This window comes from Taudactylus pleione, unplaced genomic scaffold, assembly GCF_031769625.1.
Source record: "Taudactylus pleione unplaced genomic scaffold, aTauple2 ptg000959l, whole genome shotgun sequence".
Lineage (NCBI taxonomy): Eukaryota > Metazoa > Chordata > Amphibia > Anura > Myobatrachidae > Taudactylus > Taudactylus pleione.
The window spans coordinates 1,297,926-1,442,104 of record NW_028285360.1 but is presented as its reverse complement, the minus strand read 5'-3'; the positions used below and the strand labels follow the sequence as shown (position 1 = coordinate 1,442,104).

Below are 144,179 nucleotides of genomic sequence, written 5' to 3'. Positions count from 1 at the left end.
TCTCATCCTAACTTGCTGCTACATCTTCCTTTCTCCCCGCCCACCCCATTCTGTGTCACTCCTGTTTGTCTTCCCCTCCCTTAAAGAATGTAAGCTCTTTTGAGCAGGGCCCTCTACCCTCTTGTGCTTCTCCCTACTGTAATTTAATTTATCTCTTACTCCCCACTAGGGCAACTAACACTTGGCTGCTTATGCGGGCATTAAGGTTGCTAATATAGCAATGTTTATCCATGACCTGTATTGTATTGAATTGTATTGTATTGTATTGTAAGTCAATGGTTACTTTTTTGTCTATGTACTTTGTAAGGCGCTGCGGAACACTTGTGGCACTATATAAATAAATGATGATAATAATAATAATAATGGTAGAATGTCCAGATAGTGGCAGATAAGAACAGTCCAGGTATGCAGGTTAGTGAACTGAAATAAACACAGGCAGAGGTGATGAGTCCAGCTGGGAGTGAAATGGAGGCAGGGTGCAGGGTGTCAGCAGGCTCAGGCACTCAGGCAGGGGAAAAGGCAGTGGAGGATGCAGGGTAGTCCAGCGGGTTATTTGGAGCTGACAAGCAGGCTGGCAGATAGCGTATACACAGGAACAAGAGGTGAGCACAGAGAGCCCCCTCTCAGCTAAGCTGAGATATACGTTGCACTGGCAATGAAGGAAGGTTCTGGACCTTCCTAAATACCCCGTGCCGTGCTATGACTGGCTGGAGGGAACACATGACTCACCAGGATTGGGCAGTTGAATCACATGGTCAGAAGGCAAGATGGCGGTGCCCATGCCAAACGGAACGGAAACACCGCCAGGCCTCACCAGCCCCGAGTGACAATGTGCCCGCACAGAACCACGCGCAGCTAAAGTCCCTCGCCAAACACCTGCGCCACCGCCAGACACCCCCCGCCATAGTGACCTCACAGGTAATAACCGCCGACCTCCATGCCGAGAGACCCTGGTCGTGACAACAAGGGTAGGTACAAAAGATCCTGACGCAGACGAGCGAAGGCTGATCCTCTAGAGACTGATATGCTAGTAGCGGCGATGGTAGTCAATACTGGTATGAGACGCTGAATAGTGATGGTAGTTAGCACTTGTATGAGACACTGAATAGCAATGGTAGTCAGCACTTGTATGAGACGCTGAATAGTGATGGTAGCCAGTTCTTGATATGAGACGCTGAATAGCGATGGTATTCAGCACTTGTATCAGACGCTGAATAGCGATGGTAGTCAGTACTTGTATGAGACGCTGAATAGCGATGGTAGTCAGCACTTGATATGATATGCTGAATAGTAGGGGTGAGCGGGTTCGGATTTCTAAAATCCGAACCCCCCCGAGCCCCCCCGATCCGAGTCCGATCCGAGTCAGGCTCGACTTTTCCCGCCTGACTCGGATCTGAAATCGAGGCAAAACGTCATCATCCCGCCTTCCGAGTCTCGCGGGTTTTGGATCCTATATAAGGTACCCGCGTCGGCGCCATTTTCTCACTCGGCTGTGGACAGTGAAGAGGGAGGGTGGAAGTTAGGGCTGTGTAGTGTAGTGTAGTGTAGTGCTGCTGTTGTCCACTACTTCAAAGTCCATAGGGGCTGGCTGTGTTGTGCTGTGCTGCTGTTGTTAATAGGGGCTGTGTCCACTACTTCAAAGTCCATAGGGGCTGGCTGGACTGTGTTGTGCAGTCAGTTCTCCATAGGGGCTGTGTCCACTCCAAAGTCCTGTGCAGTGTCCCAGTCCTAAAGGAGAGCTGTAGTGTTGTCCAGGGGGTGCCCTGTCCATCAGGGGCGCTCCCCCCAAGTGCTAAAAAAATAATATATTTTCTGTGTTTGTGAATTGTGTGCGCAGTAGCCGCACGTGCATCAACAAAGTAGTGCCAAGCGTGCGCCTGTGTCATAAGTAAAGGGCCGGCTGGCTTGACCGTTAAGGGTGCTGTAACCCCCGAAAGTACACTCCAGTCCAAACCAAAAAAAAATTATTTTCTGTGTTTGTGAATTGTGTGCGCAGTAGCCGCACGTGCATCAACAAAGTAGTGCCAAGCGTGCGCCTGTGTCATAAGTAAAGGGCCGGCTGGCTTGACCGTTAAAGGGTGCTGTAACCCCCAAAGTACACTCCAGTCCAAACCAAAAAAAATATTATTTTCTGTGTTTGTGAATTGTGTGCGCAGTAGCCGCACGTGCATCAACAAAGTAGTGCCAAGCGTGCGCCTGTGTCATAAGTAAAGGGCCGGCTGGCTTGACCGTTAAAGGGTGCTGTAACCCCCAAAGTACACTCCAGTCCAAACCAAAAAAAATATTATTTTCTGTGTTTGTGAATTGTGTGCGCAGTAGCCGCACGTGCATCAACAAAGTAGTGCCAAGCGTGCGCCTGTGTCATAAGTAAAGGGCCGGCTGGCTTGACCGTTAAAGGGTGCTGTAACCCCCAAAGTACACTCCAGTCCAAACCAAAAACAAAATTATTTTCTGTGTTTGTGAATTGTGTGCGCAGTAGCCGCACGTGCATCAACAAAGTAGTGCCAAGCGTGCGCCTGTGTCATAAGTAAAGGGCCGGCTGGCTTGACCGTTAAAGGGTGCTGTAACCCCCGAAAGTACACTCCAGTCCAAACCAAAAAAAAATTATTTTCTGTGTTTGTGAATTGTGTGCGCAGTAGCCGCACGTGCATCAACAAAGTAGTGCCAAGCGTGCGCCTGTGTCATAAGTAAAGGGCCGGCTGGCTTGACCGTTAAAGGGTGCTGTAACCCCCGAAAGTACACTCCAGTCCAAACCAAAAAAAAAATATTTTCTGTGTTTGTGAATTGTGTGCGCAGTAGCCGCACGTACATCAACAAAGTAGTGCCAAGCGTGCGCCTGTGTCATAAGTAAAGGGCCGGCTGGCTTGACCGTTAAAGGGTGCTGTAACCCCCAAAGTACACTCCAGTCCAAACCAAAAAAAAAAAAATTTTCTGTGTTTGTGAATTGTGTGCGCAGTAGCCGCACGTGCATCAACAAAGTAGTGCCAAGCGTGCGCCTGTGTCATAAGTAAAGGGCCGGCTGGCTTGACCGTTAAAGGGTGCTGTAACCCCCGAAAGTACACTCCAGTCCAAACCAAAAAAAAATTATTTTCTGTGTTTGTGAATTGTGTGCGCAGTAGCCGCACGTGCATCAACAAAGTAGTGCCAAGCGTGCGCCTGTGTCATAAGTAAAGGGCCGGCTGGCTTGACCGTTAAAGGGTGCTGTAACCCCCAAAGTACACTCCAGTCCAAACCAAAAAAAATATTATTTTCTGTGTGAATTGTGTGCGCAGTAGCCGCACGTGCATCAACAAAGTAGTGCCAAGCGTGCGCCTGTGTCATAAGTAAAGGGCCGGCTGGCTTGACCGTTAAAGGGTGCTGTAACCCCCAAAGTACACTCCAGTCCAAACCCAAAAAAAATTATTTTCTGTGTTTGTGAATTGTGTGCGCAGTAGCCGCACGTGCATCAACAAAGTAGTGCCAAGCGTGCGCCTGTGTCATAAGTAAAGGGCCGGCTGGCTTGACCGTTAAAGGGTGCTGTAACCCCCGAAAGTACACTCCAGTCCAAACCCAAAAAAAATTATTTTCTGTGTTTGTGAATTGTGTGCGCAGTAGCCGCACGTGCATCAACAAAGTAGTGCCAAGCGTGCGCCTGTGTCATAAGTAAAGGGCCAGCTGGCTTGACCGTTAAAGGGTGCTGTAACCCCCGAAAGTACACTCCAGTCCAAACCAAAAAAAATTATTTTCTGTGTTTGTGAATTGTGTGCGCAGTAGCCGCACGTGCATCAACAAAGTAGTGCCAAGCGTGCGCCTGTGTCATAAGTAAAGGGCCGGCTGGCTTGACCGTTAAAGGGTGCTGTAACCCCCGAAAGTACACTCCAGTCCAAACCAAAAAAAAAATTATTTTCTGTGTTTAGCCGCACGTATATATCAAATCGATATAACATAAATGGAGGACCAAACTTTCTCCGATAAAAATAAAATAGAGAAAGATCAAGAACCACTTCCTCCTAGTGCTGAAGCTGCTGCCACTAGTCATGACATAGACGATAACATGCCATCAACGTCGTCTGCCAAGGCCGATGCCCAATGTCATAGTAGAGGGCACATACAATCCCAAATGGCAAAGTTCAGGAAAATGACCTTGAAAAAGACATTTAAATCAGCTGAAGAGAAACGTAAACTTGCCAATATGCCATTTACGACACGGAGTGGCAAGGAACGGCTAAGGTCGATCCCTAGTATGTTCATGACTAGTGGTTCAGCTTCACATGACGATGGAAGCCCTCCTCCCACTAAAAAAATCAAAAGAGTTAAGCTGGCAAAAGCACAGCGAAGAACTGTGCTTTCTAAGAAGATATCACAAATCCCCAAGGAGAGTCCAAGTGTGGTGGTGGTTGCGATGCCTGACCTTCCCAGCACTGGACGTGAAGAGGTGGCTCTTTCCACCATTTGCACGCCCCCTGCAAGTGCTGAAAGGAGCACCCACAGTCCACTTGCTGATATGCAAATTGAAGATGTCACTGTTGAAGTACAACAGGATGAGGATACTGGTGTAGCTGGCGCTGAGGAGGAAGTTGGCGAGGAGGATTCTGATGGTGATGTGGTTTGTTTAAATCAGGCTCCGGGGGAGACAGTTGTTGTCCGTGGGATGAAAAAGCCCATCACGGTCATGCCTGGGCAGAAGACCAAACATTCCACCTCTTTGGTCTGGCAATATTTCTATCCAAATCCGGACAACAACTGTCTTGCCATATGTACCATATGTAAAGGTGAAATAAGTAGGGGTAGGGACGTCAACCACCTAGGAACATCCTCCCTTATATGGCACCTGCAGCGCGTTCATAAAAAGTTACTGTCAAGTTCAGAAACTTTGGCTAAGACCGTAAGCAGTCCAGGGACACCTAAATCCCGTTGTCCTGTTGTATCCAAGCGCCTGCAAACCACACCGTCAACTCCCTCCTCGTCAATTTCCTCCTTAGTCAGGATCGGTAGTCCTGCAGGCCATGTCACTGGCATGACTGACTCTCCTATCCGGGATTCCTCTGGAGGATCCTGCATTGCTACGCCTACTGCTGCCGCTGCTGCTGTTGCTGCTGCTGGGAGTCGTTCATCATCCCAGAGAGGAAGTAGGAACACCACTACTTTTACTAAACAATTGACCCTCCAACAGTCCTTAGCGAGGAGGATGAAGTACGACAGCAGTCATCCTGAAGCAAAACGTATAACTGAGGCCTTGACTGCTATGTTGGTGTTAGACGTGCGTCCGGTATCCGCCATTAGTGCAGTGGGATTTAGACAATTGATGGAGGTAGTGTGTCCCCGGTTCCAAATCCCGTCTAGATTCCACTTCACTAGGCAGGCGATACCGAGACTGTACAGAAACGTCAGAAAAAGTGTCCTCAGTGTCCTGAAAAATGCCGTTGTACACAATGTCCACTTAACCACGGACATGTGGACAAGTGGAACAGGGCAGACTAAGGACTATATGACTGTGACAGCCCACTGGGTAGATGTATCACCTTACGCAGCAACAGCAGCAGCGTCACCAGTAGCAGCATCTCAGAAACGCCAGCTCGTTACAAGGCAGGCTACGCTGTGTATCACCGGTTTCAGTAAGAGGCACACCGCCGACAACCTCTTAGAGAAACTGAGGGAAATCATCGCCCAGTGGCTTACCCCACTTAGACTCTCCTGGGGATTTGTGATATCTGACAACGCCACCAATATTGTGCGGGCATTACATCTGGGCAAATTCCAGCACGTCCCATGTTTTGCTCACACAATAAACTTGGTGGTGCAGAATTTTCTGAAAAGCGACAGGGGCGTGCAGGAGACGCTTTGGGTGGCCCGAAAAATTTCTGGCCACTTTCGCCATTCAGCGACTGCGTGCCGAAGACTGGAGCGCCAGCAAACACTCTTGAACCTGCCCCGCCATCACCTGAAGCAAGAGGTTGTGACGCGGTGGAACTCAACCCTCTATATGCTTCAGAGGATGGAGGAGCAGCAAAAGGCCATACAAGCCTATACATCCACCTATGACATAGGCAAAGGAGGGGGTATGCACCTGACTCAAGCGCAGTGGAGAATGATTTCCGTGTTGTGCAAGGTTCTCCAGCCCTTCAAACTTGCCACACGTGAAGTCAGTTCAGACACAGCCAGCTTGAGTCAGGTCATTCCCCTCATCAGGCTTTTGCAGAAGCAGCTGGAGAAAGTGAAGGAGGAGCTAAGACGGAGCGATTCCGCTCGGCATGTGGGACTTGTGGATGAAGCCCTTCATTCGCTTTGCCAGGATTCCAGGGTGGTCAATCTGTTGAAATCAGACCACTACATTTTGGCCACCGTGCTTGATCCTAGGTTTAAAGCCTATGTGGTGTCTCTCTTTCCGGCCGACACAAGCCTGCAGAGGTGCAAAGACCTGCTGGTGAACACACTGTCAGCTGAAGCGGAACGTGACACGTCAACGGCTCCTTCTTCATTTTCTCCCGCAACTGGGGCTGCCAGGAAAAAACTTAGGTATCCTAAGCAACCCGCTGGCGGTGATGCAGGGCAGGCAGGACCAAGTTTGGACATCTGGTCCGGACTGAAGGACCTGGCAACAATTTCTGACATGTCTACTGTCACTGCATATGATACTGTCACCATTGACAGAATGGTGGAGGATTACATCGGTGACAGCATCCAAGTAGGCATGTCAGACAGTCCATACCTGTACTGGCAGGAAAAAGAGGCAATTTGGAGGCCCCTGTACAAGCTGGCTCTATTTTACCTGAGTTGCCCCCCCTCCAGTGTGTACTCCGAAAGAGTGTTTAGTGCAGCCGGGAACCTTGTCAGCGAAAGGCGTAGGAGGTTGCTTCCACAGAATGTGGAGAAGATGATGTTCATCAAAATGAATTATCAGCTCTTCCAGGCAGACCAGCCTCCAGAAGGTACAGAGGGACCTGTGGTGGTGGATTCAAGTGGGGACGAGTTAATACTTTGTGAGGATGAGGATGTACACACTGAAGAGGGTGAGGAATCGGTGGATGAGAAGGATGAGGATGACATCTTGCCTCCGTAGAGCCAGTTTGTGCAGGGACACATTAATTGCCAGCTTGTTTTGTGGGGGCCCAAACGAACCAATCATTTCAGCCACAGTTGTGTGGCAGACCCTGGCGCTGAAATGATTGATTTGTTAAAGTGTGCATGTCCTGTTTATACAACATAAGGGTGGGTGGGAGGGCCCAAGGACAATTCCATCTTGCTCTTCTTTTTTTTCTTTGCATTATGTACAGTTTGGGGCCTAGTTTTTCTAACTGCCATCCTGTCTGCCACTGCAGTGTCACTCCTAGATGGGTCACGTGTTTGTGCCGCCCACTCGTGTCGCTTAGCATAGTCATCCAGCTACCTCGGTGCAACCTTTTGGACATGAAAACACTATTGTGAGGTGTGAGGTGTTCAGAATAGACTGGAAATGAGTGGAAATTAAGGTTATTGAGGTTAATAATAGCATAGGAGCAGAGAAACCAACAAATCCAGATCCAAAACACGAAGAAAGATCCAGATCCAAAACCAAAACACAAAACACGAAAAGTGGCCGGTGCACACCCCTACTGAATAGCGATGGTAGTCAGCACTTGTATGAGATGCTGACTAGCGATGGTAATCAGCACTTGTATGACACACTGAATAGCGATGGTAGTCAGCACTTGTATGACACACTGAATAGCGATGGTAGTCAGCACTGGTATGAGACGCTGAATAGCGATGGTAGTCAGCACTGGTATGAGACACTGAACAGCGATGGTAGTCAGCACTTGGTATGAGACGCTGAATAGTGATGGTAGTTAGCACTTGTGTGAGATGCTGAATAGCGATGGTAGTTAGCACTTGTATGAGTCCCTGAATAGCGATGGTAGTCAGCACTTGTATGAGTCCCTGAATAGTGATGGTAGTCAGCACTTGTATGAGACGCTGAATAGTGATGGTAGTCAGCACTTGTATGAGACGCTGAATAGTGATGGTAGTTAGCACTTGTATGAGTCCCTGAATAGCGATGGTAGTCAGCACTGGTATGAGACACTGAATAGCGATGGTAGTCAGCACTTGGTATGAGACGCTGAATAGTGATGGTAGTTAGCACTTGTGTGAGATGCTGAATAGCGATGGTAGTCAGCACTTGTATGAGACGCTGAATAGTGATGGTAGTCATCACTTGTATGAGACGCTGAATAGTGATGGTAGTCAGCACTTGTATGAGACGCTGAATAGTGATGGTAGTCATCACTTGTATGAGACGCTGAATAGTGATGGTAGTCAGCACTTGTATGAGACGCTGAATAGTGATGGTAGTCAGCACTTGTATGAGACGCTGAATAGTGATGGTAGTTAGCACTTGTATGAGTCCCTGAATAGCGATGGTAGTCAGCACTGGTATGAGACACTGAATAGCGATGGTAGTCAGCACTTGGTATGAGACGCTGAATAGTGATGGTAGTCAGCACTTGTACGAGACGCTGAATAGCGATGGTAATCAGCACTTGTATGAGACGCTGAATAGTGATGGTAGTCAGCACTTGTATGAGACGCTGAATAGCGATGGTAGTTAGCACTTGTATGAGTCCCTGAATAGCGATGGTAGTCAGCACTGGTTTGAGACACTGAATAGCGATGGTAGTCAGCACTTGGTATGAGACGCTGAATAGTGATGGTAGTTAGCACTTGTGTGAGATGCTGAATAGTGATGGTAGTCAGCACTTGTGTGAGACGCTGAATAGTGATGGTAGTCAGCACTTGTATGAGACGCTGAATAGTGATGGTAGTCAGCACTTGTATGAGACGCTGAATAGTGATGGTAGTCAGCACTTGTATGAGACGCTGAATAGTGATGGTAGTCAGCACTTGTATGAGACGCTGAATAGTGATGGTAGTCAGCACTTGTATGAGACGCTGAATAGTGATGGTAGTTAGCACTTGTATGAGTCCCTGAATAGTGATGGTAGTCAGCACTTGTATGAGACGCTGAATAGTGATGGTAGTCAGCACTTGTATGAGACGCTGAATAGTGATGGTAGTCAGCACTTGGTATGAGATGCTGAATAGTGATGGTAGTTAGCACTTGTATGAGTCCCTGAATAGCGATGGTAGTCAGCACTTGTATGAGACGCTGAATAGTGATGGTAGTCAGCACTTGTATGAGACGCTGAATAGTGATGGTAGTCAGCACTTGTATGAGATGCTGAATAGCGATGGTAGTCAGCACTTGTATGAGACGCTGAATAGCGATGGTAGTCAGCACTTGTATGAGACGCTGAATAGCGATGGTAGTTAGCACTTGTATGAGTCCCTGAATAGCGATGGTAGTCAGCACTTGTATGAGACGCTGAATAGTGATGGTAGTCAGCACTTGTATGAGACGCTGAATAGCGATGGTAGTCAGCACTTGTATGAGACGCTGAATAGCGATGGTAGTCAGCACTTGTATGAGACGCTGAATAGCGATGGTAGTCAGCACTTGTATGAGACGCTGAATAGTGATGTTAGTTAGCACTTGTATGAGTCCCTGAATAGCGATGGTAGTCAGCACTTGTATGAGACGCTGAATAGTGATGGTAGTCAGCACTTGTATGAGACGCTGAATAGTGATGGTAGTCAGCACTTGTATGAGACGCTGAATAGCGATGGTAGTCAGCACTTGTATGAGACGCTGAATAGTGATGGTAGTCAGCACTTGTATGAGACGCTGAATAGTGATGGTAGTCAGCACTTGTATGAGACGCTGAATAGTGATGGTAGTCAGCACTTGGTATGAGATGCTGAATAGCGATGGTAGTTAGCACTTGTATGAGTCCCTGAATAGCGATGGTAGTCAGCACTTGTATGAGACGCTGAATAGTGATGGTAGTCAGCACTTGTATGAGACGCTGAATAGTGATGGTAGTCAGCACTTGTATGAGACGCTGAATAGTGATGGTAGTCAGCACTTGTATGAGACGCTGAATAGTGATGGTAGTCAGCACTTGTATGAGACGCTGAATAGCGATGGTAATCAGCACTTGTATGAGTCCCTGAATAGTGATGGTAGTCAGCACTTGTATGAGTCCCTGAATAGTGATGGTAGTCAGCACTTGTATGAGACGCTGAATAGTGATGGTAGTCAGCACTTGATATGAGACGCTGAACAGTGATGGTAGTCAGGACTTGTATGAGACGCTCAATAGCGATGATAGTCAGCACTTGATATGAGACACTGAATAGTGATGGTAGTCAGCACTTGATATTAGACACTGAATAGCGATGGAATCAGCCCTTTATATAAGACGCTGAATAGTGATGGTAGTCAGCACTTGTATGAGACGCTGAATAGTGATGGTAGTCAGCACTTGTATGAGACGCTGAATAGTGATGGTAGTTAGCACTTGTATGAGTCCCTGAATAGCGATGGTAGTCAGCACTTGTACGAGACGCTGAATAGCGATGGTAGTCAGCACTTGTATGAGACGCTGAATAGTGATGGTAGTCAGCACTTGTATGAGACGCTGAATAGTGATGGTAGTCAGCACTTGTATGAGACGCTGAATAGTGATGGTAGTCAGCACTTGTATGAGACGCTGAATAGCGATGGTAGTCAGCACTTGTATGAGACGCTGAATAGCGATGGTAGTCAGCACTTGTATGAGACGCTGAATAGTGATGGTAGTCAGCACTTGTATGAGACGCTGAATAGTGATGGTAGTCAGCACTTGTATGAGACGCTGAATAGTGATGGTAGTCAGCACTTGTATGAGACGCTGAATAGCGATGGTAGTCAGCACTTGTATGAGACGCTGAATAGTGATGGTAGTCAGCACTTGGTATGAGACGCTGAATAGTGATGGTAGTTAGCACTTGTATGAGTCCCTGAATAGTGATGGTAGTCAGCACTTGTATGAGACGCTGAATAGTGATGGTAGTCAGCACTTGTATGAGACGCTGAATAGTGATGGTAGTCAGCACTTGTATGAGACGCTGAATAGTGATGGTAGTCAGCACTTGTATGAGACGCTGAATAGTGATGGTAGTCAGCACTTGTATGAGACGCTGAATAGTGATGGTAGTTAGCACTTGTATGAGTCCCTGAATAGCGATGGTAGTCAGCACTTGATATGAGACGCTGAATAGTGATGGTAGTCAGCACTTGATATGAGACGCTGAACAGTGATGGTAGTCAGGACTTGTATGAGACGCTCAATAGCGATGGTAGTTAGCACTTGTATGAGTCCCTGAATAGCGATGGTAGTCAGCACTTGTATGAGACGCTGAATAGTGATGGTAGTCAGCACTTGATATGAGACACTGAATAGTGATGGTAGTCAGCACTTGATATTAGACACTGAATAGCGATGGAATCAGCCCTTTATATAAGACGCTGAATAGCAATGGTAGTCAGCCCTTTATATGAGACGCTGAATAGTGATGGTAGTCAGCACTTGTTAGAGACGCTGAATAGCAATGGTAGTCAGCAGGTCACGAAGAGAGTACACTGGAAAGGAACACACAGTCACAGTAGAAAACCACTATAGGAGCGAAGTTGTATAGGCAACTTCCTGTTGCCGGAAGTACCCTAAAATACCCCTAGGTAGCTGGTCATTGGCCAAGGACAGCAGCTGACCGACCGCAGAACTACCATAGTAGAATACTGATCAGATGACATGAACCAATATGGCAGTGTACAGGACCGCACCACGGCAACCAGGATGCACACATGAAGGATCTAGCAGTCCTAGGGCAGAATACTCAGCCACTACCTGTCTCAATGCCTGACGTCCGGACGCCTAGGAGCCCAAAGACGCCATCGCAGACGTGAGTAGCGGCCGTTCCCAGGCTGTATCCTGACAACCCCCAAGTGTTTGATATTTGGGGGTTTGACTCCTACGGGCTTGCCCAGCACACATCAGAGGCTGCTCCAGAGGGCAGTCAGTGTGATTACCCCCACCTGTGACAGTTCTCTGCCCACTACCGTTGGCTGCTGTATTCCACACACAGTCCACCAAAAAAATAACGTTGGCCCCTCGAGGGCTCGCTTCGCTCGCCATGCTTTGGGCTCAATATGGTTATATTCCCCCTCTATGCCCGCTTGGATGGTAGGGAATTACGTTGGACACTGGCTGATGATGTCAGGTTCAATCTACGGAAGGGGATATAGCTGCTTCCATTCACCATTTTGGTGTTGAAAGCAGACTACAGCTCCTGATCTCCTTGTACTGTATGTCTGTATGAATGAGCACACACACAGACACTTCAATTGGTGCCGAGTGGCTTAGGAACCCAGACCACATCTCCCAGACCAGAAGGGAAGTGGAGTGGCAGCATTTGTGAGAGAATCACCTTGCACTCTGTTCAGCTGCAAGCTCTGGTAAGGACCTTCTGTCATGGCTATGCACATAGGCACATTAAGTGACTTTGACATAGAAAAGGATGACTGGCTCCTGTATACGGGAAGACTGGAACAATATTTTGTGGCAAATAATATTGCTGAGGAGAAACAAGTGCCAGTCATATAAAGTGCTATGGGGGGAAAAGCCTGTGGTCTGCTCCACAGTTTAAAAACCCCTGAGAAACCTGATGCAAAGTCTTTTACAGATATTTGCAGATAGGAGGCAAGTCAGCATCTCAAGTTCACAAAATGGTGGTGACAACAACACCTGTGCACGCACATGGTGCCCTGTTAGATGTATGCTACTGCTGTGGTGCAGGTGCACATTCACCCAGAGACTATAGGTTTAAACATGAACAGTGTAGGAAATGCAACAAAAAAGGGCATATTAAAGTTAAATGGGTTAGCCAGTCGCAGGCATATCACTCTGAGAGAACTGGTGGTTGAACAAATCCCACTAAAGTACGGAATACATATGCTTTGGTAGACTACAAGGTGGATCCAGACAGTGACAATGATCTGGGCAGTTTGGAAGTGTTTGCAGTAAAAGGCAGTGACAACAAGCAATTTGGGTCACTCCATGAGTAACTGGCCAAGCTATTAAAATGGAACTGGATACAGGATCAGCAGTCTCTGTAATGTCACAGCAAGAGTACCAACGTCATTTTAAAAATGTCAAATTAAACAAAACTTCAATGCTGCTTAAAACATATACTGGGGAGGTAATTCCATGCGGGGTGTTGCCTGTACTCGTACAATATAATGGTCAGCAGGAGATATCGTACAGAACGGCGGCCCAGCATTGTGGGGCCAGGAATCGCTGCAAAAAATTCAGTTAGACTGGTCGGCCATCAAAATACTAAGTGTCACAAATGCTCCACCTTTGGCCCTCATTCAGAGCCGTACGCTCTGAGCAGAGCGCACGCTCTGAATGAGGGCCGCCCGCCATAATTATGGAGCGTCCTCCTGGACGCTCGTATAGCTGTGGGTCACCACCCACAGCCTATACGAGCGTGCAGTTTGATGGCCGCGATGGTCGTGACCATCGCAACCATCGCCACTGCGAGCCGGAGCCTGCGGTTGAGGTTTTCAACCGCAAGGCCCGGAGTGATTTTGGCTCTATCAGAGCCAAAATCACTCCCACTGACATCACTAGTGATGTCAGTGGGCCGGCTTCTGACGGTAGGCGTTCCCTTGGGAACGCCCCCGTCAGGGAGGCACGCCCCCAGCACGCCCACCAAAGGGGGCGTGCTGTCAATCAACATCGACAGCACGCCCACTTTGATCAGACACAACGAGCGAAGGAAAGTCCTTCGCTCGTCGCGTCTGGCGCATGCGCACGACGGAGCTCCCTCCGTCGTGCGCATGCTCAGTGCAGACCATCGACCCACTTGCGAGCGGACAGCCGCTCGCGAGTGGGTCTGAATCAGGCCCTTTGTCCCTTAAGACAGTCCTTAACCAAGCTACAGTTTTTCAACCAGGCATTGGGACTCTGCAACACATAAAAGGGAAGCTAGTGCTAACAGATGGAGCTGTTCCCCAGTTTCATACCCCCAGTACCTTACACTATTCGGGCCAGGGGAAGGTGGAGCTGGAGTTGGAGAGGCTGGAAAGTGAGAAAATCTTATCCAAGGTGGACTGGAGCCCATTGGCAACTCGTGTCATCCCAATAGTGAAGAAAAATGGCACAGTATGGCTATGCGGGGATTTTAAGGTCACCATAAATTCAGTACTGCAGACAGATCACTACCCATTACCAAGAATAGAAGAATCTGTCAAGAGTGCAAAAGTTTAGGAAGATTGATCTAGCTGATGCGTACCTACAAATGGAGATAGAGGACGATTCAAAGGTGTTCCTTACCATTAACACTCATAAAAGACTTTACAGGTACAATCATTTGGTGTTCGGCATCGCTCCTGCCCCTGCCCTTTGGCAACGAGCCATGTACCAAGTGTTACAAAGGGTTCCTGGTACCCAATTCTATCTAGATTACATTGTCGTGACAGGATCATCTGATGCAGAACACCTTCAAAACCTGAAACTGGTGTGCAGCAGCTTAAACAATATGTGCTCAGAGCCAGAAGAGACAAGTGTGAGTTTTCATGGCCTCTGTTACATACTGTGTGTCAGGTTCCAGCCTAGGATTAGGCATTACTTACCTCAGCACTGGCTTGCCCTGATCTCTAGAGTGGTCAGATGCCAGGTGTGGCAGTGAGTGACACCCTGAGGATTATACCTGGGGTCAGCTAGGACATCCATGTGCTCGCTCCGTGACGTGGTTTCTGCAGTTATCATCATGGACGCAGCCATGGCAGTGACTTGTTCCTAATGTTTTCTACAGTGTGTACTCAGAACGTCTTCTGAGTATAATCTATTAAGAGTCATCTTCTGTGCTAGCTCCGCAGCTGAATCCTCAGTGTGTGTACTGAGTTCATCATTCAAGTACCATCTCGTGATCCCATTCTCCTGTGCTGCATCTGAGGCCACAGTGTGTGTACTTAGTACATCATTTAAGTACCATCTCGTGATACCATTCTCCCGTGTCAGTGCTGTGTCTAAAGCAACATTGTGTGTACTTAGTATATCATCCAAGTACCCGCTCATTATACCATCTCCTGTGCCAGCATTGCAACTGAAACCACTAAGTGTGTTCTCTGTACATCACTTTAGTACAATCCTCCACAATACCTTTCTCCTGTGCTTGCCCTGTGGTAGTGTTCTTCCATTTTTCCCACTTGTGCCGGATACCTGACCAAAGGGCCGCGACCTGCCTACTGGATGCAGCTGAAGCCCAAATCCTGCTTAGAGGAGTCACTGGTGAACACCCCCCAGTAGGTTAGACTCTTCACCTTTGGCCAGGTCTTACCAATATCCGGTACTGGTGGATGAGGAAGACACTAATCCAGACCCTCGCCTTCTGTTCTCTCCTCAACCTGGATCCATGTCAATTTCGTGGCAGAGAATCATATTAGCCAGAGTGTGACACTGTGGGCATACTATTAATGCCAATGGACTGCATTAATGTCAGGAAAAAGTGGAAGCTGTGTTAAAGGTTCCCCCACAAAAGGCATGTCTTAACTTCGCTCCTTCTTGGGGTTCATTAATTATTACCACAGATTCTTGTCTAGCTTAGCAACAGTTCTGAATCCATTACATCAGTTGCTCCAGCAGGGTCAAAAATGGCTATGGTCAAAAGACTGTGAACTTGCTTTTACACAGCAAAAGACTTGATTATGTCAGACACAGTATTAACCCACTATGACCCCTCGCTTCCTGTTAGAGTGGCCTGTGATGCCTCAACTTATGGCATTGGAGCTGTTATGTCACATACTATGCCGGATGGCCAGGAGCGCCCAATAGCCTTCGCATCTCGGACATTATCCAAGGCTGAACGTAACTATGCACAGATTGACAGGGAAGCCTTAAGCCTGGTTTGGGGTGTAAAATGGTTCAATCAGTATTTGTATGGAAAGAAATTCACGCTTATAACTGACCAATCGCTTTTGTCTATCTTTAACTCTCGGAGGGGTATTCCTGTCACTGCGGCTGCAAGGAAGCAGCGCTGGGCCCATTTCATAGGTGGACATTGCTATACTATAGAATTTAAGTGGACAGCACAACATGCTAATGCAGATGGCTTGTCACAATTGTCTTTACAGACCATCCCATTGACACAGAAAACCGAGGAGTCTTGGGATATTTTCACAATGACGCAAGTGCAATGTCTTCCCATAACTGCCAATTTGATCAGACGTGAGACTGCTTGAGACCCCATCCTGGCTCAAGTACTCACAGCGACACAAAAAGGGTGGGTTGCGCCACTGCGCCGGCAGCTGGCACCTTACTTTCCTCGGAGGCGTGAGTTGACAGTTGATTCTCTGGGGATTGCGGATCATCATGCCTGTTAAACTGCGAACAAGAGTCTTGGAGGAACTACATGAGGACCACTTAGGTGTAATCAAAATGAAGGCACTGGCAAGGAGTTTTGTATGGTGGCCAGGGTTGGATCAACAATTGAAGAATCTGTGCAGAGTGTTCCGGGTGCCAATCTGTCCAAAATATGCCCACACCAGCATCCTTGGGAGTGGCCATCCACCCCGTGGCAGCGGATTCACGTGGACTTTGCAGGACCATTTCTGGGGTCCATGTTTCTGCTGGTGGTGGATGCCTGTTCCAAATGGCCTGAAGTTTTTACAGTCACTTCTACTACAGCTGCACACATGGTGGAAGTGTTGATAAGTCTTTTTGCCAGAACAGGGGTACCATAACAGTTGGTCAGTGATAACGGGCTTCAGTTTACCGCTGAAGAGTTTCAGATATTCATGAAAAAAAATGGAATTCGGCACATTACCTCCGCCCCTTATCACCCGTCTATGAATGGATTGGCTGAACGTTTCATACAAACTTTAAAGCAAGCTTGCTGCGCCATTAGCACAGACAAGGGAACTTTACAGCACAAGCTTTCCAACTTGTGCTGTTCATGCCACAACCAACCAAACCCCAGCTATGTTGTTCCTGGGTAGGAACCTCAGGTCTAGACTGGATTTGATCAAACCAGATATTTGCAGACTGATTGGTGACCGACAGCTGAAGCAGTCTCAAGTTACCGGTGGCACCACAATTTGGGCTTTTTCGGTAGGACAGACTGTGTGGGCACGTAACTACCATGGAGAACAGAAGTGGGCAATCGCAAAGGTTACGCAATGTATGGGGCCATTGTCATACAGTACATACTGGAAATTGAGCCCAGTGTACTTTGGCACAGGCACCTGGATCAACTACGGGAGCATAACGGATTACCTGCGCTTGATGGAGTAAAATCTACTACAGAAACTTTGGTGTCAGTGCCTGCACCAGTAGATACAGAGGATTGTGCAGATGACTTGTCCGGGGTAGTGCAATTGTTTCGGCCCCATGATACTGTGGGAGTGAACACCGATCCAGAGGAGTCCGCAGACACTATAAGTTGTCATGCTCCAAGTTCACAGATCCTACATGAGGGTAAGACACACACCACAAAGACTGGACTTGTAAACAGGGGGGTGGGGGGGGAGAGAACATTATCTACATAGGGAAGGAATTGTTATATATTGGAATCTGGCTCATCCAGATTCATTGTTGTTTAATGCCTGCAGTACCATGTCTTACCACTGTGTTATATTCACTGCATTGCTTGACAGCAGTGCTGCAAAATGTTGTTGCTTTATGTTTTGTCCCCAGTTCAGTAAAGGTGTTGAAAGCATGCAGACTACAGCTCCTGATCTCCTTGTATGTCTGTATGAATGAGCACACACACAACACAACACCGCCCATCCAGCAGGGAGAGAGAGATTCCTGCTGCTGCTCAATGATAGCAGCTTCCCTGGACCCTCCACTGCCCAGCACACAGCAGTATGTGCTGGGCTAGGGAGGGAGGCCATACCTCCCAACTGTCCCACATTCAGCAGGACAGTCCCGTCTGGGACTGTCCTGCTGTCCCACCCACGGCCGCAGTGTCCCGCGGTGGGGGGGGAAGTTGGGGAGAGCACATACCACTGCTCAGCATAGCACCTTAGTAGCACATAGTGTTTTTTACTTTATTATAGGGAGAGTGTCCACACCTCTAGGGTCCCTGCTCTCAATGTCCCTGTAGCAAGCTGGGATGCTGCAGAGCAGGATGTGATCAGTACACTGCCAGCATAGCATAGGACAGGTGTATTCCCTGCAAAGCACACTGCACAGAGCTCAAGCTGCCAGGTATTCCATGTAAAGTTGATCTACTGTAGAATGCTAAATATTTCACAAAATGTGAAATGATCTGATGAAGGTCACACTTCAATGATAGTCATGAATGTCTAGGGCAGTGCTTCCCAAACGTTCTCAGATGATGGTGTCCTAGAGTCTTTGCAATTTTTAAACAGCACTCCTAGACCAAAAGTTTCCCTATATGCCATTTACATGTCCATCAGACCCCCCCATATGCCCTCAGACCTCTTAACAAGACCTGTATAATGCCCAACAGATCCTCTACAGGTCCTCAGACTTCTCCATAGTCAGCAGCCTCCCTTTGCTCTTCTATTCCTCTCATCTCCATCCCCAGAGCCACCCCCCATTTCCCTCTATACTTCTATTCCGGAGCTGCTTCACATGCAGAGACCAGAGCAGAAAGACAGAGAGATCCTCCTTAAAAGGAAGTGCCTTTGACGGGAAGAAGGAGTTAGTGCAGCGATGTAGCGTAGTGATACAGTAAGAGGATGTAGTGTGGGGGGGAGCGTAGTCAGGGTCAGCCCTACCATTACGCTGGGTACGCAGTTGAGTAAGGCGCCACAGTGAAGAGGACGCCCGTTCTCTGTAACAGGCTGCTACTCTGAGCACGGTTGTGTATAAATCCCCTTCAGTAGATGTACCTGGAGTGAAGGCGGAAGTTCCATGCCCATAAAGGCCACCAAAAGAAGAAATTTGTACCATCACGGGCTCGCTTCACTCACCACTCTTCGGGCATTAGATTCGACCATGACAGGCTGGCCTTTCCCTGATGTGGTCGCATCAGATGTGACCAGTCAGAAACAGCCACTGAGCGGCTGCCGGAAGATAATATTCCAGCAGCCACCAATCTCAGAGGGACCTCCCAGCCCATCTGCATCCTCGGATCTCCCATGCTGATCACTGCCGGTTACAGTGATCGGGTAACCCAGCGGCACTCCCCACTCAGAGGCTGCAGAGAGAAGCAGCCACTGGGGAAAAGTAAAAACAGAAGCACCTCCCCAGCAGTGATCATCGAGATGTGTGTGTGTATATATATATATATATATATATATATATATATATATAATATTGTGATGACTTGGGGTAATTGGTTCGGTAGATAGGTGTCAGTGGTGCAATGATTAGGTGCAGAATTAGAGCCCACACATGGCATTCCAGTAAATAATAATTGAAAATGGTGCTTTACTTTCAGCATGGAAATTGGGAAACAAAATGAACAGAAAATAATAAACAAACCTACCCTCACTCATGGCACTAGCTCTCTTCTTGAGCCCTCTCTAGAAAAGCAGCTAATCTACATGAAAGTCTCTTGGAGATTGGTGATCCACATGCAGGTCTGGACACCGGCCTCCTGGCCTGGTATAGCTTTCTCAGCTTCTTGGCTGCCACAGTTTCCCAAGGACAGTGTTATGGAATGGGTATTATCTTTTGAGGACATAGTCCAGCAACAGCCTTGAGGGCTGGAACTCTTGGCTAGCTGAGGCCATGGAGCAGCCTTGAGGGCTGATAGGCTTTTAAATAGTTGTGGTCCGAGGGCTGGAGAAGTTGATATAGCCTCTGGGCTATACGGCAATCTTGTGGACTGGTAAGTCTTTGACTAGTCGTGGCCCAAGGGCAGTGGGATAAGATGCAGCCTTTGGGCCATGCAGCAGCCTTGAGGGCTGGTAAGCCTTGGCTTGTTGTGGCCTGTGGGCCATAGAACAAGATGCGGCCTTTGGACCATGTAGCAGCCTTGGCAAGCTGTGGCCTGTGGGCCGTAGAACAGATGCAGCCTTTGGACTGTGCAGCAGCCTTGTGGGCTGGTAAACTTTGGGAAGCAGTGGCCTGTGGGCTGTAGACCAAGATGCAGCCTTTGGGCTGTGCAGCAGCTTTTGGGCTGGTTAACCTTGGCAAGCTGTGGGCTGTGGGCCGTAGAGCAAAATGCAGCCTTTGGGCTGTGCAGCAGCCTTGATTGCGGTGGCCTGATGAAGGACCTGTGCTGCCGGGTTGACACAGGCGGTGGTATGCTGGATTGCGTACTTTGGATGCTGGATTGCTGCCTGTGCCGCCGGGTTGACACAAGAAGCTGGACGCTGGAGTGCTGTCTGTGCCGCCTGGATGACACAAACGGCAGAGTGTGGATGTACGGACCGTGCCACCTAGATGACACAAACAGCAGAGTGTGGATATGCAGTCCATGCCGCCTAGATGACACAAACGGCAGGTAGTAGACATGCGAACCGTGCTGCCTAGAAGACACAAATGGCAGGTAACTAAAGCTGACAGGAGAACTGGGTACTCGACTGGATAACAGGAGACAACACCAAAACCGGAGACACGTGAAACGCTATCACCAGCACCGGAGCAGCCTTCGCACCAGAAAGAAATAGTCACAGAAGCCAATCCAGGACAGACCAAGGTTGATGGATAGCTGATGGGGACGAGTTCAGCAAACAATCACCCATCGTTCGCCTCGCCCTGCGTTCTCAGGGCGGCGGCTTGTGACAGACAGAGGAATAGGGATCTTCCTGTCTCCTTGCAAGTATGAAACCTGACCACCTGGCCGCTTCACTCTGACTGCAGCCCCACCTGGACTGTCTGACTGTGTCCACCAGCAGCCTCACCTGGGCTCTGGTAATATGGCAGCCATTAGTATATATACTGTGCAAAAGGTTTAGGCGGGTGTGAAAAAAATGCTGCAAAGTACGAATGCTTTCAAAAATAGAGGTGTTAATAGTTTATTTTTATCAATTAACAAAAAGCAAACTGAATGAACAGATGAGAAATCTTAATCAAATCAATATTTGGTGTGTCCACCATTTGCCTTCAACACAGCATCAGTACACTTGCAAAAAGTCAGGGATTATGTAGGATTATAGCCAGATGTATGCTTAAACAATCATACCAAACAAGTGGTAATGATCTAATTTTCATATGTAGGTTGAAACAGTCATTAACTGAAACAGAAACAGCTGTGTAGGAGGCTTAAAATTGGTTGAGGAAGAGCCAAACTCGGCTACAAGAGTGAGGTTGTGGAAGACTGTTTCATGTCACAGGTCATACACCATGGGAAGACTGAGCACAGCAACAAGACACAAGGTTATACTGCATCAGCAAGGTCTCCCAGGGAAAGATTTCAAAGCAGACTGGGGTTTCAAGATGTGCTGTTCAAGCTCTTTTGAAGAGCACAAAGAAACGGGCAACATTAATAGATGTTCTTGACCGAATTTAATCATTAAAAAACCTGACAATTTCTGTGCTGGTTTTGAATATTATCCAATTAAGTGGTTAATACACTCAGAACCTATTAATTCACCCCACACCTATCACTTATTAACTTATTCATTAATCAATTTCAACATCTCAATGCTCATTAACACATTCACTTACCCTGTTAGTACTCATTAACACTCATACACCACTCACGCACGCACGCATCGGCTGCAGCCCCCAAAAGTCAGATAGGTCTGACGTTATAGCGGAGGAGTGACTTCCCACAGGAAGCCCTCTCTTTACTAATTGCAGTCTGGACAGGCAGTCCCAGGTAGGGATGGCCATCGGTGTGGTTACCATCGATGGCATTTTTGCAAGTGTACATTGATGTTGACCAACTATGCAATGGATGACCATCGATGGTTTCACCAACCGATGGTCATCCCTGATCCTTGACTGACTGGCCCATGGGCTAATCAGAACACTGGGGGGAAGGGGGCTTCGCGGGCGGAGCTAAGCTCCGTGTCCAAACACCTTGCAAAAAAAAAATTCAGTTATGCTAACCATCTGGTTCTCCCTTATCGATGATAAAAGCATTTGACATCAGCCATAAACCATCGATGATTATGAATCATTGACGGTCGATGGCCATCCCCAGTCCCAGGGGGAGAAAACCACTTCCCTTGGGACTGCCTACCCAGCTGTGATTAGCAGGGAGCAGTCACTGTCACTGTTAGGCAGTCCCTGCAGGTGGTGGATTTTACTAGGGGGGCCTTCAGTACTGCAGCTCCTAGGTAAAATTTGCCACTGTGTTTTAGTAAGTATATTTTTGTTTTAAATGTCTGAGGCCCTGATTCAGCAAGGAACGCAGTTGCTTATATGCACACAGTCGGTCGATTAATTCACACTGCGCATGCGTATGCATCGCATTGCGCAAGCTAGTTAGGAATTGCATATGCAGTGACTACGCAGTCCCATGGCAGAGTGATTGACAGGAAGTGCCGTTTGCAGGGCTGCCGACAGCGGGGCTCAGGGGACAGGGGGAGTGGTTTAATCGCAGGAGATGTGGCCACGCCCCCTTGAGAAAAAAAATTGCAGAGCCACGCGCTAAGGAGGGGAGCGCTGTGTGCCAATGGGGGGCGTGATCAGCGTGATCGCTTCCCCCATAGGCATAGTAGACTGCTCCGGCTGCTGCTTTAGCAGCCGTGAGCAGTCTCCCAGTGCAGCGCAGCATGAGGGGGAGCTGTCGGACCTGGGCCCCCGCCGGGCCCCTCCAGCAAGCCCGGGCCGGGTAATTAGTACCCGCCCCCCCTCTCGGCGCCCTTTGCCGTTTGTGGGTTGTGCCAGGGGAATGGACGGGCGAACGCAGGTGGGCCAGTGCTTTTCAATGCCGTTGAATGGGTGTGCATAAATGATCCACTGCAATACCAGATGCCGCCTAAGGCGTCATAGCGTGCGCAAAAGTAAGTAACACCTAAGTAAGGTCTGGGCTTTTCTAACTGTCCGATGTTACTTGATTTTACCAATTGCTTCACTATGTTGGTCAAGTATACGGATGATCATGTGAGTAAGGAGAAGTGGGCGTCCTTATGTCAGGCTGCGTTCGCAATGCGAATGCAAACATTTAAACATCACTGCTGATATTAGCAACGTAGTTGCGTGTGTATAAGCAGAATAGAGATCCATGCTGAATCAGGCCCTGATTGTGCTGCTAAAGTGATATATTCTGCTTTTATTTAATAGAATATTGTGTTTGAAAGAATATAAATACTATCCTACATACAGTTTGTTCACATACATATGCAAAAGATGTATTGCCCAATACTAAAGATTTTGGTCCAGACAGACATTTGGCCTCCAGTCCAGTAGAAGGCGCTGTGCTGCATCGTTATTACCATTGATAGTTTAATATCTTTTATAATCACAAAGTTGCTGTGCTTTGCTGTCCTGTGCTGTGATGATGCTAAGAGAAGACTTTTCTCAACAAGGGTTTGATTGAACTGCCCAGTTTAGTTTGTCAGGCATACCATACATATGCTGCACTATAATTTGACTGAGTATAAATTAAATCCATTCACATATATGTGACAGTAGATTCAAAATAGATAACATACTGTATGTACATTGTTTTTGATATTTCTTAGTTATTATAATGCATATTTATAGGTGTAATTCTGCTTTTACCCTGAGTAACTCTATTTAGGATAATTTTGTATAAGCAATTTATTTACTTAACATTTATTTATAAGGTGTCACAAGGGGTCTGCAGCACCATGCAATAAGAGGATGGTAGAGCAAAACAAATGACCCAGAGAACGTACAGCATCAAGTGACATAATGTACAGCTGTGCGTCCAACTGTGCAAGGACTGAGGCTCAGACTTAGAGCATCTGCAGACACGGCAATCCCGCTTGGTCTTGATGCCACCATTGGTCACTCCATGAAAACTTGCACCAGCGCTATGCTAAGTGCAGATTCTCGGTGATACAGATATGGTGGCGCGACTACGTGCTGTAAAAAAACTGATTTCCACTGCGTCCGTCATTGGCAGTGTATAGGGTATGTTCTGTTAAATTCCATAACCAGGATACTGAACAGACAACAGCCTGAGGCACTAGATTATGGAGCACCAAAATGACTGCTTCATGTATTTTAGTTCAATTTTATATGCAGTTACGTAATATAATAAATACTAAAATGCACTAAGTAATCATGAATCGTGGTTTACTTAGTTGCACCTCCCATTCTGTGGCATCAGTTTATAATTACATCTACCCGTCGACCTGCCTTGTACTACATAGCAGTTTAAATGAGTGTTTTTATTACTATTAGAAGGTATTTATGTGTACATTGAAGACATATATATTCCTTTTATGCAGTAAACATATCCTTGCAAGTTTTAAACCATAGGTAGGTGACAATTATGACAAGCAGCTGGAAAAACAGTATTGACATCCATAGGAACCATTCAGAGTCTGCCATTTTAGCTACTAAACAAATGCTTTATGGGATGATAGGGAGGGTGTGGGCCATTCTAATGTAGGTTGAGTACAGTAAGGATGGGTACAGGCTATTGTGATACCTGCAGAGTGCGACACAGACACATATATGCCAAATTATTTGTGTGTGGTCATGGGCAAGTGCAGATAGTTGATGTTGGTGATGATGTCACCAATACTAACCAATTACTTGTGCATAGCTCCCTCTATACAGGGACTGCCCTGCTGTCCCACCCATGGGCCGCAGTGTCCCGAGTTGGGGGGAAGTTGGGGGAAATCACTCTCACCGCAGAGCAGCAGGTGAATAGATGCCATGCAGGGAGAGTCTGGGGGCAGCCCAGTATCTGGGAGTGCTGGGCTCATCCACAGGGTGATGAAAACAGGGGCATGCTGCTATGCCACTCCCCCTTCACCACGAGGCCATGTCTGGACTGGCATAAGCAGAATGTTGGGAGGTATGCTTGTGATTGGCTGTTTGCAAATACACAGCTGATGCTGATTGGTGCTGTATTTGTTGTCTTAGCATATATGATGTGTACATTTTTTCTTGTAGTACATGAGAGACGGAATTGTTTCTGATTTATTAGAGAGATATTTGAAGCTTTATTGAAGCCTAATAATAAATGTTTATTTTGTAAACAAATGGCTATAAATATCAAAGTGTATATATAGTGTACTGTATGCCTGGTATAAACTGAGCACATATGCATGTGTGGGAGGATACCTGAAGCACAGGATACATATGTGTGTAAGAGAGGGTAGGTCTTATCCAGAGTGTTAAGATAATAAAGTCCAATACAGGTAAGAACATAAACACACTGGAGATGATACCATTAGAGTAAAAGGTCAAATTTGAAGAAAAATTTTAAAGTATTCTCTTTTCTGGGGCACTCAACCTTCCCGATATAATTAAGCTAAAATGTAGCATTTAGTGCATACTTGCCTACCTCTTCTTTCCCCTCCTCGGGAGAAGCCAGGGGAAGAGAATCAGGTGGGTTGCGATGGGAGCAGGGCCTGACGATTCGCTGCATTAAGCCCCGTCCCCTTCGCGGTAAATTACGATTGGTGCAAAATTTATATAGGGGAGGGGCTAAATGACGCGATTAGTGAATAATCTCGTCATTAGCCCCGCACCCTACACGGGGACCATGTGATGGCTGCGGAAATTCTCCCCATTCTGCCCACTTCACTAGGAAGCGGGCAGAATGCGGTAGAAATGCCTAACCTTCCGGAGGTGCAAGGTTTACCCGAAAAATCGTGAGCCTCCCGCGAATTCCGGGAGGGTAAGCATGTATGATTTATTGGTATGTATTAAATATTTGAATACATACCAATAAACGCTAAATTTTAGCTTAATTATATTGGGTAGGGAGAGTGCCCCAGCAAAGAAAATACTTTTTATATTTTCCCTTCACATATGCACACAATTGCGGCTTTTTAGTGAATGCAAAATGTCCCTGCATTTTGGTGTGTAGTTAGGCCAACTCTACAACAGCCCTCCGGTGCCGGGTCCCGCTGCGCGTGTACGGTGGTAACGATGCTGGTACCTGGTAGAGGTCTGCTTGCAGGGGTGGCCAGTGAATGTGAAGGACGCAATATGAATGCAAATAAAAAACCTTCAGTTGATCTGGCTGGACCCCCGCAGTAGACACTGTAGATTAGCACAAGGACACTATATCACCGCTCTGATATAGGGGCTGCGGTGATATAAGGGCTGCAGGATATAAATTCTGGTCCACGAGTGAGTCATTTGCATATTTTCAAAATTGCGATCCGTGAGAAAACGCAGCTGCGATGGTATTTGCGTCCATCTCTTAATCAGGCCCATAGACAGTAGAGGTGTCAAACTCCTGCTATTTTTCAGTCTTGGAAAGGATCAGGCTCTGAATATTACACTTAAGCTGGCCACACATCTAAAGATTATCTGTCCAACCTGCCAACTAGTTGATTGGTTGGAATGAAAATCTGGTAAGGTATGAAAGTAAATGACAATCAGCAATTTGCTCCCAAATGCCGGAAAATGGACAAACTGTTTCAAGAAATTGTTTAGATCAAACATTTAACAAACTTGTCTGACGACCATTTTCATCTGTTTTCTGGCATTTAGGAGCAAATTGCTGATCATCATTTACTCCCATACATTACCAGATTTTCATTCCAACAAATCAACTAGTTGGCTGGTTGGACAGATAATGTTTAGATGTGTGGCCAGCTTTAGGTAGTAGGCGCAGAGCCGGATTTAGACCTCATGGGGCCCTAGGCAAGATCCACGTTTGGGGCCCCCCTCCTTCAAACAATCCTGTACATATATTACAGTAGGTATCGCTGGAGCAAGATACAGATATCATATTATATACATGTGATATAATATATATATTATGACGCATGTATATAATATGATGTGGGTATCTGGTATGCGGTCAGGAAGCCGGCGGTCGAAATGCCAACCGCCGGCATCCCAACTGTGAAATCCCGGCATGGGACTAATGATAGGCGTCGAAATCCCGACGCCTATCACCTCCACGCTGAAATCCCAACGACCGACATACTGAACAAAGGTAAGCCGGGCGTCGGGAGTGGATAGCCGTAGGGGGGGAAAGGATTAGGTTTATGGACTCCCGGGGGGATTTAGGATTAGACACCCCCCAGGAGGGTTAGGCTAGGGGAAGGGGGGTTAGGGTTAGGTACCCCCCCCCAGGAGGGCTAGGTTTAGGGTGCGGAGAGGAGGGGGGGTTAGATTTAGACACCCCTGGGGCAGGGTTGCCTACCTTTAATATCCTCTTCCCGGGAGAAGCCCGGGTAAGAGAAGCAGCAGGGGGCCGACGGGGGCGGGGCTTGACGATTCGCGTCATTAAGCCCCACCCCCTCGCGGTAAAATTGCCACGATTGGGCACAATTTACATAGGGGGCGGGGCCAAATGCTGTGATTCCTGCAGAATCACAGCTTAAGCCCCGCCCCCTTCACGGAGACCCGCGATTCCCGCGGGTATTCTCCTAATTCTGCCCACTTCACTAGGAAGTGGGCAGAATGCGGGAGAAATGCCTACCCTTCCGGGGGTGCGGGGGGTTACCCGAAAAATCGGGAGCCTCCGCGAAAACCGGGAGGGTAGGCATGTATGCCCTGGGGGGAGGAGAGGGTTAAAATATTTATCTTGTCGGGATCTTCAGTCTTCTGCCTTCCGGCGTCGATATTACATCCGCCGGGCTTACGTCTGGCAGTATGTCATACTGATTCCGGGTATCTCGCTCCAGTGACACCTGCGGTAATATATGCACAGCTATTACAGTGTTACTGTTCACAATAAATATATATTTGTCATCTTGTAATAAATATGAGGAGTGTGTGTGTATGTGTATGTATGTATGTATGTATATATATATATATATATATATATATATTTGGGGTGAGCAGGTTCGGATTTCTGAAATCCGAGCCCCCCCGATCCGAGGCCGATCCGAGTCAGGCTCGACTTTTCCCGCCTGACTCGGATCTGAAATCGAGGCAAAACTTCATCATCCCGCCTTCCGGGTCTCGCGGGTTTTGGATTCTATATAAGGTACCCACGTCGGCGCCATTTTCTCACTCGGCTGTGGACAGTGAAGAGGGAGGGTGGGAGTTAGGGCTGGCTGGGCTGTGTAGTGCAGTGTAGTGTTGTGCTGTGCTGTGCTGCTGTTGTCCATAGGGGCTGTGTCCACTACTCCAAAGTCCATAGGGGCTGGCTGTGTTGTGCTGTGCTGCTGTTGTCCATAGGGGCTGTATCCACTCCTCCAAAGTCCATAGGGGCTGGCTGGGCTGTGTTGTGCAGTCAGTTGTCCATAGGGGCTGTGTCCACTCCAAAGTCCTGTGCAGTGTCCCAGTCCTAAAGGGGTCCTGTAGTGTTGTCCAGGGGGTGCTCTGTCCATCAGGGGTGCTCCCCCCAAGTGCAAAAAAATAATAATATTTTTTCTGTGTTTGTGAATTGTGTGCGCAGTAGCCGCACATGCATCAACAAAGTAGCGCCAAGCGTGCGCCTGTGTCATAAGTATAGGGCCGGCTGGCTTGACCGTTAAGGTGTGCTCTAACCCCCAAAGTGCACTCCAAACAAAATAAAAAATTATTTTCTCTGTTTGTGAATTGTGTGCACTGTGGCCGCACGGTTATCAACAAAGTAGCGCCAAGCATGCTCGTGTGTCATACGTAAAGGGCCGACTGGCTTGACCGTTAAAGGGTGCTGTAACCCCCAAAGTGCACTCCAAACAAAATAAAAAATTATTTTCTGTGTTTGTGAATTGTGTGCACTGTGGCTGCACGTGCATCAACAAAGGAGCAGCGCCAAGCGTGCGCCTGTGTCCCATAAGTAAAGGGCCGGCTGGCTTGTCCGTTAAAAGGTGCTGTAACCCCCAAAGTGCACTCCAAACAAAATAAAAAATTATTTTCTGTGTTTGTGAATTGTGTGCACTGTAGCTGAACGTGCATCAACAAAGGAGCAGCGCCAAGCGTGCGCATGTGTCCCATAAGTCTGTTAAAGGGTGGTGTAACCCCCAAAGTGCACTCCACAAAATATAAACAATTCTTATTTTTCTGTGTTTGTGTGCGGAATGTATGTGCAGTAGCCGCACGTGCATCAACACAGCAACAGCACCAAACGTGCGCCTGTGTCATAAGTCAAGGGCCGGTTTGGACATCTGGTCCGGACTGAAGGACAACAATTTCTGACATGTCTACTGTCACTGCATATGATACTGTCCAGTGGCAAACGCAGGAATTTGAAAGGGGGGTTTCCAAATACGAAATAAAAAATCTAACCACAAATAATATATATATATATATATATATATATATATATATATAGCTCCAAAAAACAAACGGCACTAGGACACTGGTGTAAAGAACAATAGCTTGTCGTCAGGACCACACAAACTGTTGATCTTTTTACAATAAAATCTATTGTACTTTACACCAGTGTCTTAGTGCCGTTTGTTTTTTGGGGTGTATGATAGTGGATTCTGGCACAGGATCAAGTTGCCACAGCATAGTTCAGAGTGCCAGAGTATATATATTGTGTGTATATATATTAGGGGTGTGCACCGGCCACTTTTTGTGTTTTGGTTTTGGATCTGGATCTTTCTTCGTGTTTTGGATCTGGATTGGTTTTGCCAAAACCACCCTTCCGTGTTTTGGGTTCTGGGTTTTGTGTTTTGGATCTGTATTTTTTTTTTAAAAAGCATAAAAACAGCTAAAATCACAGAATTTGTAGGTTTTTCTGCTCCTATGCTATTATTAACCTCAATAACCTTAATTTCCACTCATTTCCAGTCTATTCTGAACACCTCACACCTCACAATAGTGTTTTTATGTCCAAAAGGTTGCACCGAGGTAGCTGGATGACTATGCTAAGCGACACGAGTGGGCGGCACAAACACGTGACCCATCTAGGAGTGACACTGCAGTGGCAGACAGGATGGCAGTTAGAAAAACTAGGCCCCAAACTGTACATAATGCAAAGAAAAAAAAGAGGTGCAAGATGGAATTGTCCTTGGGCCCTCCCACCCACCCTTATGTTGTATAAACAGGACATGCACACTTTAACAAATCAATCATTTCAGCGCCAGGGTCTGCCACACAACTGTGGCTGAAATGATTGGTTCGTTTGGGCCCCCACAAAACAAGCTGGCAATTAATGTGTCCCTGCACAAACTGGCTCTACGGAGGCAAGATGTCATCCTCATCCTTCTCATCCACCGATTCCTCACCCTCTTCAGTGTGTACATCCTCATCCTCACAAAGTATTAACTCGTCCCCACTTGAATCCACCACCACAGGTCCCTCTGTACCTTCTGGAGGCTGGTCTCCCTGGAAGAGCTGATAATTCATTTTGATGAACATCATCTTCTTCACATTCTGTGGAAGCAACCTCCTACGCCTTTCGCTGACAAGGTTCCCGGCTGCACTAAACACTCTTTCGGAGTACACACTGGAGGGGGGGCAACTCAGGTAAAATAGAGCCAGTTTGTACAGGGGCCTCCAAATTGCCTCTTTTTCCTGCCAGTACAGGTATGGACTGTCTGACATGCCTACTTGGATGCTGTCACCGATGTAATCCTCCACCATTCTGTCAATGGTGACAGTATCATATGCAGTGACAGTAGACATGTCAGAAATTGTTGCCAGGTCCTTCAGTCCGGACCAGATGTCCAAACTTGGTCCTGCCTGCCCTGCATCACCGCCAGCGGGTTGCTTAGGATACCTAAGTTTTTTCCTGGCAGCCCCAGTTGCGGGAGAAAATGAAGAAGGAGCCGTTGACGTGTCATGTTCCGCTTCAGCTGACAATGTGTTCACCAGCAGGTCTTTGCACCTCTGCAGGCTTGTGTCGGCCGGAAAGAGAGACACCACATAGGCTTTAAACCTAGGATCGAGCACGGTGGCCAAAATGTAGTGGTCTGATTTCAACAGATTGACCACCCTGGAATCCTGGCAAAGCGAATGAAGGGCTTCATCCACAAGTCCCACATGCCGAGCGGAATCGCTCCGTCTTAGCTCCTCCTTCACTTTCTCCAGCTGCTTCTGCAAAAGCCTGATGAGGGGAATGACCTGACTCAAGCTGGCAGTGTCTGAACTGACTTCACGTGTGGCAAGTTCGAAGGGCTGGAGAACCTTGCACAACACGGAAATCATTCTCCACTGCGCTTGAGTCAGGTGCATACCCCCTCCTTTGCCTATGTCATAGGTGGATGTATAGGCTTGTATCGCCTTTTGCTGCTCCTCCATCCTCTGAAGCATATAGAGGGTTGAGTTCCACCGCGTCACAACCTTTTGCTTCAGGTGATGGCGGGGCAGGTTCAAGAGTGTTTGCTGGCGCTCCAGTCTTCGGCACGCAGTCGCTGAATGGCGAAAGTGGCCAGAAATTTTTCGGGCCACCCAAAGCGTCTCCTGCACGCCCCTGTCGCTTTTCAGAAAATTCTGCACCACCAAGTTTATTGTGTGAGCAAAACATGGGACGTGCTGGAATTTGCCCAGATGTAATGCCCGCACAATATTGGTGGCATTGTCAGATATCACAAATCCCCAGGAGAGTCTAAGTGGGGTAAGCCACTGGGCGATGATTTCCCTCAGTTTCTCTAAGAGGTTGTCGGCGGTGTGCCTCTTACTGAAACCAGTGATACACAGCGTAGCCTGCCTTGTAACGAGCTGGCGTTTCTGAGATGCTGCTACTGGTGACGCTGCTGCTGTTGCTGCGTAAGGTGATACATCTACCCAGTGGGCTGTCACAGTCATATAGTCCTTAGTCTGCCCTGTTCCACTTGTCCACATGTCCGTGGTTAAGTGGACATTGTGTACAACGGCATTTTTCAGGACACTGAGGACACTTTTTCTGACGTTTCTGTACAGTCTCGGTATCGCCTGCCTAGTGAAGTGGAATCTAGATGGGATTTGGAACCGGGGACACACTACCTCCATCAATTGTCTAAATCCCACTGCACTAATGGCGGATACCGGACGCACGTCTAACACCAACATAGCAGTCAAGGCCTCAGTTATACGTTTTGCTTCAGGATGACTGCTGTCGTACTTCATCCTCCTCGCTAAGGACTGTTGGAGGGTCAATTGTTTAATAAAAGTAGTGGTGTTCCTACTTCCTCTCTGGGATGATGAACGACTCCCAGCAGCAGCAACAGCAGCAGCGGCAGCAGTAGGCATAGCAATGCAGGATCCTCCGGAGGAATCCCGGATAGGAGAGTCAGTCATGCCAGTGACATGGCCTGCAGGACTACTTACGATCTTGACTAATGAGGAAATTGACGAGGAGGGAGTTGACGGTGTGGTTTGCAGGCGCTTGGATACAACGGGATTTAGGTGTCCCTGGACTGCTTACGGTCTTAGCGAAAGTTTCTGAACTTGACAGTAACTTTTTATGAACGCGCTGCAGGTGCCGTATAAGGGAGGATGTTCCTAGGTGGTTGACGTCCCTACCCCTACTTATTTCACCTTTACATATGGTACATATGGCAAGACAGTTGTTGTCCAGATTTGGATAGAAATATTGCCAGACCAAAGAGGTGGAATGTTTGGTCTTCTGCCCAGGCATGACCGTGATGGGCTTTTTCATCCCACGGACAACAACTGTCTCCCCCGGAGCCTGATTTAAACAAACCACATCACCATCAGAATCCTCCTCGCCAACTTCCTCCTCAGCGCCAGCTACACCAGTATCCTCATCCTGTTGTACTTCAACAGTGACATCTTCAATTTGCATATCAGCAAGTGGACTGTGGGTGCTCCTTTCTGCACTTGCAGGGGGCGTGCAAATGGTGGAAAGAGCCACCTCTTCCCGTCCAGTGCTGGGAAGGTCAGGCATCACAACCACCACCACACTTGGACTCTCCTTGGGGATTTGTGATATCTTCTTAGAAAGCACAGTTCTTCGCTGTGCTTTTGCCAGCTTAACTCTTTTGATTTTTTTAGTGGGAGGAGGGCTTCCATCGTCATGTGAAGCTGAACCACTAGTCATGAACATACTAGGGATTGACCTTAGCCGTTCCTTGCCACTCCGTGTCGTAAATGGCATATTGGCAAGTTTACGTTTCTCTTCAGCTGATTTAAATGTCTTTTTCAAGGTCATTTTCCTGAACTTTGCCATTTGGGATTGTATGTGCCCTCTACTATGACATTGGGCATCGGCCTTGGCAGACGACGTTGATGGCATGTTATTGTCTATGTCATGACTAGTGGCAGCAGCTTCAGCACTAGGAGGAAGTGGTTCTTGATCTTTCTCTATTTTATTTTTATCGGAGAAAGTTTGGTCCTCCATTTATGTTATATCAATTTGATATATACGTGCGGCTAAACACAGAAAATAATTTTTTTTTTGGTTTGGACTGGAGTGTACTTTCGGGGGTTACAGCACCCTTAACGGTCAAGCCAGCTGGCCCTTTACTTATGACACAGGCGCACGCTTGGCACTACTTTGTTGATGCACGTGCGGCTACTGCGCACACAATTCACAAACACAGAAAATATATTATTTTTTTAGCACTTGGGGGGAGCACCCCTGATGGACAGAGCACCCCCTGGACAACACTACAGCACCCCTTTAGGACTGGGACACTGCACAGGACTTTGGAGTGGACACAGCCCCTATGGAGAACTGACTGCACAACACAGTCCAGGCAGCCCTTATGGACTTTGAAGTAGTGGACACAGCCCCTATTAACAACAGCAGCACAGCACAACACAGCCAGCCCCTATGGACTTTGAAGTAGTGGACAACAGCAGCACTACACTACACTACACTACACAGCCCTAACTCCCACCCTCCCTCTTCACTGTCCACAGCCGAGTGAGAAAATGGCGCCGACGCGGGTACCTTATATAGGATCCAAAACCCGCGAGACTCGGAAGGCGGGATGATGACGTTTTGCCTCGATTTCAGATCCGAGTCAGGCGGGAAAAGTCGAGCCTGACTCGGATCGGGGGGGTTTGGTTTTTCAGAAATCCGAACCCGCTCACCCCTAATATATATATATATATATATATATATATATATACACACAGTATATATATATATGTATATATATATATATATATATATATACACACATATATATATATATATATATATATACATATATTTGGATGATGGACAGTCAGTTCGGCATCTCACACACAATGACAGACACACACACACACACACTCTAACCTAGACAGACACTCACAAAGACTACACTCAGACACACAAACCAACACAGACACTGACACACCTACATACACACACACACACACACACACACATCTTTCACAGCGTCAGTTATTAAACACCCCCACTGGCAACCCCCCTACCCCCCCCCCCCCCGCACGCTGACAGTAAACCCCCGCCGGCGGCTCCTCTCCCACTGGGCACCCCCCACATAACTTCACCTGGGCTCCAGGTCCAGGAGAAAGCGCCGGGAATGCAGTCACCCGGCGGCAGCTCACAGCCTGGCTGTCTTGCAGTCAATGCCCCATCCTTCCTAGGAGGAGCTGTGCGCTGCCGCAACAGCTTCCCCTACAGTCAGCCAGCCCAGCTCCAGCCGCAGCCACAGTTGCCTGAACTCCGGCAGCTCCTTTTAATAAAAAAATAAATAAAAATGTTGTTTAGCTGCGCGGCGATGGAGCGGCGGCCAGGGGGGGGTTTCTAGGTACTCAGAAACCCCCCCTGCGTGCGCGTATGCTGTCACCACTGACAGAATGGCAGAGGAATTATTTTCTGTGTTTGTGAATTGTGTGCACTGTGGCTGCACGTGCATCAACAAAGGAGCAGCGCCAAGCGTGCGCCTATGTCATAAGTAAAGGGCCGGCTGGCTTGTCCGTTAAAGGGTGCTGTAACCCCCAAAGTGCACTACCAAAAAAATACAACATTCTTATTTTTTTTTTCTGTCTTTGTGAATTGTGTGGGCTGTAGCCGCACCTGCATCCTCAAAGCAGCAGCGACAAGTGTGCGTCTGTCTGTTAAAGGGTGGTGTAACCCTCAAAGTGCGCTCCACAAAAAATAAATAATTATTTTTTTTTCTGTCTTTGTGAATTGTGTGGGCTGTAGCCGCACCTGTATCCTCAAAGCAGCAGCGACAAGCGTGCGTCTGTCTGTTAAAGGATTACATCAGTGACAGCATCCAAGTAGGCATGTCAGACAGTCCGTACCTGTACTGGCAGGAAAGAGAGGCAATTTGGAGGCCCCTGTACAAACTGGCTCTATTTTACCTGAGTTGCCCCCCTCCAGTGTGTACTCCGAAAGAGTGTTTAGTGCAGCCGGGAACCTTGTCAGCGAAAGGCGTAGGAGGTTGCTTCCACAAAATGTGGAGAAGATGATGTTCATAAAAATGAATTATCAACTCTTCCAGGGAGACCAGCCTCCAGAACGTACAGAGGGACCTGTGGTGGTTGATTCCAGCGGGGACGAATGAATACTCTGTGAGGATGAGGATGTACACAACACTGAAGAGGGTGAGGAATCGGTGGATGAGGAGGATGTGGACGACATCTTGCCTCCGTAGAGACAGTTTGTGCAGGGACAGATTAATTGCCAGCTTGTTTTGCTGGGGCCCAAACGAACCAATCATTTCAGCCACAGTCGTGTGGCAGACCCTGGCGCTGAAATGATTGGTTTGCTAAAGTGTGCATGTCCTGTTTATACAACATAAGGGTGGGTAGGAGGGCCCAAGGACAATTCCATCTTGCACCTCTCTTTTTTTTCTTTTTATTATGTACTGTTTGGGGCCTAGTTTTTCAAACTGCCATCCTGTCTGCCACTGCAGTGTCACTCCTAGATGGGCCACGTGTTTGTGCTGCCCACTCGTGTCGCTTAGCATAGTCATCCAGCTACCTCTGGTGCAACCTTTTGGACATAAAAACACTATTGTGAGGTGTTCAGTGTTCAGAATAGACTGGAAATGAGTGGAAATTAAGGTTATTGAGGTTAATAATAGCATAGGAGCAGAAAAACCCACAAATTCTGTGATTTTAGCCGTTTTTATGCTTTTTAAAAAAAAATACAGATCCAGAACCCAAAACACGGAAGGGTGGTTTTGGCAAAACTAATCCAGATCCAAAACACAAAACGCAAAAAGTGGCCGGTGCACACCCCTAATATATATATATATATATATATATATATATATATATATATATATATATATATAGATATATACATACATACACCGCGGGGGGGGGGTTTGGGGAGACTGCTATAGAGGAGTCTGGCAGCACTCAATGTGACTGCGGGGGTTGGCTGTAGCGGGGTAGGTTGTGTGGGGGGGGTAGGGGAGTTGTTTGATTGGAGTAGGCTGACTAGATTAGCGTATACTGTGGGGATGGGAGGCTGGCAGCACTCACTGTGACTGCAGGGGCTTAGCTACAGCAGCGCAGAATGAGGGGGGCTGACAAGATCAGCACATGCTGCAGGGAGGGTGGGCTGGCTACGGTGCGGGTGAGTCGGGAGGGGGGGTGCTGGCTACAGTGCGGTGTCGGGAGGGGGGACTGGCTACAGTGCGGGTGAGTCGGGAGGGAGGGCTGGCTACAGTGCGGGTGAGTCGGGAGGGAAGGCTGGCTACAGTGCGGTGTCAGGAGGGGGGGCTGGCTACAGTGCAGGTGGGTCGGGAAGGGGGACCGGCTTCAGTGCGGGTGAGTCGAGATGGGGGGTTTGGGCAGAGGAGACGCGCAGAACTCATACAGGGGTGGAGTTGATTGCAGGTACTGCGCTCGCAGCGGTGAGTCCACGGGCTCCCAGCTGAAGGCAACTCCGCCTCCAAGTCCTCCTCCCCCAGCATTTTAGAGGCAGGGGAGATTTTCGATAGTACTATGTGTGTGTGTGACACTTCTCCTCGGCCGGTGCCAGCAGCAACAGTTGAAGAGCAGCAGGTTATTCTCTCCAGGGCCGGATTTCGGGGATGCCCGAACACGGGTGCCTTAGGACCTGGCGGGCCCTAGGTGGGCGCCTAGGTTGCCTGATGGTAAATCCGGCCCAGAGTAGGCAAGGTGCCTGAAAATTATGATCTTGAGTTCGGGAAAGAATTTTAATAGGAAACAGGTAGTTTAGCATTTAGTGTGAGCTGTCCTTCAGGCAATAAATATTTAGCACATAAATTCACATAAATTCAGATGTTCCTGACAGTTTGCTGTCACATTTTTTCCTTCCCCCCTTGCATTGAAGGGAACCTAAATGAAGTGTGGACCAAATCTATTTAGAGGTTCCAGGTCTCACACATTTTGCACGCTGTCCCCAGAAAGGATACTGTATAATGTGGTGGATGCTCCCATAGCATGCTTGACTAAGACCATCACCTTCTCTATTCTAATTCCTTCAACCCAAGAGATAGTAAGGATAGGAATCTTGAAGCCCCCCTTAAATCCATTTACATTGTGGCGAGGGCCTCTCAGAGTTATATTAGCTTTGACGTGAGTAAAGTAAGGCAGTTGAGTGGTGGATGGAACAACCAGTGGATGGTCTGTATTAAGGTAGGCCCAGGTTGGATTTTCTATATGTGGTTGAGCGCATCTGTGAAGCATATGATTACCTTGAGGATTTTATCCGGACCATAACTAGGGTAGTGCGACCTGTGCTATAGCACAGGGCACCACAGGGCAGGGGGCACTGTTTGGGCCTGTCAATTTTCCTGTTAATTATCATTCTCACTTGTAGCTTCCTCTTCTCTTATCCCCAGCATCTCTTGGCCTCCCTTATCTCTTCCCTGGCCCTTCCCCATGAGGCCATGACCCTTTTTCAGGTGCACTATCTTATGTCCCTATTTAAAGAATGGGGGGCGCCAATGCTCTCTCTGGCACAGGGTTCCAAAAAGTCTAGTTACGGCTCTGGATTTTACTCTTGATGTTGGTCTCATTGGGGATATGATTTTAACCTTCGTGGTCTTTGCATGCTGTGCATCCTTAGTCCCTGGGAGTCAGACATAGGCCGGGATCCAATTGGCAGCAAAATCGGGTATCCAATTAAACACAGTTATTGCGTGCGAACATTTTCTGTTTTTCTCACAAAAACACATAGGATCCGAGAAAAGTCGCAGACCTATGTATTTTCACTGCCGCGAACGGGAGAAAAATGGTTTCTTATAACGGATTTGTGCTGGCATCGGGGCTAATTGGATAGCCCCGGACGAGGTATGAAGCAGCGGTAATTTACCGCGGCTAATTTGATAGTGGCCTCATAGACTAAAATGCCTTTCTCTGGGATCCTTAATCAGTTTAGACCTGAGGACATGATCCTGTCAATACAGAGACACCTTCGGGAAGATGGTGCCACACAGTAAAAGCAAAGACTGGCACTTTTTTCAGAACCTTTGCTCTCTTTTACTGCGCCATCTACCCAAATATCACTGGGAAGATGGCGCCGCGGAGAAGGAGGGACCCGCTTGCCGGCACAAGGAAAGATGCGTGGCTTGAGCGGCTGCTCAGAGGAGGGGGGCCCTCTGGGTTTAATACTCCCCAAGCAATTCATTACCAGGTGAAAGAAGAACAGGGAACAGCAAGGAATATTTGTTTGGTTCTGAGAGGCAGGAAAGTGTTTGCATACAAATTAGAGTAATTGTCCTGCCATTGGATGGTGGCAGGCTGTTATTTCTCCTGGAGTACTCAGTTATACCCCTTTCACATCGCAAATGCTGAGTTGCACCCGGGATTTGTACACGCATCGATCCTGGGTGCGACCCGGCAGAGACGTCTTTCAGACTGGCGGCCCAACTCGGGTTACCTGTTCACGCTACACTGTGAGCCGGGTTGAACTTACGTTCAACCCTGCTCGTTACCGAGTTGAATTGCCGGGTCGCTCGACACGGGTTATTTTAACTTGGCCCTTTCACACTGCACAGTAACCCGGGTTGCTGCGTGTTCATGTGCAATACCCAGGGTTATTTGCTGGCTGTGTGAAAGGGGTATTACTGTACATTACTCTGCATAAGTGTGTTGGGACAGGAATACTGTAACTGTACAGTAGTTGGCATGCGGTTGTAGAAATCTACTTTTACATTTAAATATTGATGCTTTCTTGTATTTGTTAATCCATTTTTTATGTCCCTTTTAATTTCTTTGTTCTGTTTCTATATTTTCCAGAAAATATGGAAGCAGTAGATTTCTCTTTTATTGTAACCTTACTAATGTACGTTTACGTGGGCCCTCTACACTTGGCTGATCAGATACATAGAACGGTGAGTAGTGTGTATATTTATTATCCATAATTAACCATAATGTGTAAATGTTATTATAGTAATATACAATATGATGTGTCTGATGCCTATCATGGGTGTTTTCTTTTATTTGCTACAAGTGCCTACCACTTTTGCTATGCTGATTATAATTATATTCACGCACGTACCATCCATTGAATAAAATAAAATGATACCAATACTACATAGTAAATTAATATATACTGAGTTATTACTTATTAATAACATAGGTTCATTGGAACAGTAGCCCAATAAAAAAATCTGATATTTTGTTTCAATTTGTTCAACTTGTATTGGGGTGATCCAAGCTGATTGGGTCTTACTGAAGTAGTGCACATTAGCGCCTGTATCTGTAAATGACTCTAGTACATGCTTTGTAAAGTTTTCTTTATGATTTCAAGCAGTTTTTTCATTTTATATGACATATTTAAACCCCAAGTTTTTGCTTGGTAATGGTTGACGCTATATACGTTATGTATATGTTATGTAATTATCTGACGTTATACTAAAAATGTTCTTTTAGAGTATGTGATTTAAGTTTTATTTGACCTCACATGTATGGCAATTCTACTGATGTTAAGGAAATATAAATATTGAGACATTAGATTCTGTATGTACACTAACTTATGCCAATGGGCTCTATTTATTAACATTATTTTTACTAAAATAAAGTGAAAAGGGGTGTTTTCACACCCTTTTCACATTATTTTAGTTTCACCTGTAGTTATTACAGGGCAATTGGAGTAGAATTAGTAAAATTCTACTCCAACCCCCAGTATCACTTATTTTTAGTAAAGCAGATCGCATTTCCCATAATTGTAATGGGAAATGTGATCCGACCTAAGTTACTAAAAATAAATTGTAAAAAAATACCGGGGGAAGCCCTGTGATAATAACGCCACCTGGAGGTGGCGTTATCCAGGGTCTCCCCCGGTTACCGGGCTCCCACTTTGCTCTAACGGGGAGAGCAGAGGCAGGAGCCAGTACCAGTAATCAGCTATGTGGTCTAAGCAGACCGCAAGCTGATTACTGTAAAAAAAAGAAAAAAAAAATTAAACATTTTTTTTTTCACTTACCTGACTCCAGGGACCGGTGATCGGGCCTCCGGTGATGGCTCCTCTCCGGTCAGTTGGTCTCCCATAGTACACTGGGGCCCGGTCATCAGGTGATCGGGCCCCAGTGCAGTATGGGAGATCACCTGATCGGGAAGCCCGGAGAAGATCACCGGAGGCCAGGAGCTGCAGGTAAGTGTAATGAAGGGAGGGGGGTCGCGGGGGTCCGCGATCGTGGGGGGCGGGGCTTAGGCTTAGCACCGGGGGGCGGGGCTTAGCGACGGTGGGGGCTATTAGCGGTGGTCGGTCGGTGCATGCGCGGGCTCTTAGTCGCGGTATTTTTTCCCGAAAATACCGCGACTAGAGTGCGGATGGGATCCGCAGGGACAGAGCTTTATCGCAAGCTCTGTCCCTGCAAGGGATTTATAGTAAATCCCTGTGATATTGCCTGAATTCGCAATGCGAATTCACTCGGTAATATCACACTACAATCCGCATTCAATATGCGGATTGTAGTAAATAGAGCCCAATGTGTTTACTGAGTAGTTATTAGGTCAGATGTGCTAAGCTCTGAAAAGTGATAAAATGGAGAGTGATAAACTAGCAGCCACTCAGCTCCTAACTGTCATGTTACAGTCTGTGTTTGAAAAATGACAGTTATGAGCTGATTGGTTGGCAGCTTATTACTCTCTATTTTATTACTTTCCAGAGCTTAGTACATATGCATTGCGAGAGGCTGAGTTATCACTGCCACACTATCTGAGGTGATGATTTTACAGATCTGTTTTGGGATCCTTCCCTCCATCAGAGATCTGCTATTTTTGAACACTCCTAGCAGGTGTTTCTTAGCCACCAGACACTGCTTCTCCTTCAGCAGCAAATGGAAGCACAGTCTGGGTGTTGTATATAGTTCCTGGTGACTTACGGAAGCAGCGTCCGCATTCTGGACGCGATGTAGATAAGTGATGGGGTATTGGGGATCTAAATTTGGTCTAGTTGGATGAATAGCCTTTGTCACAGGCAAGAAGTGTGTTGCTGTAGGATCATAGGGGCCTGGGGCATGGCCCAGACCATACAGGGTTAAAGTGACTCACAACAAAAGGCAACGCACAGGTAGGTGCTTTCTCTTTCTAAGTAATTTTCCCACCCTCCCTCCCCACTAACACTTAAAATGTTTATTTTTTGGAAGTTGGGCGTCCGAGGAAAAGCAATTGCGAACTTGGGCACCTATGTCTGTGTATGACACTTGTGCCGATGTGGGCAGCAGTGCTGCTAGTAGTGTCATGGATCCCTTTTGTTAGATGATGGAACATGAAGGCTCCTCCCAAGCTGACCATAGCGGGGGCACTAGGCCCAAACTTGGACAGTCACCCCGCTAGTGAGGGAGGAGTGACTGAGGTCTTGGCTTCACAGTCAATAGGATTGGAGAACCCAGTTAAATTGGGTGAGCTCGGATGGGCCCACCTGTGGATGGGGTGGGAAGGAGTACCCATCCCAATTACCAAATTGAATAGTATGTTTGCAATTGGTTTTCAGGGGCCACCAACTTTATGGAAGTGTTAAATAAATTGTATCTTCTTCCGCCAGCTATAGTGTGCTGTGTCTTTATTCAATGGGTTTTCAGAGATGGTCATATAGAGTGCATAAAAAATGCTACCAGGAAGTAGGCACAAGGGAATCCCTCATACCTGTAAGCGGCTTAAAGACTGTTTTCTCCTGACTTCTTACTGTGGACCAGGACTGAGGAATAGCAGTGGCCTTGATCCTTGAGCTGCTCTTTGTTCCTGTTTTTGAACTAGAGCATCCTGTGTGTAACACAGCTCTCCTGAACAAGTCTTTGAAAAGCCACAAGGGTTTATCATGGCTTGCCACCAGTTACATATTAGACAGAGAAGAGTGTATTGACTTCAACGGAAGGTGAGAGAAGGGGAGGTAAAGGGACCTGTAGACATACTGAGTTTCAGACAGCAAAGCGACATCCAGGATAAGATGTCCAAAGACAACTGGAGACAGGGGGAGGAGCAGAGGGCAGAGGAGGACAGTTACATTTGGGTGTTATCAGTGTACAAGTGATATTACTGGCCAGAGGAGCTGATGAGATCACCAAGGGTGGAGGCGTTTAGGGAGAAGAGTAGAGGGTCAAGAACAGATCCTTGGGAGACTTGGTTAGGTAAGAGAAGAGGGTTGGAAATTGGAGTCAAGAGTAGATGCAGTAAAGGAACAATTGGTGAAATAGGAGGTAATCCAGGAGAGCACAGTGTCACAGGATGATGGAATAGATGTTTCTCCTTCATCCACTAGGGGATACTGGAGGCTTCAAGACAGTGGTGTATAGACAGTGCTAAGTGGAGCTGGCACTTTAAATCTTTTGAAGTGTGTGACTAGCTCCTCACCCTCTATACCCCCTACAAGCCCAGTCTTAGTTTGTTACAATACAAAGAGTGATCTATGTGAGTTGCGCAAAATCACCACAGCAGCCTGTGAATAACTGAGAACCTTCACCTTAATGGCCCTCAAAACAAAGACCAAAACAATGAATGTGTATTCACAATGGCACTTAGTGTGTCCTTAACAGTTCTGAATTAAATCACCCAAAGTGATAAAATAATAATAAATCTTCAGAGTAATCATGAGAAATACAGTTTTCTTCTAATAGATATCTCAATAAAATATTTCAAGGATGCACTCACAAGGATAGAATAAAACAGACATATATCCACCACAATGAGGATTTTCCCTTGATGTGGACTTGCTTCTAGGAGTAATTCAACCCAGAAATTCCTGGGTTGAATTACTCCTAGAAACAAGTCCACAAAAAGGGAAAATCCTCATTGTGGTGGATATATGCCTGTTTTATTCTATCCTTATGAATGCATTCTTGAAATATTTTATTGAGATATCTATTAGACAGTGTTGCACTATTATTTGCGATTCTCTTGTGTTTCTTTTCAAGCTGACCTCAATCTGAAAAGATTATTTTTAAGAAGAAAACTGTATTTCTCATGATTACTCTGAAGAGTAAGATTTATTATTATTTTATCACTTTGGGTGATTTAATTCAGAACTGTTAAGGACACACTATGGGCTCTATTTATTAACATTGGCCCTCATTCAGAGCCGCTCGTTAGCGGCAGTACGCTCGTTCCGAGCGATGTTTGCACATCTGCGCATGCGTACGGTTTTTAGTACGCATGCGCGAACCAGTCAGTGCGGCCGAAAATCGTTTGTACGCTATATAGCGAGTGCCTGCTATTTTGAGTGACAGAATGAGGCGTATGTGGGTGGTAACAGGGGAAGGTGCTTGAAAATGGGGAGTGGAGATCCGAACGCAGGCGTGCTTAAAGGTCAAAACGGGCGTTTTATGGGTGTGTATATTTAAAACAGCAGCGTCATTGTCCACGTCACTGGGTTATTTTATAGCCAGAACTGCTCGCAAATTTGTGGTAGCAAACACCAACCACAAGAATAGCGAGCAGTTCATACGCTGGTCGATGTACTCGATTAATCTAATAAATAGCGGACATGACGTATGGTGTGAGCGGCCAGGGGGCGTTTTTAACAAATAAACGAGCGTATGTTTTGCTCGCTCGTTCAGACTTAGAGGTGTGAACAGACTGCAATGTGCGTACGGATCATTTGAATAGCCACCCCTTGTTTTTGAACGAACGACCGCAAATAGCGAACGGCTCTGAATGAGGGCCATTATTTTTACTAAAATAAAGTGAAAAAGGGTGTTTTCACACCCTTTTCACATTATTTTAGTTTCACCTGTAGTTATTACAGGGCAATTGGAGTAGAATTCGTAAAATTCTACTCCAACCCCTAGGTATCACTTATTTTTAGTAAAGCAGATCGCATTTCCCATAATTGTAATGGGAAATGTGATCCGACCAGAGTTACTAAAAATAGATTGTAAAAAAATACCGGGGGAAGCCCTGTGATAATAACGCCACCTGGAGGTGGCGTTATCCAGGGTCTCCCCCGGTTACCGGGCTCCCACTCTGCTCTAACGGGGAGAGCAGAGGCGGGAGCCGGTATCAGTAATCAGCTGTGTGATCTAAATCGACCGCAAGCTGATTGCTGTAAAAAAAAGAAAAAAAAATGTAAACATTTTTTTTTTACTTACCTGAATCCAGGGACCGTTGATCGGGCCTCCGGTGATGGCTCCTCTCCGGTCAGCTGGTCTCCCACAGTGCACTGCTGCCCGGTCATCAGGTGATCGGGTCCCAGTGCAGTATGGGAGATCACCTGATCGGGAAGCCCGGAGAAGATCACCGGAGGCCAGGAGGATGCAGGTAAGTGTAATGAAGGGAGGGGGGGGGGTCGCGGGGGTCCGCAATAGCGGGGGGCGGGGCTTAGCATTGGTGGGGGGTAGCAGCAACGGGTCGGCGCATGCGCGGGCTCTTAGTCGCTGTATTTTTTCCGAAAATACCGCGACTAGAGTGTGGATGGGATCCGCAGGGACAGAGCTTTATCGCAAGCTCTGTCCCTGCAAGGGATTTATAGTAAATCCCTGTGATATTGCCTGAATTCGCAATGCGAATTCACTCTGTAATATCACACTTCTTGCAGTGCGCATAGCGGACCCCCAACAGACACTACTACCGCCAGCAGCAGGCAGCTCTGTAAGTATACCTGGCTCCCCGAGTAGCGGGGTAGCCAGGTTATCCACAACAGGCGGTACTCAGCAGCAGCAGCAGGCTGCCCTGATTAGCGGGGCAGCCAGGCAAGTAAAGGCTGCGCATTCACAGCCAGACAGGATGCTGGAAAATAGCGCTATATATATTTAAAATAAGGCACCTAACTGGGGGGCAGAGCTTAGCTCTGGAGCTCATCTCCTTCCTCCCATCGTCCCCAGCGTTCTCTGTAAGCGCGCTGGTGGCCATTAAAGCAGAATCAGCGTCTGCTGCACATACAGAACTGCTGCATGAAACTGGATAGCCTAATCCTGGTCTGTAAGTAACTGAGGGGTTTAGGCTGGTCACGAGAGCATATAAGGAAAGGTTAGTAACTACTTATTATCACTGGTTATTCCTTCTATGCCTAGCGTTTTCTGGTACTATTAGGGCTGGTATGGCTCTCTCCTGACCTATTTCACTACACTTTTATGTTGTTTGTGTGGGGTCTGTATGTAGCATGACTGGCAGATCAAAAGCATCTCAAAAGCTATTTACCTACAAAAAGTGTGCACTTAAGTTTACACAGGGCAGTCATCTAACTCCCAATTGTGTGACAATTGCAATTCTGAACAACAGTCTGCAGGAATGTCAGAACCAACGTCTTAGACGCAGGTTACATCCGTTATGTCCTCTCTCTCTGCTGAGCTGGAAGCTTCTCGCAAAGAAAGTGAGGCTTACAGGTCAGCAGCTCTAGAGGAACCAGCATGGGAGGCTATATCCATGGAGGGGATTTCAAAAGCCATGACGCTTTCCCGTACCACTATGGGATCCTCTCCTCAGGTCTCAAGACAGAGACTGTTACCCTCAATCCTCCGTCTTTTCTCCTCTGATGGCTGGACGTGAGGCATCTCATCAAGGCCGACTGTTCACCATCTGGGACTGTACTCTAGTGACCACAGATTACAGTCTCAGAGAAATGGGGGTGATAGTTCAGCAATTCTACTTCAATGGCCTTTTAGCCAGACCATGCCATGGTTGTGGGGGCACAAGAAGTTCTCTGGCCATAAAGGAAACAGTCAACATCATGATGTGGCTTGAGCGGTACGTCCCTGTCATATTGGTCATCTTTATTCCTGGGCTCGAGTATTGGGAGGCCGATTACCTCAGCTATCAAGATCTCCAACCCACTGAATGGTCCCTTCATTTAGATGTCTTCCAGGTTCTGGTCGACAGATGTGGTTTGTCGGACTTCGACATGGTGGTGTATCAGCTAAACCACAAGGTATTGCTCCAGCACTATAGATCCTAATGCTCTTTTGGTCAATGCCATGGGGGTTCTATGGGACTTTTGACTTATTTATCTCTTCCCTGCAATTTTAATGTTGCCTTGGGTCCTCAAGCAGATAAATCAGTAACAGGTTACATTAATCCTGGTGGCTCATTGGCTTTGAGCTATTATTCGAATTGCTTACATTGTTCATGGTTAGCCGATTCCTTATCAGATAAAGGTTCACTCCACTAAGTCAATGGATGCCTCTTGGGCTGCTCGTCATGTGACCTCTGCTGAACAGTTGTACAGGGTGGCCATCTGGTCATCTGTGCACACTTTTACCAAACTTTATAGGTTTGACATCTTTGCGTCCATGGATGAGAGTTTTAATCGCAAAGTGCTTCACACTTTTATAGAGCAGTTCCTCCCTAGAGGACTGCTTTGGGATATCCCTAGTGTTCCACTTTCCCCCAGTGGAAGGAGAAAATAGGATTTTTTTTGTACTTATTGTAAAATCCATTTCTCTGATTACATGGGGGACACTGAATCCCTTCCAGTGCTTTCTGGTGTTTGTTCTTTTTCTGTACATAGAGCCTAATTCAGAGATGTATGTAAACCCAATGTTTACGCACCTCTCCAATAGCGTTAACTATGTGCAGAAGCTGCACTGTGCATATCTGGGGCTGTGATGTCGCTCACAGTGCCTCAAAGCCGCAGCATGATTGACATGCTGCTGGTATTTGAAAGCAGTGACATTGAGCTTTCCAGAAAATGGGGTGGCTACGTCCTTGGCCGCGTGATTTTCCCAGACATCCTGAGTAACCTGAGGGCTACTCAGATGTTCGATGGTCACGCAGTTGATGAGAGAAGCTGACAGTGGGCGTCTTTTTAACTTAAGATGCCTCCTACAGCTTTTGCATATTTTAACATAGCCTCTGCTTACAAAGACGCAGCAGCTGTGCTCATGTGTCCATCTCTGAATCAAGCCCATAGTTCTGTTGGGACAGTTTAGTTCTGTGGTCTCTCTGAGGTTTGTAGCCATCTGGCGTACAGAGGGGTAGGAGCCCTATTCAAAACAAGTCAAGTTTTGAAGTGCCAGGCTCCACACGCCACTATTTATACCCAGTGTCCCCTATTGAATTGTGAAATGGATTTTAAGTACAAAAATCCAGATTTTGCTATGTTATAACATGGAACCATGTTGGAGTTCATTAAAATGTTTTCCCACTAATAAATACAAAGTGCTTGATATTGTGCCAAAATGTTTTTCAATCCTACCGCCTGTCTAAGTTAATTAGGAACGCAAAACTGAAAATAAGTTATTACATTAGTATTCACTCCCCCCACTGAGAATGTAAGCCCATTCTTCTTGACCAATTGCTCAAGATCCATCAGGTTGGATGGTGATTATTGCTGGACAGCAATTTTTAAATGTTGCCAGAGATTAAATGATCTCTCGTGTTCTACTCTAGTTTGCTTTGCTGTATGCTTTGGGTCATTGTTGTACTGTATCCACAGCACTTCTATTATTGCATCACATTGTCTTGTTAGTGATCTTATGTGACAAGTTAATGTTCTGCATTGTGCTGGTTAAGTCTACTTTGTTCTGTGCAGATCTGCATTTGTTTGCCTACAGTATGCTACCTTTTACCATGTGACAGGTCAAAGGGCCTCCATTCTGGTCCTTTACGGTTCGGTAGAGCTTATTTCCCCTTCGCGCTAAGGACCTGGAAGTGACGTGCAGTGAGGGCGGAAGTGCGATTCCATGCTCATATAGTCCACCTAGAAAAGAAACTTGTCCCCTCGCGGGCTCGCTTTGCTTGCCACTCTTCGAGCTCGGTTATTGGTCTTCGAGCTCGGTAATGATTATATTCCCCCTCTAGGTCCACGTGGATGGTAGGGAATGACGTTGGACAGTAGCTCATGACGTCGGGGTCCTCTCCGCGAAGGGCATCTAGACACTACCTTTACGATTCAGTTCTTCTGTGTATGAGTTGCTGACAGTGGCTGTGATAAATCTCCCATCTACCCTACAGGCTTATATCTTCTTACCACACACATATGCACACTATTTATTATATCTCTTATTTATTTGTTACCACATGTACAGTGATCTACTCTGCAGAACCACAGCTGTATTATATAGACAATCATTCCAGTCAGTATTAATAGAAGGTGGAAAGTTCCAGAAATCTTATTGTCTGTGGATTAAGAGATGGACTTGGTTTAGTTATGTGAATAGTTACACACTGCTTACGTGTGATGAGGGTCAGAAAAAAATTGTCATGTTGGAAGATAAATCTTCTAACCTAGACTGCATCAGATTTTCCTCCAGGAATTCTCTGTACTTTGCTCCATCCACTTTCCCTTCTATTTTTATGAGCTTCCCAGTTCCTGTCACAGAGAAACATCACCAAAGCATGATGCTGCCACCATGTCTCAATGATTGTAGGGATGGTGTTTTCATTGTGATGTGCAGCATTAAGTTTGTGCCAAGCATAGCGCTTAGCATTGTGGCTGAAGAGTTTAATTGTGGTGTCATAGGACCATAGAATCTGCCTCTGCATGTCTGCCACATGTCTGACGGCTAATAGTAGCCGGGCTACAGTCGTCACATTGTGGCACCCCTGTTTATTGTCTTGGCCGAGTACTCTTCTATGGTACTCACAAGGCCCAGGTCCCATGGTGTGTGTCCAGTACTTTCTCCAAGGATGCTTCCTGATCACATCCTCATCCTCAAGGCCGGTAACAGCACACCGTGATAGAGAGGCAACCTACTGTATGTAACTTTTCCCTATCTGCAGACTCACTGACCACACAATGAAGGAGGATGCAACGGTATTTTATTTTGGTATTGAAGGTATTTAATGTTGACTTGAAAGAAATAAAACAACCACTAAAGCAATTAATGTACAAACAATACTTAGCAGCATAACAGGTTCAAGCATTAAGTTCAACACATGCAAGGGATTTTTAGCACTTGGAGTGCACCAAGGTGGCTACGGGAACAAAAATAGTCTTTGGTGGCAAAGAGTTCAATATGTGCAATATATTTTAGCACTTGTAGTGCACCAAAGTAGCTACGGGAAGAAATGGTCTTTGGTAGCCAAGAGTTCAATATAGGCAATGTAAAAAGGACTTTCAGCAGCACAATACAATAGATACAAGAACTTAAACCTCTGACATTTGAATTTAAATTAGAAGGTAAAATCAGGATAACAGTGCACCATCAACAGTATGGCAGAAAAATAGAACTTTATATTAGGAGAAAAATCAGGATTACCCGAATATCTGAGTGTAAACTCTTCTGGCAACAATATGTTTGCAATGTGTAAGCTTTTCTGGTACAGATACTGTATTTGAGTATAAGCTTTTCAGACAACAATACATTGGCAATACGCTAGCAATATGTAAATCTCCTCTTCTCCCTTCTGTAGGTGATCAGCATCACACGGGGTGGGGGGTCCTCTTTTCCTGCAGCGCTTCCTCCATATAACTGAATTCTATTATTTATCCTATCTCTCCTTATAGCTGATCCCTATTATTTCTCTGATCTGTGCATATACTGTAATTGTCTCTAATACAACCTCTAACTTTGTCAAAGCTAACCGTAACTGTGGAGCCAGTTTATTAGTTATCAGGATTTGAACCTAATAAATAACAATTCATATTGCATTATTTAGCACCATTTTATTGGATCTATTTAACAATGCTTACTTGCCTGGACAGCACTATCAAACCTAAGCACTTTGGCCCTCATTCAGAGCCGCTCGCTATTTGCGGTAATTCGTTCTAAAACAAGGGGTGGCTATTCAAATTAACCGTTCGCTAATTGCGGTCTGTTCACGCCTCTAAGTCTGAACGAGCGAGCAAAACTTGCGGTTGTAATTTTGAAAAATACGCCCCCTTGCCGCACGCACCATACGTCATGTCCGCTATTTATTAGATTAATCGAGTACATCGAACAGCGTATGAACTGCTCGCTATTCTTGTGGCTGGTTTTTTCAACCGCTATTTTGCGAGCAGTTCTGAGTTAAAAAAAAACAAGTGACGTGGTCAATGACGCTGCTGGATTAATTATGCACTCCCTTAAAACGCCCGTTTTGACCTTTAAGCACGCCTGCGTTCGAATTCCACACCCCCGTTTTCAAGCACCTTCCCCTGTTACCACCCACATACGCCTCCTTCTGTCACTCAAAGTAGCAGGCATTCGCTATATAGCAAACAAACGATTTTCGGCCGCACTGACTGGTTCACGCATGCGTATTAAAATCCGTACGCATGCGCAGATGTGCGAACATCGGTCAGAACGAACGAGCGGCCGCTTACGAGAGGCTCTGAATCATGGCCTTTCTCCATTATGAAGTCTTTCAACAAAAGCCTTCACTTCCTAGATGCACCCAAATCTCTTTCCAGCGATACTATAAAGGGTATATATAGGATACAATGGCTAACACCAGTAGTAGTCGGCATTCCGGCGCACACAATGCCAGCGGTCAGAATCTTGGCACTGCAATCCCGGCAGGAATCAAAATCCCGGCTCTAGGATCCCAACGGCTGCGATCCCAAAGATGAGTATTGAGGTAGGGGGAGGCTTAGGTTTAGGGTTAGGGAGAGAGTTGGGGTTAGGCACTAGGGGGAGGGTTAGGGTTAGGCTGCGGGAGGGTGGGTTAGGGTTAGGCTGCAGTAGGGATTTGTTAGGCGTAGGGATAGGGGAAGAATACATACCTACATGCGTCGGGATTTCCACCGTCGGGATTCCACTGAAGAGACTCTGACCTCCGGCATTATCAGCGCTGGGATCGGGTACTCAATCCCATCTGAAGATGGCATTAGCTAATTAAGCCAAGCATGATAAAGTGGGTATCTGATATCTCCTGTGTTTTTGGTTTGTTAAATAGGCTGGTTACTTAAGTGATAAGGAAACAAAAGTTGGGAAATGATGCAAATAAATAGGTCCCTGTAATAGAACAGTGCCTGTGCAGATTCTCTGAGGCATCAGCTTTAGGAAAAGTGCTAAACAACACTGAATAAAAGAGAAACGACACATTTTACTAATATTGTGTGTGTTTTATCTCTCCCATATAATTACAGTATGGATACTCACATTGCTGAAAGACATATCAAATCATACAACAGCTGAGCTCTAGTTTGTAAGTGTTTTTTACTAGACATTCTGTATTATCAGAAAAGAAAGAAATATAGTGTAATCTCTGTGCATACAGTATACAGCTAGTTTCAGCCCAGCCTATTTATAACATTGTAACTCCTATCAGCTGCTAAATAAAAAAAATACTTTTCTTTTTAGGTGATCTCAAAACTGCTGAGTGGACCAAGCCAAGTGATGTGGAAACAACCCAGAAAAAAACAAATCCTCTTATACAGGTTTGGACAATCGATGATTCCCCTAATTTGGTTTGTGACTACAAATCCCAGCATGCCATCTGCGGGGCATGCTGGGACTGTTTGTGCCACGACATGCTGGAATTTGCACCAAATTGCCTAATTCTGTTATCTACTTATATTGGAAAGAGAGACAAGCTGATCCTTAGTTTGCATGCAGCACTGCCATTGCTGTGCATGCACTTGTGGTTACTACACTAATTATATTTTACCTTTGCCCTAAGACAACAATTTATTTTTTACAATTAGTTGTACCCGAAAGGTATATAAGCCCCCCCCCCAATTAACTCTTTAAATGTAATAATTTTTGAAACACAGCAAATGTAAACCAATTTTATAATTCACTACAATATTGACTAACAATTTATGTGTATAAACATAAATTCACCAATGTATAACTCCATGCCTTTAACTACTCCTAGTGATGCCTAGAAACTGGCAATGCAAGGGTAAATCCCCACAGCCTGCGTTCTAGACACCAGGCACTAGGTGTCCTATTTGGCAAAAAGAGAGAGAAGGAGAGGTGGAAGGAAGGAGAAGGAGGAGTGGATAGAAGGAGGGGGTGTCTGTTTTTACGTCTGGTTGCGTAGGAAAGATCATGGCGGATGGAGATTGAGATCCCCCCCTTCTCTACCAAAGCCCGGGAGAAAAAAAAAATTGAATAAGCAAAGGGGTAAGTGAACATTAGGGTTAGTGACTGAGACAAGACAAATCTAAGAGCACTAAGGCTGTGGTTCTCTGACCTATTCACTTTTACAGCAGAGTGTGACAGAGAGAGAAGCACCCAGGCGTACACACAGGGCCCTGCAGGGAGACAGGAGGGTTAAAGCTAGGTTTGGAGTGAACCACAGGAGACAGAGGAAAAAGCAGGAGGAGAGTAATGGCTGCAATCCACTTGCTTGTGTTATGGTTGTAGATTAGGGGGAAGGGAGGAAGGGGGAGGGGAGAAAAACAGCAAGAGGAGTGCTCTGACAAAAAGACACAGAGGGAGATTAGTTGAATGTGTATTGAGAAAAATAGCAGAGTTTTTTAAATTAGAATGTATGCTGTGATGGACAGAATGTGTTGTCCTAATATGACATTTCTAATATGTTGTAGTGACTGTTGCAACAGTCCCAATTTGCTGTTGTGCTGTATGTTACAGTGTGATCTCTGTGTGGCAGCATTCCTTGTGTTGTGCTGTAGCTGCCTTGCTCTGAATGATACAGTGTAAACTGTGATGTAGCAATCCCCTCAGCTTCTGTAGCTGCATACTGTATAACATAGTGTGACTGTGTATTTCTTTGTGTACGTGTCATCGTTGCCACCTAGATTTCTGACACATTATTGCTAAATCCATTCATACCTAAACCAATTAAACACCTTCATGAATTATGGATTCTTGGTGTAAAACTGGTGATTACTAATCCTCCTTTCTGTGTGACTGTCACCAGATTGTTGTCTGTTCAGTGCAGTGTTTCTCTACCACGTTTCTGTTCTCCACAATTTGTATACAATATTGATTGCTTATACAGTGAGGCCAAGTATCCTTTTTGTTAAGAACTGCAGTGTGACTCTAGAATATAAACACGTGTATATTGATGAAGTGACTTTGACATATGGGATTGGCTAAATATTGTTCACATGTTCAGTGAGCTTGTATATGATGTATATGAACATTTTGGGAAGATCAGGATAACTTGTGTTGCCAGATTTAGACAACGTTCGGGGTATATGTTCATTTTAAAGCTCTGTGCAGCTCCTGTCTGGCTACTTACGTCAGCGTTCAGCTGCGGTCAACGTGCTGTGACTGGCGTATGGAGACCATCTCTATGTGAACACACTTTCTGTACCCACTGCATTTTACTATATGCCATTTAACAAATGACTGTAAGCAGCGTTTAGGTCCAATCAGCGCATTATACAAAATGCCAGAGTACACACCGTGTTTTTCCAAAGGGCCAACCATGCTGCAGTCACTGTGCGTTGGCTAAAGCTGAACGTTGCTTTAAGCAACCACTTAGGATGCGCACAAAATATTGTAGTGGATACGTAACTTAAGAATGATCAAATTTTGTTTCCTGCTCGGGCCGGACCTGAGCACTGCATGTATTGTCACCACGTGAAACTAAATGTAGTAGGTGCAAACAGTGTGGTTCACATAGAGATCAATGATCACCATGATTAGCTGTGTTCATACTGCGGTCACAAGACGCTGGTTGGGAGCCGTAGTTGATATGTATCCTAAGGGCAGTGTCAGCAAAACTTTTTCAGTCAGTAGCGCCCAGTCAGAGCTAAATCAATTCCAAAGTTTCAAATGAAAGTGAAGGTCACACAAGCACTTCAGCTCTGCAAAAGCTACATACAACATGTTCACAGCTGAAGCACTCTCATGTGACAGAAGGAGCAGCTCACCTAAGCTAGAATATTGATTCCCAGCGTTTGTACTCAGGAAAGTGTCATTTTCAGTCACTGCCATGTAACAATACCCTTATCTAGATAATATAATGTTGACAAATGCTGTCTATTGCTATACATATCTATCATTACATTTTTACTATCATTATTTCCCATAGAGACCTCAAAAAGTGAGCTGGGGAACCATCCTTGGCTGTTTGCCACCTTCGTACTCCACCTGTACATTGTCGGATTGCATGGATATTTATACTGCCTATCTGCTCAGGAACTGCTTAAACAGATGAATTCTTTGGAAACTTAACACTGGATCCACATCCTGTCTTCATCCAAGATCTGTACCATTCACCTGCAGTACTTCCCTCTTGCTGCCCGCAGAACCTGCAGTCGTCAGAGTGTGGCAACTAAACTACAACAGTTTGCTGTAGAGTTTGCCAGCGTGGCACAGTCGGCCTCATAGAATCATGAGGAAACCTGGTCATCTGAGGGGTAATTATTTGGAGTGAAAACCATATACATTTACTGTGTGTATGTATGTATGTATGTATGTATATGTGTGTGACAGATATGCCACATATATTTCTATGGTCTGTATAACTTTATGCTGGGTACACACTTGTTGATATATCGTTCCTTTCGATCAACATGCGAGTGCATTGGCGAGTGTGTACACACCCACTATGTCAGTGAACATCGTTGTTCAGACATATCAGGTTGGCCCTGAAGCACAACCGATGCTGTGTGTTTGGGCGACCCACCGACCGCATCTACACTGACTGCAGGGACTGCCAACACTGACGTCTCAATAGGGCGGGCATTTAAATGCCCGCCCAGTTGTGAAGTCAGACCAGACATATCGGACAACCGATTGGTAAGTGTGTATAACTTACCAATCGGCCGCTCGGACTGACCAATCCATCGTCCTAGTGTGTAAACAGCTTTAGTGTACAACTATGTATATTGATTGATTTATGTCTGATATCTGACATAATTTCATTAGGTAAATGTGTGTATTATAGCAAATAACACCCTGCTGATAGTACATTTTTACAAAACGTCTTGGTTCTCTGTACTACCCTTACTATATACATAATGGTCAATCAATGTTGTCTTAAGTAAACAAAATTAGATTTGTGTGTGTAATCCACTGTAGATGTGCTTCTAATATACAATATAGTGCAAATCATTCTCTATAAAATGTGTAAAGAGCAATGATACTAAAAATCAGCTAAAGGTCTTTTTCAATATAATTATACTTAAATTTTACATTGGTAAGTATATTTTTCCAGGTGATAAATACCAAGCACCAATTATACAGGTACTGTTTGCAGGATATACATTCATGCTCTGGCTAATGCAAAGAAGATGCAGGTATTGGATAAAACTGACGCTGCTGCCAAACGCACCCTAGCAATCACCCTTCTAGGAAGACCATAGTAAATAAGGGACACACAGTGTAATGTACACAAAAGCTATCCCCCATTGTCAGGTTCTCATATAAAGATGCTGGATGGTCCTCGTTGCCTGCAGTTATGGGTAGCATGTCTACAAGAGGAGACCTCAGCAATTTGAAAGAGGGGTGATAGTTGGGGTACATTTGAATGGAGCCTGAGTCACCAAGACAGCTCAACATGCTAATGTTTCATGATGAACTCTGAGGAGTTCAAAAACATCAGCATAGGGCAACAATGAATGGAAGTACATTGTCCAGGATTGTGACTATGCCTTCATTAATTCAAAGTGCAAAGCAAAATGGGTGAACAAGAACGTCCGTCCGTTGATTGACACTGACGATAACTGACGCTGACAAAGTTTGCCATTTGGAATGATCCAAACAGTCTGATGACAAACCACCCCCAGAGCATGATATCGACTTGCAGTACATAATATGCTCATTACATCTGGCAAGTCCAGTGGGCAATGGACAACCGTGCTGAGATAACAGGTGTTTTGGTCAGATGAATCAACTTTCGCCATGTTCATGAAAAACGGACAAGTGCATGTTTGGTACCAACCTAAAGAACTTTATAGCCTAGAATGCTTGTTTCCAAAAGTGAAGGATTTGGCAGTTCCATAATATTGTGGGGAGAATTTTTCTGCAAAGGTCCATGTTTAATAGTACTGACTGATCATCTTCCCCACTATCTGAGACTTTTCTTTAGTGACAGAAGGAGATGAAAATACCCTATCCACAGGGCATGTGTGGTCACTGAATCGTTTGATGAGCATTACACTGATGTCAACCATATAGCATATACTTCTCAGTTACCAGATCTGATCCCAGTGGAATATTTATTAGATATTCTAGAATGATGCCTAAGACAGCGTTTTCCACCACCATCAGCCTTACCGCTGCAATTTTTTTTCGTAAGAACAGTGCTGCATTCCTCCTGCACAAATCCCGACCGTGATTGGCTCATTGTCACTGAGCATGCTGGTCCTATTGACCACATGTGGTGGCTCAATGACCTACTAAGTAACTTTATATTGGTGTCTGCGTTTTAGAAAAATCTTACATTTTCTCTTATGACAAATGCATGATTTTTACGTGTGAGTGCAAGCAAAAATATTGTAAATATACAGTACATATTGGTGGTTATTATATTCTTGCTTTCCCATATGTTTTCATTTGCTCATCCTTTTTTGTGCAATATGATGTGACTTACACTATACGCACAACGCTGCGTGGCTGGATGCACGGTGCTGCTGACTCATATCGGCCCTCGGTCTTTTGCCTTTTCTCCCAGGCGAGCATCTGAGTCACACACCACTGCTGCGTGCAATGTCAGTGCCTAAGGTACTCATGTATTGTACTTTTGTTGCCTTAGTAATATGGTCTATCATTATCAATACACAAAGACACTTTTTTTGTAATGGTACAGCACAAGTGTTTTTTGGTGGCCTATAGTCTGTTACACAAATATCAGCTTTTACTAAGGATATGTTTATTGATAGAATCAATGATAACAGAGCAGAACCTCAGGTGTCCACCAGGAATTTATTGTACTAAACATCACTCATTTTTGCAGCAGCAAAAATAAGCGATCGTCTCTGCTCTTGGATGCTGGAAATATGTGCAGAAGAAATCTGCACGAGGCTGTGAAGGAACCTCAATGCACAATTGAATTTACCTCATAAAAAACCTGGAGGAAGTCATCTGTGATGCAAGAAGAATAATCTATATAATAAGCGAGAAAGCATGTCTGTCTGTTTGTCCTTTATACACAGCTAAAGTTTCGGACCTAGCCCCATATGGCATGGTGTGTATTTTGATCAGGATTAGGTTTTTGCCTAGGTTTGAACTTCGTCAGGGCCACACACTGTCACACAATCCTTAAAAATGGAGACACTCTTAAATTACACAGGTTGCGGGGCTGGCTCCAGTGGCAATTGGCAGTCTGCCAAAAACCTGTGAGAAAGCTACAAAAGTATTATTTTAGCCTCACAGTCTGAGCAAACTCTTTGGCTCATGCAAGTTCATATTAAATCTAGGGCCTCGGGGAGGGGGGGTATTCAATTAGCTGCAGGGCTTAATGCCCCTTAAACTACACATTAATGCCCCGTACACATTATACTACGCAGTAATGCACTTTATAGATTATACCACATAGCATAGTAGTAGTGCCCCATATAACACATTATTCCACACAATAGTAGTGCCCCTTACACATTATGCTCCCCCCCAACCCAAGCAACTCAGCTCCCTGTGACCCTCCAGCAGCCTCTCGCCTTCCCCTGTGTGCCATCAGCAGATGTGGACTTGGAGCCGGGCTGCCTGCTGGCGCACGGCAGGCAGCAACATACATGGACAGACAACATCGTCGCACTTTGAATCTGGCGCCGGTCGCAAGCCAATCGGAGCTTGCGGACCAGAAGCCAATCAGTAGCCTGATTATCTTGCGACCGGTGGTGCTGGCCTGGTCTACCTGCCAGTGCGCCAGCTGTAATCAGCTGGCGGCCAGGGACCAAATCAACACCACTGACACCTGGGCCCCCCCTCGGCATCCCAGACTGGACCGGCCCACCTTGTGTGCATGACTTGGTGGAGTGGGAGCGGCGGGCCACAGAGGCAACTTGGACACCAAAGCAGCTACACCCCTTGCACCCACGGTAGTTATGCGACTGTTTGCATGCATGTTAGCAAACCGTGGGGTCCTTTTCAGGATCAATGGGAATAGGGTTATAGGCGAGGATAATGTAAACAAATAAAGGCTGCAGATGTGCTTCAGGGTCTAGTTTTCAGCGCATGCAACGCCGGGTATCCCAGCTAGTTATATAAAATATGAAAAGTCAGTCAATGTCCTTAATCGCTAAGCTGCGTCTGCTGAATGTAATTAATGCAGAATGGATGTGGAATCAAATGGAACAAAAGGCTCCATCATTTTATCTTTTTCTATTCAGCTCTGACCCCTTCCCTGGTTCTCACCCTGCGGAAATTGTATAGATACAGTAGGTGCTGCTGCAGTATACCATTAGCCAAATAATACTTATGTTCCTGGGCTCTGTATTTGGCCAGCTTGGATAACACATTCATACATTTGTCATTCTTATAACTATGAGAACGAAACCATTCAAGTCTGAGATGTTTCTTATTTGTGCTGATATATTTGGGAAGTTTCTTCTCTCATTTTAATTCTATTTTCATTGACTATTCTTCCATATGAAGTTCTTATAAGCACACACCTGATAATGTTTGTTCAGGTAGCGTTTGTTCCTATTTTGTTCTCCATTAATGTTGTCATAGCAATACATTAATCTGTTCTTGTACTGTAGAGATTTATGTTGGTTCCTGGAAACATACATGCATATACTTTGAATACGGACTGACCAGTTTCTCTATTTGTTTCAGCAACTGACTGGAAGGATGGGAGGAGACATGGCCGACCGGCAGACACACACACTCATCAAGGTACCTTCACAGTCCATACTGTATCTATAGCAGGAAAGTTAAACTTTTTATTGCCTAACTGAATCCATTTTATTTGTTTGTACTATTTCAAAGCTAGTTGGGGGTCTATACAGTATATAGCATAAACTGATATGGCACATTTTTATACATTCACAGGTACGGTGCAGAACACACAAACAGTAAATTATAAAACATATATGGATGGTTATATACTAGGCAGCAGACTGACTTATGATTGTAGCAAATTTACAGTTAATTTAGAATATAGCTGTAATGTGAGAACCATATGATAACAGTTGTTAATTTGTAGAAAACTTAAGTCCCTTTGCAAATAAATGCTTACTGTGAACGACAGCGAAAATGAAACTTGCGCAGTGTGACTCAGACGCATATGCAGACCACTAATAATCACTCAACTGCGCAAACTTCGGCATTGTGTATATCTCTGAATCAAGCCAGAGTCTCTCCTGAGGTCCATCAGCTTGTGTCTGCAGTTTCATAGAACATATCACTTTACCTTAATGTCTGGTTATAGATGATGGAATTCTTTCTGTGTTTAACAAAAGCAAACCTGGACTTCATGAAGTACTGTAGGTAGGTTGGGATATTGGATTGTGGCGTATGGATGCCAGTAAGGTATTCTCTTTGCATGTTTTTATGCCTAATAAATACAAGTGGCTGATTTCAGATTATAATAGAGTGAGTATTGTTGTCATTTATATTTTCAGAATAATTTGTTCTGATTAGGACAACGTCTGGTACTATTGGAATAGCCATCTGCATGCTGATGCTACTGTGTTTTATTAGCATAGAATTGTATCAGTTCTTGCACTTGTATCACTGCATACTGCAAATGACATACAGCCAATCAAGGAAATGTTCAAAGGAGCATCTGTTTTAAACTCTAATTGTTCATACTCCAATATATTCAGTATACTTTATTTGATTATTAAATCAATTTGTATCACTGATTTTCTTAGAGTAGGGTCTCTTGCATGAAAGCTTTTGGTGTTTAGCCGGTGCATCAGGTTTGGTAGCACGGTTGGCCTGGGAGACGTGTTAGCTAATTTGGATAATTGGCTTTAGGGGATGTAGTTGTCATCCCGGTGGTCAGAGATTTCGATGCTCAGAATACCTGCGCCGGAATCTCGACCGCCAGCATCCCGGCGGTAAGTATTAGGGTTAGGATTAGGGTTATGATTAGGCACTAGGGGTGGGGAGGAGGGATTGGATTAGGCTGCGGGAAAGGTGGGTTAGGGGTTATGCTTCTTACCTTTGGGCATTGGGATTCTGACTGCTGGGTATTCTGATTGCCGGTATACCGACCACCGGGATCCCGTACCCAACCCGGCTGTAGTTTGTCATAGATTCTTCATATTTTAGGGTTATATCTGTGGTAAAATATACATAACTGAAAGCCTCTGCTTCGCTGGTAACCTCATGTAAGGGCTAAGAGCGATCCAGGTTTATGTGAAACAGAGAAAGTAATTAGAATAGATAAATTGTACTCTATGCTACACAGTATCCAATAATAAGGGGGTATAATGCCCATTTTTTTTATTTTATTTAGCCACACATGACATGTTTACACAGTCTCCTACACTGTTTCCCACTTACAGTCATTAGTCACATCCCCATTAAGCTCTACACAAATTAAGAATACTATCCTTTTTTAAAGCATGCGGGATGCATCTACTGCTCAAGTCTGTCACTGCTGCTGTCAGTCTCCGGGCAGTGAGAGAGAGATGCCCCAGAGCTTCAGGCAGAGCTTGTAAGTAATGAGGCAGAGGCTGCCGAAAGAAAGCTTACAGGACACCAGGCTGAGAAACTGGTTCACTGTTGATGAATCTGCTTCATAAATAACAGTTAGTCCAGAGATGCCAATCTTTCTGATTGGAACATTTTTCTTTCATGCAGATTAATTGAGACATTTTGCCATTAAAAAAAAACAACAACTTGTATCCAGTAGGTAAAGTTCCTATTTCTTGAGCACCTGACTATTTCAATAGAAACCAGCACAATGACAATAAGACTTAGGGGTCTATTTACTAAGCAGTGTTAGGAGATAGAGTGATGAGAAAGTGATAAGGTGCCAGCCAATCAGCTCCCAACTGCCATCTCACAGGCTGTGTTTGAAAAATGACAGTTGGGAGCTGATTGGCTGGCACCTTATCACTTTCTTATCACTTGTCACTCTGTCTCCTAACACTGCTTAGTAAATAGACCCCTTGGTATTCACAGACAAAGAGGTAAAATGCCCTGCTGAAGAGCTAGCAATCTATAAAATATGACACAGAAAGGCTGTGGATGCCACACCTGCTTCAAAGTGTTTACAGCTCTCCCCTTTTCATGTACTGTAAATATATATGTGTGGCGGGAAAGTGCCACAAAAGGTCTAAATGGGGGGTTGCGCTTGTAAAAGAAGCGGCAATCTGTGGACCTGAATAGTACAAGATCAGTTTGTGTAGCTATTACCAATAGATTTGCTGGATTACTGTTGCCTTTATTGTACCATTTGTTGCCACTACTCTTACAAACAGTAATCTTGACATATAATACTGATTACTGTAAGTTTAGTCAAAAGATCTTTTTCCAAAAACATTTTGTACACAATACTACTTATGGTGACAAATTAATTACTGAAACTCCTTGAAATATACACCAGATATTCAGCTATCTTCAGAGGAATGTAGTCATTACATCTACATTTAGAATGTGAACATAATACCGACCTGGTCATTATGTTGACAGTCACAAAGTCAACAGTAAATGACGAGGTTAGGGTTCTAACACTGTAAAAATGCTATGTTGACATGCCTACTATCAGCATGCATATTAACATTAGGCCAGGGCTTTACAAATCACGGTCGCCAACTAAGATTTTAGTCCTGGCGATCACATTTTAGAAGAGCCAGGTACTATTGAAAAGTTGTAAATAAAGCTAATTGTAGAAAAAAAATATCAGATACAGAGAGCTCCTATTGATAGTTATGGGAGTGGGCGGGATGCTGCACGTCTTTCGCAGCCCGCAGGGTGGAATGGTCGCCTGCCACATTCAATTATTGTGGCTTCTACCTTCTCTGCATGGAAGATCATAGATCCGGTCCTTCTCCCTGCAGCGTGGTTTCAACAGTAGGGAGGAGAGTGACCACGCCGTGCTGAGCAACAGCTCTGCCTGCAGTGAGGAAGAGGATAACGGCGCCATGGGGAGCTGCAGCACGGCAGGCAGTGGGGAGCAGAGTGACTGTCGCGGGGAGCTGCATTACTCCTGGCGCGGAGGAGTAGTGACCACCAAGGAGCAGGGAAGTAAGTTTCCGCGTGGCCGAGGGGAGCTGTATCATTACTGGCACTGTGGCGGAAAGTGACCGTGTGGGATCTATAGCACTGCCAGTGGGGAGTAGGAGAGTGGTCACTGGGGTGTTGCAGTACTGGTGACTGGGGAGGTAGAGTGTGTTCTCCAGGAAGCTGTACACAGCTGGTAACTATTTATATTATTTCATTAGAATGTCCTCCCACTATTATATTGTTAAAAATTGAGGGCACTCCTGTGTGTGATGAACTATAAATATTACCTCACCCCCAATTCATAGTGCACCACACACAGGTGGGCACCACCTGTGTGTGGTGCACTATGAATTGGGGGTGAGGTAAGGAGCACGTGTGGTAGTCTATACAAGTTTTAGTATATATATTTTGGCCCGGCACAGTGGTCTGGCCCCTAAACTTTTCAACTATCTCCTAGATCAGTGTTGGCTAACCTTGACACGCCAGCTGTTATGGAACTACATAACCCAGCATGCACTGCTACAGTTTTGCTATTAGGGCATGCTAAAACTGTGGCAGGGCATGCTGGGATATATAGTTCCACAACAGCTGGAGTGTCAAGGTTAGCCAACACTGTCCTAGATTGTACTAAAATTGGTCGACCCCTGACATTAGGCCATGTTGACACACCCTTCTAAACACTAGAGATATGCAATATGTGACCCGGACGCTATTTGCAGCCGCTCGCTGGCTAAAAGGGGCCGGCACCTGTATAAAGATGCCCCTTTGCCACTCGCAACACACGTCATCTCCAGCAGTTGTTGGATTAATCGGGAACAGCGAGAGCCATCGGAGCTGCTCGCAGCGCTTGTGGTAGCCTTTTCCCACCACAACATTGCGAGCAGTTCAGGCTAAAATACAACCCAATCACGTATGTAATGACGCTACTTTGCTAATTATGCACCCCCATTAAACGCCGTTCTGACGGTCGGGCATGCCTGCATTCGCACATCCACACCCCCGTTTTCAAGCACCTTCCCCTGTTACCACCCACAAACGGCACTCTGTCACTCAAAGTAGTGGCCCGACTGCGGGCTATGGGCGAGCACTTTCCCATCGCAATGATTGGTTCGCGCACGCGCATTGCGACTCATGCGCAGATTGTGAAAAGTCGCTCAATGCGAGCGCAGCATAGCGTCCAGGTCTGAATCAGGCCCTATGTATACATCGTGCCTTGTGCACTATGCACTTAGCAAAACAATTGAAGGATACATGTTGGCTTATTCACAGTGCACAAGTCAGTAGTAAAGCAAACAATTACACTAGATGACATGGTGACAGGTCCGCTTTACTTACTTTACCTTTCAATGATGTGTAGTTTTTCATTGTCTTCTTTTTTTCATAAATAATGCAACTTCAATTGGCGGAACACTTCATTGTACTTTATGTTTTAGTAGGCTTGTTATTATAAAGTAAGGCATGAGATCAGTCCAGGTTTACGTGAGACTCAGAGAAAAGGAATAAGAAAAGGGGTCCTTCACCCTCTCCATCCAGAATACAACAATAATCATAAATGTGAATCTGAGTACATTAATCATGTACTTACTTTTATGGAGCATACACACGGCCAGATTTTTCTTCAGATCTGAACGATAACTATTTAAAAAATCATATCTGTCAGATGAACGATTTGAGCGATGCGCATTCCCGATGGTCAGATAACGATATCTGCAGTTAGACTTGGACGATTCCATTAATTTCAATGCAGTCAAAAATCGTTCAAATCTTTGGTAAAATGGTTCAACTGACAGATCTGACAAATCTGACCATGTGTATGCTCCATTAGTATATTTTTAATAACTGAATTATTTACATTTTTAAGACTTGTACAAAATAATTATGCTAAAATGTTTACTGTTTTTTTACTTATAATATACAATTGGTCGGCATTATAACAGGCATGGAAGCCATATTTTTGTCCAGACTTTTAAATAGAGAACTGCAGGTCTCAAAAAACCCTGACTTGGACTTCACATAATGTGGTTAACAGGCAGAGAAAATTCACCCAGTGATTTGATGGTCTCTTCCGAGGACATTCCCTGGGTGGAATTCAATTGTTTCTCCTTCATCCACTAGGAGACACTGGAGGTCAAGACAGTGGGGTATAGACGGTGGTAGAGTAGAGCCTGGCACTTTAAATAATTCAGAAGTGTGACTGGCTCCTCCCCCTCTATGCCCCATCAGCCCCAGTTTTTAGAATGTGCCCGAGAGAGCCAGTCGCACATCAGGCTGTCTCCAGCCTTTGTCATATATTTTAATTTTAATGTTTTTATTTACAAGCATGAGGACGGGCAGGCTGCTTACTGTGGCAGTCTGCCTGCTACGTGGGAGCCGCCGGGAAGGGCACTGCCATGGCTACTGCAGCCTGTGTCCGGTGACCCTGAGGAGGGGGCACCAGATGGAGTCATCAGACCCAGCGAGGACCCGCCACTGCTGACACCGGCATCTGTCCGGGTTCCTCGCCGCCCCCTCAGCCCAGCATCCCGGGCCGCAGCAGTCTGTAAGTATATCCCACCACTCCTGACTAGCTGGAGTGGTGGGCCAAAACGCTGGGCTCAGGACAGCGCGCGCTGCGTGGCTTTTACACAGCCTCCTTCCCCCTGCGTCGGAGCTGCTAACGAGACCCGCCGCTGCACTCAGCAGTCAGCGTCCGGGTCTCTGGCTAATGCCTGCCACTGGTTTCCCCTCCTATTTAATGAGGGGAGGTTAGATCAGCGTAGTGCTATTATTGTAGCCGCGCCGGGGCTTGTATAAGATGCTTCGGCTTAGACACCACTTCAGCGCGGCTGTTTGTTAACGAACAGCCGCTCAGTGGCTGTCAGTAATCACCGCACCGGTGGTTATAAAGAACTCCGGCGCTGAGTTATCTCCTGCGTGGCAGTTTGAGCGCGCTAATAACATTAAAGACTGCGCCATTGCTCTCTCTCTCCCTCTTGTTAAAGGAGTCGCTGCACCGCTGATCTCAAGGCAGTGCAGCGCTGCATCGCACAGCGCAGGTTATCTGGGTCCTCACCAAAGCAGAAGGGAGGTGTAGCACCGCGGTAGGTGCGCTAAATCTAATCATAGTGCCGGGCTATTCCCGACGGTGAGACGGCGTGTCTTAGGTCTGGCGGCCATTTGCTTCTAAGCCTCTCACTTAGTTGGTGCGCAGTACAGCGCAGGTTTATTAAAGCACGCTCTTTGCAGTGCAGAGAGAGGTCTGGGCCCCTGTAGAGGCTGCACCCACTGTAACCTTAAGGATACTGGACAGCTTCAGACAGTGTAATGGTTAGCATTACTGCCTCACACCGCTGAGGTTGTGGGTTTGGTTCCCACCATGGCCCTAACTGTGCGGAGTTTGTATATTCTCCCTGTGCTTGTGTGGGTGCACCGGTTTCCTTCCACGCTCCAAAAATATATATTGATGTTTCCTATTTATGGCGCAGCGGAATACGCTGTGCTGTGTAGGAAACTGTTAATAAATAAAATGAATATGCACACAGTGTAGCAGTCTTCCTGCTTACTGAGTTATGCAGCGACCAGCTGCATATAGAACTTGACTCAGCTCGGTAGTTCCTATATGTTGGTCAGTTTCCACAATGATCTTGTTAGAGTGGAGAGCATTGCAAAACAGTCGGCCCCACAACTATCCTAACTGCTGCCCTACGTCATTGTGTTGTTACTGTGTAGAGGATAGTAATGACCATTTTACAATTGTCTATCTCAAGATGGTTGCAGGATCCTGTTTGATTAAGTATTAATCAGTACTCATATTCAAGAGCAGCACCTCTACGTATCATGGGACCCGCCACCACTATTATAGAGTGAGTGTCCAGCCCCTGACACTAGCTCAGGGAGGAACATGCAGCAGCCTAATACAGAGGCTGTGTCCGTGTTACGTGCCCTCCGCATGATCTGCCGATTGATCTATGTCTGTGTCAAATAGGCCTGTATACATCAAGTATACTACAGTATATTTCATTGCACTGAGGTCGTCTCTTTGATTCCCGCTTGATTCCCACTTTGAAATAGCAGGTTGAACTGGAGCTCACATGGCTCACCTGATAAGGCGAGTACACCAGTGACAGAAGGGTCCCAGGATCAAAACCAGTCTGGGACATCACGCTGTTAAAATATCCAGGCCCCAACGCCGTAGCAGAATGACGGCCACATGCGGCACATGAGCAGTCTCCCTGCGTGGAGGTAAGCTACATGTATGTATATATTTGTATTTTATACATAAGCCCTACTTTAGAACATATACATATGTCTGGAGTGAAATTAGTCCTGGGCTCAATCCTTCAATGGCTCTAACTGTTGCTCATGTTGAATATTCTTGTCACCTGTTGATCTTGATGTAGGTACGCATATGCATTGTGGATGATATATATATATCTGTATGTATGTATGTATGTATGTATCGCTTCTTATCCTTACCGTAGAGGCAGAAAAGGAACTGTTATCAGTTTTGTCTGATACCTAGCATATTTTAAAAGGAGGATCCTGCGATTGGAGGCTGGCCTCTCCTGATGCGGTTGTTTGGTACAATAACAATATCCATGTACTGTATGTGTGTGTGTGTGTGTGTGTATATATATGTATATAATGGTGGCTCTATAGACTAGAGTCACGTTCTGCAGCTTACATTGTGATAGTCACAATTCCCTAAGGCATTGCTTCTAGTATGGACCCTATGCATGTCCTGGGGCCGCCTTGTATGTCCACACATGTATATAGTGGGCAAACTTATAGGACTCTAAGAATGCAGGAGATATATATATATATATATATAATATGTGTATTATAGCATGATGATCTCCTGGTGCACGAGTCTGACAAGTGACTTCCTTTATTGGTGCTAACTCTTCCTTCAAAGAGATAGCCTTCTCATGCAATTATGTTGACCGTGTGTATATATACATATATATATATTCACATTCCTTGTATGAATATTTCCTAATTTTTGGGAAAACCTGTTTTTAACCCTAACTGGGGTTATCTCTACAGATATATCCCTTTACTTGGGATAACTAATGCACTCTGTCTATGTACAGTTGCCTTTCTCAGTATAGGTTCCAGTACTCAATATTATTGTCTTGTCAATATATGAATATAAAGTGGCCCCTAGGTACACTTCCTATCAGTACATGGAGAATCCTAGTTCTGCACATCCTCGGGACTTAATTCTTTAAATGACAACAGACTGCAGTTACTGCTCCTGTGGCTGAAGGCCTAGGGCCACCCGCTGAATAGGCAGGGTCAGGCCTGGCTTGATTAGATGGTGAGTATCACGTAAACCCTTGGGCCTGCCGTTCAATTTTGAATCCCTCTTGTTGTGATCACTAGAACTTTCAAGGGTCACTGGTGGGGATCCATCATCAAATATGTAATATTTCTGTGTGTATCTTGACCGGTACAAGGTCTTATTTAAATCCACCTTTAAACTAACATGCACTGCACCATTATAAGTATAAATGTACTGATACACTAGCAGACCGTATTTGGGGTATATGTATAATCTCTATATGTATACACATCCCTAATGTAACAAGCTCAGGTATAGAGTCCTGTTGTACAAACTTCTTGTCTCCACTAACAACTTGCTAGTTTTCTACAGTATTTCCTAAGACAACATCGCCAGACTGAAGTCTGTGCTGTAGAGCATTGTTTCTTATCCCACTGAACTACTCTCTATACCTGACGTGACGGGTTGCTGTGAGATGGAAAAGGTCAGTGATATTCTACATTACGTCTAGAGGGCTTCTGGTTGCTCACAGGTAAGCTTTACCTCACTAATGCCTCGGAAGATGCTCTTATTTCATGCAACCCGACATTACAAGTCTCCCTTCCGCACCCTAGCTGCAGTCTTAGCAGCCATCCGCTCTCGTAATCAATTGGCTCTACTACACTTTAGAGTTTTCCTGGCGTGGGGGTGCATAGTTCCAACATTGAGAGTGCTCGCTTCAGCAGCACATATACTAAAAAAAAAATTGGAACGATACAGAGAAGATTAGCATGGCCCCTGCGCAAGGATGACATGCAAATTCGTGAAGCGTTTCATATTAATTGTCACCTTATTCTACTAGAATCTGTTGGGTTTGTAATGGACTGTAGCGCATCTATGGGCTTAGGCACATCTTTACATTAAATTATGCTGTGCAGTGAGCCTGATTCCTGTTCAGTATCTGTGGATATTTTCAGCACACTGACAGGTACCTTTATGGTTGTCCTAGAGCTCTAGCTTTGCTGTATGGGATGCTTCCCTATATTGGTAGATCTCCCTTGGTGGCTGTTGCCTCCATGCTCTTTAATTGCCAGGGTATCCGGGTTGTTTTCATACTATGTTCGGGCCAGCAGTTTGTACTGACTACACACTTCCATCATAATGGAAGTCTGTTGTTTGGGGTCGTTGCTGTGGATTTCTTTCAGGCCGGCACAGGGCGTGTGTCGTATAGTCCCCACCTGGGGCACCTCATACACGAGTGTGAGACTCGCCCCAAGCGGTAGAGACAACTCTATAGGCAGGCACATGATGGGCTGCCAGACACTCTTGCCAGTGGTCTGGTATGGGGATTTGTAACTAGGGTTTCAGTTGCTGTTTGATCCCTCAGTTTCAGAGTGGTTGTACTGCTGTCTGACCCTCTGAAAGAATTGAGACCAAAATTCCTTTCTAAGCCGCCTCTGCCTCATACCCAGTGGGATCTCTATTTGTTGGAGACTTCCTTCCGCTGGTTGTTGGGCCTCGAGAATGGTCCAGGGCGACTGTTCGGTCTTGACTTTTGCCTCCCTGTTTACTCTTGTTAGGAGTCTGTGGACAGGATCAGCTCTGTTTCTGTAGATTGGTATTATTATACGTATATCTATATGCATTCTGTCCAGCACTGCTGGGGGTCTGCTGTCGGCGACTTAACTACAGCTTCCTATGTTCGACTATGGTTCGGGCTTGGTCTGTTTTCAGCTGATCTTATGCTGTTTTTGATGTTTTCATCTGCGGGTGTTCTCTCACTAGCCGTTATTCCATTCAAATTACGCTGTACATTGTGGAATTCTGTGCTGTTTAGCAGGGAGTTCTGATTGTCTCCTCTGCTCTGCGACACTTGATCCTCAGCTCTTGCCTTTCCATTGGGCCTACGGTTCTTGGCGATCTTGGGTTTCGGTTTTGCCAAAGAGTCTGCAAGTTCTCCGCACTTCCCACCCGGGAGGTTGGCTTTGGGACGTCCCCACTGTCTTGAACTCCAGTGTCCCCTAGTGGATGAAGGAGAAAACAGGATTTTGGTACTTACCGATAAATCCCTTTCTCCAATTCCACAGGGGACACTGGACGCCCGCCCAGCGCTGCGTACCTGCAGTGTTGTTTGGTTCCTTATATGGGTGTGTGGCTGCATGTGTTCCCTGCAGTGGGTTCCTCTGTTCTCCTTCAGTCGGTATTGTTCCGTTCTGTGGTCCTCTCCTTCTCCTCTTTTTCCTATTGTCCTCCGTCTCCTCTCGGGCTCAGTTCTTAAACTGGGGCTGATGGGGCATAGAGGGGGAGGAGCCAGTCACACTTCTGAATTATTTAAAGTGCCAGGCTCCACTCTACCACCGTCTATACCCCACTGTCTTGAACTCCAGTGTCCCCTGTGGAATCGGAGAAAGGGATTTATCGGTAAGTACCAAAATCCTGATTTTAGCGCGCCTGATCTCTCGTCTAAAGTGATGGGAGATTGCGGGGCCCTATTTAATTGATGCCGATTATCGCACTGATCGAGCCCATAGCGGACGGGTTTAGCCGCATAAAACAGCTACCTCCGATCAAATTCCTTGGCGTGATCGCGAAAAAGTGCAGTTTTCGGGTGCAAGCTGAAATGGTGCGCTGGCAGCTGATCGTGCCCGACAGGAGCAACAATTGAACCAATTGAATAGCTCCGATGGGGGCGCAAAGGGGGCTGGAAACAATTGAATTCCGCCCCTTTTGTGATATCTTTCAAGTCCAGAACCGTTCACCTAGTGTGTGTATAACCTCCCAATAAAAACACTTTCTCTTCCTCTTTAGTCTGCCTTTCCATCATTTGTAGGTACAGGTATTTGTTTACAAACTAAATGTGTAGCAAAACCTATCAACATAATTGCTTATGCCAGGCACACATTATACAATTATTTGGGCAATCCGCCCAATATCAGCGGATCACCCCGATAATTGCACTGTGTGTGCGGGCAACCGAGGGTAAAATATCGATCTGTCAGGCATGCCGGATTGTCCAGCATGCCCATCCGATGCAATATTTTGGATGTTAAATGTCAGCCACATCGGGAAGTGTATGCCCTGGCGCGGCCGATAAACAGACATTTCCCTGATCCTTCAGAGGGAAGGATCGGGGAAATGTCTCCTCCCTGGGGGTGGAGCGCAGATATCGGGGCCAATACACTTTGAGATATCTCAGTGTATGCCCGCGATATCTGCAGGGTTTACAGGCTGCCAGATAAAATGTCTGTCGGCAGGGGCGTTTTAAGAGAGGAGGGGGCCCATGTCCAGCCTCTGTCTGGACCCCCTCCTCTCTGTCAGCGCACTGAGCGCTGTAGATTCTGGCTTTAAGCCAGAATCTACTGCGCATGTGCGGGTCTCCGGGAAAATGGCGACCGCTCCTCATTTTCCCAGTGAGTATCTGCTGCTCTGCAGAGCTGATCCGGCGCTGCGGAGCAGCACATCGGAACTTGCGGAGAGGTAAGTATATTAACTGTGGGTGCAGGGTGTGCGGTCTGCCTATGTCTGTTGGTCTGACAGGCATTTTATCTGGCAGTGTATGCCCAGCATTAGTTCTGAAATATCTAGAGCAGTGGTTCTCAAACTCGAACCTCAGGACCCCACACAGGTCACGTTTTCCAGGTCACCCAGCAGGTGCACAGGTGTAGTAATTACTCACTGACACATTTTAAATGCTCCACAGGTGGAGCTAATTATTTCACTTGTGATTCTGTGAGACCTGGAAAACATGCACCGTTTGGGGGCCTGTGGACTGAGTTTGAGAACCTGTGATCTAGAGCAAACTATACTATGAAAGAGTCTGCAGTTTTGCAATGTAAAATAGTAATGTCCATTTCTGTATGCCTCAGGCAACAGAATATCTTGCTTCAACCAATTTATTAGTTAAGGTTCCAGATTAGATAGACCGATTAGATGGTGATCAGGTTTGGAAGTCCTTTTTAGTCATGCATATGCAGTGCTTTAGTGAAAAATTACTAAATCAATGTGTATATGGACAGTGTCAGAAATACTGCTTTATACACAGAAAAGAGCATTCCAAGAAAAGAAAGAAACTTGAGAGAATTAAGATCAATAGATTTCTATAGATCTCTATGCAGTGCTGCCACTGGAACAGTAATTATATATACGGCTTTTGAAGTTAATCAGTAGATGGCATGGGTAAATCAAATAATATTTAGCTGCTGTTCCCTTCCACTTGGAAAGTTACTCAAATCAGTATTATATGCTAAGTATAAATGCTTTGTACACAAGGCTCTTTATTCTAAACAATTTCACTATTTAATCTATCTTAGACATAATGGATCTGTAAGGAGCTGCACAGTAATTTGTTCCATTAAACATTGATCCCGAAATCTGTGCTAGACTATAGCCTATACTTCACATTTGTCATAAAACAATACACTAAAGCATTTAATCAGAATATTCTTATGATTCTGTAAAAGAAGAATCCCAGAATTCACTGCTGCACTTTATTTCTTTCTGGAGCAGAGCTTACGCAGCAAAATGACCTAAAAGAGCACTATTAATAAATGAACCTGTCACACACTGTAGAAAACATGCTGCAGGATGTTAGAAAAGAACACTGCTCGGAATCATTATTTTGCCTTCTTATAAGCCTCCATCATTTTATAACTAATGAATGGGTAAACATCTAAATGCATTTGTTTGATCACTTGCTTTCAAGGTGATATTGTAATGCACATCAAATTAAGCATCCTTATGTTTTATTTAAAAGTCATTATGGTGAACCACTCTAGCGATGTTATTTGTAAAACGTGGGGTTAATAAAATCCAAATGAGGATTAGTGTAGTATGTCCTAGAAGTTCTGTGTCATCTTCTTTATCTTATTCAGATTCACAATGTTGGCAGTGCTCTGCAATTTGAATAATAAAATAAGTAAAAATATATAGTGTAGTGTTACTGAATCATAATACAGTTAAATCACTAATCTATCAATATAGTATTTCTGAGATAACATACGCACATTTGTGGAGCTTATGTACATGCTCAACGGAACTGAACAAGAATTATATCTTGTCCATAGCTTTGTTTTTTGGGAAAGTAGCATCCCATAAGACACCTGCTGCATTTGGAAGCTGTTTATTTTTATAATTTATTCTAGAGAGGGTATTCAATTAGGCGCAAACGACGAAAAACTGCAATTTTTCCCAGATTATGCCCATTTTTCACTGATGTTTTTTTCTCCCTATCCTATTATTTCAGAGGAAATAATAGGATATTTCAGTCAAAAACACAGGATCTGTGAAAAGTTCACGGACCTATGTGTTTTCACCTTTGCGGCGGTGAAAAAAATTCACTTTTTGTGGATTTTTTTTCTCGGGACACATCAGGTCCACAGAAAAAAACCACGATAAGTGCTGGCGTCTAATTGGATAGCCCCGGGGTATCCATTAGCGCCCGATCAATGTTTGGGGCTAATTGGATTTGTTAAGTGGCTGAAGTCATTGAAAATGATATACACACACACACAAGATTCAGCACTCACTATGCATATGAACGACGGTGCCTGATCCATGTAATAATAATGATGCACACTCACCAGATCCAGCAGCATAAGAAAGGGCAGGCACTCACGTCAGTTGAAGAAACAAAGCTTCAATGTAGCTAACAACATGCAATAGAACAAATGCATTCCGTGCCCGGCGGCTGTTTCAATCACCTCCAGGCAATTAAGAAAAAGTACTCCAAAGGTCATTAGTAAATTAGTGAACATCATCACCTAAACTCAGCTGGAAGTGCTGTGGCATTATTGGATGCTCAGAGTAAACGTCATAACAATCATGACTAGCAGCTGCGTAATGTAATCAAACATGAAAAAAGATAGTCACTGCCGGAGAGCACTGAAGATATGGTGCGGCGACCGGCATCTAATACACTAATACAACATATCTATATTAAATCATCAAATTAACATAGCAATCAGAACATAGAATAGTGATATAAAAGTCTGGTGTGGCAGACACTGAAATACAGGGCATAAGGTTTTCAGCAAAATGATTCCTTGTAATCAGATTCATACACTCATTTTCACACTGAAGATTCACATTGTGAAATAGTTTTTGCTGAAAACCTGATGCCCTGTATTTCAGTGGCCGCCAAGGCACTTAAGATCTTATTTGTGTAATGTGTGTAATTCTTACATTTTATCTTCAATTTCACACTGTGAATGCATCAATAGCATCAAAATGCTCACATCTCAATGTGGGGTAGTGCTTTGATTTCCACCTGATACATACTGTAAGCATAACATTTCATCCTTGTGTTTGCATATTCTCAGGTGTGTTACTATAGAGTAGAGATGAACAGTTTGGTTTAACTCGCCCATGGACAGATCAGAAAACCGACATTTGCAATCCGGCTCTCATGTGTTTTTGGATAGCCAATAAGATAAATCTGAACTAATTTGGTGAAAATAATCGAGTCAAAACCAGACTGCTCATCCCTACTATAGAGTGTCTTGCATAGCCTACTATTAGTACAACAGTAATACACATGGACATTTTGTAACAATCTGCACCTATACAGCTACCAAGGTATTCTTGTGTATTTACATCAACACCACCTACCTGCATTTTTTTTTTTAAATCACTTTATTACAGCATCACACCAAATCACAAACATCAAGCATAATGTGTCAAGTATATCAGGAAAGAAATAGGAAAAAACTTTGATGTTCATAATCGTATAATATACATAAATGTAGTCATTTACATGGCTAATGCACCCAATGCCACTGTTACAATAGCAAGTAAATACCAAATGCAGTAACAGTTCCAGGCCCATATCCCATTAGGACCCTTGTTGGAGACTGAAGGAGCCAGAGATTCAAAAGGAATAACGAGGTATCAAGAAGCTAGCTATCCAGCAACAATCTGGTTTTGTATCATTCTGTATTTCTAAGGGAAAGTCTGATCCGTCCCCTGAAAATCTGTTTGGGGAAAGGAAATATAACTTTCTCAGGACTCAAACATTTTTTAAACTAATTTCTCTTTATCTAAGGTCATCTCGAACCAATCCATTTGAAAAATGTGGTATAACTTCCCTTTAAACAAGTTCAGAGAAGGTGGGAGGGGAAGATTCCATGCTTGTAAGATAGATTGCGGACTGCCGCACTGATTACCAGCAGTAGCCTTCTACAACCTCTGGTAACACTTTGGTTTCGGGGATAATTCCAAAATTCGCCCATTCCGCAGTGAATGGTAAATAATTCACTAAATGTTTCATTGAGTTATTTCGAACTTCGAGCCAGAATTGTCTTATCAAAGGGCATGCCCAAAAACAATGAAAATGATCTGCTTCTGGAGTACGGCAGCAACGACGTTCATGGGAAGCAGACATACCTGCCAGGTATTGCCTGTGGGGTGAAAAATATGCTCTATGAAATATATTTAAGAACATTTCTTGGTATTGTATTGAGGGGAGCAGACGACATGAAGAAATCAAATTTTTAAGTAATATAGGTAATATAGGTAAGCTAAGTGATGGAAAGTCCGTGAGCCATTGTTGTGCTCCCGACCGAGTAGTAGTGGTTCATCGGAGATAGCAAAAAAGAATAATGTGCAGATATGGTTTTTTGGTGGCCTGGCAGAGACCCCAACAAGCGGTCAAGAGTATTTGACCAGTCTAGTTCTGAAAATCCCCAGTTACTGAGTTTTTTGTAGTGTTGCATATGGAAATATGCCAATGTAAATCGTTGAAGAATAGGAAAGATTTGTTTAGCCTCTGTAGAAGGGTCCACCACACCACCAATGTTTCTGAGCACCTCCCGCCATAAAATTGTGAAAAAGGTTGCCTCCTCATTTTGGAACAGGTTGTTGTCCAGGAAGGTCAAGAATAAAGACCTATATGCATTCAAAGTAGCTTTACGTCTCAATATATGCCATAAGCGATACACCACCAGGGCAAAGGATTCTCCCCGACCTCCTGGTCAATCTTCACTATGGAGGAAAGTGATCAAGTTATCCTCCTGAAGGAAACTGATTCTCCAACGTAGTATTATCATATACTTCACTGTTGGAGAGCTAATCGCGCAAATATTTAATTACTGCCTCTTAATTATATAGTTGAATCTGCAGAAATGCCCCAGTTTAATTTAGGTTGCTACAAATTCCCTTTCCATATGAATTTGCAAAACAACATATTAATTTTGGCCAAGTAAGCTTGGCCTATCAGCAGAGTTAAAGACTGCATTAAATATAAAAGGTGTGGAAAAGTAGACCTTTTGATTAAATTGGCTCTGCCAATACTGTATAAGAGAACCTTAAATGGGTCCACCCTTCTAGCTCAGACGAGAGAGCTATGATCGCTCCTCCTATATTTATACGATATAGCTCCAAGGGAGATTTACCTACCTGCATTTTAAAAAACTAAATGAGGACAATATACACTCATCCATAAACCCATTTGGCCAAATTAACATTTCCTTCCTTTATCCGAAAATCAAGGCGGTTCCATCAATCAGGACTATTGGGATTTAGTGAACACATTGGGGATTATTCATCATTACATAATTATCATTTGAGATAATTGTGTTTTGAACTCGCTGCAAGTTCAAAGAATTGAGGGATTCATCATGCCTAAAGTATCACTTCCGAAAAGCTGCTTTTTTTGCGGAGTCAGCTTTTCGGAATTGTGAAACTTTTCTCATTTATTTAAGCCCTCTCTGCTCCCAGCCCGCAGCCTCTGTCTCCAGGCTCCCTCCCCGTAGCCCCTACTACCTGTATCCCCCCTTCCTGCCCGCAGCCTCTGCTCCATGCCTCCCTTTCTGCATCGGTGTTTGTCCCAGGCCAATCCCGGCCCCACGTCCCCCTTGCTGGTGTCTGTCTGATGTGCCCCTCCACCCGTGGGTGTCTGATGCGGCCCCTACTTCCCCGTGGGTGTCCGATGCGGCCACCTTCCCCCTCCGCGGGTGTCCTATCACCAGCCACCCCCGCGATCAGGAGCTCCCCTCTCCCCCGCCGGCGGGTATCTGATCTGGAGCCACCGCATATTTTACCCACCCCGGCTCACCTGTGTTCGCTTGGTGAGTCTGGGTCATATGTCTGCAGTGTCTCAAAGCTCTCAGCTCTGGAGTGCTGCAGCGCAGACACAGTGGGAAGGGATCTGAATAGATCCCTCTTCTTTGGCTGCCTTGTGAATCTTCACAGGCTGCTCTTTACACAGGCTGCATAACATCTGAAAGTGGCACTCAGTAACACCATCATGTTACGAAAAAAAATGCTTTTTCGGAACTTTATGAATAGCCCTGACACTTTTTTTTTTTCCAAAAGTATGTGAAAATTTTAATTTTCACATGCTTTTGTGAAAACTAAGTGATGAATAGACCCCTATGTACTCTTATCTTCCTACTGTACCAGTCCTTTTGAACCTATACACGTCAGAAATCATTTGATCTTCCTGTGCTCATCTCAGCCTTTACTAACTACTGTAATCTTTCTCCATTGCCACTTACCCCTATTCCGAAAATTAAAATTTTGTCCTAAACACTCTATCCAATTAGTCCCATTTCTACAGTTTTTATTGCACCTCAAGTTTTTTTAGAGACCTACCTACTGTATATTAGTCTGACAAGTTTTCTTTCCTCATACAACCTATTGTACGTTTGTGCTTCTAACATTCCACAAACACTGCACTGACTAAGGAGGTTTATGATTTGATCACTGCTAATCTAAAGCTCATTACTCATGTAAATTCTCCTGAACACCCCTGTTGCATTTGACTGTGTTGACCATTCTTTTCTCATATAAATGATATATTCCCTAGGTCTTCAGGACACTCCCAAGACTACTCTAACCAATTACTGCCCCCAATACACAGTTAACACAACACTTACATGTATTCTATTTCTATACGCAAGCAACATTCTGTTCCTAAACCATCAAAACCATGTAACTATGAAATAGTCCCACAAACCACTCTTTCCCCTTGTAGTCTGGCTGTGCCAATAATGTAATATGCGGTACTTAATCTCTTGTAACATTTGTTGTTCTGTAGATTGTAAATTTGCAAGCTGGGCTCTCACCTATTTGTCTGTCTGTTAATACCCGGTTTTGTTGTATTACTGTGTTTGATCCAGTTGTAAAACTGTTGCTTTATAAATACAGGTTGATAAATAAACAATAAGGTGTACATTTACTAAGAGTTTGGGTGAGTTTGCAAAATCATGCGAGTTTAGCCTGTTTTTCAAACGCGCACATTTACGAAGACCAAACAGGTGTGACTTTGGAAGTGAGTTTTCTCTTCTCACGATTAAAACTCATGTGAGTTTGCAAACTCGACTAAACTCAACATCGACCAAACTAGGAAGTACTTTACATGAAAAAGTTGCAAATTGCAAATTTACAAAGAATCCAGATTGCAATCTGGGGTGACCACCTCCTGAGCTGCTAGGTTGGCAGAAACATACACAGATCAGTGTGATTTGTGCATGTTTCTTCCTGAATACCTAATACAAAGTTTTGGGTTTTTTTTGGTTTTTTTTTAAATTTAAAAAAAAATGATGTAGGGTCCCCCCCAAAAGCCTAATCAACCCTGGATTTGTCAGCCTGTCCTGGTACCTAAAATTACGGGGAACAAAACGAGTAGGGTTCCACCGTAATTTAGGTACCAGCACCAGGCTGTAGGGCCAGTCCTGGTTTTAATCATAGGGGGAAAAAATGCGTAGGGGTCCCCCTATAATTAAAACCTGCACCGGACCCAAAACAACCCTAAATGACCGGGGTGTAATGCCACAGCCAGGAGACCCTATTACCGGGTCTCCAGGGCCAGAGCATTCTCACCCCAAGTCGCTCAGGCCAAGCCGGGGATCTCGGGAGGTGGGGACCCCCCAAAAAAACTGATTCACCCCCCCCACCTCCCAAAACCCCCGGCTTGGTCTGAAGCCCGGGGCTTTTTCCCTCACGCCTGGGCTGTGGATATGGGGATAATAAAGTGAAGAATATAAAGAAAACTATTGTATTTTACAGTGGAACTACAGGTGCCAGCATGCCTGCCCTTTGGCAATTGTGGAACCACAAGTGTCAGCCAGCAGGCGGCCGGCACCCGTACCCCCACTGTAAAATAAATTAGTTAAATAAAGACACCACACACACTGTACCTAGTAAAACTTTATTCCACACACCTACCCATTCACACATACTTACCTGCTGCCAGGTGATCTGTTCACTTGTCCCATGTAGAATCCATAAGGAATTTAACCTGCAAAAAAGATTCTATACTCCCTTTCATCCTGGTGCTGGTCTCCGCAGCATCCAGGGAAGTCACCGTCACCCACTCCATCCACTTACGTTAGCGCTGTATGTGCATGACCACATACAGCGCTAACTGGCTCCCGAATGAACAGTGAGATCAGTCAGGAGCCGCTTGCCAATCAGCGGCCGCTAACTGTAGAGCGGCTGCTGATTGGCTCCGGCAACTCACAGTTGCCACGTGGGCGACTCAGCCCACGTGGGAACTGTCAGGAGCAGGACCCAATCAGCGGCCTCTCTACAGTTAGCGCCCGCTGATTGGCTAGCGGCTCCTGACTGTTCTCACTGTTCAGTCGGGAGCCGGTTAGCGCTGTATGTGGTCACACACATACACTGCTAATGGTAAGTATATGGATCGGGTACTCTGTTTGTTTTTTTGCAAAGACCCCCCGGATGCTACAGAGACTAGCTCGAGGATAGAGGTGAGTATACGATCTTTTTTGCAGGTCATTCCACACGGATATCTACTTGGAGAAGTGGGCAGACCAGCTCGTACAGGTAAGTATGTGTGATTGATGTATTTGTGTAATAAAGCTGTACTGTCTAAGGTGTGTGTGTTTGTCTTTATTTAACTATGTATTTTACAGTGTAGGTATGGGTGCCGGCCGCCTGCTGATACTTGTAGTTCCACAAGTGCCAAAGGGCAGGCATGCTGGCACCTGTAGTTACACTGTAAAATACAATAGTTTTTTACAATTTAACACTTTAATACCCCTGTACCCACAGCCCAGGGGTGCGGGGAAGAGCCCCGGGCTTCAGACTAGGCATGGGGTTTTCGGGAGAGGGGGGGCCTCGTTTTTGGGGGGTCCCCACCTCCCCTGAGATCCCCAGCTTGGCCTGAGTGACTTGGGGTGAGACTGCTTTGGCCCTGGAGACCCGGTAATAGGGTCTCCTGGCCGTGGTATTACACCCCGGTCGTTTTGGGTCCGGTGCTGGTTTTAATCATAGGGGTAACCCTACGCATTTTTTTCCCCTTATAATTAAAACCAGGACTGGCCCTGCAGCCTGGTGCTGGTACCTAAATTACGGAGGAACCCTACACGTTTTGTTCCCCGTAATTTTAGGTACCAGGACAGGCTGACAAATCCAGGGCTGGTTAGGCTTTCGGGGGGGGGGGGGGGGGGGGGACCTCACGTCATTTTTTTTTTTTAAACAATTAACCCTTTTTTACAAGTGCAAAACACAAGCAGCTTACACATATCTCACTGATATGTGCAGGCTGCTTGTTCGGGTGAGTTTGCTAGAGAGAAAACACTGCAATCTCGGGTGAGTAATCTCATCTAAACTCGCAGATAGGGGGAGAAATCTCGATCTGCTTCACAATCGGAAAACTCACTTTCAGCTAAACTCACTTCTTAGTAAATTTGTGAGTTGTTAAAGGGTAAACTCACCCGAGTTTTGGTGAAGCAAAGTCAGTTTAAAAAAAACCAAACTCAACCAAACTCGATTCTTAGTACATTTACCCCTAAATCTTTGATGTAGAGCCTGACATTTAGCATTTAAATGAATAGCTTTCTTACTATATGTTAAAAACATGAATTTTTATTATTTTAAGTTGTGTAGTGTAAAAACCATTCACAGATGTGTTCTTTCTCATCTAGCCTCAATACACCATGCAGCACAATATGCCTGGCGTGACTGAGCTGCCTGGTCCCGTGAAACTCTGCTAGCGCTGGGCATCTTTTTTTGCCGCAATGCAATACTACTAGGACGCACCAGAAGACTGTGCTAATTAATTTGATATGTGACACTTGTATATCTGTGTGCACCTGAGTCTGAAAACGGAACTTGGTGTGAAAAAAAGCTGCAGCCATTGTATCATAGCTCTTCAAATGCTGATTGATAGGCTAAATCGCACACAGATATGCAAGTATCGTATATCAAATTAATCAGCACAGTCCTAGTCGCATCGTATTGGGACTTAGACGCATTTTTGGCAAAAAAAGACATAATAAAGACACGCAACACTAGCAGAGCCTCACGGGACCAGGAGTGCCAGGAAGGGTTGTTTGGCGTGATTGCAGCAAAGACGAATAAGGACACATCTGTAATCACTATGAAAGTATGGAGGGAAAACCATAGTGTTGTGCAACAATAGTGTTTTATTTTCTATAAAGCCACTATTTAACGTTCATTATTATAGGCTGTGTATTACTGAGCTACATAATTTACTAAATGGAGCAAGTCTATCGTGCTGTCTTTTTCTCTAGGCTGCCATATTAGGAGAGCAGACCCAGAGTGATTGACAGTTTGTGAGTCTTGTTTTGCAGGAAAGCACTGTGTGGATTGTTTGAGGTAGGGACAGGAATCTCATAGTAGCTCATATATCTGCAGCCTCAAATTTTTTGCCTGTATCCTATTCAGATCCCATCTGTCCTAAAGATGTCATCTGTCTGTCTGTAATTAGGGTTATGGTGCATATACGTAAAGATTTTCTGTCCAACCATCCAACTAGTTGATCGGTTGGAATTAAAATCTGGTAACGTATGGAAGTAACTAATGATCAGCAATTTGCTCCTAAATGCCAGAAAACAGATGAAAATGGTCGTTCAGACAAGTTTGTTAAATGTTTGATCTAAACAATTTTCAAACAATAGTTTTTGTCCATTTTCCGGTGTTTGGGAGCAAATTGCTGATTGTCATTTGCTTTCATACCTTTCCAGATTTTCATTCCAACCAATCAACTAGATGGATGGTTGGACAGAAAATCTTTACGTGTGTACCCAGCCTTAGGCTGCGAAAAGGGACAGTTAGGTTTAGGCAGTGGGAGGGGATGGTTAGGATTAGGCTGTGGGAGGGGATGGTTAGGGAAAGGGTTAGAATACTCACCAACATGTATCGGGATGTTGCCCGTCGAGATTCCGGAGCTAGCATTGTCACCATTGGGATTCTTATCACGGGGATCCTGTACCCAACCCCAACACATACACGAGGGTGTTTTACAGTTAATGGTTGTAGATTTTAACTGAATACAGGAAATATATTGCAGTATGTTTTTGTTTTTTTTGTTGTTGTGTATTTGTAACTTTTATGTTAAAAATGCACCAAATGTTTTCTGGGTTTTATTTTTGTATTATTTAAAAGAGGAATATCATATATCTTCACATGTAATTTCTCTCTCTCCATCATTTCTCATTCCTCTATCTTCATGCTACTGTATGTCTTGAATGTCCCAACGCTTTCTCAAACTCAACATGTCTAAACTGGACTTTTTGTATTCTCCTCATTCAGGACCCTCATCTCCCCTACTCTCTATTTCTGTGGACGGCACCAAACTTTCCTGAGTCCCTCAAGTCCGCTGCCTTAATGTCATTTTTGACTCATCTGTCTATTTCACTCCTCACATTCACTCTAACTTACAATGTTGCATCTTCCGCCTTCACAATATTTCGACGATCATCCCTTCCTTGCCATTGATGTCACCTATGCACCTGTCGTTTCCTGTCTAGACTATTGCAATCTCGTCTGCTCCAGTCTTCCTCTGCCCACTGAAATCTATCATGAACGTCTCGCCTCTATCGCCGCTGTTGGTTGACCTCTCCCCTATGCATACTGCTGACTAGCTCTTAATGCACCACAGAATGCAGTTTAAACTTCTCACCCTGGGCAGGATGTACTAAATGGAAAATGCGATAACAACCCCGTATATGGGGTTTACCACATTTTCCATTTTGGAATTTGGTCGCTGAGGCTCCGACCCGGAGACTAACGCCAGCTTTTGATGGCGTTACCCTATAGAAGCCTATGGGCTTTTACCGCATCGCACTGGTATGAGGGATCTGATCGGTTCCTTCCCAGCATGCCCCGCAGCCTCCGCGGCACTCTGCGCATGTGCAGATGGACTTCCGGGTCATAAACCCGGAAGTCCAGGGTGCAGCACTGATCACAAATGACAGCTCTTATCGGAAGAGCTGTCCTTTGCGGTACTGATTGCATATGTTAGTACATATGCGATCAGTACGAATGCGATGTCTGGCGTTATGTACTCCGCAAGGTTAGAACATCAGTGTTCTCTCCAGGCTGTTTTCTGCGGGTGCATCCCCCGGCACTTCCTCCCATGCCCCAATGCACTGCATTCCTGGTCACCCTCAATGTGTCCTTGTTGACACGGATGCCGGATGTGACGCTGAGCTGCGCCAACGTCACGTTCTTCACATTGGAGGCTCTGTGTCCGCCGGCAATAAGGACATGTTAGTGAAGGTTCCAGGTGACTGGACACGGTGCATTGGGGTGGGGGGAGGTGCCGGGCAGGGGACGCGGCATTGGGGCAGGGTACCCGGCACTGGGTCAGGGGAGAGTGCCGAGCAGGTGATGTGGCATTGGGGTGGGGGATATTTGTCCATCACAGTGTCAGGCTGGAGGGCAAAGATCCCTCCTCCAGTATAAAAGTTCAGACGGGAACAGTCACCTGAACTGATTAAAGAGAGCCTGCAAGTGGGGCCAGTATCTGTAGAGCTGTATAAAAAATATATTCTGTGTAGCTTGCAAGTGGGGACAGTATCTGGGTCTCTAAGAAGAAGAGAATTCATATATAAATTGTTACTTCAAGTTTAAATCATTATAAGGTCAGGTTTTAAAACATTTTGTTATTGCGAAAGCCCCCACCTGGCTACTTATTGATGCCACCCGGCTGGAAAAATTGTCTGGGGAGAACTGTACATCCCACCCCCTTAATTGTAAGGCACTCAGTCACTCCACTCCCTTCTACATCTCCAACATAATTTCTATCAGCTCTCTCCCGCCCTTTCCGCTCCTCCACTGACCTCTACCTCCCCTCTGCTCTAATGAACCCCTCTCACTTCCGCATCCCAGTTTTCTCCCGTACTGCCCAGCAATTCTGGATTTTACTCATTTACTCCCAGACTTGCTCCAATACTCTGGGATGGTGCCCACATCTGAAATAAAACCATAAACCTTCAGCGCAGGCATTATGGCCCTACTGCCGCATCTAATGGCTTTCTGTGATCACTGGTCCTATATATGCTGGCACCATGACACACAATACACTTTATATGACGCATAGTAAAGCTGGATAAGTGCTAGTTATGCCCTCTCCATGGACTGGCCACACTCACTCTAAAATCAAGCATTTGATTTTACCCATTTACCCCTCTAGAAATTCTGCATTTGCCACTGCCTGTGTGGCCCGTTATTGCTTGCTTCTGCCATACCAAAGCCATAGTGTGTCTTTCTATCCAACTCTCCTCTCCTCTGATCTAACCCCCCCGTTCCCCACCACCACCACCAGAGTCAGTCTTTGGTTTGATTGTGGTTTCGTCATATGTATTCTATATTTATGTAATTGTTCTTATCTCTGTAGGGCACTGCAGACAACTTGTATAGTCCTAAATACAAAGGTTGATGATAATACATAAGTTAAATGTGAAACAATTGGTAAATGTAGTTTTATAGAAATTTTTTTTTACTTTTTCAGTATGATTTATAGTGGCCCAACTATCTTGTTGTTTGAATAAGGTGTACCATTTTCCCTTTTTTTATGTTTACAGAAAATCATGAATTTTCTGTATATTTTAACATCACTTTCCTTCACCTTGGTTCAGAGGTTTTGTTAAATGCAAACACAAGTTTTCCGTTGTGCAATCTAGCCTTTTATAGTGATGTGACACAGGTCCACATCAGTCGTTGCATTAAGTTTATTTTGTCTGTAGTACTAATGAGTATTGTGGTGTTTATCTGTACTGTACTGTAATATGTACAAGTAATAATACAGTAACATTTTTCTTTGCAGGACACTTCAGTTGGGAAAAATATCTAAAGGAGACTGGATCTCAGCCAGCCCCACCTCACTGTTTCAGACAGGTGAGTGTTTGACAAAAATGTGAATTTCCTTTCTATACTGTAATTTAAGATCTAAATGAGAGATTGCATTCAGAAGTTTGGTTTGGGCAATTTTGTACTAGTATTTTGGACACATGTACCTGCTGTACCCGACACTACCTTTTATTTTTTCTCTGCTTTCTCCCCCTTGCTATTTCTCTCCCATCTCATTCTGCCTCCCTCTTATTTAGTCTCATGCTCTTGTCTCTCTCTATTCGTATCAGTCTTTCTCCAGCGCTCTCTCCCCCCGCTCTTGCTCTATCTCTTTATTTCTCTTTCCATCCCTTCTTTCCTGTCTCTCTTGCCCATCCTCCCCTTTTCTTTCTTCCTCTCTTTTCACACATCCAACTCTAGCTGGGAGTAAAGGCAATATTGCATTTTCATTTTCTATTATTAGTGGCAGTGGGGTCGCAAGTAGTGGACGTGTGCACCACCATCTCGACTCTCTTAAGCTGGGTACACACTTAACCCTGTGTACCCGGACGACCGGGCCAACATATCGTACCGTGGGTACACTTTGAATTATATAATTATAACCGGCAACGGCGCCGCATGCAGCACGGCCGACTTAAATGCTCAGATCTGGCCGATATGCTGCTCTGATTCAGCCGAAAACGACCTCTCGGGCCGACATCGTCCAAGTGTGTACCCAGCATTATAGACACACAGGGCCTGATTTAGCTTAGGACGGAATTGCAAAGCTGCACACAAGCAGCGTTGCATTTCTGTCCTTGCAATTATGTTAATGCAGCAGGAGGTGTCACGCCTCCTGCTGCATTACTTATCCGAGCTGCATTGCACAATGCAGCATTGGATAATCTGCAAGAACTTGGCAGGCTAAGTGCCACCGCAGATGAGAGAAAGAGGCTAGAAAAGCTCAGTCAGCCAATGGAGACCCTGGCCTCTTCCCTCCCCACCCAAGGGTGGCGAAACGCCTCAGTTTCGGGAAACGGAGGCTGTCGCCGCCCCCTCCCCGCCCACAAACGACAGCAGTCTGTCAATCACTGACATATTGGGCGGACGGTACACATTACACGATCCGGTGCCCGACCACCCGATACATCGGCACCAGCCGCATCCCGTTACATGGGGTTGTCAGCCGGATTGTCAGATTGAGCTACATGTAGGGCTGGCCTGATGATGCGACTGACGACCAAAAGGGAGTGTACACACTGGCCGATGTTGGCGATGTGTCGGCCTGATCTGCAGGATCAGACGACATATCAACTTATGTGTACCCAGCTTAAGTCTTAAGGTGAGAAGGAGAGGGAGGGGATTTTGGTGTAACCTGGCAGCAGTTCAGGTATACAGGTGCCCCTGAAAGGAAATGCTGCACAGTTCTTTCCTGTTCACTTGTCTCTTGTACAGGACAAATAGGAGGTAGTTAGGAGTTAAGGGGGGTCTATGCACTAAAGGTATAAAACCCATGTCTCACTCTGTTTCTTTTTCCTATATGAACCTGGTTTAATATGTTTTATAGTAAATTACAGCAATAAATCATTTGTTATCTTTTGTTATTATTTTCTAATAATGGTGATATGGCTGGTTTTGCAATCACTGTTACAGAGATAGGAATCCTCCAAAATAATGACACTATTTACCAAATAAAAGTGACACTCAGATCCTCCCCTGAGGCTGGCTTCAGCAATGAGTATTATTATCGCTCCACCAGCCAGTCCTGGGTGCTTGCACATGCATTTAACGGGCTTTGCTGGTTAAACATACATTGTGGAACTTTAATCCCTGACTTGGGCTTCCAGTTACACTTTCATTAAAAACCCCACTTTGGCACCATTCCGAAAAGAAAAAAATGATTTATTTATATAAAGAGAGCACTTTTTTTTCTCAGATGTAGCAGTACACGCCCACTTTACCGCCACGCTCATAGGTGCTGCTTTCACAATCTCCCTGAAATTCTTTTTAAAAAGTAGGCAAGTATGACTAAGCTTTCCAGGGAATTTTCAATCTGAGCAGACATTGTTGATAAAATCTTCTATATACTTGCTAGTCTGACCCATACACTGTACAAATGTGGGAGGCTGACAGAGGACATGTGTTATTACCTTACCTCATCAGCTGCTTAACTTCCTAATTCATGGCTTCAGTCACACAAAGAAAATACATTGCTGCAATTATTGATAAAGAGAAAATACATAGAAAAGTTTAAGAACACTACTTGGGACCATAGACAAATGTCCTGGGCAGAGTTTGGTGAGGCTGCATACAATTTTGAGTTTAACTACTCAGTTCACATAGGTTACTGCTGTAGGAACAGCACTAAGGGGTATATTCATCAATACATAATTAGTACTGGTGATAATTATTTTTTAAACTCGCTGGGAGTTTAAACAACCTTTTTGGAGGCGTTCATCATGCTTCATTGCCTAAAGTATCACTTACAAAAAGCCGCCCTTTTTGCGGAGTCCACTTTTCGGGATTGTGATATTTTCCCCTGCAGCTGACGTGTCCACAGGGCCGGTTCTATGGTTACGCATGGTACGCGGCCGCGTAAGGCGCCACATAGTGAAGGGCACCGCGGCCGCGACCATGCAGATTTCAGTGGCTTACTGCGTTGAAGACTGTCTCTGTGACACAGTTGTACCGCGCGTGTAGCGCTGACCGGACGGAGTTCGGTCAACGCTACACAGTGCCAAACACACAGCCGCCGGTGCCGGCAGCTGTGTGTTTGTTTCAGCAGCTGATGAGAGTCTGTCAGACTCTCATCGGCTGCTGCAGCTCCCACTGCGGGAGCCATCTTCCGGCTCCTGCAGTGGGTAATGGGAGAGACGTCGTCATGACGTCATGACGACGTCTCTCCCATAATGCAAAGCGGCCCTGGAGAATGGTCAGGAGTAGCTGATATCGGCGGCGGGAGCAGGAGCAGGGGGTTCAGGTAAGTGTTTGTTTTTTTTTGTTTGTTTTTTTAGTGTGTCTCTACTGGGGGGGGCTACAAGGGGGGATTACTACTGGGGGCACTTGAAGGGGGGATTACTACTGGGGGCACTAGAAGGGGGGATTACTACTGGGGGCACTAGAAGGGGGGACTACTACTGGGGGCACTAGAAGGGGGACTACTACTGGGGGCACTTGAAGGGGGGATTACTATTGGGGGCACTAGATGGGGGACTACTACTGGGGGCACTTGAAGGGGGGCTAATACTGGGGGCACTAGAATTGGGGCTCCTACTGGGGGCACTTGAAGGGGGCACTTGAAGGGAGGATTACTACTGGGGGGACTACTACTGGGGGCACAACAATGGGGGGACTACTACAAGGGGGGACTACTAGGGGCACTACAAGAGGGGGGATTACTACTAGGGGCACTACAAGGGGGGACCACTACTGGGGGCACTGCATGGGGGGAGGACTACTACTGGGGGCACTATATAAGCTTACTAATGGGGGCACAAGGGGCACTGCATAGGGGGGACCACTACCGCGGGCACTGCATAGGGGGGGGCGCCAAAAAACCTACTTGCTTACCAAAAAATTTGGGCTAGGGCCGGCCCTGCGTGTCCATAAGGACTTCCTCAAACTGTGCATGCGTTGTCGCAGCTGGCGTCTCCCTCAACCCCTGCCGACTGCGCCACCCCTGCTGCTTAACCACATACCACTGTTCCTCCCTCCCTCCTCCCCACACAGGTCTCTGTCCAAACCGCCGCCAATGTCTGTCCCAGCCACCTATCCGCCGGTGTTTTCTCCCCGCATCCTCTCACCTATTTCCTCATAGCGGCGCCGTGGATCCTGGACGGGAGGTGCAACCGAGGTGAAGCGGAGGCAGTGTGGGGGACAATGGTCTGTGGTACTGCCGGAGATTTCAGCCCCCGGAGCATTGCAGATACAGCAGGGAGGGTTCTGAATAGATCCCTCTGCTGGCTGCAGAGACTGCCCTGTAAATTTTCACAGGCTGCTGTGTAAACAACAGTCTGTGAAGATTATTGGGGGCTCTACACCATCTCAGGATGGCGTACAGTAACACCACCAAGTTCCGAAAAAACTCATGATGAATGGCTATGACCATTTTTACAAAAGTATGTGAAAGTGTTAATTTTCACCTGCTTTTGTATAAATTAAGTGATGATGAATAGAACCCCCAATGTGGCCCTTTCATACAAAGGAAAAACGATTTTCAAGAAAGGTAAACGCAGAGGAGGGAATGTGCTGGTAAGTGTTAGCCGAGTACAGTAAGGGTGAGTTAATGTAATTGTGACTAAAGTAGATTTGGGCAGGAGGTGCTTCTATTGTGCGTTTTGGAGGGCTGGTACATTGGGGCATGCTGACGAAGACTATCAGCTGCACTAGATAGCCGCTTCTGATTGTGGATTGAGTCCTTCATTTGATAGTACTTAATATAGCAGCCACACTATTCAATTATGTGAAATTACTGTCATCTATTCACCTCACTTATTTGATCATTTCCAATTGGACTGTGGGCCAAATTCAGAAATAGATGCAATGCCAATGTTTTTCGCAGTTGAGCGATTATCGGTGGTCTGCGTATGAGTCACACTGTACATGTGTCAAGCTTCATTACCGATGTCGCACGCAGTGACTATTTATTCGCAAAGTAATTGACCATCAGAATTTGCGGGTGGCAACGGGAGGGGGTGTAGCAACGAAAATGCAGGTGTTTCACAGCCATTTTTGGGGCTTCTCAGCCTGCCACACAGTAGAAATGGCTCGTTCTCTGGGCCATCCTGTGCAACCATAGGCTGAAGATTGTATTTGCAAAGCTGCTGGTGGGCGGCTCAATACAAATCCATGAGGCTGAGCCATTTGCATATTTTCGCATAGCCGCTGCGTACAAATTCGCAGCGGCAGTGGCAATAGTGGACTTCTCTGAATCAGGCCCTGTGTCAGGAAAACATCCAGTGTTTGTAGTTTGTATTCAATTTAATTGTATTTGTATTTAATTATATTGTATTTGGTAAATGCAACTTTCACATTTATTAATAACTGCTAAAACACTATTCTCTCCTGTATATGACACTTAGGGCTCTATTTATTAACATTATTTTTACTAAAATAGTGAAAAAGGGTATTTTCACACCCTTTTCACATTATTTAGTAACACCTATAGTTATTACAGGGCAATTGGAGTAGAATTCGTAAAATCAGTATCACTTATTTTTAGTAAGCGGAACGCATTTCCCATAATTGTAATGGGAAATGTGATCCAACCAAAGTTACTGAAAATAAATTGTAAAAAAATACCGGGGAAAGCCCTGTGATAATAACGCCACCTGGAGGTGACGTTATCCAGGGTCTCCCCCGGTTACCGGACTCCTACTCTGTTCTAAAAGGCAGAGCAGAGCCATGAGCCAGTCCCAGTGATCAGCTGTGTGGTCTAAACAGACCGCAAGCTGATACACTGCAAAAAAAAATAGTCCAAAAAAAAATTCACTTACCTGACACCAGGGACCGGTGGTCGGGGCTCCGGGTGATGTCCTCCCTCCGGTCAGCTGGTCTCCCATGCTGCACTGCGGGCCGGTCATCAGGTGATCAGTGCTATTAAGGGGGGGGTTGCGGGGGGATCCGCGATCGCGGGGGGGGCGGGGCTTAGTGTCGGGGGCAGTGCAGGGGGTAGCAGCGGTGGCCGGTCGGCGCATGCTCGGGGCACTAGTCACAGTATTTTTTGGCGAAAATATTGTGACTAGAGTGCGGAGGGGATTCGCAGGGACAGAGCTTTCTCGCAAGCTCTGTCCCTGCAAGGGATTTGTAGTAAATCCCTGTGATATTGCCTGAATTTGCAATGCGAATTCAGTCGATAATATCACACTACAATCTGCATTACAAATGCGGATTGTAGTAAATAGAGCCCTTAGTCACATTATTATATATTATACAAAGAGGGAAATGTGACTCTCTCATTTACTTCTAGCACTGTCAAGCCACACCTCTACACTTCTCTATATCATGGGGTGTAAGTATATCCACTTATTACTCCTGAAGCAAACCTGGCACGTAAGCTAATGATTTGAATATTGAGATGCGTCACACTGGACATATGCGCAGAAATTAACTTTTACAGGGCATCACACTAATAATGGAAGTGAGATCTACACTAACTGCAGCTAACCAGGATTACCAATGATATAGCCAATAACTACAGGTTATATACCGTTACATCAATTGGATTCCTGATATCATAAACAAACTGAAACATATAGAGACCAACGGGGCATATAGCATATGATGTTCAAATGTTGCCTCTAATACCTATAACCATACTAAAGACAATATTATTGTAGTCTTTTAAAATAGATAGTTTATAGCTTATCTATCTATGATAAATAAGATGTTGAATCTTTCTCATGTGTATTTACCAATTTTAATACTATGCGCAATATTATAGACACGTGACCGGGAGAACAGCCCTAACAGACAGGGACAATATATATACTCCCCCCAGCGTGTACCAGCGCTGACAGCAGAAACAGTTCTATTTTGTTCCTTAACTGTGTGACTGCATAGGGACTCTCATCTCCAGTCTGATGCCTGGCATGACTGGGGAAAGCAGATCCCAGTGTATCTAAATGAACAGATACTGCACTTCTCTATCTAATTACCAGTTAAACTGGCATTTACCTGACCATTTAATCTATATATTCCCAGCTATTTGAGGGACGCCTCACCCCATAATTAAATTAGACTTAAGACACATGGTCTGGCTCTAGGGGCATTTTTAATCTGTGTGTTATTCACAATATTTGTCCTATTTTCACTCATATGTTCACTGATATTTGCCTAGTTGATCACCTGTTAGCACATTATATACTTATGGATTTAATTTCTGTTTAATATTTTTCTTCCTTTTTTCTTTTTTTGCTTTATACATTTTATATTTACATTTAGTGTGAGATACTGTGCCATTGTTACTCTTATCTTGGAGGACATATGTTAAAGAACTCACCAGGAAATAAGATGGTATATAGCCCACTTATTGTATGTGCATATGAATTTAATTAATTGATGCATTATTTCCATAGAGTGAACACCTAAGTTGCTATATATCATCAAAAATATTTTATCCTATATCACACAATAGGATATTTATCAATGAAATTGTTCAAAGCTCAGATGTATCTCTAAAGCTGTCTCTTGAAATGTTACAGTTAAAAGTTATATTTTACTAATGAATAAATGAGGTGTGCCTCTTATTAGAGGAGTACTTTTTCTCTCCTTTTTCCAAGTAAGTTAAATTCTAAGAAAACTCCAGACAGATGTTTTGTTCGTCTCAAATTACTAATTGTAAATTAACCTGGCACACAGAGTGTAGTCCCAAATGAAGTTCGATGCAGCATAATAATAAAGTAGAATTGATTGCTATATTGCATGACTGCTATCGTTCTGTGGGCCTAATTCATTACGGATCGCTATTGCGATCGCAGCTGCGATTATGCACGCAGTCCCACTGCGAAAATATGCTAATGTTTGCAATCGCTATGCCATCGCAGCACAACATAAGGACGCCCACTTCCCCTTACTCATATCCGTAATACCTTGCAAATTTGCTAAACCATCGGTCACATTAAGTACCATTGAAGCCTCACGCACAACTACAAATGGTCTAATATTACCCGGAATTTGCTAACCGAATCGTATGCAGTGGAACCCCAAGCTGCGTATGCCTTCGCAGTGGCTAATTTATGCACGCCCCTGTAACGGCATTCAAACGCACTGACAAGCCTGCGTTTCGTTGACCACCTCCCGTCAACACCACCCAAACGGTCACTTCCAGCAAATTACTCTGCGATGGGTCTGCGTGGTCACTGATCGCAGTGTGATCGCAATGAAGCCTACGCGCACTACGATGCATGCGCAGTACGCAACAATTGGCTGTATGTGTGGGTAATCGCAATAACGATCCGTAATGAATCGGGCCCTGTGTATGATGTCCTGTTCCAACTAGTAAGTCTTTGTGATGCCTGAAGTGATTTGACAAAATTGATCATTAGGTTGGTCAAATAGGATTGGCATCTCTGCTGCCAGCCTTAAGGCCCCCATACACCTACCGACAGGTTGCACGATCCTGCGATTAGTTCGGAAAGACCAATCTGCTGGTCGGAAATGCCGACCGGCGGTCATTTGATGTTCTGCGATCCGTCGGAGGATTGGTGAAATTCTCCATTGTATATTCCACAGATTTGCAATTCACAATCATATTTTGATCGTGATTAGGGCCGTTGAGAGCTCTGCCGGGCCCAGGTACAGAGGGGGTGTGGCCTAATTGCGGGAGGCATGGCCACGCCCCCTTGAATAAAATCAAAATAAAATACTTTTGCGGCAGGGAGGGGGGCGCTGTGAGCCCGTCAGCCTGGCGCAAAGCCAGGGGGGGCATGATCAGTGTGATTGCTCCCCCCCCAGGCATAGGAGACTGCTGTGGCTGCTACTCAGCAGCCACGAGCAGTCTCCCACTGCAGCTCAGCACACGCTGTGTGCTGGGCTGCTGTGTGGGAGAGAAGGGAGGGGGGGGCTGCGCCGGACCCGGGCCCCTCAGGAAGCCCGGGCTTGGGTAAACAGTACCCGCTCCCCCCCCTCTCTGCGCCCCTGATCGTGAACGGCAAATCGGTGAAATCCAACATGTTGGATTTCGCAGATCCATAGAGGCCGGGTTGCAGGAACGCAGCTATATGTCACTAGTGTATGGGCTCCTTTAGATTCCACAATTCTTTGTCAGTTTTGTGAATGGAAACATGACATAAGAATGTAGTTTTCAGATCTCAAATTATTGTAATATATATGGACACAGGATATTTGCTTTCTTATATCATCATTCTATATTAAGAATATATTTATTTTTTTGCTTGCCCTCTCCAGTCCTGTTCTCCCCCGTCCAATGATTACAAGATTGGTATGAAGCTGGAGGCGCAGGACCCAAGGAACACAACCTCCACGTGCATCGCCTCTGTGGTGGGGCTTACAGGAGCGCGGCTCAGACTACGCCTTGATGGAAGTGATAATAAAAATGACTTCTGGAGACTGGTGGATTCGTCAGAGATTCAGCCCATTGGCACATGTGAAAAGAGTGGGGGCATGTTACAGCCACCATTAGGTGTGTCTATGGGTTTCTGCTTTCTGCCTAAATGTAAAGTGGTTTCATTATTCGGGGGTAGTAGATTTCTTATGTTTGGCACATAAAATACAAAGGAGCCAAATTGGTCCCCACACTTACAGTAATCACTATGTAATTGCATTTTACTGCATTCCAATACTGTGGGATTTAAATATTATGTTCTGTGTTCTGATGCCTTAAATCAGGGTTTCCCAACCTCATTCCTCAGGGAGCACTAACAGTGCATGTTTTCCAGGTCTCCTCACAGAATCAGAAATGAAATAATTGGCTCCATCTGTGGATCAGCCAGTAATGAATACACCTGTGAGCCAAATAGGTAAAATGGAATAGTGTTCACTCTAGCTTCGGCGGCAGGCAGCGCGCCGGAGCTAGAGAGGGCAACTTTGTGCGCGCGAGCCCGATAAGGGGGCGTGGCCATAAAAGGGGGCGTGTCTATAAGACGCGTCCCCTTTTTCGTCATACTTGGGGGTGTGCCCGGCACTTACGGACACGCCGGGCAGCCCCCAAGCGCTGCAGACAGGGAGAATAGATGCCGGGCGCATACGCCCGGCGTCTATTAGCCGCCGGTGACCGGGTCACCGCACATTTCTCCACCCGCGGGACACTGCGTCCCGCGGGTGAAGACGGCAGGGCGCTTTTAGCCCTCCTTCTGGAGGGCAGGGTGCTTTTTGCGCTCTAGAAGGAGGGCAGGGCGCCGCACCCTGCTAAAACAGCCTAGCGGGAACGCTATGGAAACCATGCACTGTTAGTGCTCCCTTAGGAATGAGTTTGGGCAACACTGTCTTTAATGAATATAATAAGAAGCGGTAAAGCCAAGTATTATTGTAGACAGTCAGGACCAGACCCCACATTGGAGGCAGTGTTCTCTTGCTGAAACACAAAAGCAGGGGGGAAAGTGGTGATATTCAGTGTTTAAGGCAGCTGCCTTTTCTGCCTACTCCATGACTTAGCATTATATATTGCATGCAATGCAGGGCTATTAAGCCACCATTGTATAATTTCAGCTTTACATATGTTTTGCCAATTTCTCCAAATTAATACATAGTATGTAGTTCCTTTTTTCGACAGTGACTATGTTGACAATGACTATGTAAAAACCAGGATGCCGGTGCTAGTATCCCGATACGACTGTGGCCATTATAACTTTATTCATGTTGTTAAACCAGCATGTTTACAGTTAGAATGCCTATGTGGTTAAGATGATTTAAGTAGCATTACAACCATGTTAGGATACTGCCGTCTGCATCCTGGTTTCGACATAGTGACTGTCAAATGTAATATTAATTAAAAACATGCTTTTTTAAAGCACTATGTACAGAATGAACTTTGATTTAGCTTTTGCCAGCATATTTCCCACTTTTATTATGCTCTGCTCATTGCTTGTATGGATACTCAGCAACTTTAATTGTGTTCAGGTTTTAGACTTAACGCCTCCTCTTGGCCCATGTTCCTTCTGAAGACCCTAAATGGAGCGGAGATGGCACCTGCCAAAATATTCCACAAGGTATACCTAAAACTGGCATCTTATTGCATGCCTTCGTTTTATTATTTTTGTAAGACCCTGTAGCAGCTCATATTTATATTATTTACACTGCATGGCTGCAATAGAAGACCAATGTAAAATATATTTAAATACCCTCTAATTTATCATCTTCACTCATTTGTATCTGGATGGATAAAAAAGAGAGAATCGCCTTAATCTGCACTTTGTTTACAATAATGTAATACAACTATGGGACTCCCTTTCTCTCACAGGAGCCTCCTTCTCCTGCCCAGAACCATTTTGAAATTGGGATGAAGCTGGAGGCAGTGGACAGGAAAAATCCACACTTTATCTGCCCTGCTACTATCGGGGAGGTGAGGGGTGGCGAGATCCTTGTGACATTCGATGGCTGGAGAGGAGCATTTGATTACTGGTGTCGATATGACTCTAGGGACATCTTTCCAGTAGGATGGTGCTCTCTGACAGGTGACAACCTGCAGCCTCCAGGGACTAAAGGTACATAACTCTTTACAAAGAAGTTGAAAGGGATGTGCAGGCTCGGTTCTACTCGGTTCCGTTCGTTTTTTTTTCCCGAATCTTATTGGGTTTCAGCTGTCACGAGTTTTGGATAGCCAATAAGATTCGGTAAAAAAAAACGAACGGAACCGAGTAGAACCGAGCCTGCACTGAAATCGGACTTACGCTAAACTCATGTCCACCTATTCTATGAAGGGACATTTCTTTGGCCAAGATGAAAACCGGGTCTAATGAAATATATATCCTGACTAAGAGTGTCCCATAACGCATTCGTTATTTTGCTAAAATAAAAGCACACATGCAGTAAGACATTAAAATTATTATCACATAATAATGCAGAGCACATGGCATCATAAGCATATATACATACTACTAAGTTGTTTTATGCACTTTATTGATACAACAATGTTAATGAACAACAACCATTTATACTTTCTATTGTCCTTTTTAGGTGAGTATCCAAATTATACATTTATTCATGGACCATGTTACCCTCTACTGAAGGACCCCCACTTTTTATAAATGAGTCAGGACATCCCTTTGATTCATATGGGAGTTTAAAGAGGACCAAATAATCATTCAATAATTAAACACAATGAGCCGATCTAGGAAGTTTAGACTTCCTCCATTTTACATAGTCGTTTCCTAGCAAAATAAATAAGTTATTGTTTATTTGTGTTGCAGCACCCTATTACGCATCACTTTCCAAAGAACACTGAATCATCAGTCTCTGTACCATTGGAGCTCACAACCTAAATTCCCTAACACACACACAGACCTCAGGGTCCATTAAGTCCGAAACCCATGAACTTTTGGACTTTGTGCGTAAACCGAAGGAACACATGGAAAACATACAAACTGAAAATCATGGTTTCAGTTGGTCTTGCTTTAATCACTGCGAATGATACATTAATGGACACATCCTCCTGCTCTTTCCTCCTATTCCATCACCCTCCATTAATACCTCCCTGTATCACAGTTCTCTCTTTCCCTTTTGTTGTAGTGGCTATTCCAAAAAGCCCAGCTCCAGCTGCAGGTATTGCCCCTGGTATACTGGGAGGTCCCAAAAACTTGCTAACAGGGGTGCCTGGGCGTAGACGTCGAAAGCCAGGAAGGAAGAAGGGGCAGCTGACTAAAGCTCTTGTCCATCAACTGACAAGTCAACCACCCAAACTTTGTGAACCTTTCCGTTTTCCGAAGAAGAGGGGCCCCAAGCCGGGAAGCAAGGTGCCTTTAATTTTAATATTTAATGATGTCCTTTTGATTAAATGCAGGAATTAAAATCCAGTAGATCTAGCAAAACAGTGCACTTTTCTTATAACCTGTTGGTGTCTTCACATATATGGCACTAGAGAACAAATATTAAAACCATTCATTCTGTGTAATAGCTGTAAATTCCTTCTCATAAGTTTGCATTTTTGGACAAGATCACTCAAAATGTAGTATGGGTGCATACAGTGCAGTAACTACAGAGCATACAACAGTTGTGACATTTATGGAATGTCATCTCCTCCTACAAGTAACTAGTCTATGGGGCTGATTCTCAGTTGAAAGTAAAGCAAAAATGAGCTAGTAACTTTGCATCTTTGCAAAACCATGCTGCACTGCAGGTGAGGCAGATATGAAATGTGCAGAGAGAGTTAGATTTGGGAGGGGCGTGTCCAAACGAAGTCTAAATAGCAGTGTAAAAATAAAGCTGTCCAGCATTTGTGGGCTACATACAAAAGCAGCCAGTATTTACCCTGCATGCAAAAATAATAAATATATTTGCACCCCTTGCATTGCAAAATGGTTCGTTCCAAATTTGCTCCCATCTCAGAATCAGCTTTATGTGTCTCTCTTGGAATAAAATAAATGTGTAGTAATCTCTCTTCATTTCACCAAAACTATCTAATATGTCTCTTAGCTTTGACTGACTGATATATAATAATAGTAAGCATTAGAATAATAAATTGCATGAAAGCTAGAAAGAACAGTATATGTATTAGTAATATCTTACTATTAATTAACAGTTTATAAATTTCTATTGCCAAAAAAAAAAAATAGCCTTGACATATTTGAAAATATAAAGGACCTAATTAGCCAACACTGGTCACTTTACATGTGATTTTTTTTATTTCTTAGAGAAAGCCACGACTTTTGCTGAATCAGGTTCCTACGTCGCCCACAAACAGTACCCCGGAACCAGACACCAGCACTGTACCACAGGATGCTGCCACCATTCCATGTGCTGCTATGCAAGCTCCCACAGGTAATTTGAGATAATCCTGTTCTCACACTAAAAATTGCATTGGTGGTTATTAATGTAAATAGATAACCATTCACCAGCCTACCCCATTGCTTTCTACTATAACTATGCAATAACCAAATGGGCTTTTAATGTTTTGAAGAATCGCCATGCTACCTCCAAGAGTCCCATAATGCTTCATTGGTGACAACAACTGTCATCACCAGGATTTTTACATTTACACTGCAGACTGTTGACCCCCTTGAAGTTCCAATAAACTGTACTGGCATAAGGAGATGAGCTAGCCATTAGACCCCTATGGTTTTTCTAGTTGTGAGGTTTATAGCACAATAAAAATATTGTGTGATCTTTTCTGTAGTAAATGTCACTACCAGACAGAGAGCGATGTATAATACCAGTTATTTCAGTGACAACCTCTGACTGCAGGTCATAACGTATATGTAGAATTATTCTTTTTTTACTACCTTAGGGGATTATTGCTATACTTTATTTCTGTATGATCCCATACTATTGGATTATACTGTATTGCACTTTATATATAGAATTCTATATAAATCCATCAGCTACCTTTTTTCACTTTGCTACTATATGATCCCGTATATACAGAATTGATATAATAGCATCAGCTACTTTTTGCAATCAATTACTTTATAAGAACCCCTATTATACCAGATAGAATTTACTATACTTGTTGTGACCGGATTTCTTGGACATATTGTATGAAATATGATCCAAGAATATTGTATATTATCTTAATACTTTCGCCCAATTAATCCAATTTATTTTAGACTAGTAAGTGGAATTAAAAGTTAAGTTTTAAATATCTACATAACACACTAGTTACATAAGAGTTCACCTACAAGGAATTTTCTTTCTTTTTGCCTTTGCAAAATATTTACCAGATATACGAATATATTAATTCCTGGGAGCACCACCAACACTTTAATATTGATATTGATATAGATATGTACCAAGAATAATTTACAGTTGGTTATGTTACATTACATTATATTTATCATTCCTGTGCAGGATCTATTTTCCCCTTGTTTCCCTATCACCATATAGAGAGCGGTGTATGCCAGCTGCAAAGATGACTGCCCCAGAATATGTTTGTCATCACACTAGTACAGTGAAGAGTGGGCACAAAGCAGGAACATTCTATAGATGAATAAGCTTTTCCATTTGCACAATAATAATCTATATAGTGGGTTTTTTTATTGAAAAGACATTTTATTGTATTATAATTATACTATTTGGCACAAGCATTTAATGTCTTTGTTTATAATCGCATTTCTCAACGTTCTTTCTTTAATGAACTACTAATATCTATAACTATTACAGGGTGTGGTCAGTTTATAGTTTGTGACAAAAGTCTACAGAATCCCGAAAAATAAATCCAGCCCTGTTCATTTTGTACTATAGCCAATTTAAGTCTTTTAGCCCATTTTACTAACCCCAATAATCCAATATTTTCAAGACTGGCTAGACAATTGTGCTGCGTGGTGCAGATGTACTAAGCTCTGGAAAGTGATAAAGTGGAGCGTGATAAGCGACCAACCAGTCAGCTCCTAACTGTTATGTTACAGACTGTGTTTGAAAAATAACAGGAGCTGAGTGGTCGCTTATTACTCTCCACTTTATCACTTTCCAGAGCTTAATACATCTGCCCCGTACAGTATGTCATTACTTGGTCTCTGAAACAGATTGTGCTCAGACAGCTTTTCTCTAGTACCTTTCTTATTATAGATCATTCATTCTTTTTCACAACAATTCCTCAGCCTTGGTAAGTTAGAACTAAATTGTTGGATTCACAACAATAATAAAATTCATATAAACTTGTGGCATAACCAGCCAGATGTTGTGGCACATTGGTCGGAGACACTGCACGGGAATTATTGAAGTAAACCTATTGAAACTACTGTATGTAAATGTGTAGGTTCTACTTGTATGTTTTATTTTTAGTTTGCATTTACCTGAACAAGAATGGAGATTCTGGCCCTCACCTTGACCGAAAGAAGGTTCAGCATCTTCCAGACCATTTTGGCCCAGCACAGGCATCTGTAGTCCTCCAGCAAGCAGTTCAAGCCTGCATAGACTGCGCTTACCACCAGAAAACAGTCTTTGGTTTCCTAAAGCAGGGTCATGGTGGGGAAATTATATCCGGTGAGAGAGCTGCAATTTTCCTTTATCATATAAACTTTCCATTATGCACCTAGTCCACAACCCAGGTATCTTATTTTGACGCATCTGACTTGTCTAATAGGTTAACAGAATTTTACAAAGTCTGTGTAGATGCTTCTCCTATAAATTATTTCTTTTATTGGCTATTTTAATTGTGATAAAAAACTCCATTGTGCACAAAATGATATTGCAATTTTTCAAATGACTGACAATGTGCAGATGACATGATACATCAATCTATTTCTTCTGAAATCTATAGCTGTTATAAGTGCACTAACAGATTTCCTAATGCATCTTCATTGACAAGTCTCCCTGAGACGTCCTGGCCATTGATTAGACTATCTGAGCTTGGTTTTATCGTTCCTTATAACTGCTTCCTATCATCACACTTTCTGGCTCCATCCAGAGTTTAATAAATATCACTATTTCTTGTAGCGGTATTTGAGAGGGAACAGCATACACTGAACCTTCCAGCAGTGAACAGTATTGGTTATGTCCTTCGCTTTTTGGAGAAGCTTTGTCGGAACCTGCGTAGTGACCACTTATTTGGAAACCAGCCCTTTACCCAGAATCCTGTGCAGCAGGCAGGATCATATGAGAATGACCGGTATTTGACGGGTAAGAATAAAGCACAGTGCCTTCTCCTACCCACATCAAGAAGAGGTATTTCGAATAAACGCTTACTTTATTTCAGTAGAGTACCAATGACACTGGTTTTCTTGGGGGATTTTCCCCCACAGACAGGTGTAACTCTGAGGGCAACCTCCATGGTCCAGGAAGAGGATCCAAGAGATACACAAGTGAAATACCTCCATACAATGCTCCCCTGTGTCCCAAAGTACCAAAGAATGATTGTCATGCATCAGAAGGTGAGCCCAGGGCACTGTTCTGTTTTCATATTCGACAAAATGTTCTGCAGTACCTGAGTTATTTCAAAACTTGTAGCTTGTAAGACAAAGGCACTTATTTAAATACACAATTTGTGATATAATCGCTTTTTTCAACCATGGTCTGTTTTTTCCTCTTTGAATGGCTACAGGAGAAACGTTCCTGCTAGATGCTGGTCTCCCGGCGTCAATGGAGCAGCGTCTGGGTCCTGTAGACTCTCCTAGTAGCCCCAACACATGTAGAGTCTCCAGGGAATATCGGTCTCCTGCGTATCGGAGCCTCCATCAGCCGACTAGCCTTTCCCAGGGAACAGTGCGCAGGCTGAGCTCTGGTGGTGAGTGAAAAAGGACACCTACAGGCAAAATTATATGGCATAGAGCTCAGTGTCACTGTATGATAGTGACCCAGGCAGACAGGTGTTTTGATATATGAATAAGATAGGAATTTTAATCTTGGCAACAGAAGCTTACATTTAGAAAAGGATCCTGAGCCCTGTAGTCTAAATTAACAGCTATCTTTCTGGAGGCAACACTGTAGACACATGCAGTTACACCAGGCATGTTGCTTGTCATATACACCTGTTCCCCTATCACTGTCACTGGAGAAAGGGTGCTGCAAGTCGATCAACTAGTTCACTAATCAGGCTGATTAGCATGACAATAGTCTACAGTGGGGATGTAGTTGAAAACCTGGCTGTTGGGATGCCGACGCTGGAATCCCTACACCTGTCAGAATCCCGGCGCCAGCATCCCGACAGTAAGTAGTGGGGTTAGGGGGTGGTTTAGGGTTAGGCACTAGGGGGGAGGGTTAGGTTTAGGCGCTAGGTTGGAGGAGAGGTAAGGTTTAGGGTTACGATACTTATCGACAGGTGTCGGTATCCTAACCCTGTCGGGATGCCAGTATCGGGATTCTGACCGCCGGGATCCCGAGCGCCGGCATCCCGTACCCAATCCTCCACAGAAGTCAAGTAACACAGGTTCAAATCAGAATAATATTAGGGAGATGCTTAGAGGAGTCCACTCTAGATGAAAGTAGACCTGCAGTTCTCATCACCTGATTATTTGTAGGCCTCACATGTCCACCAACTTTTTGGGCCTTGATTTTATTTATTTATTAACAGTTTTTTATATAGCGCAGCATATTCCGTTGCGCTTTACAATTGTAAGCATTAATAGAACAAAACTGGGTAATAACAGACAGCTATATAGGTAGGAAGGCCCTGCTCGCAAGCTTACAATCTACTACTTAAAGCAAGTAATTTATTCAGTTGGAATTATTCACTATTAATTATTGTTAAATAATGTTAAATTGTTGTTAAATTAAACTGTGAAAATCAGCAAATAGTGATTTAGCATAGTACTGTATATACTGGGTGACATTTCTGTTAACTGGTGTACAGGTAAAAATGGGTTATAAACCATAGTAACCAATCAGACATTTGCTTTGTTGTTAACCTTTAATAGAAAATGACATCTTACATGTGATTGGTGCTCTGGGTTACAGTGTTATTTTCTTGCAGTTATTTTCTTTTATTCACCAGTTCTCAGGTTGATGTTTTTTTTTTCTGTTTGGTATTGACTGAACCATTTATGTGCAGACCAATTGTGTCTACAATAACTCTGAATAGCAATCCGGTTTCACATTAATGCTGTTTTCCTCTATTCACCCCAACATCCTGGCTCATGCTGCTCTGGCACTAGGGCAGCAGTTGTGTAGAGAAGAGACAAGCACTCCTACTGGAAGACTGCCTCTTTCTCAGTTTTAAAGGAGTAATGTTCTGCATCTGCCAAATGAAAGTTTGAAGGGACATTTCAATGAGCATGATGAGCGGTCGCACTGTGCGGCTACGCACATTAACAATTGCGGTAGGCTAGTATTGCACATTGTCCTTCACACTTCTTTGGGGACGAGGTAATATGGGCGATGTTGGTGTCTGTAAGGTGTCAGAACGGCGTTACTTTGCGACTAAGTATAAAAGACAATAAAGCTTTGGTCTGTTTTCTAAGATAACCCACAAATTCATTAATATTTACAAGTAGATGAATATAGGCTTTGCAATTAAGATATAGTAAACGGGTACTTCACAAGAGGCACTCTTAAATGACCATGTGGATTGGTGTGTGTATATATGTAGGACACACTCCTTGTTAAATGCCACATATGAAACTTATTATCACTTCCAGGTCCAAAGTCCCAATCAACACTGAACAACTTTCCACTTCTGAAAGCAAAGTAACCGTGCCCCTCTCTCACCAGTGTCAGTGCGGCAGGGAAGTTGTGGAGTTCTAAAAGAATTGTGCTGTTTCTAAGATGAGCTAAGAATCTATCATGCTAATTGAGTTACATTTATTACAGACTTTACTTTACATTTATCCCCCCCCTTCTCCTCCTATTCTCCCAGTGTAGAGGTAAAAAGAGCTCAACACCTGCCATCAGCAATCGAATGTGGCAATTCTGCAGTTCGCAGATGTTTGTATAAACAAAATCTGCAATGTATTGGCTTCACAGATCTCAGATTGCAACCAAAAAGTGATTGGAATTGTTAAATCAGATTATCCAACATGTTGGATTTCACAGATGGATTGGGGCTGTAGATTGCTAGTGTATTGACATGATCAGCAGATTTGCAGACCGTTACCAGTAAAATGATGGGCCTTTCAAGATTGCCAGATCTGTGTTTGCTGAAAATGATCTGCAAATCACTGAAAAAGATCTGTAATGTATGAGTGCAGATTGCTATATTGGGCAATAAATTGTTGAATTGTGGTTTTCAGATTGCTAATGTATGGGGGCCTTAAGTCACAATAGTAATGTAATGCATTACTATAATGGTGGCATGTCCTGTACAATTACATTTTAAGTCATTTAGCTCAAATATCCTTATTTTCACCAACATAGCTTCACACACAATCACATAGCCCCTTATTTATATTTTTATTTATATAGCAATTATTTATTCCACATTGTGTGTTTAATCATCCACATCAGACCCTGCACCAGTGGAGCTTACAATCTATATTGTCTACCACATGGATGCAGGGCCAGTTCTACCTATACGCTGGTTACACGTCCGAGCAGGGTGGCACATAGAAGAAGGCATCCTGGCTCGGCCGCGTCAGCGACATGGTAATTAGAAAATACTTACCACAGCGGCCACTTAAGGCTATATTAAGGCAGCCTCATGTGTGACTGTGGCGTGCTGGGTTGACAGAACACCTCCGGGCCCCGGCATGCTTGCTGAGGCACATTCTGTTCTGCTTCGGTATCGGAGCAAAGGAGACAGATTGTACAGCACTAATACGGGTGGGTCTACGCCTCTCCCCTTTTTTCACTATCTGCCTCTTTCTCTCTGCCCCCTCCTCTCTTCTCTATGCCTCTCTCTCTCTATCTCCCTCTTCTCTCTGCTGACTCTCATCTCTTGCTCTCTTTCTCTCTTCTTAAATGTCTACGGTCTCTCTCCCCTTTGTTGTTGGTCCCCTTTGGTTTCCTTCTCTCTCCAGAAATTTTGGGTATGCCTTCCGCGTGACATGGGGTGTGGCTCGTGGGTACGGCTTTTCCCACGAGACCACACCCCCTTAAATTTTTCAGCCGCTCGCAAAAGTACACCAGAGGGCGCCAAAATATATATTCGCATACCAAAAAATTAGTCTCGGGCCAGCCCTGCATGGGTGCACACAATAGAGTTCATTTTGTCAGAAGCCAGTTCATTCATCCACCAGTATATCTATTGCAGAGTGGGAGGAAACCAAAGCACCTGGAGAAACCCACCCAAACATAAGGAAAACATACAATCCACATAGAGATAATGCCCTTGTTGAAATCAAACACATGATCCCAGCAATGTGAGGCAGCAATTTTGACATACACTATGTTGTGGGCGTGTTGCTGTAAGCGGCTGCATCCAAAGACCCATGGCCGCTCACACATGACGCCATATTCAGTCAGAGAAACTGTACCTGCCATAAGGCTGGTGCAAGTTTGCATGGTGCGTCTAAAGATGCTTCCAGATGGAAAACCACCGTCTGAATATGCTGCAAGTGAGCGTCTTAGTTTAGCTAAAATTGTCCGTGGCATTGTCACAGACGTGACTCAGAATCAGGCCCTATATGTTTAGCATGCCACCATATAGCCCCATAGATTCTCTTATATCCTCTTCTGCCATCAATCATAGCCCAGGAAACAGACCCTGGATCTTCCTGACACTCCAGGAAGAGATCTTACTTTGCACAGTGCTATCCTACGGATTTGTGATTGCTTTTTTTTTGATGGCAGGAAGTACTCCATATTAATTTCCAAAGCAATGTCCATTATTTCCTCAGTAAGTAAGTACTAGTGATATCACCAAGACACGAGCTTCTGCTGAATAGATCAACTGAATATTGGACAATGACACAATGGCTGCCTTTACAAAACCCAATTAAACAAAATGCAATAATCCATTGAGAATTGATCTCACCCATATTCTCCTTTTTGAGAGAGAGTGTTGCATTTTCTAAAATGATTTAGACTTTTTTTAAAATATATTAATCTGTTTTTGGTCTTTGTTTTCATTACGCCTTATTATGTTATTGGCTCCTGTGAGATCAGTTTATGGTTTATTGCATTTCTGCTTTTATTTATGTCCATTCTCTCTGTTACTTTTTATTTTAGTAACATGCATTTGTGTAGAATTTTTTATATCAAAGTGAAGTGAGTGTCTTCAGAGGTGTTTTAAAAGAGCCTGTGCACAGGCTCTGATCAGGCCTCTTCCTCTGCAGCGCCGCAGTAGACTCTGGCGTTGTGCCAGAGTCTACTGCGCCCGCGCCGGTCTCCGGGAACATGGCACCTGCGCTGTGTTTCCCGGGACATCTCTACTGCGCATGCGCAAATCACCGGGGAAATGGCCATGATGGCCATTTTCCTGGTGATTTCTGCAGCCAGCGCCGGGCCGGCAGATAGGTAAGTATATGAAATTGGGAGCAGGGTTTGTGGTGTGTGGGGCCCGTGTGCACCACACACCTTGCACCCATTATAAATACGCCTCTGAGTGTGTAGGTACTGGGGGAGCAGGGGTGGTAGCCTCATGCTTTTGCCTAGTGCTCCTAGAAACATTGCTCTCTATAATATAATATAATATAATATGGGCGGGATCACATTTTGAATACAATACATCCCGCCACTTACCACGTGTATAGCTGTGTTAATAACCGTTCCGAGAAGAACTGTCCTTTAGTGTTTATGACCCGGGAGCTTTGTGCGAATGTGTGGCCATCGGCCAGGGCATGCATGAGCCACTGGGGGAACTGGGAGGGATCCTATTGCTTCTATTAGGCAACTCCTTAGATGCTGTTGCCTATTGAGTACAAGCTCCAGAAACCTTCTGGAACTTTGTGCATATGGGAAATGTGGTTATTCCACCGAAAACTGCATTTTTTTGAGTTTTGACTGCTTTTTAGTGTTAGTACATCCCGTCCTGTGTGAGCAAATTAAAACTAAAAAATGTCATAGGTATACACATTACTATAGACAAAGTAGACTAATGCAGGCCAGATCTTCAGGGGAGCATTGATGGCATCTCAGAAAAGGTTTTCAATTATGCCCAAAACTCCATCATGCAAGGTTTTAACACATAATTATGAATGAAGAGACTGTATCTTTCATATTATAAATACACCTTTACTAAATTTCTCCATTGGTGGCACAATATGAGAGCGCAGAGTGTTCATGTTGTCTCCTTTCATTTGTCCTTTTATAGAGTCAGAGAGGTATGTGAGTGGTCGGCAAGGGCCTCGTGACCCAGCCCTATGGAACATGGAAGACGTTATGAAGTTTGTCAGAGAAGCTGATCCTCAGCTGGGATCACATGCTGAGCTTTTCCGCAAACATGTGAGTTCTGTGTTAACACAAACTAAATAAAAAACCATTTAAAACATTCATTGTATATATTTTCAAAATCCTCTGTATAAAACAAACCATTGCTTTCTTTTATTTTATATTGCAAGACTTTACCCGTCTTAGACTATATTATCCATATTCTAGAACTTTACATGATCCTACGGATACCTCGTATGGAGATGGGACGGTCTATCACTATCTATCATCATATTTCAAACATATTTTTTATTGCTATATTACTGCATTTTTGATGGTCCTATTATGCATTTTAAATGTTTTTTTTATGATTCATCAGTTTTAATTTACAACTATTGTATTTCCTGAATTTGTCATTTTTATATATATTAAATGTGAGGATAATTTTTCACTCCTAAATAGCCACTTCTATCCATTTCACATATCGGTAGCGCTCCCACACTTTTTCTTTTCATTTACTCTTAATCTGCACAGTGCAGCATGATATTTTGGTGCTTTGTATGTTAATACTAGACTACAATACAGAACAAATCCAAATTTTGAATTGTTATTCGGTTTGGTGTTCTCTAATGCCATAGACGTACCATCTGTATGCTCTCACCTGTTCTCCTTGTTTCCCCTCTTCAGGAAATTGATGGGAAAGCATTGCTCCTGCTGAGAAGTGATGTCATGATGAAATACATGGGTCTAAAGTTGGGTCCTGCTCTGAAGTTGTCTCACCACATAGATAAATTGAAGCAAGGGAAGTTCTGACCATGACATCTTGCCCAGCAACACTTTTTAAATGGTCATGCCTAGGACTCTGCTGCGTCAGCAACCTTTTGAAGTTACCCTGAGAAGAATGACTCAAAGCCCTGCAAACCCCATTTTCTGGGGGTTTTCATATGTTGTTGACATCTCAAATCACCATTCCTAATCGATGAGATGTTCCTCCAATCCTGTGAACTTGTCGATGATATTTCACATAATTGGAAGAGAGGAGATGAAGGCATTACGGTTTTTGGAGGGTTTGTAGGTCACCCTACTTATGTGCTCCGATTTAATCCAAACAATACTTTTCTTATCTTATATAGCACTGGCAGTGCACACAGCGCTGTACATAGTAGAATAAAAGAGGCACAATTAATTATTGGCCACAAAAGCTTGCAATCTGATGCTTTGTTGGAGTTAACCGGGAATTTACTTTACATAATCTTGTACATGGGAAATATAGAAGGCCTACAATTTATAATGTAATTGTATTAATAATAAATCCAGCTACATTGCCCCTGGCTTTGTGCATAAATACCCATGATATGATACGGGGCATCTCTTGGGAAGAAGTGCAAAATATCTCTGTTGCTTAGGAAAATACCCTAAGGTTTATCACAGAAAATCTGGGCGCAAATAAATCTAGTTTACATGATTTTAGGACTCTTTAGCAATATTAATGGTTTTTATCCATATAGGTATCATTATTTATTATAAAGACAAACGTATATATTACACATATCCGGTTTACATCCAGGTTATGCCAGGTGTTTTGAATTGTTAAGGGAAAGTATTTATTCAGATCAGCACAGTGACCAATTCTGCTCCTGCCATGTTCCAAACAGGACTTGGATAGAGCAGCCTGAAAATAGGATTTTTTTGGTCAATTTAACATTTAATTCTTTTCTCTTAAGCAGGCTTGGGAACACTGGACCATGGGGATTGTAGGTTGGGACTGGAACTGTAGCCTTAACTCCTAAGCTCCTCCTCCCCCAACCCCACCCCCCCTTGCAATCCCACAATTCCAGTACTTCTTTAAAAGAGTCCGTAGAGGAGTAGCAGGAACCCAGTGATGCACCGGTGGCTAAATACGCAGGACACTTTGTAAAAATGTTTTGGACCCTCGGAAGAAGAGCCAAACGTTGCCGGAAAGAAAATTAAAGGTCCAAAGCCTGTATCGTCACAAAACGAAGTTGTCAACCGACCTTCAAACCCTCCAAAAGGAAGGCCAAGAAACTTAAGAGGCAAATACACGTAACTGATGCACCACAAGAGGTAGAGTTTCCAAACCCGGAGATAAGCACGAGATGGAAATGGACTCCGGGCTTGCAGCCTAGTACAGACCACAAGAGAGAAAGACCTACAGCTTTCTCATTCTCAATCACAGAAGTCCCGTCGCGAAAGTGTCCTTGTAGAAACGGGCTAAATTGCAGCAGGTCTGGATGAAGTGGAAGACTCCACCCCGGACCTACCGACCTTGTGAGAACGTACGCGTACCATGACTAGTGTAACCAACCTGGAGTCACTAGGATTACCCTCACTCGGGAAGCCTTAATGCCTCTGGAGACCTCAGGAAACAGTGGGGATGGCGGAAAGAGATGCTTACGGAACAGTCAAGTAAGCCACTTGCAGAAGCCAGTGGATACCCAGATCACATACCAAACTGTGGAGCCTCGTAAACAGGTTGAGAGGCCATGAGATCCCCTCGCAGAAGGCATCACGCCCGAATGAAAGGAGAGACCATTGTCCTGGGAGAAACATGGTTCTGCTAAGGAAGTCCACTGTCCAAATTAACACTCGGTATGACCACAGCTGAGAGAGACTGAACGAAAGTCTCCACCCCGTAAAACTTCGGCATCGCCGCCATGCTCTTGAACCTGCCAGAAGACGTACATATGCTACCGCCAGGTTGTTGTCCGACCGACTGCCGGTGAGGATGGACAGGGCTCCCAATAGAGCCAGAACGATGGCAAGGAGCTCGAGGCCATCAAACAGCTAAGCCGTTGTGGACGGTGACCCAATGTCCTGGAGCCGAAAAAAGCAATTGCATGGCACCTCAGCCCAGGAGACTCACGGCTGTGGTCACAATGAGCTAATCCAGAAGGACCAAGGATTGGACCTGGAGGTGAAGAACGGAAACCCTCCACCAATGGACAGTGAAGTGCTGTCAGACAGAAGAGGAACTGAGACTACAGGGATGCAGAGCAACCCTGTCCAGTTTGGAGAATTACACTGGGACTAGAACCTGGTCCACTGAATGGTCCCTAAGTGGAGACAAACATGCCCAACAACTGCATGAACCACAAGGTCGACGGACAAGGCATCGACCGAACCTTCGACCAAAGTCGGCAGGGTCCGTTCACTGTCCACCGCAAGAAAAACACCCGGAACTGAAGGCGCAGACAAGGAAACTAGAGACCTTGCAAAAGTTGGGATACAGCACTAATTCGAAAGTACTTTGAAACAAGCGACCTAGGCAGGTCCATAACTGTGAAACCGAAGTATCCTTCACAAGCAGAACCTCTAAAGAGGGCCGAATGGTGATCTCTTCTGTGCGCAATATGCGCAGCAACACAGAGCGGTAGGGCAAGGGAACAGACAGGGAACCAAGTTGATTGCCCACTGAGGAAGGATGACTACCTGCCCAAAACGAAAGCTAAGCGTTCCAGGCAACTAGTGAGGATTGGTTGGCCTCCGTGCTGTGGATCGCTGATCGGAGACAGTTCATGGAAACTGAACTACCCACCCACTGGCACTCAAGGCATGAAGAGATAAGCGGGGCCAGAATGAACCATTCGGCCTTCGAACTAGGAATGAGATAGAACCCCAGTTTCCGCTCCTGTGGCGGAACTGGAGAAAAAACATGCCAGCTGAGAGGAGTGGAATGATAACACGGCCCAATGTCAGTGTTCGCTCCTTCCTGGGGAAGAGCGATGTTAAAATAAAAATAATGCCTTGGAGGCGGACCTCCAGAGATGGAACCATAGCAAAGGATGCCAAGCACCCAGCTGTCTGAAGACTTCATTCAACAGTCTTTGATTCAGAACAACCGCCCTACCACTTGCAAGCGAACTAGGCAGAGAGAGAGATATTCCGTTAGGCCCTAAGCTTTCTCAGAGTCATGTCCCCAAAACAGAGTGGTACTAGACAACCTGCCCCCGGAAATCGAACCTCTGCCGGGAATGAATTTGTTAGTGTCAGACTGACCTCCTAAGGACGCACCACCTCAAAGGAGGAGCGAAAACCTGTAAAACATGGACCCCGCTGTTAGGAATGGCCACCATAAGAAAAGTACTTCCCACAACCGGTGGGAAATATCCAGGTGTGGCTGAAGGAGAACTTCCTTACCAAACAGAAGATAGTGTAAGGAACAATTTGGTAATGAATGTGCATGCGAAGCGCAGAGCCAATGGCCCTTCAAGCCAAAACGGCGGTAGATGAAAACTCGTAAGCTACCTGTGCTTCCTGGCCACCCACACAGAGCCAGCCGCGCATGTCCTGCCAAGTCAGCAGGAAATCCCAGGGCAAATCACTGTGAGACCCCACATCAAATTTTTAAGTAGAAGTGACCATAGCTCACGCCACCCATGTCAAGGCTCGCCAAAGCTGGATTATGACCCCAGAACCTATTAAAAACAGACTGGAGACAACCCTCCAAGGTTTGGCTAGCGCATCCCTAAAAGACACTGAGCCCTGCACAGGAAAGGGCATGTGGCGATCTAAACGGCTACAGCGAAAACCATGGAAGGTGCTTCCACTCAGCTACCCAATCTGTTGGAAGCAAATGTGCGAGGAACGGAGACCGTAATGCTAACCATTACACTGTCTGCGCTGCCCCTTGTATAACAAAAGACTGCAGGTATGATTAACTGTAAAGCAGGCATCAGTGAAAACAGTGTAAAAGAGCCTATGGATACAGAGGTAGCCAACACAGAAGCAGTTAACACATAGGCAGCTAATACAAGTACAAGTGGAGAGTACTTAGCCTTCCAGGAGCTGCAGGGGAGAAGATCTGAAGCCTTCCTGGGACATGCAGGAGACACCAGCAGTCCCTGCAGAGGGATGATGCTCTATGCACTTGCTGCAGGAGAGGGTGCACAGTGTGGGAAGCTCTGCCCCCTCCTTCTCCATGCTTCGACTCTGAGTACTATCCACGGTTAGGGTAAACTCCGGTCCAGCCCTGTTGATGGGCAGCCTGTCAGGGCGCACACAACCCCTCTTTTATGGGAGGTGAGGCCCGCAACAAGCCAGTTTTCAAAATGGTGGCAGCCATCCGGGACCACATCCGCCACCGCCGCCACACTCTAAAAGGGCGACCGGACTGCTGTGGGGTTTCCACATGAAGCACACTACCCCCGCCCTGGCCCGCTGACTAACACAGCTGTCGCACTCAGACTGTGTGTTGCTAAAAGCAGTGCAGCTACCTAAATTAGTACAAATAAAAAGAAAAAATCTAAGCTACAGCAAAGGGCTGCCTAGTAGCCCTCTAAAATGTGCCTTACTCCGTGAAGCACTTAAAGAACACTGGGATTGTGGGGGGGAGGAGTTTAGGACTGAAAGCTAGAGTTTCATTAAGTGCCAGCTTCAGCCCCAAACCTACAATCCCCATGGTCCAGTGTTCACCAGCCTTGCTGCAAGAGAGAGGCTATTTGGGTCATTGATCCAGTTGCCTTGAACGTTTCTGATATTCACATGGACAGCCGCATAACTGCGTCAGAGCCTGCAGAACAGACTAAATGGGCCAGCTGGTATTTATCTTTTAGTAAATAATCAATGTTTGTGCTTTTCTCTGTATGTAAGATATGTCCTTTCTAACCTCTAAAATGATCAGCAAATATTATTCATTTCTTGCTGTATTACCATTAATATCAACTTTTAAATTTATAAGCTATGTTGTAATACTTACTGCACTCTGCAAAATGGTGCTGTAGAGAAGTAAAAAGCTAAATGGGCCTATCCACTAGACGATTTAAATGAGCAATTGGAGCTCTTGCCAAGCATGCCCCAACAATCGCTGATTTTCAAAGTGACAGAGGTCTCCTCTTGCAGCCAAGCTATTAAAAATGATAGGCGACCAAGCAAGGGCGTCTTAAGAGAGGAGGGGGCCTGTGTGCATTCATCGTCCGAGGCCCCCCTCCTCTCTCCCCGATGGACGGCAGTCAACTGTCGCGGCTGGCCGGCCACATGAGCATCAGTAGATTGGGCACTATAGTGTGCCCTGAGTCTACTGCGCATGCGCAGATTGCCGGGTGAATAGCGCAGCCGCCATTTTCCCTACGATTTCCTCACATTGTGAATGCGCAAAACACCGGAAAAATGGCCGTTTTCCTGTGTTTTGGGCAGCGCTGAGACACCCAACGCGGGACCGCTTAGAGGCAAGTTTTAGATAATATGGGTGTGCGCTGCAGGCCCCCCTCTGCACACCTTGCACCCATTATACAGCCATGGCCAAAAGTTTTGAGAATGACAAAGTACTGGTTTTCACAAAGTTTGCTGCTTCAGTGTTTTTAGACCTTTTTTGTCAGATGTTACTATGGTATACTGAAGTAACATTACAAGCATTTCATAAGTGTCAAAGGCTTTTCTTGACAATTACATTAAGTTTATGCAAAGAGTCAATATTTGCAGTGTTGACCCCTCTTTTTCAAGACCTCTGCAATTCGGGAAGCCGACGGATGGAATCCCGATCGCCAGCTTCCTGACTGTCTAATCCCAGCAAGGGTTAAATGACAGGCTTCGAAATACCGACGCCTGTCATTTTACCTACGCCAGGAGCCCGACGCCCAGCTTCCCGATCGAAGGTGCGCCGGTCGTGGACAGCCGCAGGGGGGAGGGTTAGGTTAGGGGCTCCTGGGGGGGACTTGGGGTCCTGAGACCATTCATGTGTGGAGTTGCTTCTCAGCCAAGGGAGTGGGCTCTCATCCATTAATAAAGAATGGTACCAAAACATCCTCTAGAGGCAACTTCTCCCAACCATCCAAGAACAGTTTGGTGACGAACAATGACTTTTCCAGCATGATGGAGCACCTTGCCATAAGGCAAAAGTAATAGCTAAGTGGCTCGGGGAACAAAACATCAACATTTTGGGTCCATGGCCAGGAAACTCCCCAGACCTTAATCCCATTGAGAACTTGTGGCCAATCCTCAAGAGGCGGGTGGACAAACAAAAGCCCACAAATTCTGACAAACTCAAAGCATTGATTAGGCAAGAATGGGCGGTCATCAGTCTGTATGTTGCCCAGAAGTTGAGTGACAGCATGCCAGGGCGAATTGCAGAGGTCTTGAAAAAGAAAGGGTCAACACTGCAAATATTGACTCTTTGCATAAACTTAATGTCATTGTCAATAAAAGCCTTTGACACTTATGAAATGCTTGTATTTTACTTCAGTATCCCATAGTAACATCTGACAAAAAGGTCTAACAACACTGAAGCAGCAAACTATGTGAAAACCAATACTTGTGTCATTCTCAAAACGTTTGGCCATGGCCCTGTGACCAAGACAGTTCAGCACGTGTGTGTATATATATATATATATATATTATATATAGCCCTGATCATGCGAGAATGTTATTTGCTAAATTAGCCCATGGACCACATATTTGTGGAATCTTTACTCTGTGTGCTTGGTAATTGTCATTTAGACATTCAGTTTAATTTTATTGGTAGATTACCTATATAACTATTTCAGCAGAATTGGCTGTCTGGCATTGCCGACTGTCCAAAGCATGATACAGAAGTGTCACCCTTTACCTAGCAAAGTGGATTTGCTCTCCCCTGATTTACTGCAGCTTCAAAACATATCAAGTTGATTTCATTGGTGAAAAATACTTGTAAATTTCATTTTAAGGAAACCTGCAATTTTATCAGATGAGCTTTATCGGTTTGGCTGTGGTCACCCTTGATAATGTGGAAACAAAACAAAAAATTACCAGATTGGAGGAATTGAGTCTGTAATGGAGAGCTGAAGACGCTACATGTTGGGCACTTAACTGGTAGGCATTTGGTTTTTGTTGGGCATAGGGTTTATGGTGGACATATTATAATGGCGATCTTGTTACTAGGCATGGTGAGAAGTTGTTTATTGTACCACAATAGCTGATTTTTTTTTATTTTTTAGAATTCCCCATCCTACTCTATAGTCCTCTACAACTAGGGTAATAAAATACCCCTTCCCCCACTCCTGTACATAAGAAGCTTGAATGTACTGACATTACTTTATGATATTTCACATCATAAAATATTCTGTTTTGTCCTGCATCTATAATTTTAAGTTTGTAGAATAGCCATAAAAATAAATTGAAAAGCAAAAGAAATAAGTTAAAATCAGCCATCTCATTCTAGATGCTATTACAGTAACCATCCCAATGAGTGTTTTCCAACTCCACTCTTCCTCTAACAGTGCATATTTTATAGATCTCCTCAGTATCCCAAGTGAAATAATTAAAATCACCTATTAAAATGTGTCAGCCAGTGATGGATACACCTGTGTACCAACTAGGAAATTTGGAAATCATGCGCTGAGGACAGGAGTTTGGAAACACTAACCTAATAAGTACAAAGTTCACATTAAGAAAACATATACATTAACAGGTTAATATATGTGGTAATCAGTGAAGGTCTAGATAAAATTTTGTATTGTCCTTTTACTATGCAGTATTAAAAAGGAGACTTATGTCTTATGTAAATCTTTTTCTTCAACTCCATAGGGGGCACAGGGACAACCGTGGGTATAGCCTGGAGAGGAGAGTCTGGGCACCAAATAGTTAATGAAATTACCCACAAGTCCAGGCTCCTCTATACCCTGCCCCCAGCCATTGGGACTTCAGTTTAGTTTGCAAGTCCACGGCAGGAGCGAGGCAGAGGAGAAGGAAGGCCGGCATACACACAGAACTATACACGCCATGGAAAGTATAGCCGATCTGGTCACCAAGAAAACACACCCCTGCAGACAGGTGCATCAGGGCGCCCTGTGCCCCCTATGGAGTCAAAGAAAAAGACTTAACAGTTAAAACAGAAGTCTCTTTTTCTTCTTCCTCCACTAGGGGGCACAGGGACTACTCTAAAACATTCTAAAGCTGTCCCCTATGGGCAGGGACGCTCTTGAGCTGCAGTGAGTAGAAAACACCCGAAGGCGGCGTCCGAGGACGCAAAAGTATCAATCCATAAAACCTGATGAAGGCATGAGCAGATGACCATTTGGCAGCCGTACAGAGCTGTTCAGCAGAAGTCCTACAGCGTGCTGCCCACGAAGTACCTACCGACAGGGTGGAATGGGCCATCACCATGGCAGGTGTAGGAAGGTTTGCCAAGGAGGAAGCTTGGCGAATGGTAAAGCGAAACCAGCCACTCGTATGAAACTCCTAAGACAACAGAGAGTCCGACTTGTGGATCTCTCTGGTCATCCTGAGATAAAGCCGGAGAGCTCTTACTACCTCCAACAAAGCCTCCATCAGTGATGTACCCGTAGTCCGAAATGCAGGAACTACTATGTCTTAATACGGAAGCAGGATACCACCCTGGGAATGTAGCCCAAGTGAGTCCTCAATACAGCCCTGTCTAAAGGGAATAAAATTAAAGGGGAGCGACACATGGGGGCACTCAGATCCGACACCCTCTGGGCTGACATGATGGCTAGTAGAAACAGTGTTCCACGTAAGCCAACATACCACCACCGCCTGTAGGTGCAAATGCAACCAACTGGAGAGCTCGGAGAACTACAGAAATATCCCAGGGAGCCACAGCAGAAACAAATGGTGGCTGAACATGGAGAATTCCCAGAAAAAGTTTGCACTTCCGGTAGTAGAGCTATCTGGCTTGCATGGACGACTTGACCACCTAGGAAGTCTGTTTCCCAATCTTGAATGCCTAGGATGAAATTGGCGGACAGTTCTGGAGGATGATGTTCCGCCCAGCGAAGAATTCAGCTGACCTCCTACATGGCTCCCTGACTGCGAGTGCTTCCTTGGTTGTTTATATAGGCCACTATAGTTGCACAGAGCTGTACCATCACCAGACATCTCTGAAAGAGGTGCTGTGCATGACACAGAGCCCTGTAAATGGCACGTAGTTCCAGGATGTTGAAGGAAACTTGGCTCTCCTGATGCGTCCAACGGTCTGAAGATTAGATAACAAATTACTGCCCCCCACCCTGAAGGATAAGTAGGACCCAGTACTGGATCCAAAAGGATTCCAGTAACAACCCTGGTGGTCTAGAGAGCGGCGCGTAGACAACCAGTGCCCTCACAACCTGCACCGGCGGTGGTCTCCTGCACTGCAGTGACCACCGCAGTGTGTGGCAGGGAGCCACTCTTACCTTGTGAGATGCCTGGCTCTCCCCAGCGGCATGCGGCTCAAGTGGAGTTTGCGGCCGAAGTCACTGACCCACTCGCCAGTGATGCGGCCCCGGCGCTGGGTTGGTGGAGCAGCGGTGACGGCGTCCTATAGGAACTCAGAAACTTAAAATAAAATCAGAAACATTTTTAATACAGGGGGACATCTAACACATCCCCCATGATAAACAGTGCCTAGCTCCTGCTTTGGCATCAAACTAAAAACTGAAGTCCCAGTGGCTGGGGTCGGGGTATAGAGGAGGAGGAGCCTGGGCTTGTGGGTAATTTCATTAACTATTTGATGCCCAGACTCTCTTCTCCAGGCTATACCCAGAGTTGTTCCTGTGCCCCCTAGTGGAGGAAGAAGAAAGTAATCTGGTCACTGTATAACAGTTTGGCAGAAAACAGATCTCTACATGAGGGTGGAAGGGAGGCAACATAGCTGAAGTACCATGACCATTACATGGTGTAGTGCAAATGGCGACAAAAGGGCAGATAATGTGATAAAATGACAAACCATAACAAGTGAATGGTCATCACAGAATACAGAAGCGGTGCAATGTACTTTTAGTCAGTACAGATAACAGTTTGGTATGTAGGTTTCTGGATAAATCATTGTTTTAAAGCAGGGGTGGGGAACCTTTTTTCTGGAAAGGGCCATTTTGATTTTTAGAAAATCATTCGGGGGCCATACAAAATTATCAACTTAAAATTTGCCACCTATATTTGGTTAAAAACTTATTGCGATGGCTGTAAGTAACTGCTTCTCTTTGGTATGTTGCCAGGCAGAGTCTGGAGGGGCAGTCCCAATGGATGTGTGACAGGCAGATTGATAAGGCAGCCCTGGGGTCCTCTCAGTCCTAACCAGTCTGATGACAGCACTGACTGTACACACCCCCTGCTGTGCCACCACTGCCTGCTTGACCGCACTGGTAGGGTGGGACCCTGCACGCCCCTGCACTAACCAGCTCAATGGCAGCCATATGACAGCCCTGATTTCCCCCCCTTTGTGCGCTGCCTGCCTGTCGCCGCTGGTGGGGAGAGAGCCCTGCATGCCACTCAATGACAGCCCTGAGACCCTGCTCCCCCCCATGATCTACCTGCCGCCGCTGATAGGGAGAGAGCCCCTGCACTAATCCGCCTGATGACAGCCCTGACACCCTCCACCACTGCGCTACCTCCCGCCGCTGATAGCCGATGACAGCCCTGACACACACACCCTCCCCCCGCTGTGCTACCTGCCGCTGCTGGCAATCCTGACATCCCCTCTCCCCCGCTGCGCTACCTGCCACCGATGACAACCCTGACATCCCCGTTCTCCCGCTGCGCTACCTGCCGCCGCTGACAGCCACTACACTACGCTGATTCTGCTGCTGCCGCTGACAGCCGGCCGGACCGGATGATTTCACCTTGCGGGCCGTATACGGCCCGCAGATCGGAGGTTCCCCACCCCTGTTTTAAAGTGTAAAAACAGGATGGAATATGTGGTTTAATTAATAGGTGTAAGTCTAAGAGGTAGAGATTTTAATGTAAGGAGGACGGTGTAATATGAGGGGTTTATAGAATATGTAAGAATATTTTTGTAGACAAAGGGGAAAATAGTGTGATGTGTGGGATTTAGTGGTGTATTTAAGGGTAAAACCAGGACTGGACAAATCCATCACCAGTTCGTCCTCCAGAAATGATTGCCTGATCTATTGCCAGCTAGAGTCTTCATGTTTACACCACCAATTATCAGTATTCTGCAGCAGTGTACAGCAGCAGCCAGAGCCGTACATCTATATTTCTCATTCATCCAGTAGGGGACACTGGAGCTAAAGACAGTGGGGTATAGACGGTGGTAGAGTAGAGCCTGGCACTTTAAATAATTTAGAAGTGTGACTGGCACCTCACCCTCTATGCCCCATCAGCCCCAGTTTAGAAATTGTGCCCGAGAGAGAGCCGGTGCACTGTGGGGCTGTCTCCAGCCCTTTCATATTTTAAAGTTTATTTTTGCATGAGGACAGGCAGACTTTACTGTGGCAGGTTGCCTGCTACGTGGGAGCCACCGTGAGGGTACTGCCATGGCTACTGCAGCCTGTGTCTGGTGACCCTGAGGGGGGACCTTAAACAAACAGTGAGTCATTAGACTCCATGAGGACCCACCACAACTGAAACCGGTCGTGTCTGGGTTTCCTCATTTGCTCAGCATCCCACCACTCCTGACTAGCTGGAGTGGTGGGCCTAAACGCTGGGCTCAGTGACAGCGTGTGCTGGTACGGCTGTCATAACTTACAGGCTCCTTCCCCCTGCCAGTTACTAATGTGCCAATGTCGGAGCTGCCGACGAGACCTGCTGCGGCCCTCGGCAGTCAGCATCCAGGGCTTATCTCTAGCGCGAACTCACGGGCCCCAGCTACAAGAGTGCACAAGGAAGCGTGGGTGACGGCGTGGTATTACCGCGGCTGTCACTCTGAAGCCACACCCCGCAATATAAGCACTGACAAGACAGCGTGGTCCCGCCATTTAGCACAACGCTAGTGCATTGAAAACATGGCCGGGGGGGGAGGGGTATACCGATATTTTCCTAAACCATGGGCAGAGGAGAACGCAGCTTCCATGACAGCAGCGCTGTGCTGACACAAGGTCTCAGCACTGTTCATGGACCCAGGCAGCAGTGACAGTGATAATAACCACGGGCTGGGATTCGGGCCACGAGGCCATGCCCCCTTTTTAGTCAGAGCGCTGAATCCCTCACTGCACCATCGGGAAGTTCCCCGTCAGGCTTCCTTTCTGCTCATAAGCAAAGGGTCAGCTATGGAGAAGACTACAAATCTCAGGGCCCCTCACCTCGTTCGGGCCGTGCATGGTGTTGGTATCCTGTCACTGCTGGGGGCTGGTTCAGTTCTCTTGTCAGGTCAGTAGTAGTGGTCTGAATCAGACACCTGGTTGCAGGGTATCCCAGGCGTCACTAATATCCCTTGCACTTAGTGCCAGTTTACCAGGGTAAATGATTAAGAATTATCACAATACCAGCGCTCAATACTTCCCAGTGCAGAATCGAAGTCAAAAGACAGCTGCCTGCATATAAAAGGTATCCCAGGGACCTTCTAAGATAACATCCCTCAACCCCCCTCCACAAAACCCCTTCCCCAATATATATATCTCATATGGAAAACGCTCCAGAGTGTTTATTTTCAGCATTTGAAATATACAGCGAGCTGGGAGTCATGTAGCTAGCTGTATATTTCAAATGCTGTGAATAAAAACATTGGAGTGCAATTTTCCATCTAATATGCTGCACCTACTGTATCCTGGCACCCTTGATAAAACTTTGGACACTAAAGTGCCCATTACCTCTATACATGTGTGTGTATGTTTTATATATATATATATATATATATATATATATATATATATATACACACATATATATATAGTTAGGTGCATAAATATTGGGACATTGACAGAATTTTCATATTTTGGCCTCTATTCACCACCACAATGGCTTTGAAATGAAACAAACAAGATGTGCTTTAACTGCAGACTTTCAGATTTAATTTGAGGGTAAATACATCCAAATCAGGTGAACGGTGTAGGAATTACAATGGTTTCTATTTGTGTCTCCCACTTTTTAAGGGGCCAAAAGTAATGGGACAAACTAAACAATCCTAAATCTAAATTTCACTTTTTAATACTTTGTTGCAAATCCTTTGCAAGCAATTACAGCCTGAAGTCTGGAACGCATAGACATCACCAGACGCTGGGTTTAATCCCTGGTGATGCTCTGCCAGGCCTCTTCTGCAAATGTCTTCAGTTCCTGCTTGTTCTTGGGGCATTTTCCCTTCAGTTTTGTCTTCATCAAGTGAAATGCATGCTCAATTCAGGTCAGGGGATTGATTTGGCCATTGCATAATATTCCACTTTTTAGCCTTAAAAAACTCTTTGTTGCTTTTGCAGTATGCTTCGGGTCATTGTCCATCTGCACTGTGAAGCGCCGTCCAATGAGTTCTGAAGCATTTGACTGAATATGATCATATAATATTGCCCGAAACACTTCAGAATTCATTCTGCTGCTTTTGTCAGCAGTCACATCATCAATAAATACAAGGGAACCAGTTCCATTGGCAGCCATACATGCCCACGCCATGACACTACCACCACCATGCTTCACTGATGAGGTGGTATGTTTTGGATCATGAGCAGTTCCTTTCCTTCTCCATACTCTTCTCTTCCCATCACTCTCGTACAAGTCTCATCTGTCCATAGGATGTTGTTCCAGAACTGTAATGGCTTTTTTAGATGTTGTTTGGCAAACTCTAATCTGGTCTTCCTGTTTTTGAGGCTCACCAATGGTTTACATCTTGTGGTGAACCCTCTATATTCACTCTTGTGAAGTCTCCTCTTGATTGTTGACTTTGACACATATACACCTACCTCCTGGAGAGTGTTCTTCATTTGGCCAACTGTTGTGAAGGGGTTTTTCTTCACCAGGGAAATAATTCTTCTGTCATCCACCACAGTTGTTTTCCGTGGTCTTTCGGGTCTTTTGGTGTTGCTGAGCTCTCCGGTGCGTTCTTTCTTTTTAAGAATGTTCCAAACAGTTGATTTGGCCACACCTAATGTTTTTGCTATCTCTCTGATGGGTTTGTTTTGATTTTTCAGCCTAATGATGGCTTGCTTCACTGATAGTGACAGCTCTTTGGATCTCATATTGAGAGTCAACAGCAACTGATTCCAAATGCAAATGTCACACCTAGAATCAACTCCAGACCTTTTACCTGCTTACTTGATAATGAAATAATGAGGGAATAGCCCACACCTGTCCATGAAATAGCTTTTGAGTTGATAGTCCCATTACTTTTGGCCCCTTAAAAAGTGGGAGGCACATATAGAAACCGTTGTAATTCCTACACCGTTCACCTGATTTGCATGTAATTACCCTCAAATTAAATGTGAAAGTCTGAAGTTAAAGCACATCTTGTTTATTTCATTTCAAAGCCATTGTGGTGGTGAATAGAGGCCAAAATATGAAAATTCTGTCAATGTCCCAATATTTATGCACCTGACTGTATATATTTATATAGCACATAGGATATAGGTATCCTCCACAGACTTTTAAATTAGTGTACATCCTTATTAATAGTTACTGACGTTTCCAGACCTCCATGGGTCTTTTAACTATTAATATGTTATAGATAGACAGATAGATATAACAGCATCTATGAGTTTGGTACTCCTCTCCATATATATATATATATATATATATATATATATATATATATATATATATATATATAGGATTCTGATGACAGTTGACATAAACTGAAACGTTGACACATTAAGCCTGGACTTGGGAGTCTCTTTTTATATGCCTTGAGTGCTGCACCTTCCCCGCTTTGTGTGTGTGTGTGTGTGTATATATGTGTATATATATATATATATATATATATATATATTAGGGGTGAGCGGGTTCGGATTTCTGAAATCCGAACCCCCCCGATCCGAGTCAGGCTCGACTTTTCCCGCCTGACTCGGATCTGAAATCGAGGCAAAACGTCATCATTCCGCCTTCCGGGTCTCGCGGGTTTTGGATTCCATATAAGGTACCCGCGTTGGCGCCATTTTCTCACTCGGCTGTGGACAGTGAAGAGAGAGGGTGGGAGTTAGGGCTGGCTGGGCTGTGTAGTGTAGTGCTGTGCTGTGCTGCACTGTGCTGCTGTTGTCCATAGGGGCTGTGTCCACTCCAAAGTCCTGTGCAGTGTCCCAGTCCTAAAGGGGTGCTGTAGTGTTGTCCAGGGGGTGCTCTGTCCATCAGGGGTGTTCCTCCAAGTGCAAAAAAAATAATATTTTTTCTGTGTTTGTGAATTGTGTGCACTGTGGCTGCACGTGCATCAACAAAGGAGCAGCGCCAAGCGTGCGCCTGTGTCCCATTAGTAAAGGGCCGGCTGGCTTGTCCGTTAAAGGGTGCTGTAACTCTCAAAGTACACTCCAAACAAAATAAAAAAATATTTTCTGTGTTTGTGTGCGCCTTAGCCGCACGTATATATCAATATAACATAAATGGAGGACCAAACTTTCTCCGATAAAAATAAAATAGGGAAAGATCAAGAACCACTTCCTCCTAGTGCTGTTGCTGCTGCTGGGAGTTGTTCATCATCCCAGAGAGGAAGTAGGAACAGCACTACTTTTACTAAACAAGTGACCCTCCAACAGTCCCTAGCGAGGAGGATGAAGTACGACAGCAGTCATCCTGAAGCAAAACGTATAACTGAGGCCTTGACTGCTATGTTGGTGTTAGATGTGCGTCTGGTATCCGCCATTAGTGCAGTGGGATTTAGACAATTGATGGAGGTAGTGTGTCCCCGGTTCCAAATCCCGTCTAGATTCCACCTGCATCCTCAAAGCTGCAGCGACAAGCGTGTGTGTGTCTGTCTGTTAAAGGGTGGTGTAACCCTCAAAGTGCGCTCCACAAACAATAAAAAAATTTATTTTTTCCTGTCTTTGTGAATTGTGTGGGCTGTAGCCACACCTGCATCCTCAAAGCAGCAGCGACAAGGATGCGTCTGTCTGTTAAAGGATTACATCGGTGACAGCATCCAAGTAGGCATGTCAGACAGTCCGTACATGTACTGGCAGGAAAAAGAGGCAATTTGGAGGCCCCTGTACAAACCGGCTCTATTTTACCTGAGTTGCCCCCCCCCCATCCAGTGTGCACTCCGAAAGAGTGTTTAGTGCAGCCGGGAACCTTGTCAGCAAAAGGCGTAGGAGGTTGCTTCCACAAAATGTGGTGAAGATGATGTTCATAAAATGAATTATCAACTCTTCCAGGGAGACCAGCCTCCAGAACGTACAGAGGGACCTGTGGTGGTGGATTCCAGTGGGGACGAATTAATACTCTGTGAGGATGAGGATGTACACAACACTGAAGAGGGTGAGGAATCGGTGAATGAGGAGGATGAGGATGACATCTTGCCTCCGTAGAGCCAGTTTGTGCAGGGCCAGATTAATTGCCAGCTTGTTTTGTGGGGGCCCTAACGAACCAATCATTTCAGCCACAGTCATGTGGCAGACCCTGGTGTTGAAATGATTGGTTTGTTAAAGTATGCATGTCCCATGGGTGGGAGGGCCCAAGGACAATTCCATCTTGCACCTCTTTTTTTTTCTTTGCATTATGTACTGTTTGGGGCCTAGTTTTTCAAACTGCCATCCTGTCTGCCACTGCAGTGTCACTCCTAGATGGGCCACGTGTTTGTGCCGCCCACTCGTGTCGCTTAGCATAGTCATCCATCTACCTCGGTGCAACCTTTTGGACATAAAAACACTATTGTGAGGTGTGAGGTGTTCAGAATAGACTGGAAATTAAGGTTTTTGAGGTTAATAATAGCATAGGAGCAAAAAAATCAACACATTCTGTGATTTTAGCTGTTTTTATGCTTTTTAAAAAAAAAATACAGATCCAAAACCCAGAACCCAAAACACCGAAGGGTGGTTTTGGCAAAACCAATCCAGATCCAAAATACAAAGAAAGATCCAGATCCAAAACACAAAAAGTGGCCGGTGCACACCCCTTATATATATATATATATATATATATATATATATATATATTCACACACACATTCAAAGTAATATGACCTGGTGCCTTTAATTTATTTAATTTTAATTGATAACAAAAAAGTTAACTATTGTGTGTCTTACCTTATCCACAATGATGATCCAGAAGAGCCCCACAGCATGGCACGTTTCTCCTCCTCAGTTCAGCCTCAATTTACCCCTCTTCCCTGCAGCTTTTGTGCTGGTCGGCCACTCACTAAAAGCCTGCACAGCCTCAGGCTGCTACCTTCTATTCTACTGGACGGCCGCTGGATGGTATCCCAGCAGTGCTCTGCGGCGCCGTCAGTGTAGTGGCTTAAAGGGAAGCTAGTACGCTGCATCGGAAATAAAGATCTGATCTGTGGCGGGGGGCCCCGCGGCTGGTTGACATAAGTGACTTACTTGTCACTCATTTTATTATGCGGCAGAGGGCCCGTCTGGGGGGATAAACCTATACGCAGGTGGCCACAGTGCGATGGTAGGAGCGGGCCCCCCAAGTGGCTGGGCCCGGGACTAAAGTCCCGGCAGTCCCCCCCCCCGATGGCGGCCCTGCCCCTACACATGCACCTGCGAATCGCAGCGTTATGACAAAGGGGCAGGGCTTCTATAGGCAGCCACTTTAGGTCCATTAGTCAGTGTTCTGACAGAGTGTGCTGTATCTGTGCCTGTGTGATTCTGCCGGGAGCCGGCCATGGTGAGTGGCCAGCTTCCGGTCAATATCTATGGCGGTGTGGGGGTCCCTGTACAACCGCCCTTCCTATAATCCAGGCATGCCACTAACAATTCTGCTAGTTTCTACAGTATTTTCTACTGCAACATCGCCAGGCTGAAGGCCGAGCTGTAGAGCATTGGGTCTACAGCTTTTCTGATTTTTTTCAGCTTTTAAAGATTTTCTTTCCAACCATCCAACTAGTTGATTGGTTGGAATGAAAATCTGGTCACATATGGGAGTAAATGATCATCAGCAATTTGCTCCTAAATGCCAGAAAACAGATGATAATGGTCGTTCAGACAACTTTGTTAAATGTTTGATCTAAACAATTTGTTCAAACAGGTTTTTGTCCATTTTCCAGCGTTCGGGAGCAAATTGCTGATTTTCATTTGCTTTCATATCTTTCCAGATTTTCCATCCAACCAATCAACTAGTTGGATGGTTGGACAGAAAATCTTTAGGTGTGTACCCAGCTTTATACCACCGATGCTACTCTCTATACCTGACAAGGCAGGTTGCTGTGAGATGGAAAAGGTCTGTGATATTCTACGTAGTGTCCAGAGGGCTTCTGGTCGCTCACAGGTAAGCGGACTTACCCCACTAAAGTCTCGGAAGATGCTCCTATTAATGCAACCTGAAATTACACAGCCGTTATTTTCCCTTCCGCACCCTAGCTGCTGTCCTAGCCGCCATCCTAGCCGCCATCCGCTCTTTTATGGTACCTGTTCACGTCATTTGGCTCTACACTTTAGAGCTTTCCTAGCGTGTGGGGTAATCGTTCCAACGTAGCAATTTCAGAGACAGAAGTATGGGAGACAATGGAGGCGCCTGCCGCCGGGCGCCAGCACTGAAGGGGCACCTCCTCCATCACCCACAATATATTCACCCCATTTAGGGCTGTAAATATGGGGGATAGGGGGGCACTAAATGATAACTTGCCTCCGGGCGTCTGGGATGAACTTACGCCACTGAGCAATTTGTTACATTATTATACCAGAATCTGTTGGGGTTATGCTACTTTCTGGACTGAGGTGCATCCATGGGCTAGGGCACATGTTTACATTATAATGTGACAGTCACAGATTTGGTTCCTATGACAGCAAAGTTCCACGCAGGAAGCCTTTTTGGGTTTACTGTTCAGTATCTGTTGATATTTTCATTACACTGACAGGTACCTTCATGGTTGTCCTAGAGCTCTAGCCTCACTGTATGCAAACAGGAAGTGTTTTGTATGTTCAAAATGAATTTTATATATCCAGAGGGTCTTAATGAGGCGATAGAACTTAACAAAGTGATCTAGTAAAAGTATTGGAATTAACCTCTTCTTCTCTCCTGCCTAGAGTATGATACATTAGTCTTTTTGGCCAAACATAGTAAATAAGTGCTTCAGTTTGAAAAGGGGATCCTTTGAAAGATTTAGATATTAGTTGATACAAATATGCTTTGAATCTTTATATTAAGAAAATGAGAACAATAATTGTGATTAGAAAAACTATATATTTACTGCACACAGAAACATATGGAGTATGAAACAATCTCTGTGAATTATATTGACTTTTTTGATGCAATATACTTGTGAGTTATAGATAAAGGTACAGAATGACTGCAATTCCCATGATTCTTTGGGATAGTATGTAAAACAGCCGTGCTTTCGACCACTGTGACTAATACTGACTGTGATACAACTTGGAATAGAACAGGACCTATGGTAAAAATATTTACTACAAATCCCAGAATTCCGGGGATAACATCTAATTCTTGATAGGCTGTGCTTTGGGTCTTATGCTGTGGATTGGATACCCATCCGATCACGTGACTAATACACGTGATCGGACTGGCGATCACCGCCAATCGGGAGTGAGGTTACAGCGGCAAAGGGGGAGATGTGTTTTCCTTCAAGTTTCCCTTTGGGCGGTGGCCAAGTGGATATCCGTGTTCTGCGGCATGAAAGGTAGATTCTGACCATTAGCCTTTATATCACATGATCGGGTACCGGAAAACCAGAAGTCCCGGGATTACTTATAAAATAATATATTATCTTGTTTAGAATGAAGAAGTTATGAAATGGGTCTGCCTCCTACTTATGTGTTGATGCGATGTTTGAAATAAATTGTGATTATCTAAAATTATACTGTGTGTATATATATATATATATATATATATATATACAGTATATATGGCATTTCATGTTTAGAATTGGAGCCAGCTGCTAGTTAGCAGCCATCTTCAGAGGGGTATAAAACTACCACCTTGCACACATATTGGACACCTTTGAAAAAGCTACACCTTGATGCAGCGAAACGCACCAGAGATTGTCACCCTCACCCAACTTTCATCTTTTATTGGCCTTATCTGTTCTGGATAACCATCGAATAGCCTGAAGCAGCCCTTGGGACCAAAAAGGACAAAGTTAACTGGGAGTAAGCATACAATATCTTTGTTTAGACTATACTACATATGGACACCATGCAATTTGAGGACCCATCATTTTGAATTGTTTATTACTAAACAGGATATTTCTCTATCGGTGATAAGGATCATTATCCAGTGGACAGTCCCTAATAATTGCACTATTTGGCTATCCCAGTGTCCAACACGAAGGTACTGTGCATGAACAGGCAGATATTGGACTTTAAGGGTTGTGGGTAAGATCATTTGCTCTTTTATTTGTCACACCAGTACTGTGAGTTTATTCAACGGATACAGAAGTATAGTGACATTTTATAATATTAATATAAAACTTTTTTATTGAATCTTAATGCCATATATGCATATTCTTACTACTCTACACATGTAATTAATGTTTGCCGCTACTAATTGGTTTGTGATCGCTGTATAGAAAGCTTCCCTTTATTGGTAGATCGTTCTCCCTTGGTGGCTGTTGCATCCGTGATTCTTAACTGCTAGGACATCCCGGTTGTTTTCATACCACGGGCCATATTCAATTAGTTTTGCGTACGCGATAAAGTTTCACCTGCCGGACTTCGCCTACATCGCGTATTTTAGCCGTGGAAACTTATCGTACGTGTATCCATGATTCGCCCTATTCATTTTTATAAGACACGAAAACGGAGACACGTGAAGTCAGAACAGACGAAAAGTGGTGTCAGAATCAAGAAACTCAGCCTGAACCCCCCAAAAAGATGCAGAAACATTGGGGATCAATGTAATAGTGCCAGATTAGCCCTAATTAAACTGGTGGTACTTAAGTTGGTACAATTGCCTTAATTAGCAAGTGGTGAAGAATAGCATTAAGCATTTTGTTTTGGGAGAAAATAAGTAGTCCTATCAAATTTGGGGTACTTGAAAATGGGTGCAAGCATATTTAAAAGTCGCTAAAGTGAAGTTATAAAAAATGCACTTTAAGCAAACACTGGCAATCAAAAAAATACCTCACCCATACTTGCAGACCCCCAAAAAGTCTATTTTGCTATTTTTTATGTTGTACCCCCATTTTGTACTTTTTTCACCCTCAAATTCAAACTACTCTTTATGGGTTTTCCTTACTTTTTTTTAAAGGGATATTTTGACGCAGTTATCCTTTGGGGGCCTGTTCCAAGGATTCTGAGTGGTTTCCCCACCTTTGCACCCCTAAATAAAAATTTTGCACTTCCTTTCTCTTGCTATTCAGAGGCAAATGGTATAATTGGTATAATTATATATATCTATATGATTGTTTATGCCTGGCAGTGCTGGTATTCTACTGTCTACGACTGTTGCATCTTCCTGTTTTAGACTCTGGTATGGTTTTCTCGTGTTTTGTGCTCATGTAACTGCCCTTCTCCTATGGGTTCTTGTTTGGGCTCTTTGCTACCAACAGTCCGGGTTGGTCTGTTTTTAGCTGAGATTATGGTGTTCTGACGTTTCTCTCTGCTGTGTCCTCTAGATAGCTGTTCTATTCCATTCGACTTACGATGTATGTGGTGGAATTTTCTGTGGCTGTTCAGCAATGAGTTCTGATTGTCTCCTGTGCTCTCCGCAGCTTGATCCTCAGCTCTTGATTTTCCATTGGACCTACAGTTCTTAGGTCGGCAAGTTCTCAGCGCTTCCCACCCGGGAGGTTGGCTTTGGGACGTCCCCACTGTCTTTAGCTCCAGTGTCCCCTAGTGGATGAAGGAGAAAACAGGATTTTGCTACTTACCGATAAATCCCTTTGTCCGATTCCATAAGGGACACTGGACGCCTGCCCAGCGCTACGTACCTGCCATTTTGTTTGGTTCCTTATATGGTTGGGTTCCTTATATGGCATGTGTTCCCTGCAGTGGATTCCTCTGTTCTCCTTTAGTCTGTCTTGTTCCATTCTGTGGACTTCTCCTTGTTTTCCTATTGTCCTCCATCTCCTGTTGAGATTAGTTTCTTAAACTGAGACTGATGGGGAGGAGCCAGTCAGACATCTAAATTATTTAAAGTGCCAGGCTCTACTCTACCACAGTCTATACCCCACTGTCTTTAGCTCCAGTGTCCCCTGTGGAATCGGAGAAAGGGATTTAACAGTAAGTATCAAAATCCTGTTTTCCTGAGTACCCCAGTCCCAAATGTATGCATTATAATCAATTTTTAAATGATCAGCGACTACTTTCCCACTGCCACCATCATGCAGCAAGGTGTTAATGCATATGCTGTGGGTGCACATGGCTACCCATTTTATTAAAGCCCTGTGTCCATACACCGCATACAGTCTTACTGCGTTGTGCACATGACTAGAATATGGTGATGGCATTGGTTGGTATCTGTATGGGAACAAAGTTGACAGTAATCTATGGGCACATGGCTAGTATATTATGGGTGCACAACAAAATAGCACATGTATAGGTACAGTGTATTTTGTTCGGAACAAGATGTGCAGACACAGGCTTACGAATTGATATGTGGGCATGTGACTAGTATGTGTATTACAACAATATACATCAGCGATCTCACACATAAAATAATCAAAAATGTGTGAAGACAGTGGGAAACAATATTTTAGTGTTACAATTGTCACCACACCAAGATCAGGATTGTGTAGAACAAGGATGCCCAAACTCAGTCCTCAAGGACCACTACCAGTTCATGTTTGACAGACCACATGTGGATCTTTAAAATGTGTCAGGAAGGGGGTGTGGCCTGGCAACCATTTCAGACGTACCGAGTTGGGGCTCCGCACTTTAAGCGCCAAACATCTGCTTCCCCACCTCTTAATTCTTGACTGTGGTCACTCCGGATGTCCCCACCACACCTCACTCACCTGCGGTGTCCCGATTAGAGGAGTCGGCACTTCTCGGAGTGGCCCCCTGCCTCTCCGCGGACCGAGGCCTGTGGCCGCCGACTAAATTTCCAAGCGGTGACGCACGCTAGTGAGCGCCGCTACACGTGACCGTGCTAGCTATCGAGGTGGAAGTACCTCTCCCTTCACCTGCTGCCGGGAGGTGTGCGGTTGCCGGAGCTCCGTACACCCTCCATTCGGGACTTTCTCCCCACACTCTGCTGCGTCTGACTACACCCAGAGGCTGACCTCCGGAGACGCCCGCCATCTTGGATTCTCATATCGCCTGAAGGTACTGGCAAGAGAGTGGGAATCTGCTCTGTGGGTGCTCCTAAAATTAAAGTGGGGTCCCTGCAGTTAAACCCTCTCTTGCCCTGTGAGGTGGGTGTGTATTTTGTGAGACCTTTCCATTATGCCCCCTTACACCTAATGCAGTACATATATATACTGCCTACACCTCCTACCCCAACTGGAGAGCAGAGTTGATACTTGCCCTGATACCTCCTTGGATGCCACAAACAGATTATTTTGACTATCACATTACTATCTCAATTCAAAGTTACATCTCTGCCAAAAATCTGTTTTTGAGCTCTATGTGAATCCATAAGTGAGTGAGTGTCTCCATCTTGTGGTCAGATGCTGCTAATGCAAGTATTCAGACTTAACTGTGCTATATAAGTTCTTGCCAAGACTGTTGGTCTCTCTGGCTGCCTGATACCTCCATGGGGTCTGACGGGTGGGGTTAGCCACTGCTCCTGCTCCTTGATGTTACAGCAATTTATTCGATGAATCAAATTTTACATATCACTGGTCGCGGAGAATGAAGATACCGCATCTACTCTAAACACTCCCGTGTCTTCGGAAATTTATGATCCTCTCCCCAGATGCAATTGACCTGCTACGCTGACTGTCTTGCCTTCTAGACCTCCTTTGCTAAGGTCCAAGCTGCTGTTAATACTCTACGCACCCATCTTTTGACACTCGGGCGTACTTTTCGACCCCCGACCTCTTCGTCGACTCATGAAAAAACTTCTCAAGTCTTCCAAGGACTCCTCTAGAGCCGATCTCAGTCACTTTCTCCACTCTCAAAGAGACTCCACAATGTGTGCCTCCCTGTGCCCCTCTTCACCAGCCAACTCTGCGACTTAAGATATCCTCAGTCTCAGAAAGGGTATCTGAAGTATGTCTGGCCAAGGAGAGCGTCAGGATTTCCAGAAGGTCCTGCAACTCCTTAAAACCCTGCCCACTAAAACGGATATTCCCTCTAAAGCTGACTTTGCCTCTTTGGAAAATAAATTGCGGGAAGTGGTAGATTCTGAAGTTGCCTCGCTTAAGTCTGAGTTGTCACATCTGGGATCACGAATAGTGATGATGGAGGAACGTGGAGAGACTATTGATGATTTCCAACATGCTCTTGTTGACACTTCTTAAATCGCAAGCGGTGTAAATACAAAGCTTGATAGCCCATCTAGATGACTTTGACAACAGAGGGCATCATAATAATCTGAGAGTCCGAGGTATTCCGGAGTTAATTTCCCACCATGGTCTGCAAGATGTATTAACAAAACTATTTAATGAAATCTTAGGACGTGCCCCTAATGATTCCATTGTATTTGATACGGCACATAGAGCCTTTCGTCCTAGAGGTCTACAGTGTGAGCGGCCGAGGGATGTGATTTGCCATTTACATTATTTCACGCAGACAGACATCTTGCGGAAAATACGAGACTTAGACAACTTAAAGTTTGATGATCATCCAATTCAGGTTTTCCAAGACCTTTCTTGGCAAACCCTGCACGTGAGACATCAATTCAAACCCTTAATGGATGCTCTACATTCCCGCAATATTAGATATAGATGGGGGATCCCTTTTAGTCTCACAGGTACTAATGGAGGGAAGACGGTGATTCTATGCCTCTCTGATGACATTGGTCCTTTCTGCTCTGGACATCGATAAAGTTCGAGTCCCAGATTGGAGTTCTTCTCGTGATAATCTCCTTCCACCTCCAGCGCCTTCTAAGATGCCATTTCAAAATGTTATTATGTTAGTATGTTCTCCTATATACCTCTTTTGAATATTTAATGGGAATATAGTTGGGTACCTCTGTTATTTGAGGGTGTGCCTTCGTTCTCTGCGATTGATTCTAAATGCAATTTTAAGTGTAACCATTTTGATAGATTTATCTATATATTGATATTTTTCAATGGAGTGAGGCGGTTCTCCTACCTGTTCATCCTCTGTTGCATCCTACACCACATAGGCGGATCCTGGTCCTAGTGGCGAAACTGTTTTTTGCCATTATGTTGTCCAGGTGCGGTGTTATACGTACGTTTTCCTTTTCACTGTGTTAAGTGATTTTTGCTCTCTAATCTACAATCTGTTTTTTCTGTCGTTTTCTTTTTTTCTGTGCCTTTTATGCCAGAGATATGTAGTAATACTAGATTAATATGTCCTATTGTCTCCATATTTCCTACACAGGCCAATGCCTATGATCGTCTTAACTTTACTACTGTTTTAATGCATATTTCTACCACTCACTATGGCTAATTAAAATATTGTTTCTATCAACGCGAGAGGTCCTAATGTCCCTGAAAGATCACGAGTATTAAGAGAATTGAAAGCTGAACACGCTGAGGTAGCGTTTCTCCAAGAAACACACTTCAAAGAAGGTGCTGCACTGCATCTCAAGAATAGAGACTTTCCTTGTGGATTCTTTTCCAATAATCCTGAGGGTAATTCTCTGGGCGTTGCAATTTTATTTGCTAAGCATATTCCCATTACTGATATCACTTGTATACCACTGATTGCAGGCAGAGTCTTAGTAATAAAATGTAAAGTGTATACCCAAGTATTTACTTTTGCGAATATATATGCACCTAACAAAGCCCAACCGGCCTTCTTTGAAAGGGCATTGAACCTTGTCCAGGCCCACGTTGAAGGTATACTGGTTTTCGGTGGAGACCTTAATTGGTCTTTAGACCCACATCTAGACTCCTCTAACCAATCATCTAGGTACTCTGACAAGTTCCATTGTAAGGTGAAGAAAATTCTCCATGCACATCAATTAGTAGATATCTGGCACAAACAACATCCTAATACACGAGACTATTATTTTTTTCTCTCGCCCACACAAGCTGTACCCTAGATTAATCTTTTTATTTCACATAGATTTCTTCATTTGATAAAAGAAACAAAGATTGGCCACATCTCCTGGTCAGATCATGCTCCCATTTCATTGAGTCCTACACTTCACCCGACAGGTTTTACTTGGAAGCTGAACGAATTACAGCTTCAAGATTCTTACTGTCAACAGATTCGGTTGACTTTGGAAGACTATATAGCCACTTTGGGAAGCACATAAATGTGTTTTTTTTTTTTTTTTTTTTTTTTTTATTGACAGGTTTCTAGCACAAGGTACATAGTACACAACCAAAGTGTTTCAATATAACAATCATGTTACAACATAGCAGAAAGAAGAACAATTCTTACATAAAATTTTCACATAGTGGGTATGGAAAACATTCAAAACAAATGTAAACAGATAATACATATATTGATCCAAAAATTTGCCAAATCAGTGTTAAACAAATTACACAAAAGTAATAAAAAAATCTAAAAAAAACAAAAACTATTTTTGAAGTTCAAAAAGGGTTCCCAGAGTTTATTTATTATACCAGGATGTGAGAGCAAAACATTTCCTTAGGGCCTCTCTCTTAATGTAGCGGATAGGGTGTGTATATAAGGAAGCCAGGTGTCGAAGAATTTCCCTGCTAGTTTCTCTTTTTATAAAGTGGTGTTTGTCCAATCCACTGAAAATAGGAATGGCTCAGGGGGTAATCCACTGGGAAAGTATGGTTTTCTTTGTGGCTGCAGCTAGCTTATTAAGCAAGATGCGGTTACCTTTTGTCAAAATAGTCGAGTGAGTACTTGGGTAGATTGACCAAAAAGCCCAAGTTTTGACAATATTGAACTGGATTTTTAATTCGCTACTGATATAGGTTTGAAGTGATTCCCACATTGTCTGCACCTGTGGACAAGTCCACAAACAATGTACAATATCCGCCTCTGGTGATCCACATTTGTAGCAGTTAGAATTGGGAGCATCTCCAATAAGAAATTTTAACTTGGGCGTAAAATAGGATCTATGTAGAATTTTTTGATGCATTTCAGTGTATGAAATAGAAACTAATTGCTTGGCTAGTTTGGTGTTGGCCTCCAAAATCTTATTTATTGTAAGTTCAGGGAAGTCTGACTGCCATTTCAACAGTCCCACATTACCAGACTCTAAATTAAGCAATGGTCGGGAGTGAGTTTAGATGAGAGAAGTGGAAAAGGAAGTCCTCGTTTTACGTCACACCATCCCATCCAACCAACAATCCCTGTCTTTATCAGTTAGGGATGAAAGAATAGTTGAAATATAACTGTTAGCTTGTAGAATTGAAATAGTGGGATAGTTGGTGAAGTATATTTCTCCTGTATCTGGGAGTGGGTGAGGAGAGTCAAGGTCTGGTCTTGTAAAAATTGGTAAGCATAACGAAGACCCCCATTATACCATGTCCTAAAAATCGGAGATTTATAAAGGGGCAAATTTAGGATTACCCCATAAGGACAAAAAAATAGAGGAATATCTTTATGCCTTTAGTTTTAGATGAATCGCTCTTCACGCCATCCAACATATTGTTTTTAACATGTTCTGGGATGGCCTGTGGGGGTGTGTGTAGAAGTGATACTAAATCCCAATGTGGTGAAAAGGTTTGTTCCAGGCCTAGTGTTGTATATGTATTATAACCTCCTATCCAGTCTAGAGCTATTCTGTAATTAGCTGCCAGCGCATAAGTGCATATGCAAGGTATGTTAAGGCCTCCCATATCTTTTGATTGTTGCAGCTTAAATAGAGAAACTCTTGGACGTTTCCCTGCCCAAATAAATTTAGATAATGTTTTATTAAGTTGATCAATAGCAGATTAGGGTGGAATTATAGGGAGCATTTGTAGTACATATAAAAACCTCGGGAAACAGATCATTTTGTATAAGTGACATCGGCCTTTGTATGTCAGAGGGAGATGGGCCCGTTTTATGAAATCAGAATAACTTCTAGTAAAGAGAGTTAAGTAGTTTGAAGTATATAGCTTAGAAGGGTGTTTAGGAACTTTCATGCCCAAGTAAGACAGTTGGCAGTGGCCCAATGGAATGAAAAAGAGGCACCCATCTCAATTTTGTAGACGGAAAAAAAGCTAAGGCTTCTCTTATTAGAATTAGTTTTAAATCCAGATACCAAATTGAAAATGTCTAACATCTTTAATAGATGAGGAATAGCGGCTCGTGGATTTCTGAAGTAAAGCAGTATATCATCGGCAAATGCCGAAAATTTAATTTCTAAATGATTCAATTTGAAACCCTGCCATCTATCCTCCTTTAAAAAGTGCCGAAATAGGGAATCAAGTGCCACATTAAATAATAGTGGGGAGAGTGGGCATCCCTGTCTTGTACCTCGGGATAAATTAAAGTAACTAGTATTCTGAGCGTTTATGGTCAGGAAAGCTCTTGGTGTCTGATATATTGTGTAAAATACGTGTAAGAATTCAGGGCCAAATTCCTGAAGTTGGAGAATTCTGGTTAAATGGGACCAGGAGACTGTCAAACACTTTATCAGCGTCACAGCTGACAACTATATTTTCTTGTTCTAGTGAGTTATGTGTGTGAAGCATAGCCGCCAGCAAGGTGCGGACATTATGTACAGAGTGTCTATTTTTAAGAAAACCTGTTTGTGCTGGGTGTAATAGTTTAGGTAATATCAACTGGAGGCGAGAAGCCATAATTTTTGTAAAGATTTTGAAATCCTGGTTTAACAGATAAATTGGCCTGTATGGGGATCAATATTACTCTGGCAGTGTTAAAATCTGGGGGAGTAGGATTGCCGGTGAGAATAGAGTTGAATAGCGTAGAGAGATAAGGCTGAATCTGAAAAGAATTTTATAATAATCGGCCGAAAGGCCATCAGGACCTGGTGTTTTCCCGGTGGGTAGGGACTTAATAATTGTGTGTATTTCCATAATTGGAGATATGACTAATTCTCTTTGTGCCATGGAAAGTGTTGTGAGTTCTGCTTGTTCCAGAAATGTTAAACCTTGAGTAGGGTCGTCAGGAGGAGCAGTATACAAAGATTCCAAAAATAATTTGTTAATGTGTTCTGGGTCAGTTATGGTTACACCTTGAGCTGTCCGGAGGGAAGATATGTGTTTATAAACATTAGAGGATCTTGCCAAACCAGCTAACAACTTCCCTGGGCGATTACCCCATCTGAAAAAAATTGTTTTTCTGGTATGATAAACGAAGTTGTGCTTGTTCAGTGCATAGTGTGTCATAGACAGATTTTGCGTCTTTATACAGCAATCTATGAGCCTCTGAGGGATTAGCCAATAAAATTGAGTATGCCGTTGTTACTTCACGAGTAGCCTGGGAAAGTCTCTGGCTTCAGAAAAGAAGCAATTCCAACACATAGGACAACAAATGACCTCTCAACACTGGCTTTGAAGCTTGCCAAAACAGGTTACTGTTCTCAGTGTGAGCTTGGTTATCTTGTGTGTAATTATGAAGGGATTGAAGTAGATTTTTAAAATAGTCAGAGGCTAGGTAGTCGGGAAACCTCCAGTTAATAGAGCTATAGTGTGGTGTAGTTAAATAGATTGTAAGACTAATGGGTGCGTGGTCAAAGAGGAGGATTTAAGCAATCTTTGAATCTTCGACCCTGTGTAACAAAGTCTGATATGAGCCAGTAGTCTAGTCTAGAGAAAGATTTGTATGGGTGTGAGAAAAAGGAAAATTCTCTAAAAAGGAGGTGTAAAAATCGCCATGGGTCTAATAATTGTAGTGACTCGTTCATTAAAGATAATGTGGGTGGGGTATTACGAGTGTCCTATTTTGTCTGGGACCACCTGAGGTATCTAAGGAGCGATCGAGAATGGCATTTAGATCCCCACCAAAAATTAAAGAGCCCTCTGTCCAACCCTGTAAATAAACAAATATATCTGAAAAAAAGTGGCATTTGGGCCTGTAGGGGCGTAAACACAGGCCAAAGTGAACATTTTGTGTTCAATATCAACTTTTAAGAATATAAATCTTCCCTCGGAGTCTATCCCCTCATCTTTAATTTCATAATGTACAGATTTGCCAAATAAAATAAGTACACCGCGAGATTTCGTGACAAAAGATGCACAATTGTATTCACTAATCCAGGTGTCTTTTAATGTGTTAGGATCATCCGCCTTCCAATGTGTCTCTTGCAAGAACACTACATCAGGGCGGAATTTCTTTAAATGTTTTAATATCTTTCTCTTAATTGGGGTACTCAACCCTTACACATTCCAAGAGACTAATTTATGAGTGTTTTTGGCAACAGTGTCAGAGACAGCACTATCAGGTGTCACCGACATCAACCAATACCCAGTCTATGGAAAGAAGGCCGAAGCTACATTATAAACACCGTCCCAGCTAGCGAGCGTAAGGTCATTTAAAACTATAAAAAAGTTGAACATTACATTTTGTGAAATAGAATTGTGTACCTTGGTGTGTGCAAATCTATCAGAAACCCAAACAAATTGTAACCTGCCAAAACTTTTACATTTTTTTTAACCAAAAAAAGACACTGATTTCAAAAATCGTCATTTCAAAAGACGACAAATTATTTGTTTAGAGAAAATTACTAAACAAAGAAAAGAGAACAGGAGTGAGAGAACATACCCACCCCGCTCAATTATCCAGGGTGGATATAAAACATTGTTTCTCAACAATATCATTAATATGAGCAATACCATATTGCGCCATAATAGTAATAGCGATATTATAGACATGAACATAATTAGAAAGGACAAATATATAAACGATACTTATCAATCTTTTATGTGTTCAGTCATTGGCATCCATCTGTAAACCAGGGGAAGCGGAATTCAAACAGGTAAGGAAGCTCTTCGCCGTGGCGGGGGGAGTCAAAGTAATACGGCTTGCCCGCATTTATAACCGGCAGCTTTGCTGGATACAGTAGGGCAAAACCGATACAGTTAGAGGAGCATTTGATTGGAGAGAATTCTCATCTTCTTAAGGATACTTGAAAAGTCTTGAAAAAGAAGTAATTTATTGACATCATAGCCGAGATTAGCTTGTTTCCTGTATGCTTCCAGAATTTTCACCTTGTCAAGGTAATTTAGTAGCTTAAAGATGACTGGTCTGGGTCGTTGGGAGGACTGACGTTCTGGTCCGATACGATGTGCCTGTTCCACCATGCATAATGACGGTGCTGATGTGACTCTCAGGGTCTCAGGTAGCCAGTTAGAGAGCAAGGAAATATCTTTGGGTCGCACTGTTTCCGGGAGACCAATGAGGCGAAGATAGTTTCTTCTGTTGCGATTTTACAAATCTTCGATTGTGTCATTTAAAGCGGCTAGGTTTGAGTCCTGAAATTGCAGTTGTGTTTTGGCCTCATGTAAATCATCTTCCAGGGTAGAGATACGATCAGCAGCACAGGTCAGGAGGGGGTTAACTGCAGGACGCCCGGCTGCACAGATAGACGAATGATTACCGGGATCCCGGTGACAGCTAACGGGCGAAGTGAGAGTCAGCATTGGGAAGGACGGCAGCTGCAGTGGGGGTCACTGGGCTGGAGAATTTCTGGGAAGATTGCGGCTCCCCGTGATTTTTGGGCCTGACCACGGGAGTCTTCGGGGGCCCCCTGGGGTATGTGTGGTCTCACCTGGGGTCTTGGCTAACCAGTGAAGGGCCGGAGGGTGCCTGGGGATCGCGGCAACGTCCAGCAGTGACCACGATCGCTCCGGTCCGCTGAGCTCAGAAATTGAGATTAGGGCTTCTGGAGGAGGTATATGCCTCAGTATCTCCGGGGCCGCAAAACAGAAGGCCAGCGGGGCTGCAGGCGGTCAAGTGAGTAGGACCCATAAAGGTAGCAGGGTCCAGCCCAAATCGGGTAAGTAAATGGGTAGCCTGGGGAGCTGTAAAGAAACACAGCTGCTCCCATCAGCAGTCAAGCCACGCCCCACATAAATGTGTTTTAAGGGGGAAGCTAATTCAGCTGGGGTCTTATTTAAAGAAGCAACGCTTAGGGGTAAGAGATGCACTAGTACAAAACATTCAAGCTTTAGAACTAACATAAATCCTCCCTCTCTTCCAAGCGCTCTGTGATGCTCGTGAAGACCTTAATATGCTTATGTCCGATAAAATTAAATTATATATCCGTAAATGTCAGTCGATACTTTCTATGGGGAAATAAACCGGGAAGACTCTTGGCTAGGGCACTTCGGGAACAACGTGCAGCCACATTTATTGCCCAGGTAAAAATCACATTCTGGCTCCCTATGTAGCTCCACAAAGGATATTGCAGAAGCATTTCAATGTTATTATTACCAATTTTACAATTTAAAAGATTGCAGGTTGGGGCATGACATGTCCTCGTGGAAGGCTTCCATTAAGGCCTACTTGGAGGAAATCGTTTTACCTACTTTATCAGATATAGACAGAGTCATTCGAAGGGCCATTTACTTCAGAGGAGTTAGAAGCCGTGATCAAATCAACACCTAACGGCAAGAGTCCAGGCCCAGATGGGTTTACTATAGCCTATTACAAAATGTTCGGAGAGGTGCTCCGTGCTTTCAATGAGGTCTCAGATCTTTCCTGTTTTTCTTCCCAATCTTTGCTTGCCCATATTTCAGTGATACCTAAAGAGGGGAAAGACCCGGCCCATTGCTCCAGTTACAGAGCCATCTCCCTGTTAAGCATCAACCTAAAGCTTTCTGCTAAGCTAATGTCTAACCGTCTCAAATTGTTTTTCCCCAATTTGATCCATTCAGACCAGGTGGGATTTGTCCTTGGTCGTGAGGCCAGGCACAATACTACAAAGGTCCTAGACCTGATCCATGAGGCCGTTTCTCGGAAGATCCCAACTATACTTCTGTCTACAGACACTGAAAAGGCGTTTGACAGGGTTGATTGGGATTTTTTGATGGGAGTCCTGGAGCATATGGGCTTGGATTCGACGGCATTCAGAGAATTGGAGCGCTTTACTCCACTCCTACTGCGCGTGTGAGGATTAATGGAGACCTGTCTGAGCTGGTTTTGATCACTAATGGCACTCTGCAGGGCTGCCGGCTATCACCACTAGTATTTATTTTATGTACGGAGTCCGTGGCGAGGGCCATTCGTCTTAATAGTAATGTAACAGGGCTGACTGTGGGAAAGAGGGAATACAAGTTAACCCTTTTTGCAGACGATCTTATGGCGGTAATTACAAACCCACGGACTTCAATTCCTAACAACCTACAGGAACTTGACCGATTTGGAGCTCTTTCCAATTTTAAAGTAAATTTGTCCAAATCTAGTGCGCTTAACCTCACAGTAGATCAGAAATGCATGAATGATATACAATCTTTCTGCCAATTCTTCTGGCACCCCATGTATATAAAATATCTTAGAGTTTTTCTCCATAAAGATCACTCTGAAGTATTCTCTTCCTCTACTTTCTAAACTATGAACAGATCTTTTTACTTGGAGTCTCAAATAGATCTTGTGGACAGGAAGGATAGGAGTTATTTAAGATGAATGTACTTCCTAGGGTCCTTTATCTTTTACAAACTCTCCCAATAACGATACCCCATTCCTGGTTTACTACACTTCACCGAATTGTTCGGGACTGTTTGGGCGGCCTGAAAACCCCGCTTCAAACATGATATACTTTGTAGGAGAAAGCATCAGGGAGGTCTACAATTGCCACATTTTCTCACCTATCATCACGCAGTTCTACTTTTGAGGGCGATGGAATGGAGTTGTTAACTGATAGAAAGCAGTGGTCTGCTATTGAGGCAGCTTCCCTTCCTTCTGCCGATTCAGGTTTTCCTTGGCCTGCGAACTTTCCCAGAACTACCCACCTTTTACTGGGCCCAATCATCTCCTGTTGGGGACATCTCCGCTCACACCCCCTTCTTTCCCCTACCCCTTTATTTGGTAATCCGGCATTTCCTCCCGGGATCCCAGCAAACTCATTTGGATTGTGGTGTGCACAGGGGATTCTCAAGATTATCCAGCTATTTGAAGGTTCGGAAATGAGTTTTCCCTCTGTTCAAGCTAAAAGGGTCTTGCCTAAGAGTGAGATTTGGAAATACCTGCCAATAAAGCATTTTCTCTCAACATTGGGCCCCCCTAAAGCATATGGGAGGGGGGATTACGCCATTTGAGAATGTGTGTAGCTTGGGGGTCTCCGACACACCCACTGTCCTCTATTTACACATTATTGATTGAACGCCTTTTTTCTGGTAGACCCAAATTTATTACTGATTGGGAATCAGATCTACGGGGAATAATAGGAGAAGATGATTGTCCGGAAGTCTTCAGAAATACTTTCTCCGCATTAACAATGGAGTCACATTATAAAGTCCTCTCACGTTGGTACCGCTGTCCTAGCCAGCTTTCTAAAATGTATCCAGGAGTCCCTAGCACTTGTTGGAGATGTGGGATAGAACTGGAAACCCTTTTACATATCTGGTGGGAATTCTCTTCTCTTAGAACTTTTTGGGACAAAGTAATTGAAACGGCAAGCCTTATTCTTCATGAGGATTTGGCTACTTGCCCTAGCTTCTGGCTACTGAGCCTCATTCGGAAACCCTGTGCTCACTTCAAAAAGTCGTTTTTACGTCATATATTGAGTGCTTCCAAAGCCGTGATCCCTGTTCACTGGAAGTCTAGGTCGGCTTCCTTTATGTCTGAGTGGTGTACACGTCTTAATAATTATATGGCTATGGATGATTTAAATTTACCCCACACAGACAAGGGCCAAAATTTCACTGACTTGGCATCCATGGTTGCATTATAAGGAGTCGGACCACTATAAGATGCTCAGTCGTGATTAAGGAAGATAACAAACAGACCTTGGCAAATATCCCATAGTTCACTAAAAGTAGATGGTCGGATGTATCGGTTTTACTATCTGGCCTGAGGCTTTTCTGTTTTCTTCACCTTTCCTTAATTTTCTTCGTTTTTATTTTCTTTTCATTCTGATGTAATTGTTTATGATAAAGGTTTTGTTGTAAAATGTGACCATATTTTGTATTATCTTTAGCAAAATTGATATACCAAATGTTGATTCTTTTGCTATGCTTTTAATTGGAATTTTTCTTTGTGAGAGATTTAATGTTTGTATTTTGTCATGGTTTTCAATAAAAACAATGCGTAAAAAAAAAGTAGTGTCAGGAAGGAATGCACCACATCTTCTAAAGTGTATCAGTTAGCAATGAATACACCTGTGCACCGGCTAGTTGGCCTGGAAAAGATGAACTGTTAGGGGTCCTTCGGGGCAGAGAGTGGCCACCCGTGGTGTAGAAAATCTACTAAATGCCATCTCAGTTTAGCAGCTGGGCTCATTCAGTTCAACTGTCAAACATCTGCTCTTTTTCTCTTTAAAAATCAAATTGAAACATTTTTTCCAGTTGGCAGTCTAAATGGAAATATCAGTTAAGTAATGCAAATAGATGGCAGAGACGTCATGTAATGTACAAGCCACAATATTGAAGTGAAACTATTCTTACGGATTCTTAGTGCATATGGGCAGTATGAAAATGCGTGTTTTGTGCAAGAAAACAAAGAAAGTTAGCTTCAAATTGCATTTTAACCGAAGCAATTTGCCAGACAATTTAATTTTCCATGGACTCCATAGCGTGTAAGCTTGCGAGCAGGGCCCTCTTACCTCTATTCATCATTACCAAGTCTGGTTTTATTTCTGTTTGTTTCCAATTGTAAAGTGTAAGGGAATATGCTGGAGCTATATAAGTAGCTGTTAATAGAATTTCAACAGTAGCGTCATCTCCACTGCGTGAAAGCTGCACACTGCGACAGTGCAATTGAATGAGTGAAGTTGCTGGTATCCCATCCTCCAGCAACATACTGTACAACTGAGGTCAATGAAACCATTATCATGACAATGTCTTTAAGAAAACACACTGCAAGCAAACCTGCATCAAAAAGTTTTTATTCCGACATGAATGGCAGTGCAGCCAATGGCATTAAGAAGAATATACTGCTAGCCTAGCATGGACATTACACTTTATTGAGATCTGTTGCTTATTCTCATTATATTCATAGGAGAAGTATCAAACCTTCTAAAGGGGACAAGTGCAGAAGTTACCCATAGCAACCAATCTGCTTCATGCTATCATTTATCTAGTAAAATTATAGCAAGCTGCTAATTGGTTGCTATGGACAACTTCTGACATCTTTTTAGAATGTTTGATAAATCTCCCCATAGTGCTTTAGACCAATATATATGCAGCATTGGTGTTTTGGAGCAGAGAGCATGACTTCTAGTATCAGACATTGACACAGTGTCCCGTAAGGAATACTGATCCTGGTCTTTACATCTACTGATGTTTGCTGCCCAGTGAGCGTGATCTATCTGCTTAACCTGATCACTGGTATTACATAATGCTGCCTGTACCTGAACCAAGAGGCCTTTACCATCACTTAACATAAAGAGACACTTAAATAAATTCATTATTGCTTCATAGTACAGACGTTGGCATGCTCTGCCCTCAGTGGCAAGTGTACGCGCTACAACACCTCAATCCGCTCTGGTATCAGAGCACCATGATGAGGACTGACTGGCTTAAAAGAAAGTATTAAAAAATAAACAAAATGGTTCAATATCATTCATTTCAAATGGCAAAAAGTTATTTGAATACTGAGGTTTCCTCTTCACGTCGGCATGTCCGGTGTCAGAGGGATTGTCACCTGGAGAAGCAAAGAAAACATTCTTGATTAACACATTATTATGGAAACATGCATTTAAAATATTTAAATTTAAAATAGAGAAGATAGCTTACATTCAATTCAGTAGCAAGATCTCCTAAAAGTCCTGCCTGCGACTGTTGACTGGGAGTAAACAAAATGGGGAAGATTTATAAATAATTTTTTTTTTTATAAGTTACTTGTTAATATTTGTCATACAGTCTCTCAGCGCACA

General features: G+C 44.6%; 2 protein-coding genes and 1 pseudogene across 4 annotated transcripts in view; 2 read left to right on the top strand and 1 right to left on the bottom strand.

Moving 5' to 3' along the window:
• The first annotated feature begins 38,882 nt into the window (after positions 1-38,882).
• On the top strand, positions 38,883-112,165 carry SCMH1 (Scm polycomb group protein homolog 1). Of its 2 annotated transcripts, XM_088459993.1 has the most exons (16): positions 38,883-38,977; positions 51,245-51,321; positions 53,895-54,222; positions 58,583-58,642; positions 84,205-84,275; positions 93,114-93,348; positions 94,785-94,873; positions 95,125-95,368; positions 96,393-96,616; positions 97,514-97,640; positions 99,600-99,800; positions 100,254-100,436; positions 100,559-100,687; positions 100,858-101,040; positions 106,441-106,571; positions 107,184-112,165. In XM_088459993.1, the coding sequence occupies exons 3-16, from the start codon at positions 54,198-54,200 to the stop codon at positions 107,307-107,309; spliced, it is 2,028 nt and encodes a 675-aa protein (XP_088316119.1). In that variant the 5' UTR covers positions 38,883-38,977; positions 51,245-51,321; positions 53,895-54,197; the 3' UTR covers positions 107,310-112,165. The 2 variants fall into 2 exon arrangements, with proteins under 2 accessions (XP_088316119.1, XP_088316118.1); XM_088459992.1 differs by lacking the exons at positions 38,883-38,977; positions 51,245-51,321 and adding an exon at positions 51,894-52,012.
• On the top strand, positions 67,900-68,012 carry LOC148473167 (U6 spliceosomal RNA; annotated as a pseudogene).
• Positions 112,166-143,172: 31,007 nt separating the features above from the next.
• The window catches only part of CTPS1 (CTP synthase 1), a 61,042-nt gene continuing 60,035 nt past the window's right edge, over positions 143,173-144,179 (bottom strand). Inside the window, exons 19-20 of one of the 2 annotated variants that reach the window (XR_015872996.1) lie at positions 144,040-144,088; positions 143,173-143,947 (exon numbers count right to left, since the gene is read on the bottom strand). The gene's annotated coding sequence lies outside the window, so the exon portion shown is untranslated. The remainder of the gene's footprint in view (positions 143,948-144,039; positions 144,089-144,179) is intronic. The other variant, XM_088459989.1, reaches the window with a different exon arrangement.

Excerpts from the sequence above, each read along its gene's own strand:
- SCMH1 (XM_088459993.1), top strand. The coding sequence starts at position 54,198 with ATGAGGAAACCTGGTCATCTGAGGG. Across the intron at positions 58,643-84,204 it reads AGACACACACACTCATCAAG|GACACTTCAGTTGGGAAAAA; the intron begins GTACCTTCACAG and ends TTTTCTTTGCAG. Across the intron at positions 93,349-94,784 it reads CATGTTACAGCCACCATTAG|GTTTTAGACTTAACGCCTCC; the intron begins GTGTGTCTATGG and ends AATTGTGTTCAG.